The following is a 132,243-nucleotide window of genomic DNA, read 5'->3' on the forward strand; positions in this document are numbered from 1 at the left end:
CTGAACGCGTCCAATGGAGAATTCTTAGCAAATCAGGGAGCAGCCCAAGCATCAAGCTGGAGGTGACTGGAGCCCAAAACCCAAAGGGGAGACTGAAACCTGGGAGGCTGGGGGACTGCAGGGAGGGGCCGCCCCAGTCCTCTAGTGCAGGCCAACCCGGCTGTCCCTGTGGCTGCTGTCCTCAGTGGGGTGATGGGGGTGGGGAGACTGGCATGCCCTCTCTCTGGACCCCAAGGTCAGGCAAGCGGGGGCCGGAGGTGGCGAGTGCTCTTGGCAGCCGCAATCAATGAGTCTCTTCGTGGTTGTTGACCCCAGACTGCTACAGCCAGTAGAGGCCAGGCCGGGGAGAGAGCGTGCTGATGGGGGTGGGCTGTGGGAGCGGCCTGCTTATCCCCTCTGACCAGAACTCCTGAAGGCAGAACCCCTCTTCAGAGGGGAGGGGTTTGCCATCAGGCAAGGCTCTCTGAGGGCAGGGGGCGCAGGAAGCCCCCAGTGCCTCTCGCTTATCTGCAGCCTTGGATGAGCCCTATAGTTGTGCAGAATTCCAGCTGATTGTTCCCTTGATGACTCGGCTCTGAGCTCTAAGCTCCAGCAGAGAAGCCTCAGCCTTCTGCTAGGGACTGAGACCTGTGCAGGGAGGGGGAGGGTGGTGGGTGGGCAGAAGTTGGTGCAAGTGGGGAACGGAGGAGACTCGGGCCGAGCATGCCCCGATCTGACTATGCTGGGGACACTGCTTGCCTTTTGAGCTGACCCAAGACCCCGCCCCATCCTGCCAGTGTGTACCCAGAGGTCTCTGGAGGGAAGAGGCTCCAGGAGTCAGTGATGACACCAGGAGCAGATAACTAATCCCAGGACCAGCACCTCATCATCTGCTTTGGATGGGGCATGATGCTTCCGTGTCCCCTAACATCCCAACCATCTCCCCAAAATAGCTTTTCCATTAGCCCTGGCTCCAAACCTCATGAAGCCCCCTGGAGCAGAGGGGCTCAAGTCCTGCCGCTGCAGAGAGCTGGGTGCCTGGCATTGCCCCTCTCCTTGTGCTCCGGCTGTGCACTCGGGCATCCCTGGGCTGGTTTGAGGGGTCACTCCACATTCCTGGGCATCTGTGAGTGTCTGAACATGCTGTGTTCTCCCACCCTGGCCCTCAAGGCCAGCCTGATGAGGACTTGCCTGTCCCTCGGCCATTGCTCTTTCCCTTTGCCCTCACCCCTGCCTGCTCTGGGGTCCAGGTTCTGGGAAAGGAATGGGTCGGGAGACTTCCAGAGAGTCCTTTCCCACGAGAGCCGAGCTCTGACCCCCGTGCTTATCTGGCCTGGGTTTGCCAAGAATAACACAGATGCTAAGGCCTGAGAGCCCCAAACCTGGGGACGCTGACCTCCCCAGGCCCAGCTGCTGTGCTCTGGCCTCTATTTTCCCTCTGTGAACAGGGGTGGGGGTGGGGGCCAGGGAGGAGGCAGTGAAAAGGTCCCAAACACCTGGACGCACACACACACACACACACACACACACACACACACACACTCACATTCATGTGTGCTCACATGATCTCCCAGACCTCATCAGGCAGGCCTGCTGTGGTTCCCCAATTTCCCTGATCTCTCCTCCTTCTCGCTGCTCCTAATTCCCACCCAGAACTCTTTCTGTTCCAGTGAGCTCAGAGGTGTGATGTGCTAGGTGTGCGTGTATGCAGAGGCACACGAGTGTGTGTGCATATGTGTGCGACAGGCATATGTGTGGGCGCATGTGTGAGCACAGGCATGTACACATGTGTATAAACATTTGTGCAAACGCATCTATATTGTGTGAGGATTTATGTTTACAGGTGTGCGCATGGGAGCGTGGTTGCTCTTGGTGCAAGCCCCCGTGGACGGGGCGTGTGTGCGTGTGCGCGCATACACGCTTCCGTGTGATTCCTGTTGGCCCTGGCGTTGGTGGAAAGGGACCAGGTGGTGTGGGGAGTGTCTAGGGCCCAGTGAGTATTTCCAGACAGACAAGGACTCACAGCAAGAGCAGGTTAGCCTGACTATGGTATTTCTGAGTGTGTGTGTGTGTGTGTGTGTGTGAGTGAGTGTGTTGTGTTTTAGACAGGGTAGGTGGGGCGGATATATAAATATCTGCAGAGGCAGGTACCGGAATTGACCCTAACTATTCCTGGCTGGGGGCTTGGGCCATTTTTATGCAGTTCCACACCCTGGGCCACAGAGGGTGTTTGTGTGGCCACTGGAGGCACAAGGACACAGCTGGTGCTGGGTGGAGCGTGTGGGTCTGGTGGGGCCACCACAACTAGGTGGCGTGTGCAAGGGGATGGGGAGGGAGGCCCTCCCGGTCACCATTGCCTCTTCTGCCATCACCACCATCACCCCCTAGTCACCCTCCTGCCGTCACCTCCGCCACTGCCATCGCTGAACCCTGCGCTGCCTACATTCCCGCCACCACCCCCGCTGTCACGGCCGCCCGTGGCCGCGCTCTCTTCCCGCACCCTGGTCTGGGGCCCCTTTCCTGTCCACTCTGGGCTGCTCGCGGGTGAGGCCGAACCTGCCGTATCCCGGCTCCCAGCTGAGGGCCCGGTGCGCGCGCACCTCGTCCGGTGGCCCTGGGAAGCTGCTCCCACCCTGGGTTCTCTCTTTGTCTCTGGCTTGCCTCACAACCCTCCCTGCCCTGTCTCTGAATCCGTCCCCATCTCTGTCTCAGTCCCCGTGTCACGTCTCTGCTGCGGTCGGTGGGGGTCCCCGCCTCCAGTTTCCCCCCATGCCTGCATGGGCACGGATTTGGGGGGGGGCCCGTTCCCCCTCCCAGCCAGCAGGGACTGTTTGCCTGAGACAGTCGGTCCATCCAGTCAAACAACCGCCCAATTCAGACTCCTCGTCTGACTGACGGGTTTTTTTTTTTTTTTCCCCTGCTAAATTTACTCTCATTTTTGACTGAATTGGCCATTCAACAGAGGTTGTGTCCACATGCCCCCACCCTGCCCCGTGCCAGCAGATGAACAGGCTCACAGAGGGACGCCCCCAGACACGCTCATACACGCGTGTGGTCACGGCCTCTCGCGACACGGGTGAGCACACGAGATGGCACACATCTGCACGCACGTGTTCACACTTCCTGCCACGGTGACAGTGTCTGTCCGCCCTCAGACCTGTTCTGGGGAAGCCTTGGGGAAATGGGCCTGGGCAAAGCCCCCACCCCGCAGCCCGGGGCAGCCACGACCCCTGTCCTCCGAGGCCAGCCTCCGTGCCGGGCTTCTTCCACCCTCAGCCTGTCTAGGTGGGGCCTCTGGTCATCTGGGGCCGCCGCCGAGCCCCTGCAAGCCTCAGTACCAGTTCCCAGACCCCGATCCTAAAAGGGGACTCTTTTTTTTTCTTCCAAGGACAATAAATATTTGCTCTTTGGGAAACTGCTGGTGGGAGGGTACAGGGTTTGGCCCAGCGGCGGGAATGTCCAGGGCAGTTCAGGGAGGCCGCAGGCCATGCCGGCGAGGGACTGGGCGGCACCTGGCCCCGTTCCTTCGGACCCCTGCCTCAGGCCTTGCTTTCTCCATTCCTTGACTCCCGTCCCTTCCATCTGAGACCCCTCTAACCCCAAACTCACCCCCGGAGAGCCTTCCCACTCCCATTCACCCTTGTCAGCCCCCACCCCTTTCCCACACACTCAGGATGCCCGGCCCCAACTTGCAGTCTGACTCTTTGGACTAAATAAGGGGTTCGGTATTCTCGGACCTGTTTCCAATCTACCTCCTCGGACCAGTTGCGGAGGGCAAGACCGATGCCCCCCCAGGCCAGGCCCCTGAGAGCAGAGCACGCCCCTCACACCGGGCCCCTAAAGTCAGGGCTCTGCCCTCCTTCTGTAACGGACCGAGCCTGGCCAACAGTCCCCCAGTCTGTCCTCCCACGAGGCGCTGGTCCCTGGAGGCTCCTGCCTGCCCACCCCTCCCTCATGCTCAATTGGGCTCCCAAATATAGCGGCCGTGGCCACAGCCGGCCAGGACACCACAGCCCCAAGCGTCAGTCCTGGGCAGGGATCAGAGGGGCAGGAGCTGATTATAGGTCCCTGGGCCAAACCCAGGGCTTGCCTGCCAGCCCGCTGGGTCCTGCCACCCCCACCCCAGAACCACAAGGTTGGAGCATCTGGTCCCCGTCAGCACAGTGGGCAGAGGGAGGGGCCTGAGGGTTGTGTTTGGCCTGCCGAGGACAGAGTTGTCTGTGTGTGGTGTGGGGGTGGTGAGGATGGACTGGGACTCTGGGGCAGTGACTGTCACCTCGCCCCACCATGGCCATTGTACAGATGGGGAAACTGAGGCCCAGAGAAGCCAGGACCAGCCTGGGTCACAAGAGCGTACAGAGTCTCCTGCTTCCCCCTTGGCCACTCCTTCCCGTCTTTCAAGGCCTGGGGCTATGCTCCGGGAAGCAGGCCACATCCTGTTGGTGGCATAGCAGCCCTGCTGGGAAGTCCTCTTTGGAGTCAGACTTTCACCCAAGGCTCCAGGGCCATGGAATGGTGCAGAAATTCCTGTCCTCCTGGTCCTCGTGTCTGCCTCGTGCCACCTCTGGCCAGAGTTGCTGGGCAGCTGCTGCCCCTCTGGGGGGGGGGCCTCAGTGCCCTCATCTGTGCAGCTGGGCAGGGACCGGGGGCCCTGCGTGGGGTCTGTGCTTATGGGCACCCAACACGTGGTGGTGGGTTCACGTCTATGTGGATACACACGGGTGCCCTGGTGGGTGAGCTGCTGCCTGTGGGCTTGCCCACGCCTGGACGGGGTCCCCAGGACCTGCTGCACAGCAACATTTGACCTACTTCTAAGGCTCTGGGTCTGGCCCAGGCCGCGTTCTCGACTCCTCCGGGAAGTGTGGGCCTGCGTCCCAGCCCAGAGGCCTCAGGCCAGGAGGGGCGGGCTGGGGCGGGCCAGGACGGCCTGTGGAGCCTGCGGCCAGGGGGACAAGAGCCCGACCCTCCTTCCCTGCCTCTGGCTCCTGAGCCCAAAGGACAGCCAGGCCTTGTCCATCCCTCCCTCCCATCACCCTCCACCACCCTCTCCACGTGGCCACCATATTCTGAGCTCCCCGAATTGGCTCTGACAGGATGAGGGACATTCCTCATGCCCCTCTGAACATTACAGGAAGGTCTGCCAAGCACTCACCCCTGCTGTTTGCCAAGCGTTTACCCTCCCCCCTTCCCCGCCCTTGTCTACACAGAGATGTCGGCAGTGCCACTCTGGGGAGCCAGCAAGCCCCTGTCCTGGGTCCTGGGTCCTGGGTCCTGGGTCCGGGGTCTGGGTTGACAGTCCTGGGTCCTGGGTCTTGAGTCCTGGGTCTGGACTCTGGGTTGAGAGTCCTGCTCCTTGGCCTGGGGTCTTGGGTCTGGAGTCTGGATTGAGGGTCTGGGTTTGGCATGTCGGGTTTTAAAGTCTGGGTCTCCTCAGTGGGGTCAGGTCCTGGGCTCTGGGTTCCAGGTTCTAGTTTTGGGGTTCAGATCCTGAGATTTGAAACCGGAGTCGGGGCTTGGGGTTCCAGGTTCCAGTTCTGGATTCTGGGTTCTGGTTCGGGATCCTGGGTCCTGGGGGTTGGCTGGTTTCTATCCCTTTTACGCCCCCTGCTGGCTGGTCTTCATGGTCAAGTCACTGCCTCTAGTACGGGGTCACAGTGTTTCTTCAGGCTAGTGACAGGAGTCCCAGCCAGCGGGTGGGTGGGAGTGGCAGACGGCGCAGGCCTGGGCTGAGGTGGCCGCAGCTGCTGACTGTACTCCTGTCCTGGGGTGCCCCTTGCAGCGACCCAGGCTCCTACCAGTCTTCCAGCCAATCCCCCCTCCTCAATCTCCCCTGACACCACCCCATGGGTGGAGTTTAGCAATAAGTCCCAGTCCCCGTGTGAGAAATGGGTAAAACTGAGATGTTTTGGGACATCTGCTCATCCGACATTTATTGAGTGCCTACTGTGTACCAGGCTCTGTCGTAGACTCTGGGAATATACAGATGTGAAAGAACAAAATTTCCTCCGTGCCAGCTGACCCTCATGGGATGGGGGGGGGGGGGGGGAGGGTGGGAATCCACATAAGAGACAAAACAACAAAGAAACAGGCTCGTTTTAGGGTGCACCGCGATGGGGAGTCTGAGAGACAAGGAAGAAGGAGCAGGCCCAGGGTAGTCTGAGAAGGCTTCGCAGAGGAGGTGACATATCACTGAGATCAGGGGATGACAAGGAGCAAGCCATGGCCAGGGTCCCAGACGAGGGGAGGAAACAGCCTATGCAAAAGGTATGCGGGCTGGAAATAACCGAGAAGGAGGCCAGTGTGGCCTGAGGTCTTCTGCCTCTATCCATGGGCCCCTCAGAAGTTAGGGCCCATATCTTCTCCAGCATTCCCCTTGGCTGGAGAGAGAGGGGGGCAAGGTAGTTGCCCCCAGAAGGCTCTGGACTGTAGTACCTGTGAGTCTGCATCAGACCGGTCACCACTCAGACACCGGGGCTGGGGGCACTGGAGGGGTAAGAGCCAGGCTCTCCAGACCCCACAGGCCCTGCCAGGATCTTGCCTGCAGGCTGTCCTTCCTAAGGGACACAGAGCTCAGGCTGGGACCTGGGAGAGAGATTGGAGAGCCAAACCTTAGAGTGGCCCTCCTTACTGCTCACCTGCCTGCCCACCAGCCCACCCCTTGCCTTGCTTCTGGCCTCAACAGCCTGTCCTGCTGGCAGTGGAGGAGGCTGATCCCTGCAGAGCTCCTGCTGGGGGCTGGGCATTAGCTTGAGGTTGAGAGAGGTCCCGCAGGGTGAGCCCTGGGGATGCTGTGGCTCCCAGGAACCAGAGCTCAGCAGTCAAAGACCTGGCCCCTGCCTCCGTCTAAGCCCTCGGGAGGCAGTGGAAGGTGGCTCTGTGCACAATGTCCCCACTGCAGGACCGCACTTGCCCTGTGCATGAGGGAAGGGGACAGAGGCCTCCCTCCCCCCCCCCCGACATTCTCCCAAGCAGAGGACGTGGTGCAGTGTGGCTCCGGCTGGCTGCATCAGCCTGTCCCACCCCGTAGCACGGACCTGGCAGCTGCCGGTCAGGAGCCCTATGTCACTCACCTACCCCTGTTCAAGCTGGTGTCGAGTGGTTTCTGAGAGATGGCAGTCATGTGTGGACGAAAGGAACGAGATCAGAAGTTTGTGTGACCCTGAGTGTGTCCTCTGCCCTGGGTCTTGGTTTCACCCATCATGAGTGAAAGGGGACTGGGTAGTGTCTCACTGGTTGTGCTTGTGGGTGGCTGGAGTCCCCGTGGGACATCCAGAGTCAGTTGTCTTGAGGGCCATTGGGCCTGGGCAGTGGGGCCGCCCAAGAGCCTCTCTCTCTGTGTGTCCTCCTCTGGCTGTCTTCTCTTGTGGTATTTCTGGCTTGTCTCTGTGGACCCTCTCCCCACCCCATTTTTTCTCAATACTTTTGCCAAACATCTGGAAGGAAAGTGAAAAACTTGCCCCCCCCCAGCACCGGATGTTGTCAGATTTCCAGATGTGGGGTGTTCTGTCCTCCAGATGAGGGGAGGCATTTCCTGTGTTCCAGCTGGGGGGGGGGGAACCCGGCCCCGTCTGTCCCACTGCTCTCCCCCTCTTGGTGAGGACAAGTGACAGGATCAGAGCGACCTGGGCTCAGCAGGTAGACGGTGGGGGGACCCCAGGGGGAGGCCCCTGTGAATCCTTCTCCCCCCTCTCCCCCCCCCGGCTCCAGCCCCAGCCCCTCTCCACACCCAGGAATCCCCCCTGGATGGGTGAGGCATTGCCTCTGAAGTTTCTATCAAAGGCTCCGGGCACTTAAAAATAACAAGGAGCACCTCCTTCCCACCCCCGGCACAGAGGGAGGGAGCCCAATGTGCTCACAAGATGTCCCCACTCTCACAGTTCTGGGCCCGGAGGGGCCTCATGCCAGCTCAGCCTTCCCACCTCCCCCGCTTTCCCAAGTGGTGGCCTGGCCAGGCTGCCCTCTGTCACTGCCCTCTGATGAGACCTGGGCATGGGGTGGGTGCCGGGGCGGGGTGGGGGTTGCAAATCTCGCTTGGCTCCCTGAGGTCCCTCAGAGGCATAAAGTGGTCCACAGGCAGAAGGCAGTGGGGGGAGAGGAGATGGGAAGTGAGGTGAAACAGGAGCTGGCGAGGGGCCAGCCGGGTGCCGAGGAAGGAGGCAGTGGGGGCCGCTGGGCTGCTGAACTGTGCTCGAGGGAGCAGCACATTCCGTTGCCACTTGGGGCCTTCCCAGAGCCCCCCCCCGCCCCGCCCGGGGCCGCAGCTGCCTGCAAGCCTTGAGCAGACACACACAGATACTTATAAACACCCAGACACAAACACACGGAAGCGACACTCACAGACACGCTCACAGAGATACACACAGACATGTGCGTACGTATAAACACCCGACAGACCCACAGAGCCAACACGGAGATGGGCACGGGCCGTTCCCCACGAGACACAGAGGCGCACACGAGGACCTCCCCCGCCAAACATGAAGACACCTGGACAACACACACAGATACACGCCTCCCACCGTAGACAGACAGACATACACAAACAGCCACACGCGTGCGCGCGCGCGCGCACACACACACACACACACACACACACACACACGGGAATTCGGTGCACAGATGGGAAATTTAACTCAAGAGGTGCCCTTAGGTGATCACAGCCCTTCTGCTCCTGACACAACACGCTCCGGTCCAGCCTTCGGGTCCTGTTCAGTGTATTGACTTGCCGAGGGGCATCAGGGTTGCTGTGCCTATGGGTGCGTGTGCATTTGAGGGTGAGTGGTGTGTGTTGAGCAGTGGCTTCGGTCCTCTCCTCCCCCTCCCTCTCTCCAACAGGTGATTGGGAGGAAGGGAGGGCCCTCCCTCTTCCCCACCCATTCCTGAGCCCGAACAATGCCCTCCCCAGGCCCCGAAATAGCCCCTGAGCTTAGCCAATGTCCTTTTATGGCCCTGTCCCTATTGTGCACTGTGGGGGTGGGGGGGACTGGGGTCAGGAGGTGTCCGGACAGGATAAAGGCCAGGCCTGGGAGCCTCACCTACCCTGCTCTCTGCTTGCCATCTCTCCACATCCCTCTCTGTGCTTACAGCTCCCATGGCCCCCAAAAAGCCAGACCCCAAGAAGGACGATGCCAAAGCAGCCAAGGCGGCTCCCGCGCCAGCGCCCGCACCTGCACCCGAGCCCGAGCGCCCCAAGGAAGTGGAGTTTGATGCCTCCAAGATCAAGGTGGGTGTGGGAGCTGGGTTTCAGCAGGAAGGACGGGGCAAGTCAGTGGATCCCAGAGCGGACCTACTCAGTGGCAGGCCAGACTCTAGAAAGTGAGCACTGCGCGGACCCTGGAAGCCTCCACGCAGAGGTCAGACAGGCCCTGGGGGCTTTCAGGCATCCGGAGGGCTGCAGCAGGAGGGATGGTTGTCAGACATCAGGCAGGACTCCCCCAGTGCCGCCGAAGGGCAAGTCTTTTGGTGGCTCTGGAAACTGTCTCTTGCCCTTGTCCCTGGACCTCACATCCTCGGAGAATCCCGGAGCTGCCTGGACCCAACCCTGTGGCCAAGTAGGGATCTTCCTTGTCTAGCAGCGGGGTCTCACGTCCACGCCAAGTCCCCCAGGGTGGCCTGGGGGGAGAGGATGAGGAAGTGAGGCCCCGGCCCAGGCTGGGTCACACTCACCCCTACCAGAGTGGCCGAGCCCCAGACTTAGTCAAGCCTCAGCTTTTAGGTAGGGAAGTTGAGGCACAGGCTGAGTAGATCATGTAGGAAATAGGTCTTGGAGCCGTGACCAGTGGAACCAGAGATCCTCTTTCAGAGTCTAAACTTGGAGGGAGAGCCATGACTCCCACCTGTGGTATTTGCATAGTGGCACATCCCCCGTGTCCTGCCTGTCCCCTGTTCGTGGCTGGCCACCGGTCACTGCCACCCTGCCCTGTGGAGCTCCCCCAGCCCTACACAGCTCCTGCTGTCCAGCCAGACCTGTGGCCCAACTGCACAGAACCGTCTCCCGTTCGTGAGCCCTTCCCGGGGCGCCTACCTTGTCCCTCAAGACCCGGGTTCAAATCCCAACATTGTTCCCTCCTGTTCACTGCTCTGGGGCTCGGTTTCCCCAGATGTGAAAGGGGGTAATAAACCTTCCTTGCAGGCTACCAGGAACTGTTCACAGAACGTGCTCTTTGGAGTTGGCTCCCTGAGCCCCAGCCACCCCCCTGTGTCCAAACTCGTGTCCCACAGGTCCCCTGCTGGGGTCCGACCACTCCAGGCCCAAGGTGGCATTGTCCAGTCTCCCCGGATCTGCGGTGGGCACAGACTCCCCTCCGAGAGGAGGGTGTAGGGAGCCCCTCGGGCCGGCCAGTGAAGGGCAGGAGGCTTTGCCAGGAGGCCAGGCAGCCTAATGTCAGCAGGCTTCCTGGTGCTGAGAGAGCTCGCAGGGGGCCGGGAGCAACAACTTGTTCTTCCCAGCACTGGGTGGGGACAAGCACGACAAGGTGGCAGGGTTCCTCTGCGCTGATGTGTGCCGTGGAGGTGGAGGTCGGTGGGGCTCCCAGGGAGCAGCAGTGGAAGAGGTGCCAGTCACGCCCCCTCCCCCAAGCTCCTTTCCCTCCTGCGACCTTGACTTTGGGGCGAGTGACTGCCGTGATAAAAATAGACCTGGTATCGGGTGAGGAGGGGGAAACCAGGTCCCAGGAGGCCTCCTGACCTCAGGTGGCTCTGATGTGGCCTCAGCAAACACTCACCCACACCCCCTGGCCCCATGCTCTGCTTCGGTGGGGGTGGCCTCGGGCTTATGGAAGGGGTGGGTAAGACCCCATTGTAGAGCGGGGCCATGTGAGTGACAGTGCCTAGCCTTGAGGGCCCTGTGCGGGACAGGCGCATGTAAACACTTGCAGATGCACACACGTGTGTGAATACACACACGTGCATCTCTCTCACACACGCGTGTGCATTCCTGTGGATATGCTCTCATGCTGACAGAAACGATCTGGCCTGGACCTTCCCCCTTCCCCCTCCTGTCACCCTCCACAAGGAGATGAGGCCTCCCGTCTCTCTCCTGTGGATGGTTCTGCCCGTTGGGCCCCCAGGCCTGCCGGGGGTGGGGGCAAAGCCAGTCTGATCAAATCTTGTGGCTTCAGACACCTCTGTCCAGGACCAGGGGTGACAGGTAAGGCCTAGGCTGAGCTGGGGACTCAGGACACCGGGCCAGCCTTCTCACCTCTTCCCCAGATGCGGCCCCCCGCCGCCTCCCCCCACCGCCATCAGGGTCTGAGCACATGCAGACTGAAGGCCCTCGTTCTAACAGGTCAGGAGGGGGAAGGAGGCAGGAAGGTGCCAAGGTCGATGGCAGGAGGTTGTGGGTGCTGGAACGGGGACAAGTCGGGTAGCCAAGAGGCTGAGGCCTGGGTTGTGCCCCTGGAAGTGCCTGGGAGGAGGCCTGGTTCCACCCTCTGAGCCAGGCACTCAGAATCTTTGGGGTCTCCTTTCAGATCGAGTTTACACCGGAGCAGATTGAAGGTGAGTGAGGGTCTTGAGCCCGAGGGCGGCAGGGTGGGGCCCAGGGTCTCAGGCCCAGGTCTGAGAGTCCTGCCAGCGCGGCGTGAGTGGGGTGGGCTGACCCTGGGCGTGTCCCCGGTTCACGCCCTCTCCTGGCAGAGTTCAAGGAAGCCTTCATGCTGTTCGACCGCACACCCAAGTGTGAGATGAAGATCACATACGGGCAGTGCGGGGATGTCCTGCGGGCGCTGGGCCAGAACCCTACGCAGGCCGAGGTGCTCCGCGTCCTGGGGAGACCGAAGCAAGAAGGTTGGTATGCGTGAGTGCCAGGCCCCGGGGAGGCCGTCTGTGGTGGGACAACGTGGGACCCTCCCTGCTCTGCGCTCTCTTGACATCTTCCCATTGTCTGGATGAGGACACTGAGCTGGTCTCAGGCGATGCTGACGAGGCAACAAGCATTGAGTTTGCTGGGCCATCTGGCCCCACGCTGATTTGCCAGATAGGAAACTGACAGTGCAAGTGAGCTGCAGCGGCTGGTGTGAGGGCGGCTGGGGGGGGGGGGGGCACCCAGCCTTGGCCACCCTCTGCTCAGTGGCCCTTCCTTGTCTCCTCCACGTCTCTCTGGGGCTCCGGGCCCCAGATTCCCTCACCGTTTTTGCCAGAGAGGTTTGCCTACTTTGCCCCCAGGGAGTGAGACTTAAGCCCTCTCCCCAGGTTCAAAAGTCCCAGGGAAGGTCTCTGATTGGCCCCTGGCCAATCTGCTGGCCAATCACAGGTTGTGGGGAGGGTGGGGTCTATTAGAAAATGACACTATCTAGGAGGGTTTCCCCAAAGGAGAGCAGAGGCGCTAGACAGAGCACTGCAGCCAACCATCCTTGTGGACAGCAAAAGATTATGTAAACAATGCATTTCTCCGTTGACTGTGAAGTGCCTCGTGATGGTGAAGTGCTTTGTGAATGGCTAACGGGTGTAGAGAGTGCTTTGGGACTGTGTGAGGGCCACAGCCCTTCACCATAAGGGACAGCGGAAGGGTGTGCCCATCCCGCCCCTCAAAGTGTGGGACCAAGGACCATCTCTCCACAGAGCTTAACACCAAGATGATGGACTTTGACACCTTCCTGCCCATGCTCCAGCACATTGCCAAGAACAAGGACACAGGCACCTATGAGGACTTTGTGGAGGGGCTGCGGGTCTTCGACAAAGAGGGCAATGGCACTGTCATGGGTGCCGAGCTCCGCCACGTGCTGGCCACTCTAGGTGAGGGCCGCGTCCTCCTCACCCCCACTCCTCCCTCGCGGGGCATCCTGGGAGAAACCACTCGTCACCAGGCAAGCCTGTGTCTCATGTCTGAAATGGAGAGAGTGACAGTCAAGAAGCCTCTATGGCAGGCGACAGCAATGTGGGGAATTTAGAGACTTAGGTAGGGAGGAAGAGAATGTGTTGGTGCAGCTCACAGAACCCCAGGGGACTGAGGACAGCTCTGGGGACAGGGTAGGGCAGTATGGCATATCTAGCAGGATCAACTCAGTCCCGGTGTTCGTTGTCTTGAGGTCACATTCCAGGGACACGGCAACTAAGTGGCCCAGTAGGTTAGGCGCCTGCCTCTTGGACATCCAGACCCCCATCATCTGGCTGGCAGGGGCACCCCCTTCTCAAAGAAGCTTTTTTGTACAGCAAATGTTTATTGAGCACCTGCTATGTCTGCTCAAAGCAGCTTTTCCCCGTGCCAAACGTTGACTGAACTCCTACTGCGTGCTTAGCCCTGTGCTGGTCTCTGGGTTGTGTGTGTGGCTGGGGGTAGGAGGTCGCCCCCCACCGCAGTGAGGGAACCCACACAGCACACAAAACCCAGAGGCAGGAGCGTGGCAGACTTGTCTGAGGAACAGAGATGTTGTCTCTTGGTCTCCTCCACCATCACCCCTCAAGGCCCTCAGCTTCACCCCACGGGCCCTTCCTCGAGCCTCAAGAGGCCGCCCTGGGGAACTGCTTCTGGGGACATGGTGGGGCTGGCCTCCTCGTGATGGGAGGACCCCCAGCAGCCCGTCGAAAAAAGAGGACAGTGCGTGCTGGTGACTTGAACGCCAAGCTGGCTTTTTAAGGACAGAGCCCAGGCTTGGAGGGGGCACCAGGCCTGCACCCCAGGTTCCACCGTTTTTGACTTGTCACTGATTCCCCTGGAATCAGAAATGGGGGTGATGGCCGAGGCCTTGTGAGCCGGGATGGCCGTGCCAAAGTGAGGTGTGGGAGCACTAGGGAGGCAGACCCACCACCCAGAGGGGCTCAGGGGGTCCCCGCACCCTTCGCACCTTCCGGGGGTGCTGACTCAGCCTCCCGCCCCGCCAGGTGAGAGGCTGACGGAAGATGAGGTGGAGAAATTGATGGCGGGGCAGGAAGACTCCAATGGCTGCATCAACTACGAAGGTGCTGCTCAGCAGGCCAGGAGCCGGTGGAGGGTCGGGGGTGGGGACTGGGACCCTAGGCTCCCGCCCTTGGCTACCCGGTGCTTGAGCCCTGCCACTCACTCTCCCCTTCCTTCCAGCATTCGTGAAGCACATCATGGCCAGCTGAGCCTCCCATCGCAGGTGAGACCCCCCACTTCTTTCCAAACCAGCTGCGGCCTCTGCTGAGAGCAGAGATGGCCTCACGCGCTGTCATCCGAATCCCTTATCGCTACCTCCCCATCCCCACCAACCCCAGTTCTCAGTTGGCATCCTGCTGCCTCGCTCCGCCCTGTCCTCTGTAACCAGTGACCGCCTTTGCTCTCAGGGAGCCCAGGGAGGCCATGCTGGGGACCGCTCATCCCCCACTCTCAGCGCTGACACCAGTGGCCTGGAGTTGTGGGGAGCAAGGGAGGGCATCGAGGCTCCTACACCAGCTCCCTCCGCACCGCCCTGCAGATCTCCGTGTGCCTGTCATCTCCCTCTATGAGCTGTGCCTCTCTGTCTTCACCCCAGGGGCCTCATGAATAAACGGCTTCTGTCCTTCCTTTCTTCCTCATTCATTCCTTTCTTCCTTCCCTCTCTCCCTCCTTCCTTCTTTCCCCTCTGTGGCCCTTTGGTTGACTTCTGTAATATGTATGAGCCCCACATGGTTAGCCCTGGACAAAATGAGGGCAGTCATGCTGAGATCCTGCCTCCTTTCTCCCCTTCAAACTATCCTGTCCGGTGTGCCCAAATCCTCTGCGCCTGCGTCCAGGGACACCGGTAGGAGTAGGGCTGAGCTGGAAGAGGCCCGGGTGCCCCCCCACCCCTTGCTCTTGTCCTCTCCTCCTCCCCCTCTCCCCTCTGGGGGTGGGAGCTGTGCTGTAGCCCCCAACACGGGGATGCCACTGGGGTGTCTGAACTGTCTCCTCCCACCACCAGTAATCGGGGACTCACGGGGCACGGGCCCAGGGCCGCCCATGTCGCAGGTGGGGAAACTGAGGCCCAGAGCAGTCACACTGAGTCACATTGGGAATGAATGGCAGGGCAGGAGCTAACTTTGTTTCCAGGCTATCAGAATGGAAGGGGCCTTAGACCCCTGCCTGACTCAGATGGGGAAACTGAGGCACTCTGCCTGTGTTGTGGCTGTAGGCCAGAGGAAGAGGCCTTACTGGGGCAGTATCGGGGGTCCCTGGTGGGTTCCCCAGCCCTGGGCTTCTCAGCAGCAGATAAGTGTACAGTCCCTGAAATGACAGGGGGAGGTACATACACGGCCTGCAAACCCAGTCCCGTTGCCCACACCCTGCTTGGGGCCAGGGCTCCTCCCCTCCCCTTGGAGTTCAGTGGGGAGTGTGAGGGGAGACTTCCTGGAGGAGGTGATCCACATGGTTTTGATCGGGAGGAAAAGCAACGCCCTGCAGAGAGGCTGGGGGCCTAGAGACTGGGGGTGTGGGGGAGATCAGGGGCTCAGAGTGAGGAGTGGGCCACACAGGGTAGGAAACAGCCCGCAGGCCAGGAGGACCCAGGAGGTCAGGGCAGCGCCATCAGGGTGCATTTGCATGGCCTCCTGTGCATGTGAGTGCGTCAGCATGTGAGGTGAGCCTGTGGCTGTGTGAGTCGCTGCGTGAGGGTGTGGTGTGGTGGGGGTCCTGTCTGCAAGTGCGCTGGGGTTGTCAGTGTAAGCGCGTGTGGGGAGTGCGCCCGCAGCGCGTGTGAGACAGTATGTATGAGGGGGTGGGTGTGCAGGAGCCTCACTCATCTTCCTTCCATTTTCTCAGAGTTCATTGAGCACCGACTGTTTGCCAGGCTCTCGCCTAGGCCCCGGGAACACCGTTGTGGAGAAAGTGTCAAAACCTCTGCCCCGTGGAGCTCACAAAGTCACCAACCATAAAGTGTGTCAACACGTGATAAAGGCTGAGGAGGGACCCAAAGTGGGGAAGAGGCTTTGCGGTGTGCGTGTGTGTGTGTGTGTGTGTGCGCACGTGCGTGCACATGTGTAAGAGCTAGGAGGCGGTTGACGTGTTAAATAATGAGGCCGCTGATGATCGGAGAAGGTAATAGTTGGACAACGACTTAAAAAAAAAGAGGAGATAATACCCAGAATATATAAAGGATCTCGACAACTCAACAGCAAAATAATTAATAACCTGCCTCAACAACGGGCAAGACTTGGGGCGCCTGGGTGGCTCAGTCGGTTGAGCGTCTGACTCTTGATTTCGGCTCAGGTCGTGATCCCAGGGTCTTGGGATGGGGCCCCAAAGGTTCTCTCTCTCCCTCTGCCCTTCTTTCCTGCACGGGCACTCTTTCTCTCTAAAATTAAAAAACAAAACAAAACAGGGCAAGACTTGAATAGACATTCCTCCAAAGAAGGTCTACAAATGGCCAATTAGCATGTGAACGGACGTTCAACATCCCTAATTGGGGAAATGCAAATCCAGACCACTATGGGATACCACTTCACGCCCATTAGGATGACTATTACCCACGGAACAACAAGCGTTGGCGAGAATGTGGAGAGACTGGGACCCGTGGGTGCTGTCGGTGGGAATGTAAAGTGGTGCAGCGGCTGTGGAAAACGCCACGGAGGGTCATCGCAAAATTAAAAACACGTTGCCATATGATTCCAGCAATTCCATTTCTAAGTACATGCCCGAAAGAATTGAAACAGCCAAGCGCCCACGGACGGATGAATGGTGTATACACACAATGGACCGTTATTCGGCCCCGAAAAAGGAAGGACATTCTGGCACTTGTTGCAACATGGATGAAATTTGAGGATGTTCTGCTGAGTGAAATAGGCCAGGCGTGGACAAATGCTGTGTGATTCCACTTGAATGAGGTACCTTGAGTCCTCAAATTCATAGAGACAGAAAGCAGAACGCGGTTCCAGGGGGAGAGGAGAATGGGGGTTGTTAAAGAAGAGGAAAAAAAAAACAAGAAAGGAGAGATGGAATGTCTCAGCTGAGACAGGGGCCTGAATGCAAGTGGTCTCCCTGGGAGGTGACCCCAGGGAGCATGGGAGAGCAGCTGGAAGGAAAGGAAGTCTCTGTGGGGCGCATGGGAGCAGAGAGCGCTGCGGACAGTGGGGGCTCAGCCCCACTGGGGGCCTCCAGAAGATGGCTGGCTGTCCTACTGAGGGGATAAGGGAATCAGGCTATCCAGCTACTCCTGTCCTCACTGGTTGAGGCAGGGCCTCCTAGGCAGGCTGGAACATTCGCGTGGGGCACGTCGGCATTTGCCCCGGGCAGCATCGAGGGAAGACATTCCCGCAGCAGGGCACAAGGACGCTGAGCGGGAGCAGGCAGTGCCATGGGGGAGGTGGTAGGACCCGAGTCAGAGAGGTGACAGAGGGCCTGTGGCCACGGGATGGGCTTTGGTGGGTGCTGCGGGGAGATGTTTTATCAGTATCACTCTGGCTGCCACGTGGAGAATAGCCTGGGGGACACTAGCAGAAACAGAGTGATAAGGTAGGAGGGTCCAGGAGAGGAAAACAGATGAGAGGCAGCAGCTTGGCCCGGTGGAGATGAGAGGCAGTCAGACTGCAGATCACTTTGAAACCAGTCTCAACAACATCTTGGGCAGGTTTCGAGGCTTTCCGGTTCCTTTCCTTGTCTCAACGCAATCCACCCCAGCCCCAGATCCTGTCTGGGGCGGCAGGAGAGGGACTGCTCGTTTATGGCGGGGAGTCTGGCTGGCTGGTGGGGCAGCGTGCGGTGGCCTCTGTTAGTGGGGGTGTCTCCCGAGTACGTGTGACCTTGTTGGACTCTGGCTAGCCTCCCAGGACAAATGGTGGCCAAGGACCCTCACAGAAAAGCAGGGCCTCCCGCTGGTTACAATCAGGGCAGGGAGCCACGTGACTGACCGATACCCTTCTGGGCAGCCCCCACTTCCTGCCTGCCCCAGCCACCTCATTCCCGGACGCCAAGCCGGGGAACTGCTGAGCTCTCTTTCAGAAGTCTCCAGGGGCCTCATGGGACCGGGACATCCCAGCTTTTTCTTTCTGGGGATGCTCACCCTGGGCCGGAGTCCTGCAGGCAGGGATCACACCTGTCATCTCCAGGCAAGAAGCGACCCTGCCTCCAAGTTCACGTCTCCCCTGGATCCCAGGGGATACATTGCTCTCTCAAGAATGCCTGCCCCTTCCAGAATGGTCCTGCGGGGCTCCCAGCCTGCCTTAGTTCCTGGGAGCTACCACCCCCCTCGGCTTGGTCTGGCAGTGGAAGGGAGCGTCCCACGCGTTCCCCTAAGACACTCTGCAGCCCGAACCCACCGGTCTTCCTGTGTGGATGAGGGGGCAGGCTGGAGGTGGCTGGCGGGGTACAGCAGGGGCTGTTGTGTCTGATAAGCTATGGCTGGGGCGGTTTGGTCCCACTCGTTGGGACTCCCCTCGGAATATGTCTCTATCCCAGTCATGGTCATGTTGCCCCTCTGGGCCTTTTTTTGCCTCTTGTATATGGCTGTGCTGACCACGTGTGGGCTCCGGCCGCCAGCTATAGGTACAAGCGTCGCAGTGGATGGGTGGAGGGTTCTAGGGGAGCCACTCAGCTGCAGGGGTGAGAGTTTTCCTCACTCAGCATCCCATCCCCTCTCCCCCCTGCCTCGGCTGGGTGGAATGTGTATCTCTGTGTGTCCCCGTGTGTTTGCGCATGAGTGTGCCCACAAGTGGGCCTGTGTGTTTGTGTCTGTGCCTGTGAGTGCATGAGTTGCCCGTGTGCATACCTGTACATGTGTGTGCTGCTCGCCTGTGCATATGGGCACGTGTGTGTTCCCCCGCGTGTGCATGTCTGTGTGTGTCTGCATGCATGTTAAAGTGCGTATGTGCTAGGGGGCTCTGCCGAGTCAGTGCTGGGCCGGGGGGACAGCACTGCCAGCCGGGTTGTGGCCTTCCCACAGTTGCACAAACACTGTCCCAGCTGTCCCCTCAAGCAGGGTGGTCTAGCCTGTGGCCCTGTGGCCGGTGGCAAGGGATGGGAGGGGGCAAAGGGTTTGCCCCCTTATTGGCCTGGTCCCCTCCATGTCTCAAGTGCCTGATCTGGGGTCTCTCTATGGCTCACTTACCCCATCTGGTCTGAGGCCTGATCTCTGAGGTTGTTCTTTAAAAAAATTTTTTTTAATGTTTATTTATTATTTTTGAAAGAGAGAGAGGGAGAGACAGCGTGTGAGCAGGGGAGGAGCAGAGAGAGGGGGAGACACAGAATCCGAAGGAACTCTGAGCTGTCAGCACAGAGCCCAATGCAGGGCTTGAACCCACAGACAGTGAGATCATGGCCTGAGCTGAAGTCAGATGCTTAACTGAGTCACCCAGGTGCCCCCTCTGAGGTCTTTCTAAGGTGGCAGGAATATTCCCCTCTGGTTTCGGTCCTGGTCCAGGCCGATCCAGAGAGTCAGTGGGGCAGCCAGGGAAAAGTGGGGGCCAGGGGCAGAGTTCAGCCTCAGGACCCTAGAACCAACTGTCCCTCCTCTGCTCTGACGTCCCTGCATGGCTGCTTCCGGCTCTTGGTAGCCTGCTACGCCCTGCGTCCTCTCTCCAAACACCATCCTCAGGGATCGTGAGGTCACCACGGGGACATGGGTCAGATAGCACTAAGTGAGGGGCTGAGAAGGCCAGAATCTCAGGCCGAGGTAGAATGAAGTCGGGCAGGGTCTTGAAGACATCACATATTACGAGAAGGAAAATCTTACGAGAAGGAAAGAAATCAGGCTGCAGGTATGAGAAAGGGGACGCTAGGGCTCAAAGCACTCAGCGGCAGAGGGGCCGACAGAAAGCTGATGAAGATGTTAAGAGAAATCAGAGGCGGAGTAAAAGGGTCCAAGCCACAGAGTGTATGAAATCAGAGGCAGGGTAGGGGGAGGATGTGGGGGAGATAGGAGGAGAGGCCAAAGAAATCAGGCGGTGGCGGGTGTGACAGGCAGCCCTCATTGCTGTGAAAGTATGTGCTTGGGGACACCAGGCGGGAGGCTCTGCTGTCCGTCCTGAAGCTGTGGGTGGTGGGGAGTGCTGAGGGGAGGGGGCGCAGAGGAGCCTGTGGGTGCCGGCCTAGCCACACCCCAGGACTGCCGGCCCGGTCGCCTCAGAGAACAGCAGGAAAACCCCAGACCTTGAACCCGGTGACCCCGGCACAGAAGTGGCTCCCTGGGGTTCTCCCAGGTCCCTTCCACCCAGCCCTAGGCCCGCCCTCACCCAAGTCTGGGGGTTATTTGTTCCCGCTTTCCCAAAGCCGCACAATCCTGGTTTGCCCAAACACTGACAGAGCACAGCTGGAATGTGGGGAGTGTGTGAGTGTGTGTACATGAGGCTCCCTGGGGCCGACCGCCCAACATGCCCCCTCTGGTCTCAGCAGCCAGGGCCCAGGGCCCCTCCGACAGGGGAGGGCCTAGAAGGTCAGGGCTGGGAGGGGGCCCCTGCCAGCCCCCTCTTCCCCTGCCTAGCTGAGGACGCCTGGGATTCCACAGTTTTCTTCCAATCTGTGTTCCCTTCTCTGGCCTATAGGTCTGGGTACCTCACCCACCTATCCGGGGAGGTCTTGGTGGGAATGAGCACGCCAGAGCCTTTCTAGAGGATTGGGGGTGGAATGTCGGAAGACTCTGGAACTCCAGAGATGGGAAGACAGTGGTCCTTGGGAAGTCTTAGGTCTTGGCCAACTTTCTGATTTTTATACTTTGGTCCAGCTGAATATGATGAGCTTCCCTTTTCCCCCACCAGTCCCATACCCTGGGTCTGGAGGCCTCGATCTTCCCTCCCCTCAGCATCTCTTCTACCTCACCTCATTCGTCCTCTGGTCTTTTCCCCTCCCTTCCTTCCATGGTAAGCCTAGAAGCCACTTAAAGGTGCTCCAGAATGGCAGCCCCAGCTCTGGAGCCAACTGGGAGAGGTAGTGAGCACCTTGCCCCAAGGAGTGTGCAAGCACAGGGAAACCCATTCTAGTCAGGAAGGCTGCCAAAGGGGTTCTTGTGCTGGTAGAGTTTGGAAGCATTGGGGTGTCCCCAAGCCCCAGGGCCCAGCTTGTGACAATATCCAAGAACGTTTTCACGAGAAAAAAGTAAGGCCCATGTTGGTGGCCCATGGCCTTTCCATGAAGCTCAATTTATCCATCTTTAAGGCCTGCTTGTCTTCCTCCCAAGATCTCATGTGGCCTCCTTTTTTCTGTCTTGAGAATATCCTTTTGTTTACAAAACAATGCTGACGGTAGCTGGTGGCTGTTGTTTTCATGTCTTTAGTTGGCAAACTAAGACCTTACAAGTCAATTTTTAGGTTTTGAGAAAATCTCACAGAGAAAAATCTGCAATCGACATCTCCCCCAACCCCTGGAAAGAAACCCTTGAATGAGGCCTAGCCTTTCTAGGTCTAAGGCTCATTGTAATCCATCCATCCATCCATCCATTCATTCACTCATTCACTCATCCACCTGTCCTGTCATCATCAGATGCCTGTGCTCCCTCTGTGATGGCTAACAGAGGCCTGGCCCTGCCAGTTGGAACAGAGCAGGGAGTGGAGACTTGGCAGGGGCAGTGCAGATGAGCCCTTAAGACAAGCGGGCACTGACGGGGCCGGGGCTGGGGGAGGGGGCACACAGGGTTGGCGGGGGGGGGGGGGGGGAAGACGCTTCCATTCCCTTCATTGCAGACTCTGGGACCCTGTGATTCGGAGTGTCCCCAAACCTTTGGATGCCTATACCTGTTCCCACCTGCAGCTGGGAGTGGGAAGCCAGTGGCCACAGCCCCTTGTCTCTAGCTGCAGCACAGGGGCGGGATGGTGGCTGCAGAGACAGGACGGCACATGTCCAATGGTTTCTAACTCGGGGAAGAGAAACAGTGCTCAGGGCTGAGGGACAGATGAGGGGGGAGGCTGAGCACATCCCAGGAGCTTCAGGGGTTCCCTCTGCACGGCCTGATCTGAGTAAAGGGGCCCAGGGCTGGGAGCCCCCAGGAGGGAGATACACCCAGATCCACAGCTGCAGGTTAAGCCAGCTCCGGACTAACTGATAGCTTCTCCGTGTCTCAGGAGCTCAGGCTCTGTGCAGTCCATGCCCCAGAGGGTGCCTTCCTTGTAGTAAGGGGGTCCCTGGGGTAGGTCTGAAGAGTAGAGCTGGGGGTGTGGGCAGGCCCTGGGCCCCTAGGCTTGGGTGGAAGGCGCGAACCCTCCAGGGCCACATCACAGAGTGACTCTGACCCTCTGAAGAATCTGAGGATCTGGTCATCAAGCCCCACACGTAGGGTGGACATGCCTGGCTCTCGGGTCAGCAGCGGCGAGATGGTATCAGGGGTGGCCTCCAGGGGCGCCTGGGGGGCTCGGTCGGTTGAGCGTTCATCTTCGGCTCAGGTCATGATCCCGCGGTTTGTGGGTTTGAGCCCCGCATCGGGCTCTCTGTCATCATTGAGGAGCCTGCTTCAGATCCCCTGTCTCCTTCTCTCCGTGCTCTCTCTCTCTCTCTCTCAAAAACAAATAAACATTAAAACAGAAAAAAGAGTGGCTTCCACACTCAATCCTCAGCACCCCCGGGGTTGCCTGCCCCGCCTAGACTCCTGCCTCAGTTTCCCCCGAGGTCACAGTCCCTCTCTTAGGTGGAGGCCCTGAAGCCTGCAGGCTCGGGGACCAGGGCCTGGGTCAGACCCCATTTAACTCATCAGGACACAACCATCACCTGCTTGTGCTCCCAGCTCTCCCCCAGGTGCCAGGACACTGTGGTGAGGTGACAAGGAAAATGCCTTTGCCAGGTCCTGCTCTGGTCTTGGCCCCGCTCCCAAGTGTCCTGTCCTTACAGCTCGGCCTATGCTTCCAGACCCGTCTTGCCATCCCGGAGTGAGTGAGGAGGGACCTCTAATTCCATTCATCTGGAATGGGTGCCTTCCCTGCCGGCCTTGGGTTCCGACCTCAAAGTTGGGCAGGAAGGGGCCTCAGACACCTGGGCCAACCTCTTTTCTTCCAGGGCGAGTCTGATGAGCTGCTGTTTGCTTGAACACCCCCAGCAACAGGAAACTCACCCCCTGTTGAGGCGTTTCTGCTGAGTGGGCAGCTTCCTGATGTGGGGCAACAGTTTGTCCAGGGCCTCCCTAGTTCTCCAAAACTGGGTCCTTAGAACTGTTGCTCCCCAGCCTGGCCTCTAGGTGACTCTCTAGGCTGACCCCAGCCCTGCCGTCCTCTGGGCTGATCCCTTGATCCAGGATGGGCCTTGCCCTCTGTAAGGTTGCTGACCCAGCCAGAGGTCGGTTTGTTAATGCCCTGAGCAGGGCGGGGCCCCTGAGGGCTGTTCTAGCACCTGCTCCAGGCAGGAGACGCCAGGGCCGGCTCTGCATTGTAGAGGGGGCCTCTGAGGTCACCAGTGTGGAAGGTAGCCCAGAGAGGGTGAATAGAGGCAGGGAAGACAGTGTTACAAGAGGGTGACAGGGCAGCGGGGATCCAAGCTTGGGGGGAGGTAAGTTCAGGTGCAGACTGTGGGGGGAGGTCCCTGCAGGTTGTCCTGGAGCTCTCGCTCCGAGCCTCAGTCTCTCTCCTGTGCTGGGCTGGAGGTGTGGAAGCCTCTGCCGTTCTGAGCCCTGGAGAGGCCCCTTCTGGACTCTGAGCTTCGGGCTGGGGGCGGTGGGGGGCGGCGGGAGGCGACAGCTGCTTTGAAATGTGGAGAATAATAAAGCGAGGAATGTCTGAGCTCAGGGGAAAAAAATAACCCCCACCCGCTGGGCCTCCCACCCTGCCTGGCGTAATGAATTAAGTACAGGGAGGCACGTTTCATGTGGGGGCGCAGGCTGGGGGAGGCTAGAGGGCCCCTAATGAGAAACAGGGTCCTGGTGGGGCCCCCGGGATCTGGAGCCAGGGGCCACCTGACCCGAGCCTTGGCGGTGGGTGCCCTTATTCCCCAAAACCTTCCTCTCAATCTCCCTTTGTCTGCATGTGAGAGGGGGTGGGGGCACTGTCCCATCCCGGTGCTGACCTCTGACCCTGGGCTGAACTCCAGTACTGGCTCTAAAAGTCAGAAAAGGGAGAAAGTGTAGCTGACTTGGAGGGACCATCTCTTTCTTCATTCTCACTCTTCCTAAACAGAGCACTGATTGGGTGCATCCGGAGTCCAGGATGAGGGGGCCCACGCTGCCCCCTGCTGGATCCCACCAAACCTGCAGCAGCCGCCTCTGACCAGCAAGCCCCAGGCCCCTGATTCCAGGCCACCTCCTGACTTCTAGTCTCCACAGTCCCTCCCCTTCCTCCACCAATCCCTCTGGCCAAAGCAGCCTTCCACCCTGGCCCCAGCTCACCTCTCCTTGGGACTTGGACATCAGTGCCTCCCAGTCCAGCACTACCCTTTCAGTCCACCAGTCTGGGGAATCTGGCTTTTTCACAGGTCACCTTCCCCCACCTCTGCTCTCTCCCTCCCCAGTGAACTTAATATTCCCCCAACAAAGCCCACACTCTCACGTCTCCACTCATGCTGTCCCCTCTTTCTTATCTGGTGGACCCCGCTCCATCTACCTGCAAAATGGCCTTCTAAAAGACCACCCCTTCCCAGGGGGCCCAGGGAACAGTAGGTACGTGAGTAACTTAACCATCAGCAATAGGGTGAATTCTCAACAAAGGAGCTGGAGAGGGGTGGAGGCAGGTAGGGGTGTTCTTGGAGCTTCCCAAAGAGCCTGGCCTCCCAGCTTCTGCTGGCTTGGGGCAAAGCTCCCACTTTATTTTTTTATTTTTATTTAAAAAAAAATTTTTTTTTTCAACATTTATTTATTTTTTGGGACAGAGAGAGACAGAGCATGAACAGGGGAGGGGCAGAGAGAGAGGGAGACACAGAATCGGAAACAGGCTCCAGACTCTGAGCCATCAGCCCAGAGCCCGACGCGGGGCTCGAACTCACGGACCGCGAGATGGTGACCTGGCTGAAGTCGGACGCTTAACCGACTGCGCCACCCAGGCGCCCCATTCCCCCCCCCCCCACTTTATTTTTAAGAAGTCTGGCCCAGGACTTGGAGCTCCTTGAAATATTCTCCCCCACGTCCCTTCCCTCCCCCCACCCACTTTAATTAAAACCATTGTTTGCAAGCACATGTTAATTAAAAAGCAAACATGTTTTGCTAAGTAATTTGGAAGCTCTGGTTATACAAACCAGAGTCATTCCAGTTAAAAACAACAACAACAACAACAACAAACCACCCTCACCCAGCTTGCCCCAGTGTCTTGAGAGCTGAGCCTGTGTCCTGGGAGCTGAGGACCCCTTTGGCTACAGTAGATGCCTGTCCCTTTAGAGTTTACACTCTGTGTGGAGGCGTAGCCAGGCCACGGCATCCTTTCGTCTCACAGGTGGAGGCCCGGAGGTGACTCAGAGGCCTGGAGCTCTTGGCCAACCCTTTGCAAACGTGTACTTTGGGCCCCAGGAGCAACAGCTGGTGAGGAAGGGGGACAGACTCCTGTGCCCCATCTTGCAGGCAGGGTCCTTGTCTCTGAGCCGCTGCCCAGCTGTGGGGTGAAGGGAGGAGGATGGGAGCATAATGATGCTGCAAGCCCCGCGAGGAAGGCTGGTGGGTGCTGGGTGGCCAGGGCTACCCCCCTAAGGTCTCTAGCACAGCTGGGGCTACAGATACCCAAAGCTGGCACAGCTGATCCTTTAGGTGAGGGTCAAAGGCCAGGACCAGCCTGATGGGTCAGGGGAGCCCTGGATGCTCAGAGACATCTCCTCTAGCCCCAGCTCCCCACTCTGTGTCTGGGGACGGCCACAATGCCATGTTCCCCACCCTGGCTCCTGGCCCTGGGGGTGCTGGGGCCTTGGAGGCCCTTCAGACCCTGTGCAGTAACCCCAGGGCCCATTGCAGGGTTCAGTGACCTCCAGCCTCTCCTGCTCCCCCCTCCCCTGTTGGCAGGGATGAGCGCATTTCCCCAAGGGACCTCTCCAGGCTGCTAACTACCTTGCAACCTGCCTGTGGGTTCTCCCACTTGGGAGCCCTGCTAACAGGAAGGAGTTTCTCATACGAAGGTCTCCTCGTGTGGTCTCTGTGTGTCACTGTTAGCCGTGACCGTGACCCCGGTGTGAAGTGGGTGTGAAGTGGTCTCTCCTTCCCTCCTGAAGGAGGAGAGGGCCTGAGGATGCAGGGGTGGGGGCCTGGGGCAGTGACCGGGAAGGGTAAGTTTGTGTGTGGGCAGAGGGGAGGTGGACGCCGGCACTGTGGGGCACGGTGGGCGGGCTCGTTGTTCTGCGTGCGCGCGCGCGCACACACACACACACACACACACACACACACACGCACACACACGGAGAAGGGGATCAGTGGCAGGGAGCCAGGAGACCCAGCTTTGTGCGGTCCAGCCGGCCCTCTCCCCTCTCCGCACTTGGTAGAATGAAGACTGTGTGCTGGGATGCGCGTAACTTGTCACACGCGGTGTTTGCCCCACGGGAACACACACACACCCTCACAAGCCACGACACGCGGTGACCTACAGCGACACACGCTGGCGGCCGGCTCCGGGGACTCAGCCCTCCCTCGGCGGCGCGCCAGCGACACACACAACACCGCCTCTCCACTCGCACCCACATTCCGGGCGGAGTCGCGCTCCCGCCGCGCTGCCCCGATCGGCCCGCGGCGCGGCGCTTCTGTTCCGTTCGCTTCCAGCGCCGGGACCGCAGCGGGCGGGCCGGGATGAGCTCACGCCGCCGCCCGCCGGCCTCCCCGGCCTAACTCGCTCCAGATGCCGGCGGCCCGGCCCGGAGCGCGGCCCTCGGGCGCCCCCTGCAGGGAGCGGCCGGCGGCTCGGGGCGCACCGCCCGCCCGGAAGGGGAGGGCCTCAGGCCCCCCGCCCGCGGTCGGAGCCGCTGCGGGTGGGGGTGGGGGGGCTGTCCCGCCGGCTCCCGCGTGCTTTCCCGGCCACCAGCCCACGCCCCTCCTCCCCGGTCGGCCCCGCTTTCCTGTGCTGTGTGCTTCCCCCGCCCCCCACCGCGGCCCTGGCCCACACCTCGGGGTGCGCCCCCTCCCCCTGCCCGGCTCCCCGGGACGCCCGGACCCCCGGCCAGGTAGGTGCTGCGGCTCCCGCCTCCCGCCCGCGGCGCTGGCCAGGCCCTGCCCACTCTCGTTGCTCTCGGAACAAACACCCTAGTTTCTACTGGGAAAGCAGCAGGGGCCTGACCACCGCCTGGTTTTAATAAGGAGCTGGTATTTCCCCGAAATCGCGGGCCGGTGGCTGACCTCACGGGGATGACGGCTGGCGCTGGGCCAGGGGGCGGGAGCCGGCTCCCGGGTGAGCCCCTGACGCCTGGTCTTGCGGAGAAGTCGGGCGGGGAGGAGGGCCTCCGGCTTCTAGTCCCAGCTCGGCTGCCGCTCACCCAAAAATCTGTCCATCTTTCTGTCTGCCGTCGCTTTCTGTCTGCTGTACTGCCAGAAGCCCTTTCCAGCCCTGCCCAGGGTCCTGCTTCACCCCTGCCTCCTTGTGTGGCAAAGTGCTCGACCCCTCACCTGGCATTTCCTCTCTTGTAGGACGGGGCTGTTGTGGGATTAGAGAGGGGACCAGCGAGGGAGAGCGGCTGTACCCCAGCAACGAGAAATTTCCCGAGGGCAGGGGGTGGGGCTCTCAGAAGCTGGGGGGCAGGGATCAGGCCTGAGCTTCTTGGAGCAGGGTGGCCGAGGCAGGGGTAGGGCCTGGGGAATTGGCAGCCTGGGGTAGATAGGGACAAGTCAGGTGTCCTGGCAGAGTCACAGTGCTCAGTGAAGGGTCAGCAGAGAGGTGCACCTAGTCACGTGGAGACATGGGGGCCAGAATCTTTAGGCACTGAGGGGGTGGGGTGGGGGACAGAATGGAGGAGAGTGGAGCTAAGGCATCTCCGTAGTGAGTGGGGCCTCTGCCTGAGGGGCGAGGAGCCCTGGGAGCTGGTCCTGAAGTCCCCTCTGTAAACGAGGGACAAAGACTGAGAGAGCCAGAGGGGGACGCAGGATCCAGTGGAGGGACAGAGACTAGGAGCCGCAGAGGGAGCAGGGAGACAGAGAGAGGAGATGCCGCAGGCAGGTAGGCAGGACATGGCGGTGGCTGGTGGCTAGAAATTTTGTTTGTCGGCTCTGGGGCCTGCACCGTCCAGATGCTTGGGCCCCTCCTGCAAATGACAATAACAGTGACTAATACTTCTTGAGCACAGCACAAGCCAGGCACTTCTCTAAGCACTTGAGAGTTATCTACGTTCTTGCGCTACGATTCTGTGTTTTCATTCAGACGTGTATCAAGTGCCTACCAGGTGCCAGGCGTGTGCCAGGGGCTGGGACTATAGCAGTGGCAAGACGAACCTGCAGGCGGAACGTTTAGACGTGAAAGGGGAGGGCGGTTGATGTATACCTGAGTGAAATACATAGTGCAGCATAGATCATCAAAGGATAAGGGGGGAAGACTGGGTGGAGGGCACAGCTTTTGAGAGGGTGTCCTGGGAGACCCTCATCGGGGAGGTGACATTTGAGTACAGACCAAATCTGGCCTGCCACCTCTGAGCTGAGAGTGGTTCTTACAGAAGAGCATTTGCAGTCAATTCCACGATCCGGAACACTTAACACTGATGGTATCCCCTTAAAAGAACTCCATTCTTTCTCCTTGGTAAACCTGTATTACCAAAAAATAAAGACAAAAAAATAGTACTCAGTGGTGATTATATATATATTTTTTAATTTTAAAAATTTTTTTATTTTTTAAATTTTATTTATTTTATATATATATATATATTTTTAATGCTTATTTATTTTTGAGAGAGAGAGAGAGAGAGCATGAGCGGGGGAAGGACAGAGAGGGAGACACAGAATCTGAAGCAGGTTCCAGGCTCTGAGCTGTCAGCACAGAGCCTGACATGGGGCTTGAACCCACGAACTGTGAGGTCATAACCTGAGCCGAAGTTGGACACTTAACCGACTGAGCCACCTAGGCATCCCAGTTGTGATTATATTTTGAATTTCATCAATAAATATTTTGTGGAAGTTTGTTTTCTCTGTTCTATTTAAGTATGTGTATAATATTCTTGATTTTGTCTCTTGGCCCACAGAGCCTAAGATATTTCGTATCTGGCCCTTTACAGAAAAAGTTTGCCAACCCTTGTATAGACCTAGGAGGTGAGGAAATGAACTCTCTGGATATCTGGGGACAGAGGGAGCAGCCAGTACAAAGGCCAGGAGGCAGGAGGTCATGAGGCCCATCAAGGAGGCCAGTGAGGCTGGAGCCCCTTTAGTGAGGAGGGGAGGGATTGGAAAGGGTTAGAGGGTCCTGGGCTAATGGTGTAGTGTCAGTTCCTAGGTTTGTTTGTTTGTTTATTATTTTTTTAGAGAGAGAGGATACAAGTGAGTGAGGGGGAGAGAGAGAGAGAGAGAGAGAGAGAGAGAGAGAGAGAGAGAGAGAGGAAGGGGAGAGAATTCTCGTGAACACCCGATGCAGGGCTTGAACTCATGAGCCGTGAGATCATGACCTGAGCTGAAGTCAGTTGCTTAACGACTGAGCCACTCAGATACCCCATTTCATAGGTATTTTTAAAAATGGGTGTGGCTATCATTAGTGGAATCGCTTATTTTCTATTATATTTTCTAATTTGTGATTGCTGCAGGATAGAAGTTATTGATTTTGTATATTGATCTTTTCTCCCAGCCCTCTTAGTCTATTTTCTTATAGTTTTATTAATTTTTCAGTTGGTTCATTTGGATTTGTTTTGGAAGGCAAGTGCCTTCTGTATCTTCCTACCTGCATATGACTCAGTTTCTTCCTTTCTTTCCCTCCTTCCACTTCCCTTCTCCTTGCCTCCCTATGCTCTCCTCACCTCCTTCCTTTCCCCTTTTACCTTCCCTCCTCTCCCCTCCCTTCACCACTCTTCACATTTAATTCCCTCCTTCCCCTGCTTTTTCTTCTTCTCCCCACTTTCCTACTTTCCCCTCATAAAAATGAGAATTTAAATTTTCAAAAGAGACTTGATGAGAGGTATCTCCATCATGTACCTTTGATGGCCCCCCCACCCCGGGGTAGGGGCAGAAGGCTTTGTCCCCAGATGGAACCTGGATGTGGATGTGGGGACCGGGAGGGTCATACACAGACTCCAGAAGGGGAAGTCAAAAGAATGTCTGTGACAATCAGAAGAGGCTTTGTGATAGGGAACAGAACACTGATGTCATGTGGCTCTGAGTATAAAGGAGACTAATAGATGGCTGTTCCTCAGGAGTCCAGATGTCAGATGGCTTCGGTGCGTACAGCCAGGACCTATATTTCACTCCTCTGTGCTCTGCCATCCTCAGGATCAGAAAATGTGTCTTCCAACTTGGATTTCTTTTTCAAGATTGTTTTGGCTATTTGGGGTTCTTAAGTTTCCATATGAATTTTAGAATAGGTTTTCCTATTTCTGCAAAAGAAGTCACTGAGATTTTGGTAGGGATTCCATTGAATCTGCAGATTGCGTTGGATAATACTATCATTTTAACAAGACTGCATTAAGTCTTCCAGTCCATGAATAGAGGATGTCATTCTGTTTACTTAAAGTCTTTAATTTCCTCAAGCAGTGTTTTATAGTTGTCATTGTACAGTTGTTTCACCTCCTTGCTTAAATTTATTTATTCCTAACTATTTTTATTCTTTTTGATGCTGTTGTAAATGGGATTGTTTTCTTAATTTCATTTTTTAAAAAAGTTTATTTTGAGAGAGACAGAGAGAGAGTGGGGGAGTGTCAGAGAGAGAGGAGAGAGAGAGAGAGAGAGAGAGAGAGAGAGAGAATCCCAAGCAGGCTCCACGTTGCTCCAACCCACAAAGCCATGAGATCATGACCTGAGCAGAAACCAAGAGTCAGATGCTTAACCAACCGAGCCACCCAGGTGCCCCTCTTAATTTCCTTTTTGATTGTTCACTGTCAGTGTATGCATTAGAGAATAGATATTTGTGGTTGATTTTGTATCCTACAACTTTTCTGAATTTGTTTATTATTGCTAACAGGTTCCTCTTTTTTGTGAAACCTTTATGGTAAGATCATGCCATCTATGAACAGAGATAATTTTACTTCTTGCCAATTTGGGTGCCTTTATTTCTTTTTCTTGCCTAATTGCTGTGGCTAGACCTTTCAGTACTACGTTGAATAGAAGTGGTGAAAGTTGGCATCCTTGTTTTGTTCTTGATCTTAGGCGAACGCTTTTAATCTTCCACCACTGAGTGTGATGTTCATTGTAGGTTTTCCATATATGGCCTTTATCATATTTAGGACATTTCTCTCTATTCCTAGTTTACTGAATGTTTTTATCACGAAAAGGTGTTACATTTTGTGGAATCCTTTCTTGCATCTCAATTGAGATGTCCCCTTAAGGACAGTTTTTATTATCTGCCTTTTTCCCTGTGCATTTCTTATTTCTTTGCATGTCTTGCAATTTTTTCACTGACAGGCAGACAACAGGTAATATATTGTAGCAAATCTGGACACTGGTTCTGTGCCCCCTGGCCCCACCCCGGACTTATGGTCATGTCGTTTGTTTGGTCATTTGTTTATTTGTTTAGTGACTTGGGTAAGATAATTCTGTGAAGTCTATTTCCCTTCCATTTTGCAGTCTCTGAGATATCCTTGCTCAGATTCCTGCACCCCCCCCCCTTATTTTAGGGTTGATTCCTGAATCAGCATAAGCCACTCATTGGCCAATGGTCGTGTGTAAGCGCCTTTAGTCAGTTTTATTTTCACTATTTACTGTTGAATATGTGTGTTTATCTTGGAGACTGCTTTCACGGCTTAGGGAATTTACTTTTCCCCTACATGTTCAGCCAGGGACTAGTAGCTTGGGAGTTCCTTGTCCATTCACTCCCTAGAAGACATAGTTTGTGCACAGTGGTGCGTGCATGGTCTTTTTGGCTCTCTCTAGTTTTCTTTCTAGTTTTCTGAACTAGTTTTCTCTGTTAAACTTCCAGCCGGTCTGCCATTTCTCTGGTCGCGGCCAGTGTTATGGAGCGATCAACCCCCTCTTACTTGCTAATCAGGAAGATCTCTATGTTTTAAACAACTCCCTTAGGCACGAATTTCTCTACGTCTGTTCCAAATAAATTCAGTTATTTTAGACAGAGCTGCAGTGCCCTCCTTGCAGCCTGCCTGTCCCCCTGGGCAGAACGTTTGTGCTGCTGCTGCACCGGAGCCGAGGATGGGGGTGGCAGCCTGCTTCTCCTCGAGTGAAACTCCTGTTCCGTGAGTGGGTGCTGGGAAACAGATGGAATCCATGGGGCTTCTCACTGGCCCTTCCCCAGGTGGAACCTCTGTCCTGTGAGTGAGCTGGGATGGGGCACCCGAAGCCCCAGTGCTCTCAGCCCGCTGTGCCTGGGGTTGACCTTCTGCCCTGTGAGTAGGAGCAAAGTGTGGAAAGGGAGCTCCAGTCCTCCTGGGCATGCCTGTCGGAACAGGGCTTCTGCAAATGGACTTCGGGGAAGGAGAGACACGAGCTACCTCCTTCTTCTGAGGTGAAATCTTAGCGGGGGGAGAAGGACATCCGTTGTCTTGGCCGCTTATTCATAGCAGAGTTCCATAAAATGGGGCTAAGGAGGGGGGATGAGAGCTGGTTATGGCTCAAATGCCTTGGGTTCCTGCTGTTCTTAGCAAGTTTTGTGGATTTTCTCGTGTAAATGTTTCTCAGTGTTTTGCATGCCCATAGGATTTTTCCAGACACCTGACATCACGGTTTTTAAAAAATAACCTTCACCAGTTAAGTAGCTTTTTCTCTAGAGAGAGAATCAACCAAATCCTTCACGAAGCCGTTCTGGAAGTCCAACCTTTTCCCTATAACCTCCCTGTTTTTATATTTAAGCTGTGTTTTTATTAAAAAAAATTTTTTTTTAATGTTTATTAATTTTTGAGACAGAGAGAGACAGAGCATGAACGGGGGAGGGGCAGAGAGAGAGGGAGACACAGAATCCGAAGCAGGCTCCAGGCTCCGAGCTGTCAGCACAGAGCCCGACGCGGGGCTCGAACTCATGGACGGTGAGATCATGACCTGAGCCGAAGTCGGCCGCTTAACCGACTGAGCCACCCAGGCGCCCCAAGCTGTGTTCTTATATATTTGAGCTGTGTTTTTTATCCAAACGTTTTTTTTTTTTTTATTTTTTTATTTTTGGGACAGAGAGAGACAGAGCATGAACGGGGGAGGGGCAGAGAGAGAGGGAGACACAGAATCGGAAACAGGCTCCAGGCTCTGAGCCATCAGCCCAGAGCCCGACGCGGGGCTCAAACTCACGGACCGCGAGATCGTGACCTGGCTGAAGTCGGACGCTTAACCGACTGCGCCACTCAGGCGCCCCGAGCTGTGTTTTTTAAAAAAAAACCCACTTTGACTGTCTTAATTCACGTAATAGAAGCTTTCATTCGAGGCGCCTGGGTGGCTCAGATGGTTGAATGTCCCAACTCTCGATCTCAGCTCAGGTCTTGATCTCAGGGTTGTGAGTTCGAGTGCCATGTTGGGCTCCACGCTGGGTGTGGAACCTACTTAAAAAAAAAAAGAAGCATTAATTCATTTAATAGAACATTCACCTTTAGTGTAAGTGTTGATATTGTTGGATTAAAATCTATCATGCCAATTGCCTTCTATTTGTACCATGTCGTTTCTCTTTTTCTCTGTTCCTGCTTTCTTTTAAATTAATGGAGTATTTTTTATGATTCTATTTTATCTTTGCTGTTGTCTTATTGATAGTTATGTAACTGTTTTTCCTGATTTCCCTAGGGTTTACAGTATATATCTTTCATTAATTGCCGTCTTCTTTCAAATAATACTATTTGCTTTTCAGGAAGTGCAAGGACCTTATAACAGTATCCTCTCTATTCTTTCTCATTCCTGTATTAGTTTTCTATTGCTGTCTATGCTATAGTCAAATCATTTGGACGATAGCTAATGTTTTTTGCATCAGAAGTTATGTCAAGCTGCTTTATACAGTTCTTGTGCTGTTCAAAGTTAAACTAAGCAAGATATGCATGCCCACACAAATTTGCAGTGAATATATTTTCTGAGCTTTCTGCTATCACTCCAGAAGCAGTTTCTGGACCTCTGCGTAAGTGCCGCAAAGGAAATTTACATATTTCAAACCCATTTAACTGTAAAGTCGAGGGGTTTGTACCTCAATTCCAGTGAAGTGATTGATTTGCGATGTAATGACATGATGAAAGGCAAGTATCAAGAGAAAAACTTAAAATAGCTCATTAAAGCCTTCCAAGGGAAGAATATGCTTGAAGCTATAGGTTCATGGATTAATATCAGCATTTGGCAACGCTGCATGAAAAGCCATTTTAAAAATTAAATGCATAAAATATTATAGATCACCATTAACAGAAATATGCAATTGATTTTGATGATAGGGAACACTAGTTTTTTTTATTTTCCTATTTTATGAATATAATTTATTGTTAAATTGGCTTGCATACAATTACCAGTGCTCATCCCAACAAGTGCCCTCCTCAATGCCCATCTCCCTTCTCCCCCACCCCCGCCATCCACCCTCAGTTTGTTCTCTGTGTTTAAGAGTTTCTTGTGGCTTGCCTCCTTCCCTCTCTGTTTGTAACTATTTTTTCCCCTTCCCTTCCCCCGTGGTCTTCTGGTAAGTTCCTCAAGATCCACATATGAGTGAAAACATATGATATCTGTCCTTCTCTGACTGACTTAGTTCACTCAGCATAATACCTTCCAGCTCCATCCACGATCCTGCAAATAGCATGATTTCATTCTTTCTTATTGCCAAGTAGTATCCCATTGTAGATATAAACCACATCTTCTTTATCCATTCATCAGTTAATGGGCATTTAGGCTGTTTCCATAATTTGGCTATTGTTGAAAGCACTGCTATAAACATTGGGGTACACATGCCCCTAGGTATCACCACTCCGGTATCCCTTGGGGAAATTCCTAGTAGTGCTGTTGCTGGGTCATAGGATAGTTCTATTTTTAATTTTTCGGGGAACCTCCACACTGTTTTCCAGAGTGGCTGCACCAGTTTGCATTCCCACCAACGGTGCAAGAGGGTTCCCGTTTCTCTATATCCTTGCCAGGCTCTGTAGTTTCCTAATTTGTTCATTTTAGCCACTTTGATCCGTGTGAGGTGGTATCTCAATGTGGCTTTGATTTGTATTCCCCGGATGAAGAGTGACGTTGAACATCTTTTCATGGGTCTCTTGGCCATCTGGATGTCTTCTTTGGAAAAGTGTCTATTCATGTCTTCTGCCCATTTCTTCACTGGATTATTTGTTTCTTGGGTGTTGAGTTTGCTAAGTTCTTTGTGGATTTTGGATACTAGCCCTTTATCTGATATGTCATTTGCAAATATCTTTTCCCATTCCATTGGTTGCCTTTTAGTTTTGTTGATTGTTTCCTTTGCAGTGCAGAAGCTTTTTATCTTAATGAGGTCTCAATAGTTCATTTTTGCTTTTAATTCTGTTGCCTTTGGAGATGTGTCAAATAAGAAATTGCTGTGGCTGAACTCAAAGAAGTTGTTGCCTTCTTTCTCCTCTAGGGTTTTGATGGTTTCCTGTCTCACATTTAGGTCTTTCATCCATTTTGAGTTTATTTTTGGAGAACACTAATTTTATACCCAGTTAGGTAAATTGTTATTCTCCCCCCAAATAATCCCATTCTTCTCACTGGTAGATTTGTATGATAAAATATTATACCCAATTACTATTATTACTACATATTTTTTTAATTAAAAAAATTTTTTTAAATCTTTATTTATTTTTGAGAGAGAGACAGAGTGTGAGCAGGGGAGGAGCAGAGAGAGAGGGAGACACAGAATCCGAAGCAGGATCCAGGCCCTGAGCTGTCAGCACAGAGCCTGACATGAGGCTTGAACTCATGAACTGTGAGATCATGACCTGAGCCCATGAACTGTGAGATCATGACCTGAGCCGAAGTCAGACACTCAACCGACTGAGAGCCACCCGGGTGCCCCGATTATTACTACATTTTTATGGAAAAATTGTCTTCTTTTTATATAAAAGCCTACATAATATCCTCAGTTGTATCTCAAAATCCTAAAATATTTGCTCTCTGGCTCTTTATAGAAAACATTTATTGACCTCTGAACTAGAGTCTTCAAGTATGTTCATCAGAGTATTTAAGATTCCCTGTGTGATCGTTCCAAACCTCATGTCATATCTGCATCTAGTTCTGTTGGTTGCTTTGTCTCTTGACACCATGTTGTTAATTTTCTTTTCATTGAGTGTCTCATCATTTTTTGTTAAAACTAGTCATTTTGTGTAGGCGAACAGAGACTTAAGTAAACACTGTGCTCAGAAATGGTCATGTCTTGGGGCACCTGGGTGGCTCGGTCGGTTAAGTGACTGGCTTCATCTCAGGTCATGATCTCAGGGTTCATGAGTTCGAGACCCGCATCGGGCCTGTGCTGACAGGTCAGACCCTGCAGCCTGCTTCGGATTCTGTGTCTCCTTCTCTCTTTGCTCCTCCCCCGCTCATGCTCTGTCTGTCTCTCTCCTTCAAAGATAAATAAAAATATTAAAAAGCAAAAAAAGAAATGGTCACGTCTTTTCTTTAGTAGAGAGTATTGAGACAGTCATGCCCAGTTTTGTTGTATGGTTACCCTCCATGTGTACCAGGCTTGAAATTCTTCTGTTATTTTTTGCTTAGAGTGGTGGTTGATTTGTTGGATTGTTTCTCGGTGTCTGTTCCACACTCGGGACAGTCTTCTCTGTGCTTATGTGACAAAGAGGGCGTCTCTCCACACTTTTACCCCTCCTTTAGCAGTAAACTGCGGTTACTTGTTCCTGGACACTTGCTAGCCTAGTAGGGGAGGGAGGAGGTGGGACATTCTTTGTTTTTCTGGCTCAGCGCCTCACCGTCTGGCAGGTGCTATATTCTTGGCTCTCAGAGATGAGGCCTTCTCAGTGATCTTGACTCTCTCCCAGCATAGGCGAGAGAGTCTGATCTGGCTCCTTCTTTAGGGGTAGAAGTTGTTTTATGTTCTCTTCCTCCAGCTACAGTAGGCTTTAACTTGCGCTCTGAAAGGCAGGTCACGGAGTGGAGAGAGGGCCCCGGTGGAACCCAGTGCGCGACGTTTGGCACGCCAGTGGGGCCCCCAATCCGGGAGCCTCTAGGGCCGTCGCTCGCGCGCATGCGCAGACCCATTCACCTGCCTCCGCGAGGAGAGTCACGAGGGGGCGCTGTACCAGCCGGCTCATGGCGTCCCCCACTGGCGGCTCCCCGGGCCTCCTACTCTGGCTCCTGCTCCTCCAGCCGCAGCTCGGTGGGGCGCGGGGCAGGTTGGCGCCATCCCCACTCTCCCCTTCGCCCTTGGGAGGCGGCCACGAGGACCCCGATGCCACCGTGTGGAGGGTTGCGGGACCGTCTACGCCCCCCGAGCCCCAAGAATCTGCCCCAGTCTCCCAGTTGGTGGGATTGATCCCAGGTGACACTTGGCGTTGGGGGCCCTGGGCAGGTGGCTGAGGCACCAGAGTGGGAACCAGTGCTCTCGGGGAGTGTGGGGGAGCCAGGGTCCCTCCACCTCCCCGCCCCGCCCCCCCCCCCCCCCCCGGGGGGCGGGGAGTGGTCTGAGGAATGCAGCACCGCTTGTGGAGTCTGAGCGGGATGCCACTCGGCCTCGCGGGTACGTGGCCTGGGGACGTCATAACACCGTCCTGGAGTCAAGGAGGCCGTGGCCTTCTCACGTGTCCAAGGGGCACCTGGGCCTTTCCTGGGAAGCCTGGGGAGCAGGGCCTTTTTCTCTGAGGTTCTTCCCCCTGCGCTGTTCTCACCCCAGGGTGTGGCCAGGTAAATGCGAAAATCTTGGGAGGACAGGAGGCTGAAGATGGGAAGTGGCCCTGGCAGGTGAGCGTGAGGATCAGAGGCAAGCACGTGTGCGGAGGTTCCCTCATCACACAGCAGTGGGTACTGACTGCAGGCCACTGTATTTTAAGGTGAGGAGTGACAAGTGGAGACTTGAGAGGTTTTGGGTTTTTTTTTAATTTTATTTTAGAAAGAGAGTGCACTAGGGGGGAGAGGGGCAGTTGGGGGGAGGTGGAGAGAATCCCAAGCAGACTCAACGCTCAGCACAGAACCCTGGGCATTGGGGGGGGGGGGGAGGGGGGAGGGGGACAGTCCCACCCCCCTTAGGATCAAGACCTGAGCTGAAATCAAGAATCGGATGCTCAACAGACTGACCCACCCAGGCACCCTGAGACTTGAGAGTTTTGAAGCCAGTCCTGCTCTCCTCAAATACCTAGTAGGTTCTGTTGCCCTGGCGAGTTGGCAGAACCCAAGCCCAACCCAACCCAGCCAAAGCACACCCACTGAAAATGGGTGGGGTCTGCGCTGGGCGTGTGGTTACCAGGAATACTAATTCCGAGAACAAAACCAATCGTTTGGATGAGCAGACCAGTTTTGAGAGTCGGTAAGGAGGGATTCCTGGTGTTGGGCCAGTGGAGAGAGTGGTGAGGGAGGTTGGGACCATATTGGGAAACATCTGCCATGTGTGGAAAAGGCACACGGGATGCTTCCTGGGGTCTCTCTGAGGGGGCACATCTTCTTCTCTCCCACAGCCGTTTCCACTACAATGTCAAGATGGGAGATCGGAGTGTCTATAAAGAAATCACAAGTGTGGTGGTCCCCGTCCGAGACATCATTGTCCACCCTCAGCTGTCAGTAGTTGGAACCATTCAAAAGGACCTTGCCCTTCTCCAGCTCCTCTACCCTGTAAACTTCACCATGACCATCCAGCCTATATGCATCCCTCAGAAGACTTTCCGGGTGGAAGCTGGGACCACGTGCTGGGTGACCGGTTGGGGCAGAAAAGAAGAATATGGTGAGACTGTGAGGCAGGAAGCCGGCCCAGGAAGAGGGAGACAGCTTTAGCCCTGCATTAGGCAAACAGGCTAAAGAGAGGGACAGGGAAGCAGACGGCCTGGCAGAGGGGCGAGGGGACAGCGGTTTAGCAGCAGCCAGGGTGATGGTTCCTGATTGGCTTGAGGACACTGATTGAGGACTTTTGTTGCAACACAAATATTTCATGGTAGCCATTTAGGAAAGGCACCGGTCCCGGGAACTGGAGCTGCTCTCAGGAGAAGAAATACAGGGGTGAAATCTCTTTATGGAGATTCGTGAGGGACCATGCCTAGCTGGCTTGGGTTGTTTTTTTTTTTTTTTTTTTTTAGGTTCCCTGGGGACCGAGCCAGATGCTATGGAATTCTATTCAGGGTGGCTTTCTGCTCAGCAGGTGAGGAGTGGTTTGCCAGCCAGAGCTGTCCCTCTCTGAAAGTATCTTGGTGGTTAGGGAGCTTCCTGTCCTTTTGAGTACAGGCAGAGCCAGAAGGTCACTGTTGCTGAGGCTGTAGGGCCCCCATCTCTGGGAAGAGTCTGGACTGGTAACCCTGGGGCACATTCGAGAGTCTGTGATCCTGCTCAAAAGTAAAGATAAGTTACTGATGCACGGAATACCTGTCACGATTACCACTGATACTCAGGGTAACAGATGCCTGATGATCATTTCTCAGGCTGGTAAGGCCTTGCCTCTTCCTGTCCAGATCGGTTCTTCTTTATCCTGTCTTGGTTTTAGTTCTTACCTCCTTTTAATCCCCGTGTCAACTTTGGGCCTCAGTTTCCTCCAGAGTCTAATGGGGACGATACCCACCGCCCTGCCTTTCTCAAAGGGGGTTCTAGGTGCTTAGGGGCTTACTGTCCACCTGCGCACAACCACCCACTGCTGAGTTTCTTTACTTGTAGGTGGCGACCTTATTACCTCTGTTCTCCATGAGGTCGACCAAGGCATCATCCACCATGAAAAATGTAATGAGATGATTCAGAAAGCCATGAAAACAACTAGGGATGTCGTACTGGAAGGAATGCTCTGTGGCTATAAAGGTGCAGGAAAGGATTCATGTCAGGTAAGTTCACGGACCCTTTCCTACCTCTGTAGCGAGGTTGTTCCCTCCCAGTTTCCTCATTCGCAAGCGGCACAGCCTCCTCCTCCCTTGTGACTCCCCTGAGCTGGCCTGGCCTGTTTCTTCAGAGGGGAGCAGTCCTTGCTGGCCTGGGGGCGCTGCCACGGTGTGGGGAAGCTGGGGCAGGTAACGCTAATAACAGAAGTCCCTTTAATTCAGTTCCTCCTCTGTGGCACTTACGGTGTGAGCCAGTGTGGGCACTGACCCCCACTAGCTCTGTGAACCCACATCATAACCCCGTGGCATAGACATCGTACCGATTATACAGATGAGGTGAGGTCCAAAGATGTCAGCTCCAGGTTCCCCCGTGGGTACTTGCAGGACTCCTAGAGGATGAGTGTTTGGATTTCTTGGAAAGAGAACAGCATTGTAGGGAGAGGGATCAGCATGTGGAGCAGCTCAGAGGTCCCAGGGAACGTGTCACGTTTAGAGAATGTTTTCCAGGTCTGGACCAAATGAGGTGGCAAATGTGGCCAGAGAAGAGGGTTGGAGTCAGAGTACGCGTGGCCTGGGGTGCTGGTCCGAGTTTCTAGACGCCGTCTGGGCAGGACTGTGGGCTAGACGTTTGTTTCCATCATCTAGGCGATGGTGCTGAGTCCCGAGCGGGACGTGGGGGGATGAGGGGGTGAAGGAGGTGTGTCCGACGTTGAATCTTGAGCTCTGGGTAACTGAATGCTGTTGAGGGAGGGGGCTCGGGAGAGGTTAGGAGGGCTGTCTGTTTCTGTCTGAGCTGGTTGGTGTGGGGCCATCAGAGCGGGTCTGGGAAGGACGTGCGGTGCTCTGGGTGAGGTGGGGGGTATACGGGATGTCTGGGAGGGGATCTTCAAATATGGAGGCAGCTGGCTATATGGGTTAGGAGTCCTAGAGAAACTGTTAGCTAGATAGATGGATTGAGGGGGCTGCCAAGAAGAGGTGATATTCCAAATGTTTTCACAGCCACTGTGGTTTGGGCAGTGACCAGTTAAAATATCCTCCTGAGGATATTAAAGTTTTCCCATTAACTTTTCTATTTTTTTCAAAAAGGTTTTTATTTTTAAGTAATCTCTACACCCAGCATGGGGCTTGAACTTACAACTCCAAGATCAAGAGTTGTATGCTCCACCAATGGAGCCATCCAAGGTGCCCCTGCCCATTAACTTTTCAGTTCTTAGTTCTCATATTTGCAGAAAGCTGGGCCTGATAGGTGCCTGATATGTGCCTGAGTCCCTGGTGCCTTGCAGGGCAGTGAGCCTGCTCTGACTTGGATGGCCTTGCATGCCTGTTTGTTTCTTTCTCTTTCTACAGGGAGACTCTGGGGGCCCTTTGGTCTGTAAATTTAAGGACACATGGGTCCAGGTGGGACTCGTGAGCTGGGGCTTAGGCTGTGGTCGTGGAAATGTGCCTGGAGTTTATACAGACATTGCTGCCTACTCCAAGTGGATAGTTGAAGTGATAAACCGGGCTGCCTCTTTGTATCCAGTGGTGTTCCTCATTCCACTTCTGTGCCTGGTGCTGCCCCTGGGCATCCTCGTGGCCCCGTGATCACCCCCGCCCACTCCCCTCCTGTTTTTGACTCTCACCCGAGGCCTGTCCTCCAACCTCCCCCTCCTCCTCATTGCCCTTTCCTCCAATGCTGGTTGGGATCCACTGACCCCATAGAGAGCTACCCAGTAGAGAGTGGCAGTAAGCCCGGAGCCCTGAAAGTGTCCCAGCCTGATGCCCCAGTCACCTGCCTCGGCCACACCCACACCTTGGCTGTGCTCTGCCTGCCGGGAAGGAGGCAGCCGACCTGCCAGCTGGAGCCCGGTGCTTCCCTGACGCCTTGGAGAGCCTCTACCAAAGAAGAGACCTCATGAGCAGTGAGACAGCATTCGACGTGGCTGTGGTCTCAGGCTTTCACCTGACAGTGAGCTTGGTGATTGTGCAGAGAGAGCCAGGCGGTGTCACCACGGCCCTGCTGAGGTCTGAGGCCTGGGGGTTCCGCATCCGACCCAGGTGTCTGGGACTGGGCGAAGCTCCCCCCTACCCAGTGCGGATCCACCTGGATCCTGCTGGGGCAGCCCCGCGATGGGGCCCCCTTTCTTGAGTACCCAGTGGCCACGTCCAGGCTCACCCCAAGTCGTGTGGAGACATTAAGGAGTGTGGAAATCTCAGATGTCAACTGAATAAATGTTTGAAGAGTTGCTTTTGTGTTCTGTACATCTCCTGGTCTGGGCTGTGGGGGACACTGAGAAGTTATCTCACATGTAACTTAGGAGTGTGTTGATGTTGCTTTAAAGCATTTCTTTAGGGGTGCCTGGATGGCTCAGTCGGTTGAATGTCCGACTTCGGCTCAGGTCATGATCTTGCAGTCTTTGAGTTCAAGCCCCACATTGGGCTCTGTGCTGACAGCTCAGAGCCTGGAGCCTGTTTCAGATTCTGTGTTTCCCTTTCTGCTCCTCCCCTGCTTGCCTTCTATGTCTCTCTCTCAAAAATAAATAAACATTAAAAAAAAATTTAAAACAGGAGAGGCAGAGAGAGAGGGGGACACAGAATGCAAAGCGGGCCCCAGGCTATGAGCTGTCAGCACAGAGCCCGACGTGGGGTTCGAACTCATGGACTGCAAAATCAATACCTGAGCTGAAGTCGGATGCTCAACCGACTGAGCCACCCAGGCACCCACATGATGCTTTTTAAACCCTGGGGGGGGGGGGTGGCCCTCGACTCGAGTTTGACAGATGGTTCTAGCTCTTGGGTCCTGCTGCTGTGCCCCTCATGGCCGCCAGCAGCTCTGCAGGGACCTTTGTAGTTGAATTTGCTGGCCGTTGCTTCTAGGGAGGAGGAAGTGAGAGAGAGTGGAAGCGAGAGAAAGGTCAGGGCACTGCACCCAGTCTGCAACCCTTATTTTCTGCCTGTTTGTGCTGCTTCCCCCAGAGTTATGTAGAGCCTTGAGCACCAGGTTCCCTTGGCCTGTGAAGAGTGCCGGGCTGAGACTCAGCGAGAGGACAGGTTGAATGCTTCCTGGGTCTCTGCTGGCTCACGTCCTGCATTATCTGTGGTCGCAAGAGTAGCTCTTTGTCCGGATGCAGAGATGCAGAGCACTTCCCCGCTCCAGATTTCCTTCCCTGTTCTTGAAACTTTGAAGTTCCTTTCTTTTGGGAGGGGATTAGAGCATTTTGCATGTGAGAAGAAAGTGCCAGGTGACTATTTGGGTGGATGAAGAAGCGGACTGGGGTAAAGACTGATAATTCTCCTCTGACACCTCTCATCCCTTAATAAGGCCTGTGTTTCCAAGCCTTCCACTAAGGGAGACACTAAGTTCTGTGTGCCTAAGCTCGTGTGGCACTAAGTCCTGGCCAATAAAATATAAACAGAAGTGCTGGGTGTGATTTGTGGGAAATGTCCTTACATGGAGGACAAGCCCCTTCTTCAGATCTCTTTGCTCTCTCCTGGCTGGAGTGTGTGCACGGTGACCAGAGCTTGTGCGGGTGATATGGGACAGAAGGAACAATACTAAGGGCACAGAACAGGAATTTAGAAGGAACTTGGCTCCTTGGAGTTTGTCGCTCTGCCCTCACAGCTCTTTATGCAACAGAGAAATACACTCTTTTTTTTTTTTTTTTTTAAATTAAGCCATTATTATCTTCAGTCTCAGTTACTCGTATAAAAACCTCATTCTAACTAATTCAGTTGGTATCATCTGGAGTTTTATTTCTGGATTTTTATGAATATAAGCTTTTGAAGTCATTTATTTAGAAGGAATTCTTTCTAATTCCTACTTGACTATATACACCATTGCTTCCTTCTCTATTCAGTTTTTAAAATTGATAAGGTTAAAAGCTTATGTTGATGAATGACTGTTATCTCTTAATGTACTTCCGTATTGTTATTTATTGAGGTATAATTTATAGTAAAATGTACACCCTGCACACTCATATATGTACACTCATATAAAATTCTATGAGTTTTTTTAATGTTTATTTTTTATATTTGAGAGAGAGGCGGGGGGCGGGGGGGGGGAGGCAGAGCGTGAGTGGGGGAGGGGCAGAGAGAGGTGGAGACAGAATCTGAAGCAGGTTCCAGGCTCGGGGCTGTCAGCACAGAGCTCGACGCGGGGCTGGAACCCACGAACCGTGAGATGGTGACCTGAGCTGAAGTCAGATGCTCAACCGACTGAGCCATCCAGGCGGCCCAATTCTATGAGTTTTAAGAGAGGTGTACCCCATGCCAACATCTCCAAATCATGATGGAGAACGTTTGTTTTAATCCAGAATGCTCTCTTATGTGTCCCTTTCTAATCAGCCCCTCCCAGAGATAACCACCATTCTGATTATCATCAGATTATTTGCATGTCATTAGACCTCATATTGATGGAATAATATAGTCAATGCTCTTTTGTGTCTGGTTTCTTACCTTCCACGTGTTGTTTTTGAGATTCATTCATGTTGCTACATGTACCATTAGTTCATTCCTTTTTATTGGTGAATAGTAATATTCTTGCATGAATATTCCACAGTTGGTTTATTCTCCTGTTGGTGGACATTTGGGTTGTTGCCAGTCTGGGGCTACTATGAATGAAGCTGCTAGTAAACATTCTAATATAAGACTTTTTTGTATCTATACACTTTCACTTCATTTGGGAATAAACCTAGGAGCGGAACTGCTGACTCATAAAATCGATGTATGGTTAACGTTATTGGAAATTCCAAAGACTTTTCCAAATTGGTTGTACTGTTTTACGCTAGTCCCAGCAACAAAGGAGAGTTCAGGTTGGTCCACATCTTCATCTGTCCTCGGTGTTTCTATTTGCCCAATGCTAATGGGTATGAAGTGGTATCTCATTGGGGTTTTAATTTGTGTTTCCCTGTAACTAATGATACTGAGCACCTTTTCATGTGCTATTGGTTATCTGCGTATCTTCTTTTGTGAAGTATGTTTTCAATTCTTTTGCCCATTTTTAATTAGGATGCTTATTATTTTTTTTTTATTGCTCATTTATAAGTAGTCTTCTTATGTTCTGAATAGAATCCTAAGTCTGTCACTTGCTTTTTTCACTTTTTAGCTGGGGGCTGTGAAGATTTTTCTTCTATTTTTTTCTTCCCTAAGCTTTATACTTTTAGCTTTTACATTTATGTTTGTGCTCTACAAATTCATTTGGGGGCATGGTATGGGATAAGGATCCAAGTATATTTTTCCATATCTTTAATGTTTATCCACTTCCAGTACCATTTGTTGAAAATACATTTATTTTCACATTGATTTGCATTGGTACTTCACCAAAAATTAATTGACAGTGTATATGTGCATCTATTTATGGATTCTCTATTCAGTTCCTTATCTGTTTATTCTTTTTTAAATTTATAAAAAATTTTTTATTTAGAGAGAGAGAGAGAGAGAGAGAGTGTGTGTGTGTGTGTGCGTGTGCAGGGGAGGGGCAGAGAAGAGGGGAGAGAGAGAGAGTCCCAGTCAGCCTCTGCACTGTCAGCATGGAGCCCTACTCAGGGCTGATCTCCTTGTGATCATGACCTGAGCTGAAATCAAGAGTCGGATGCTTAACCAACTGAGCCATCCAGGTACCCCCTTTTTGTGATTTATATATTCTTACCCCAACTTTTCAGTGTTCTAATTACTGTAGCTTTTATAGGTAGTCATGAAATTTGGTAGCATTACACCTCCTAATTTGTTCACGTTTTTCAAGGTGGAGCTTTGTGTAGAAATTGACAAGCTGGTTCTAATCTGTGTATGGAAAAGTAAAGGATGTAGAATAACCAAAACAAAGAGCTACTGTACTTTAAGACTTACTATAAAAGTGTAATAATCAAGACAGTGTGGCATTGGCATGAGGGGGCAGACATATAAATCAGTGGAGCAGGATAGAGTCTAGAAATAGATCTCTGCATATATGGCCAATTGATTTCAACAAAACTGCCAAGGCAATTCACTGTAGGAAAGATAGTCTTTTTAGTAAGTGATACGGGAAAAATAGGACATTCCTATTGAAGGAAAAAAAAAAAGCCTCAATCCTAACTTTGCATTATATGTAAAAATTAACTGAAAATGGATTATAGAACTAAATGTAAAACCTGCATCTAGAGAAACTTCTAGAGAAAACTTAGAAGAAAAGTCTTTGTGACCTTTGAGTTGGCAAAGATTCTTTATATAGGACACAAAAAGCATGCACTATACAAGAAAATCAATGATTGGATTTCATCAAAATGATTATATTCTGCTCTTTGAAAGGCACTGAAAGACACCATTAAGAAAGTGAAAATAGGGGCGCCTGGGTGGCGCAGTCGGTTAAGCGTCCGACTTCAGCCAGGTCACGATCTCGCGGTCCGGGAGTTCGAGCCCCGCGTCGGGCTCTGGGCTGATGGCTCGGAGCCTGGAGCCTGTTTCCGATTCTGTGTCTCCCTCTCTCTCTGCCCCTCCCCCGTTCATGCTCTGTCTCTCTCTGTCCCAAAAATAAACGTTGAAAATTAAAAAAAAAAAAAAAAGTCTCATTGATTTAAAAAAAAAAAAAAAAAAAAAAGAAAGTGAAAATAGAAGCCACAGAAAGAAAATAGGAAGAAAATAGAAAATAGGAGGAAAATAGCAGAAAGTCCACTCAAAGACTTACATATGAATGTTCATAGCATCTTTTATTGATAATAGCCAGAATCTGGAAACAATTCAAGTGTCTATCAACAGATGAATGCTAATCAATGAAATACTGCTTGGCAATCAAAAAGAGTAAACTGCTGATTGACCCAAGAACATGGATGGAAATTCAAAAACATTATGTTGAGTGAAAGAAGCCAGACCCAACGAATACAGAATTTTGATTCCATTTATATGAAGACCAAACAGGCACAACAGGTGATCGGTGGTTGCTTATGATGGATTTGAAGAGGGCCCAAATGCACCTTCTGGGGTTTTGAAATCGTATATAGCTTGATTGAGGTGGTAGTTATATGGATCTGTATATTTATTAAAACATTAGATTGTGCACTTAAGGTCTGCGTATTTCACCATATGCAGATTTTTCCTCAGTTAAAAAATAGGTTAATGTGACACATTCTAGTTTGGCTCCGACATCCATTCTCTTCCTCTTCCATAATACGTGTCTTACGCAATGGCCTGATGTCTTAGGTCATTCTGGTGTTGTGCCTGCAAATATTGAACAAGCAGCTCTGTAGGGGGGAAAACCCTGATGTATAACATTTGCAGATATCCACGGTGTAAATACTTCCACCATGGCTGATTTCGAGACACCAACATGACATTACTGAATCTGGAGTTGGGAAGAGATGTACACCGTTCTAAAGGAGTTCTACCATAACAGCTACAGTAGACCTAACCTCAAGAGCACAGGTAATAATAAAACACAGGAAAATAACTAGGAAGTAATGAATTTTGAGTATTTACTACCTCTGTTTTGAGTGTAATTTCTTTAATGACAGCTTTTATAATTAAAACTTTAATAATGACCGTGTTTGACAGCCAGCTCATAAAAGTCCCGACGATTTGCAATCGGCTTTCGTGAGCCAGTTCCAGCATTCGCTGGGTCGTTTCTCCACGAGCAGATTCCAGGACAGGGATCCATGTTCAAGTAACCTATTAAGAGAGTTATTTTCAGGAAGAACCTGTATGGACGTGAGGGAAGCCAGATAGGAAAGGCAAAGGAGTTTAATAAGAATGTGATTAGAGGTGAAGTCTAGGCTCAGCATGATCCTGGAGTCTGCGTACATTAGAGAATCCATCCAGACCTAAGGCAAGGGAGACTGGGCTTTTGTGCCCTGCAACACCATGTCATTGGCCACAGGCTGACCGGAGGGATGGGAGGTAGGGAGGTAGGGAGGTAGGGAGGTAAGAATGCAACTCCTCGTCACCTTTTGTAATGTGGCTCCATGTGCTCAAGGGCAAGCCTCCTAAGAAGCTCCTATGAATTTCTAGCAGCAGTGCCCAGAGTAGCTGGGAGATAGGTACACCAAACAGGTAAAATGGATCCCAGGCAATCTGGGTTGATACCCACTTAAAAAGTGCCTTTCTCGGCTTCCCTTGAAGCTTACGGTGCCCATGTATTTAAGTTATGTTCCATTAGATGTAAGTAGTAGTGTGCTGTTGGGGATGCCCTTCAAAGGGACACGGGTATGCATTTTGGCCCTGTCCCTTTCTAAAGGGAAGATAGAAAGGTGGAGGTGCCATCTTGGACTCAGAGATATGAGCCCATGTTAAGGGTGGCAGACCTCGATCAGGGCTCGATTTGGACTATTAAGTAAGAAATAAACTTTTTTTTTGAGATAGCTCTGTTAACACACTTTAGCCTGTACCCAAACAAATACAGTGAGTAAAGAAATAAGTAATTGGGGCGCCTGCGTGGCTCAGTCGGTTGAGCGTCCGACTTCAGCTCAGGTCATGATCTCGCGGTTTGTGAGTTTGAGCCCCACGTCGGGCTCTGTGCTGACAGCTCAGAGCCTGGAGCCTGCTTTAGATTCTGTGTCTCCTCCTCTCTCTGCCCCTCCCGTGCTCATGCTCCATCTCTCTGTCTCTCAATAATAAATAAACGTTAAAAAAAATTAAAAAAAAGAAACAAGTAATAACAAATACCTAAAATCATGACTGTGTAAAACAATAATAATTTCTAGTTTGTAGGCTTTTTTTTCTTTTTTCTTTTTTAAATCAAGACAGGACTAACCCCAACAAAATGAGAGAATGTATCAAGAAGAACAAGGAGGACATATCCACTGCACAAAAAATACAATTATTTGTACACGACCTGGTTGTCAATATAGGAAACCCCAAAAGAATCTACAAATTATTAAAATTGAAAATATAATTTGGTAAGATTGTTGAATAAAAGTATAATGTGGGGCACGTGGGTGGCTCAGTCCGTTAAGCGTCCGACTTCCGCTCAGGTCATGATCTCTCAGTCCGTGAGTTCAGGCCCTGCATCGGGCTCTGTGCTGACAGCTTGGAGCCTGGAGCCTGTTTTGGATTCTGTGTCTCCCTCTCTCTCTGCCCCTCCTACACTCATACTCTGTCTCTCTCTGTCTCTCAAAAATGAATAATGTTAAAAAAAATTTAAATGGAAAATAAATGAAATTGAATTCCTACCTCACACTACAGATTTAAAAAAATGTGGATACAAGATGAAACATGAAAAACAAAACTTTAAAATCTTAGGGGGAAATAAAGGATGATGCCTTTAAGACCTCAGGATAGGGAAGGCTTTTTAAAACCAGACACAAAAAACATACATGATAAAGGAAAAGATTGCTATTTCTGACTACGTTGGAACTAAGAAGTTTTGCTCTTCAAAAGATGGAATAAAAAAAAGATGTAATAAAGTGAAAAGACAAATCATGATAGATGATATTTGGAACACACATTACCCACAAAGGAGAACACATAAAAAAAAAAAAAAAAAAAAAAAAAAAAAAAGCTAAATGAGAAATACTTCAAAAGCAACCCAAATATAAAATTGGGTAGACGTTACAAACATTTTATAGAAAGAAAGCACAAATGGCCAGAAAAGATATGCGAATATACTCCAGGGAAATGCAAATGAAAACCACAACAAGGTATAATTTTATGCCCGCCATGTGGGAAAAGACAGAACTGTGGCAGTAAGTGTCGTGTAGAGTGACAGGAAGAGCCATAAACTGATGGTAGGAGTGTCGTTTGGTGAAATGAGTTTGAGAACTCGCATTATGAACCAAGAAATCAAAATGAATACATTTCCACACGAATCACTGACATCCAAGGTCATTACTCATTCTGGTGACACAGCTCATTCAAAAGACACACAATGAAGCAGAGTTACTCGTCATCAAAAGTGAAAATATGCCAATACTATGCATGGAAAACCGGTTGTTCCGCTTTTTTGGAAAAGTAGAGCTGTTAAGAGTTAGCGTTGTAGGACAGCGTAGGGCTACGACCCCAGAGAGAAGGGGCACGAGGGTCCTGGCTTCCTAAGCACAGGCAGTTTTCAGAAGGCACGGGGAAAGGAACCCAAACAGAACACGATGGCACCACTAAGTTAAGGAGACAGATTGGAACTCAGGAAATGGAGGCATCTGGAGTTTGCAGGTCACAATACCGTAGAGCAGATGTTATCATACTACGCTTTGTGGGCCAATTCCACAATAGCCAGTTTTTGTACAGGGCTAAGAATGATGTACACATTTTTAAAGAGTTGCTTTTATTATTTTTTTATTTATTTTTTTAATTTTATTCAACGTTTATTTATTTTTGGGACAGAGAGAGACAGAGCATGAACGGGGGAGGGGCAGAGAGAGAGGGAGACACAGAATCGGAAACAGGCTCCAGGCTCCGAGCCATCAGCCCAGAGCCCGACGCGGGGCTCGAACTCACGGACCGCGAGATTGTGACCTGGCTGAAGTCGGACGCTTAACCGACTGTGCCACCCAGGCGCCCCAAAGAGTTGCTTTTAAAAAAAAGAACCGCTCTGTCGGTTAAGCGTTTGACTCTTGATTTCGGCTCAGGTCATGATCTCACGATGGTGAGATCAAGCCCTGCGTTGGGCTCTGCCCTGGGGGTGGAGCCTGCTTGGGATTCTCTTTCTCCCTCTGCCCCTCCCCCACCCCAAGGGGAAAAAAAACATGCGGCAGAGTCCACATGTGGCCTGCAAGGCCTCAAATATTTACTGTCTTTTACAGAGAAAGGTTGCTGATCCCTGCTGTATAGGATGGAGATATGCCAAGAAACAACTTCCAGAAATCTGCAGAACAATCCCTTTCGGTCTTTGGCTGAATACTAATCTACACATACACAGGTTAAATTTCCAGAAGGCTGGGCAAAGAACAACTGCCAGGGAGCTAGAAGAGGACCAACTCACAGAGTTCACACAGTGCTGGGAGGGTCAAGCTTCATCCACCTGGAGAAAGGACCTCGCTGAATACTCAGGCAATCAGGAGGTACCCCACAAGGCTCACACCTTAGTATTAAGGCTAGGGTAATCCTAGGATAAAAGCTACTCTAAGACTCATCCTACAAAGTTTAAAAACCGGCTTCAAACGGACCAAGGTGGGCTGAAAGTGATTTAGCTGCCTGCCAAATTTCAACATTCCTTAAAGAAGGAAAATACAATTCCAATAGTCAGCAACATAACATTAATAGCCTTCAGTGTTCATTAAAAATTACTAGACCCATGCCTGGGAGGCAGAAGGAAATATTGGTGAAATCAAAGGCACAACAGTATAAACTATTCATGCTGAAGCACAGATAAAAAAAGATTGAAACCAGTTATCAGACCATGATGAGTTGACCTTTGGGATATCAAATGGTCTTATGTGAGGAAATTGGAGTACAGAAGGTAGAGGAAAGCTGGGAGCAGAAATACCTGAAGAAATGCTATTCTTCAAGAAAATTTGAAAAAACAGTTGCCGAAAAATTTTCCAAATTGACTAAAAACTAGAAGTCACAGATTCAGGAAGCACAGTGGCCCCCAAGCCAACGCAAAGAAAACCACACTGCCAAGCATAATAATTGAATTGCTATTCAAAACCTAGGGATAGAGTTTAAAAGCAGGCGGGGGGGGGGGGGGGGGCGCCTGGGTGGCGCAGTCGGTTAAGCGGCCGACTTCAGCCAGGTCACGATCTCGCGGTCCGTGAGTTCGAGCCCCGCTTCGGGCTCTGGGCTGAAGGCTCAGAGCCTGGAGCCTGTTTCCGATTCTGTGTCTCCCTCTCTCTCTGCCCCTCCCCCGTTCATTCTCTGTCTCTCTCTGTCCCAAAGATGAATAAATGTTGAAAAAAAAAATTAAAAAAAATAAAAAAAAAATAAAAAATAAAAGCAGGCGGGGGGGAAAGACATATTACTTACAGAGGAACAGAGATAAGAATGATTGGGGCACGTGGCTGGCCGAGTCAGTGGAGCATGTGACTCTTGATCTCAGGGTTGGGGGTTTGAGCCCCACACTGGGCGTAGAGATTACTTAAAAATAAAGTAAGAATGATTGCAGACTACACTTCAGAAACAATGAGAGTCAGAAGATAGTAGAGAGAGGATCATCTTCAAATGTTGAAAGTAAGTCAGTCAGTGTAGAATTCTACATCAAATGAAAGTACCTTTCAAAAATAAAATTGAAGTAAAGACTTCTAAAAACCAAAGCTGAGAGAATTCCTTCCTGGACTTCAAGAAATTTTAAGTTCTTCAGGTTGAAGGAAAATGGTATCAGATGGAAACTGGTCTGTGCAAAGAAATGAGGTGGGCCCGAAAAAGCTTTATTAGGGAACATTAAAGACTTCTTCCCATTTTTAAATTTATGGCAGCGTAGAACATGCAACTTTTTGAACTTTTTGTACTCACTACGTTAAAATCAACTAGTCTTGTGGAGCCCGGGTGGCTGAGTCGGTTGAGCGACTGACTTTGGCTCGGGTCGTGATCTCACGGTTAGTTCAAGGCCCGCGTCGGGCTCTGCACTGGCATTGCAGAGCCTGCTTGTAACTCTCTCTCCTTCTCTCTCTGCCCCTCCCCCACCTGTGCTTTTCTCTCTCTCTCTCTCTCTCTCTCTCTCTCTCTCTCTCAAAATAAATAAGCTTAAAAAAAACATAAAATTGGGGCATATGGGTGGCTAAGTCGGTTAAGTGTCCAACTTCGGCTCAGGTCATGATCTCACAGTTTATGAGTTCGAGCCCCATGCCGGGCTCTGTGCTGACAGCTCAGAGCCTGGAGCCTGCTTCAGATTCTGTGTCTCTGCCTCTCTCTGCCCCTCTCCCTCTCACGCTCTGTCTCCCTCTCTCTCTCGAAAAATAAACGTGAAAAAAAATTTAAGAAAAGATCAAATGGTCTTTCACTTCGAATGGATCTTTCAACCATAATTTTGTAAAATCGTCGGAAAATATTGGTTCGCTGTTGACACATTTCATGACACAATATCAAAAATCACAATTACTTATATTACCACTACCGTTGTCAGAAAAGTATTTAAGTATCGGAAAGCTGGAAAGCGTTGTCTGCCTAGAATGCCTGTTCAGCACACTGTCAGTGACTCATGGAGCATCTGAGTTATCATCATGGGATCCCCCCTCACATACTGCCCCACAGAGTCTTGAAAGGGCGAACCGCTAGCCCTCCAGGGTGCAAATACATGGATATAATAATCATGCTACCAAATAGCTGCTTGGTCTCCTTTAGGGATGTAGCAAATCTTAAGGCTGAAATTGAATTTCAAGGGTTGGCATTGACCTTTGATGCTGACAGGTTGGACATCCAGCAGCAGTAGTAGCTACATTGGCTTTGGTAAGAGGAACCCCATGTTGTTTTATTGGGTGGACGAATATTCTCCAATCTTGCCAACACAAATACTCTGTTATTGGACACAGTGCAAGCATGGAGGTTGACAAGGGCAAGTGTTAGCCGATCTCCAGCGGAGGCGTCATCTTATCCACTTGGCCGATGAGTGGCTCCCTGGCAGTGGATACTCACTGGTGGGCTCAGTGGTTTCCACTGCCACAGGTGCATCCAGGTACATCTTTCCCAAATTGTGGAATTTTGGCCTTTCTAAGCCCCTGACCAACCAGACAAGCCATTCATCGTTGTTCAGGGGCCCATTTATATTCTTATTCGGGCCACTTCTCCTTTTGCAGCAAGCTGATGACCAAGTGCACTATTTGAAGCCCTATGCACAGGATTTCTCCTCGTCACTGCCATTCAGGGCCACTCCTGAATGAGGTTCTAGTGCAACAGCGGTCTGTTTTCAGCCAGCACCAAGATTTTGAGCCCATCTGTGAACGAGGCCTAGGGTTTTACTCTTTCATCAGCTGGTGATAGGACACCCCTTATAAAGCTATGGGTATGAACTGAGAGAGAAGCTTTAATTCAATACAAGTAGGTGATATGAAGGTCTAGGCCATTGCTTTTGTGCAATTTACTTGTTGTCTTCAAGACCTATCATGACCCAACTCCACATATATCATGTTCATTGAATGATGAATTGCTTTGTCTGGCGGAGTTTATGCCTTGGTGAGTCTGGCTAAATATCTACATTATGAGAGGAGGCATGGGACTCTCAGTCACTTCATGTCCCATGGTCTGGCCGTTAGTTTCTTTCTAGGGTGCGGTGGCGTGCCGGGAGTTGCTTTTCAAAGAATGTGCAATTTCACAATTTCTTTGCTGCAGACAGTATGGTCTCGTTCCAGTACTGTGGGAGTCTATACTGTCTCTCTGTAATTAGGACAGAGCAGAGACTCTTTACCTCCTTACCGCATTTTAATCTTACCAGCAAACTAGCTCGATGGGGTTTGCTGGGTCACACAGCCCAAGTGATAGGCTAGTACAGCCTGACTTCGTTTCTTCATAGGAGGAACTACAGAGCATTGCGGCCGCTCTTATGTGTGCACTCTGGGATAATCTCCCCGCTCAGGAGTTTTCATTTAATCACCGTCCTTTTGCCACATAAGGTAACGTATTCACAGGTTCCGGGGATTAGAACCCTGACATCTTTGGGTTGCCCGTATTCTGTCTATTACAGGGTTGTTTCCAGATGTTGGCTATTAAAAATAAAGCTACTAAAAACATTCCTATAGGTGTGTGTGTGTAATACAGCTTCATTTCTCTGGGGTAAGTGCCCAGGAATGCAATTACTGGCTCGTATGGTAATTGCACATTTTGTTTTATAAGAAACTGCCAGTGTCTGTTTTCCAGAGTGGCTGTAATATTTTTACATTCTTACCACAATGTCTGAGTGTACCTCTGCACCCGTGTCAAGATTTGTTGACAAATCGGGGTTGTCAAGATCTGTTATTTTAGCCAGTCTGCTGGTGTGTTGTGATATCTCATCGTGGTTTGCATTTGCCCTGCGCTAACGGCTCCGTTCAGGTGGAGGTTGATTTTTAAATTTTTGTTTTAACGTTTATTTATTATTGAGAGACAGAGCGAGACAGAGCATGAGCATGGGAGGGGCAGAGAGAGGAGGAGACACAGAATTTGAAGCAGGCTCCAGGCTCTGAGCTGTCAGCACAGAGCCCGACGGGCGGGGGGCTCGAACCCACCAACTGTGAGATCATGACCTGAGCCGGAGTCGGACGCCCAGCCGACTGAGCCACCCAGGCGCCCCTAGGTGGAGGTTGACTTTTAAAAGGTGGCACTGCCATCTCTAAGGCGGTGGTGGGTGCCGTTGAGGGCAGCGTGTCCGTATCCGCTGAGCAGTCCTGATCTTGACCGTGAACCCGCGGGGGAGGAGGAGCGGCGAGGCGCGCTGCACGCCGGGCGCGGGGCTGCAGGTGCGTGGCTGCGGGGTCAGCGGTGGCACCCTGTGGCGGGCCCAAGGCCCGGGCACCAAGTGCCCGGGAGGCTCGCAAAGTCGGGACGAAAAGCCTCCCCGAGTCACGACTCCGCGGCCTGCGCCACCCGTCAGGCCACCCAGCGGGCGCGGCGGGACCCTGATCTCCGCGGAACGCAGTTTCCCGCCAACGCGAGGGCAGGGCCGCCAGCCGCCGCGAGGGGGCGCTGCGAGAGGCGCGGCGCCGGCGGGCCCATGGCGTCCCCGGGTGGTGGCTCCCTCGGCCTCTTGCTCTGGCTCCTGCTCTTCCAGCCGCGGCTCGGTGGGGCGCAGGGCGGGTCGGCGTCGTCCCCACCCTCCCCGTCCCCCTCGGGGGGCGGCCGCGAGGACCGCCGCGAGAGCGTGTCGAGGGTTGCAGGATCTTCTGCGACCCCCGTGCCCCAAGAGGCTGCCACTTCCCCACAGATGGCGGCGGTCACCCCAGTTGACCCTGGTTCCTACAGGGCTGCGGCCATTCCTCAGCCAGCGGCAAGGTCGCTGTTTCCTGCAGGTGATGTTTCGGGCCAGGCCCTGCCGCGGAGAACTGGCCTGGGCCCAGGGGGATGGGACTCTGCTCTAGGGGAGGGTCTCACGCGAAGATGGTTTTTCCCAGGGGAGGAGAGGCTCTGAGTGGTCCCAACCCTGCCCTTGAGCTCGGAGGGGACATGGCCATTGTCTTGGGGGGATACAGAGCTGCTCGGGGAGGTGGGGGGTTCTGAGGGGACATGACCTTGCTTTGAGGGTTCTGAGACTTCTGAGGATTATCCGGCTCTGCTGGTGGGGCTGTCATGGCTTTACTTTCAGTCCCCTCCCTTCCTTGACCTGCTCCAGGATGTGGCCACAGGTCTATGAGGATAGTTGGTGGAATACCCGCCCCAGAGAGGAAGTGGCCCTGGCAGGTGAGCCTGCAGATCAAGGATAAACACACGTGCGGAGGCTCCCTCATTGCCAGCCGGTGGGTGCTGACCGCTGCCCACTGCATACTTGGGTGAGTGTCTGGGGTTCTGGGCTTAGGCTCCTGTTCAGCAGGCCCTGTGACCTGTAGCCCGTCTTGTCCCCCTCCCTGAGCTTCCTCTTCCTCATCTGAAGAAGGGGGTCATAGTCCCTGCTCTTCAGACTGCAGGCAGAGGTAAGTGATGGCAGGGCCCTTGGTAGCCTGAAAAGGCAAGACCCCAAATCAGGTTCAAAGCTTGTGCCGATTAGTCTTCAAGCCAAGTGGCAAGAAAGGGGCAAGATGCCAGCTGAGAGGCAGTGTCTGGGCAAAGACCGGCAAGGGGGAATACTTAAGAAGAGTGGAGTGTAGGAAACCAATTTGGCCAGATTAGTGGTCTTACGCTTTAATGAGCATGGAAACACCTGCAGAGCTTGTTAAAACACAGATTGCCTGTCCCCACTCCCTCCACCCCCCCCCCCCCCCAGTGTCTCTGATGCAGTAGATCAGAAATGCGATCTGAGAATCCGCATCTCTAACAAGTTCCCAGGTGATGCTGATGCATCACCAGCGAACCCGCCTTGGAGCACCACTGGATGGATTGGCCACGGGTCCGGGGATGGGACCCGGTTTGGAGGGAGGGAAGTGGTTTGATGGAGATAGGGCCAGGCTGGGAAGGCCCAGAAGATGCGGAAGGGGGGTGTCGACCCTCCGGGATCTCTCTGCAGCCACGTGGAGTACACCGTGAAGATGGGAGACGTCCACGTGAACCATACCTCCAGGATGGCCATCCAGGTGCCGGTCCGGGACATCGTTATTCACAAATATTACAATCCTGTTGGAAGCATTGAGAATGACATTGCCCTCATCCTGCTGGAGTTCCCTGTGAATTTTTCCTCGCACATCCAGCCCGTGTGCCTCCCTGAAAAGATGTTCATGGTGGAAGCTGGTATGGAGTGCTGGGTGACTGGATGGGGAAAACGAAAAGAAACAGGTGAGACTGGAGCAAGACTCTAAGCTCAGGCCAGGCAAGAGGCTGCCTGGTGCCCCGTGGTTGGCCTACGAGCTAAAGGGGGAGGCGGGGAGGCCATTTTCTAGCAAGGGGGTAAGGGAGGAGGCCGCAGAATGCTGGTAGGGAGCGATTGATGGTGTTACAGATTTCGATTAGAATCTCAGGACCTGGGGTCTTGGGTGACAAGCAAGGTGGACTCTCTCTGGGGTGGACTTTAGCCCAGGGGGTGTTGATCTGTCTGCTAATGGGAGCTGTCCCAAGCCAGCTTGGGTGATGGTGGATGGAGGGCTTCCTGTGAGTGAAAAGAGACGTGAGAACTAACTCCTGGTGAGGCTGGTAGGGCCTCCTGTCCCTGGGGAGAGTTTGGATTCAGTACCTTTGGGGCACTACCTGTCCAAGAGTTTATGGTCCTGCTCCAAAGGAAAGTCACTTCGCTGATGCACGGGACAACTGCCGCTCTTACTAAGCATCCTGAGTGACAGACATTTGGTTTTGATTTCTCATGGCTGGTAAGGCCTCTTTCTCTCCTGATCTGTTCTTCCTCCTCCTATCTCCATTAGAAAAAAAAAATTGTTTTTAACGTTTATTTTTGAGAGAGAGACAGAGTGTGAGCAGGGGAGAGGCAGAGAGAGAGGGAGACACAGACTCTGAAGCAGGCTCCAGGCTCTGAGCTGTCAGCATAGGGCCCGACGCGGGGCTCGAACTCACGGACCGTGAGATCATGACCTGAGCCGAAGTCGGCCGCTCAACCGACTGAGCCACCCAGGCGCCCCTCCTGTCTTCGTTTTGATTCTCACCTCCTCCCCTCCCCATGTCCACTTTGGGCCTCCTTTCCTCCAGTGTCAAATGGGGACAGTATTCACTGCCGCGGGGGGTGTCTGTATGTGAACATACCGTATGGAGACCAAGAAAGGACACCCGGGGCTCCGGTTTTGGTCTGCTAGGCAGATCCACCAACTCCTAAATCTTCTCTATAGATAAACCCGAAGATGCTCCGGAACAACTTCAGGAGGCCAAGCTAAACGTTGTACGTTACGAGGAGTGCAATAGGGCACTCAAGGAACAGATGGAAAGTGGTAGTGACTTAGTGAAAAAAGGGGCTGTCTGTGGTTACAGTTCCCGAGGAAAGGACACCTGCCAGGTCAGTTCACGGGCCCTCGCTATCTTAGCATCTTGTTCCGCCACAGTTTCCTCTTTCCCGGGCAGTGGGGCCCGTGTTATCCACCAGCCCCTCCGGTCACCCTTCATTCAAGTCAAGGGGGTTCCAGGGGACACACTGCCAAGGCCAGGCTGGCCCGACTGGATCCTTCAGTAGGACCTGCGCTGCCTGCAGGGAGCTGGGAGAGGACGGGCGATTCAGGCAGAAAATACCAGTAATGCCAGTCACGTGTTTTGAACCCCTTCTAATGTGACAGGCAATACTTGGGTGAAGACTTCACTCGTTATGATTACCTCAGAGTGTGTCCATTTCCTTGGCTTATATTCCGTTCTTTATACACGATTTTTTGAGTGTGTATACGCATTTTGTTTGCTCACGTTTTCAACTCTCTGATCTGATATCCCCAGAAACCTAGGGCTGGTGGAAGCCCAGGGAAACCCCATGCGTGCCCGTCTCCCCAGGCCCGGCAGTGTAATCAGCCAGTTCTGATACTGATTTGTTTCATCCCTGTGGTTTTTTTTTTTTTTTTCTCCTCTTTCTCCAGGGAGATTCTGGGGGCCCCATGGCCTGTGAATTTAATGAAACATGGGTCCAGGTGGGGATTGTGAGCTGGGGCTTTGGCTGTGGTCGCAGAAATTTTCCCGGAGTTTATACAGAAGTTAGTTTCTACAAGGACTGGGTCATTGATCACTTGAGTCAGGCTTGCTGTTGGGACTCAGCAGACTTCTTCATACTTCTGTGCGTGGTGCTGCCCCTGGGCATCCTGGTGGCCCCGTGATCACCCCCGCCCACTCCCCTCCTGTTTCTGACTCTCACACGAGGCCCCTCCTCCTCATTGCCCTTTCCTCCAATGCTGGTTGGGATCCACTGACCCCATAGAGAGCTACCCAGTAGAGAGTGGCAGTAAGCCCGGAGCCCTGAAAGTGTCCTAGCCTGATGCCCCAGTCACCTGCCTCGGCCACACCCACACCTTGGCTGTGCTCTGCCTGCCGGGAAGGAGGCAGCCGACCTGCCAGCTGGAGCCCGGTGCTTCCCTGACGCCTTGGAGAGCCTCTACCAAAGAAGAGACCTCATGAGCAGTGAGACAGCATTCGACGTGGCTGTGGTCTCAGGCTTTCACCTGACAGTGAGCTTGGTGATTGTGCAGAGAGAGCCAGGCGGTGTCACCACGGCCCTGCTGAGGTCTGAGGCCTGGGGGTTCCGCATCCGACCCAGGTGTCTGGGACTGGGCGAAGTTCCCCCCCACCCAGTGTGGATCCACCTGGATCCTGCTGGGGCAGCCCCGCGATGGGGCCCCCTTTCTTGAGTACCCAGTGGCCACATCCAGGCTCACCCCAAGTTGTGTGGAGACATTAAGGAGTGTGGAGATCTTAGATGCCAATGAATAAACATTTGCGGTGCATTCTTATTTGTTCTGAAGTTCCGGTCTCCTGAACGTTGTGGGGTTGCCTACGACATACTCTGTAGAGAACTAGTTTCCAGTGTAGCTTGGAAAGCAGTTCATGGGGTCTAGAAGATCCAGAGGTGAGGAATTCGCCTACCTTGATCTAAGTCTCATCAATGCCCTCCTATTACAGCCATCAGCATCTCTGTGGCCGGAAGTGTTGTCGTTGAGTTCAGCGGCCTCTGGGTCAGAAGCAGGGGGAGCAAGAGAACGGAGATTGGAGCTGGACACACTCACACAGCCTCGTACCTCTCCGTGCTGCCCCATACCAGGCATGCCTTGAGGAGACACCAGGGGCTGGGTGTCAAGACACTTTGAGCCCAAAGAGCTGAGTTCCCACAAGGGGAGGGTGGGTGGGAGGGCCTGGCTGTGTGTGTGTGTGTGTGTGTGTGTGTGTGTGTGTGTGTGTACGGCTTCTTTACCCAATCACCAGACCAAGTGTCCCGTAGTCCTCTGGACTGGCTGCTGATCACCCCCCAGCCTCTGTCTCTTGTCCACCGTTCCTTCCGCAGCCAGTGCTAGAGCTCCCAGTTACCATGGACCTCAGCGGGCAGTCTGTGATAGTCCCCCCTGCTGCTGGAGGGAGGCCAGGGTGGGACACTGCTTTGCAAACCCCAGCTGGTTCCAGCTAAACTCCGTTAATGCTACTACTGTCCTTTCACGGACATGCACACGCGGGCAGACCTGGGGCTCCGAGTCCTGCTACATCCCACTCTGACTTACAGCTTTCCTTCAAGCCAACTTGTCCTTTCCTGTGATGTTCCCTGCGGGGCACATCGCTCGGGCTTCGTTTCCTTCTCTCTTCCTCCTCTGTGGTTAAGACCCAGCTCAAACATTCAGTCCTCCCCAGAACCTCCCCTGTGCACTCCCCCTGGGTTGTGAAATGTGCTTTCTTCTAGGCTCCTGGTGGTCTCGTGTCCGTTCCTTACTCTTGCTTCCACTGGGGGACATTTAGGTCCCCAAGGTCAGGGGACTCTGCCCACTCATTCTCTACCTTCCACCCTCCAGTTCTAGGCTTGGAAGAGAGCAAGACTTCAGGAAATACTTGGTAAATGAGTGACAGGCAGGAGTCACAGCCCTGGCTGTAGGGAAAGTCCCCAAGCTCTGGGAAGTTTGTGGTCCAGATGGGGTGTCCTGTAGCATGTGATATTAGAATGTGTTTCCTACTGGGGGCAGGGACGGAGACAGGAATTCAGTCAAGCGGCCTGGTTTCCTGAGGATGAAACTCTGGCTCCCAGGCAGCAGGACATCAACTCCAAGTGATAGCCATTCTGTCCAACCAATATTTGCAGAATACGTTTTGTGGGGCAGGCATGGGGCTGAGGCTACAGATAAGATGGGGACCGCAGGTAGGAGGGAAGAGCTGGACGGTAGGAAGACCCTTCGGTCAGGGGCGTGGTGGCCGGACCGAACCACCCTTTGAAAGAGACCAATGACACAGGCGAAGGAGGAGGTTGACGTGCAGGCAAGTTCTCCCCAAAATATTAAACTTTAAAGAGAAAAGAAACAAAGCAAAAAACGCTGGGGTTTCCAGTCATAAGAAGCAAGTGATATAGAGCAATGAATGTTCCTAGTGCTCAGATTGCAGTGTTGAAATACAGTTTCCCACTGAGACCAGGTGTGAAAAATCTCGAGGTGTGGAGCAGGAAATGTGTAGGGGGAGATAAAAATGTCATATCACACCAGATAGGAAGCTATCCAAACAATCAGAATCCTGTCAAAAGGGCTCAGGAGCCAACCAGAAGAGGTGCCTTGTAGGGACATGTGGGGTTCCCGCTAAATCCCACTTGCAGAGAAAGCACATCATTCCCCGGCTCCTGAAAATACTGACTCACGTCTGCGCCCCTCACTGAAGCTGCACTCAGCTGGAGGAACGGACCCACTCAAGATTACATCCTTTCACGGTGCAGCCCGTGCCGGATGACTGACATGTGGGGACAGAAAGGCCCAGACTTCTTTTCTTTTTTTAATTTTTTAATGTTTATTTTTGAGAGAGAGACAGAGCATGAGCAGGGGAGGGGCAGAGAGAGAGGGAGACACAGAATCTGAAGCAGGCTCCGGGCTCTGAACTGTCAGCACAGAGCCTGATGTGGTACTCAAACTCCCGGATCACGAGATCATGACCTGAGCTGAAGTCAGATGCTTAACCAACTGAGCCACCCAGGTGCCCCTGGAAAGGCCCAGACTTTTTGCCTCACTTGGGGACAACTTAGAAGGGCTTCTTGTAGGATCAGCTGAAACCTCAGCTGGGTATCATAGCTCAGCTCCTCCCCTTGCCCAGTTCTGCCTCCCTTGCTCCCTTAGAGCTTTATCTCCCAAGAGTGCCCCTCAACAGACCCTCGCTTTCACTTCTGTCTCAGGGGAGCCCCATCCGACACACGTGGCCTGGCTGAGACGGGACAGTCTGAATTGCAAGAAGTGTTTCGGTCCTCTGTGGCTGTGTGACCAACCACCCCCAAACCCAGTTGCTAAAAATAACCGTTTTGCTTTTGTGTTTTTGTTTTGTGTGTGTGTGTGTGTGCGTGCGGTTTTTACATTCTGTGAAGCAGCCATGAATTAGCAAATACCGAACAACTTCTCAGAGACATACAGGAGCAGATTCCTGGGAACCTCGTTTCACAACATTTTTATCAGGTGGTCAATATATAACTTTATTTTCTGATTGCTTCTGGTTGAAGGCATCTTATTTAATATACTCCATTGATTTGTTATCATCGAACTCATGGCCAACAGAAGTGGAAATCATGCCTCCAAGAAGCTTACCTAACATCTGTTTTCTCTACCTGCGCCTCACAGCGTGGAGTCCTTAGCAACCCTCGGCAGCCCTAAGCGATATGTCATTTTAAACAGCAAAATCACCAGCGAAATAACACAAAATTGAAAGAAAAAATGTGGCGCTTGACAGATTGGGAACAGGACAGGTATGTACACTAGGAGCTGAAACTAGAAGGCATACAGCCGTCTCGACCTCATCCTTGCGTTATTTCTGATGAGATGTGTCACCCCTCCCTTTGTTCCTTTTACTTAATATTATCACTGGTTTTGAGCCATTTGATTAAGTCGTACTTCTGTCTAGTTTTGTTCTGGGTTTAAAAAAAATTTTTTTTAAAAATTTAGTTCATTTTGAGAGAAAGAATGAGCGGGGGGAGAGGCAGAGAGAGAGAGGAAGAGTGAATCCCCAAAGCAGGCTCTGTGCTGTCAGTGCAGAGCCTGACTTGGGGCTCGATCTCATGCACCGTGAGATCATGACCTGGGCCGAAATCAAGAGTCAGATGCTTAACTGACTGAGCCACACAGGCGCCCCTGTCCAGTTTCATTCTTGTTTCTTTGGTGTTCATTGAGCTTCCTGGATCTCTAGGGTAATAGTTTCTATTAAATGTGGAAAATGTTTGGCCAGTGTTTCTTTAAATATTTTTGTCTCTGCTGTCCAGCACCTTCCTTTTGGGAGTGCAATGACACATGTATTAGGGCACAGCCCACATTGTTCTGTTTATTTTTATTTTTGTTTATTTTAAAAATTTTTAATTTTTGAGAGAGAGAGAGAGAGAGAGAGAGAGTGAGTGAGCAGGGGAGGGGCAGAGCGAGAGCAAGACTCTCAAGCAGGCTCCACTCTGTCAGTACAGAGGAGCCAGACGAGGAGCTCGATCCTATGAACCATGAGATCATGACCTGAGCCGAAAGCAAGAGTCAGATGCCCAATTGACTGAGCCACCCAGGCGTCCCTCCTAGAAATATTCTTGAGCTTTATTTGGGATGCAGTAAAATTACTTGGAAATTGATATTTTCGGGGCCTGCTTTAAAGATTTGTTAGACAGACAGTGCCTGGCTGGCTCAGTTGGTTAAGCATCTGACTTAAGCTCAGGTCATGATCTCATAGTTTGTGAGTTCGAGTCCCACTTCGGGTGAGCTTGAGCCCTGCATCTCTCTCTCTCTCTCTCTGCCCCTTATGGGATTCTTTCCTTCTGTCTCTGCCCCTTGCTCACTTGTGCCCTCTCTCTCTCTCAAAAAAAAAAAAAAAATTGTTAGGACTGTAACATCAGTCTAGGAACTAGTATTTCCTGTTGTTGAGGCAAGACCTTCCTGAATATGCTATCCAGTGGTCTGTGAGTCCTGGGTTTTTCCAGTGAGGCTGATGGAAACAGGCACTATTTCTGTCCCCATGCGAACACCAGCCATTGTTACTTCTGATCCTTTCAAGTGGTTATTTCTCCGGCCACAGGTAGCCCCCCCCTCCCCCCCCCCAAATGCCCTGCTCAGTACACCAGGGAATACTCAAGCGAGGAACTCTGCAGATCTCCAGAGTTCTCTCCCCTCCCCTGCCTCAGTGCGTAGCTGCCTGGGGGCCCCCTGGCCCCCAGCTTCACTTGCTCCCCTGAGGGGGTCCCCTTTTCTGAGCTACAGCCTGGAAACTCTCTCAAGGCTGCAAGCATTGGTCATCATAGGACTCACCCCATTTAGTTTCCATCTATCAGTCCTACCCTTTGTGGCCTGCTGTCCAGTGTCTTAAAAACTGCTGTTCCATACTTTTTGCCCATATTTGGTTGTTTACATGGGAAGGGCAATCCCTATTGGTCTGTCTCGGCCAGAAGGACAAGTAAGCACATGTGTTTAATAATATTCTTCTATAATTAAAATAAATATCTGTCATATCTTTTTTAAAGTTTATTTATTTTGAGAGAGAGAGACAGAGCGAGCAGGAGAGGGGCAGTGCACAGCCCGATGCAGGGCTCGAACTCATGAACCACGAGATCATGACCTGAGCCAAAACCATGAGTCAGATGCTTAACCGGCTGAGCCACCCAGGTGCCCCTATCTGTCATATCTTTAAGTTACTTTCCTTTATTCCGTATTTTTCATTCTTTTATCTTATTCAGTCTTACTAGAATGTCTCTTCTTAAGCTTTTCAGAGAACAAAATTCTGATTGTGTTCATCTTCATAATTTTGCCTCTATTGACTTCTGCTGTTATTTCCCGTTTTTCCTTTCTTTCTCCCAAATCCTGTCTTTGATTTTTACTCCATTGATCATTTTCACTTTCTGAGTTGCATATTTAGCTCCTTTGTTATCAGTCCTCTTTATTTTATAAAATGGTCAAAGCTATAAATTAATTTCTAGAACTACAGCTGGATCATACGTGATTTCATATGTAGTGCTTTCATCGGTAGTGATCTTTAAATCGTCATTACTTCTGTCATGATTTCCTTTTTTTTAAGTTTCAAGTTTTTATTTAAATTTTAGTTAGCTAACATATATGGTAAAATTGGTTTCAGGAGTAGAATTTAGTGATTCATCACTTACGTATAACACCTAGTGCTCATTACAAGTGCCCCCCTTAATGCCCGTCACCCATCTCGCCCATCCCCCACCCACCCCCCTCCATCAACCCTCAGTTTGTTCTCTATAGTTAAGAGTCTCTTATGGTTTGCTTCTCTCTCTCTCTTTTTTCCCCTTCCCCTATGGTTCATCTGCTTTGTTTCTTAAATTCCATATATGAGTGAAATCATATGGTATCTGTCTTTCTCTGACTGACTTATTTTGCTTAGCATAATACACTCTAGCTCCATCTACGTCGTTGCAAATGGCAAGATTTCTTTCTTTTTAATCACTGAGTAATACTCCATTGTGCATTGTGTGTGTATATATACATATATATGTATATTATATACATATTTTATATATATATATATATACACACACACACACACACCATATTTTCTTTATCCTTTCACCAGTTGATGGACATTTGGGCTCTTTCCATAGTTTGGCTATTGTTGGTAATACTGACATAAACATTGGGTGCATATACCCCTTCAAATCTGCATTTTTGTATCCTTTGGGTAAATACCTAATAGTGCAATTGCTGGGTCGTAGGCTAATTCTGTTTTTAACTTTTTGAGGAACCTCCATACTGTTTCCAGAGGGGCTGCACCAGTTTGCATTCCCACCAACAGTGCAAGAGGGTTCCCTTTTCACCACATCATCACCAACATCATGATTTCCTTTTATTTATTTTTTTTTTAAATTTTTTTTTTCAACGTTTATTTATTTTTGGGACAGAGAGAGACAGAGCATGAACGGGGGAGGGGCAGAGAGAGAGGGAGACACAGAATCGGAAACAGGCTCCAGGCTCTGAGCCATCAGCCCAGAGCCTGACGCGGGGCTCGAACTCACGGACCGCAAGATCGTGACCTGGCTGAAGTCGGACGCTTAACCGACTGCGCCACCCAGGCGCCCCATGATTTCCTTTTAAATAGGAGGATCATTTTCTAGAGGGGGGACCCGGGTCCGGCCAACGCGAGGGCAGGGCCGCGGGCCGCCGCGAGGGGGCGCGCGACAGGACTGCGGGCACCAGCGATCCCATGGCGTCCCGCGGGGGCTTCCTGGGCCTCCAGCTCTGCCTCCTGCTCCTCCAGCCTCTGCTCGGTGGGGCCGATCGGCGGCAGGCAGCGAGCGGGCGGGCGGGGAGGGGGCTGGGCTGCTGGCGGGGAGGGGTCGTGGTGAGGGGGCGGGGGTGGGGGGGTGGGGAAGAGTAGACGAAGGGGGCAAGGGTAGGCTAGGGGTGCGCTCAGCCCAGCTCCTGTGTCACTGGTCTTCCCCAGGTAAGGATTACCGCCCTAGCCAGGGTCCTGCGTTGACCTCAGGAAGCCCAGAGACGCCGTCGCCTCCAGGGCTCCTGGAATCCTCGATGACAGTATCCACTGCAACCCCTGGGCCTCCAACACTCACAGTGGGAGAGGCCTCAGAGTCCACCCAGACCACTGGATCCCAAACGTTCTCTCCTCAAGGTACTGCTTCTGTACAGGTAGGCACAGGCCTGCCTGGGAGGCCCGAAGGGAATGCTGCTTGGGTGGGTAGACCGCGGGGTCACAGTCTATCTTTGAGGGTTTGAGAGGAAACCTGGCTCTGCCCCTGGGGGCATCCGGAGGGGGTGGTAGGGGACAACGGCTGCACCTCCGGTACTTTCTCTCTCTCTCTCTCTTTTTAATGTTTATTTATTTTTGGGAGAGAGAGAGAGAGCGAGCATGAGTGGGGGAGGGGCAGAGAGAGGAGGAGACACAGAATCCCAAGCAGGCTCCAGGCTCTGAGCTGTCAGCACAGAGCCCGATGTGGAGCTTGAACCCACAAACTGTGAGATCATGACCTGAGCCGAAGTTGGACACCTTAACCAACTGAGCCACCGGGTGCCCCATCCAGTCCCTTCTCTTTAGTGAGCCAACCAGGATGCGGCCACAGGTCTATGAGGATAGTTGGGGGAAAGCCGGCCCCCAGGAGGAAGTGGCCCTGGCAGGTGAGCCTGCAGATCAATAACAAACACATATGCGGAGGCTCCCTCATTGCCAGCCGGTGGGTGCTGACCGCTGCCCACTGCGTCACTGGGTGAGTGTCCGGGCCCCGCGCTTGGGGCCCCTGGTCAGGCTCTGTGACCTGGAGCCAGTCTTGTCCCCCTCCCTGAGCTTCCTCTTCCTTGTCTGGAAAGGAAGTCCCAGCCCCCTACTTTTTATTCAGCCTGGAATGAGGCCCTGGGAATTAGCCTTTCCTCCAAGTTCCCACACGCTGCTCTGGTAGTGTTGGGACCTCCTTTGGAGAACCACTGGAGACAGCGGTTAGGGTCTGGGGCCGGGGTGTGGTTTGCAGGCAGGCCGGTGCCTGATGGCTGGCTTAGGAGACAAGGGCCAGGCTGGGAAGAACCTGGAAGGCGTGGGAGGGGATCGACGCGAAGGGCATCTTTCCACAGCCATGAGGAATATACAGTACGGCTAGGAGACAAATCGTTATATCCTAATTCCAAAACGACACTGGTGGTTCCAGTTGAAGACATCGTTTGCCACCGCTTTTTTGATGATACAACTTTGAGACACGACATTGCCCTCGCTCTGCTGGCCTTTGCTGTGAATTACTCCTCCCACATCCAGCCTGTGTGCCTCCCTGAGAAGTCTTTCCAAGCAGAAACTGGGACGGAGTGCTGGGTGACTGGCTGGGGCCGACCGGAAGAAGGAGGTGAGACTGATGGGGTGGGGGGGAGCTGAGGGGGCACCCTGGTGCCCTGGGGGTGGCCCACAAGCTAGAGGGAGGGACAGGGAGGCTGGTTCTTTCCCAGGAGGACATACTGCCGGGGTAGTATCCGAACTGCGTTAAGAATGGGTTGGAATGTTAGCACCCGGAGGCTCCGGGGCCCGGGTACCAGAGATGATGGGTTCTCTCCAGCACGGATTTCAACTCTAGCGGGACGAGCTGTTCCTCCGGGAAAGTACCTGCTGTGGCCATGGGACAGTACCTACTGCCCCAACGTCCTCTGAGGAGGCACTGAGTGTGAGCGCCCCGAGCCAGAGCCAGAGCGGGTTTGGGGGGCTCTCTCCACTCATGCAGACCCTGACTTGTCTCCTCGTAGTTTTAGCACCGATGCCAGTTCTTCTTCAGGAGACAGAGCAACACATTCTTCACCACAAGAAATGCAACTGGATATTGCAGACACAGTTAGGAACGTTTCGCAGCATGGTGAGAAAAGGGATGATCTGTGCCTATCGAGCAGAGAAGAAGGGTATCTGTAAGGTCAGTTCATGGCTCCACTGTGGCCCCTGCAGTGAGCACGTCCCCTCCCAGTTTCCTCATTCGCAAGCGGCACGGCCTCCTCCTCCCTCGTGGCTCCCCTGAGCTGGCCTGGCCTGTTCCATCAAAGGGGAGCAGTCCTTGCTGGCCTGGGGGCGCTGCCACGGTGTGGGGAAGCTGGGGCAGGTAACGCTAATAACAGAAGTCCCTTTAATTCAGTTCCTCCTCTGTGGCACTTACGGTGTGAGCCAGTGTGGGCACTGACCCCCACTAGCTCTGTGAACCCACATCATAACCCCGCGGCATAGACATCGTACCGATTATACAGATGAGGTGAGGTCCAAAGATGTCAGCTCCAGGTTCCCCCGTGGGTGCTTGCAGGACTCCTAGAGGATGAGTGTTTGGGTTTCTTGGAAAGAGAACAGCATTGTAGGGAGAGGGATCAGCATGTGGAGCAGCTCAGAGGTCCCAGGGAACGTGTCACGTTTAGGGAATGTTTTCCAGGTCTGGACCAAATGAGGTGGCAAATGTGGCCAGAGAAGAGGGTTGGAGTCAGAGTACGCGTGGCCTGGGGTGCTGGTCCGAGTTTCTAGACGCCGTCTGGGCAGGACTGTGGGCTAGACGTTTGTTTCCATCATCTAGGCGATGGTGCTGAGTCCCGAGCGGGACGTGGGAGGATGAGGGGGTGAAGAAGGTGTGTCTGACGTTGAATCTTGAGCTCTGGGTGATTGAGTGCCGTTGAGGGAGGGGACGAGGGAGAGGTTAGGAGGGCTGTCTGTTTCTGTCTGAGCTGGTTGGTGCGGGGCCACCAGAGCAGATCTGGGAAGGACGTGCGGTGCTCTGGGTGAGGTGGGGGGTATACGGGATGTCTGAGACTGTCTGGACACAGGGAAGTGATGCATGCATGGTGTTGGATATATGGGTTTAAGGTCGGGGAATTTCAGGTTAGACCCCCACGCAGGGTCGATACTCAAAACATTTCACATCCTTTGAGGCCCAGGACCGAGCAATTAGAATAGACACCAACCTTAGAGCTGGAGGAGGACTCCGGAGGCTGTGCCAGGAGATGCCCCTTTGGTGGCTGGGTCATGGGAGGCTTGGAGAGGATCATGGGGGTGCTCAGGGTCAGTTGAGGAACAGGGGTATTCAAAAAGAATTCAATATATTACCAGCACTGTTGCTGTACTGGGGCCTACTGGCTGTACATCCCTGAGCACCTGGGAAGGAGGAGGATTTCTAGAGGATGTTAAACGTTTCACTTAGCTTTCGACTCTCAAATGTTCCCAGAAGCCACGGGCTGGTGCAGGCTCAGGGGAGGTCGTGGGGAAGCCCCATGCGTGCCCATCTCCCCGGGCCCTGCAGTGTAATCTTAAGCCAGTTCTGATGTTGATTCTCTTCCATCCCTGTGTTTTGTTTTGTTTTGTTTTTTTCTCTTTCTCCAGGGAGATTCTGGAGGCCCCCTGGTCTGTGAATTTAATGAAATATGGGTCCAGGTGGGGACTGTGAGCTGGGGCATTGGCTGTGGTCGCAGAAATTTTCCTGCGGTTTATACAGAAGTTAGTTTCTATAGGGACTGGGTCATTGATCACTTGAGTCAGGCTTGCTCTTGGGACTCAGCAGGCTCTTTCATACTTCTGTGCCTGGTGCTGCCCCTGGGCATCCTGGTGGCCCCGTGATCACCCCCGCCCACTCCCCTCCTGTTTCTGACTCTCACACGAGGCCCCTCCTCCTCATTGCCCTTTCCTCCAATGCTGGTTGGGATCCACTGACCCCATAGACAGCTACCCAGTAGAGAGTGGCAGTAAGCCCGGAGCCCTGAAAGTGTCCCAGCCTGATGCCCCAGTCACCTGCCTCGGCCACACCCACACCTTGGCTGTGCTCTGCCTGCCGGGAAGGAGGCAGCCGACCTGCCAGCTGGAGCCCGGTGCTTCCCTGACGCCTTGGAGAGCCTCTACCAAAGAAGAGACCTCATGAGCAGTGAGACAGCATTCGACGTGGCTGTGGTCTCAGGCTTTCACCTGACAGTGAGCTTGGTGATTGTGCAGAGAGAGCCAGGCGGTGTCACCACGGCCCTGCTGAGGTCTGAGGCCTGGGGGTTCCGCATCCGACCCAGGTGTCTGGGACTGGGCGAAGTTCCCCCCTACTCAGTGCGGATCCACCTGGATCCTGCTGGGGCAGCCCCGCGATGGGGCCCCCTTTCTCGAGTACCCAGTGGCCACGTCCAGGCTCACCCCAAGTCGTGCGGAGACTGTGGAGATCTTAGATGTCAATGAATAAACATTTGCAGTGCATTCTTATTTGTTCTGAAGTTCCGGTCTCCTGAACGTTGTGGGGTTGCCTATGACATACTCTGTAGAGAAACTAGTTTCCCATGTGGCAAAGAAACTATTCGTGGTTTTCATGGAGCCCTTGAGGGAGCCGTAAGTCCCCACCTGCTCGGGTGGGAGTCCTCTGCATGGTTTTAGCTCGCTGGGTCCTGCTCCCCGGACTCAGTATGTTTGCCCGGAGCTTTGTAGCTTGATTTAACAGCCCCTGGAGCTCAGAAGAGAGGATCACAAGAGACCAAAACTGGAAGCAAGAATGAAGTTAGGGCATGAGAAATATTCCTTCTCTTCTGCTTCTTCCACTTGCTGCTATCACCGCCCATTTTATTAACAAGCATTTGTACTCTCAGAGGGAGGAAGGCAAGGGAGATTCGGTGTGGGAGGCACTGGTTCATTACCCTTATTCTCTGGTCCGGTGTCCCAGCATCTCTCTGTCTGTGTCTGGCTTCTGATCAACTCCTCCCAGTCTCCTGTCCCCTGTCCTTCCAGGGGTCAATGTTTTAGATCCCATACATCCGTGGGCTCAGAGGGCAGTCCGTGTCAATCCTATATGTTGTGGGAGGAAGGTTGGGGTTGGGACCGAGCTTATTAATAAGTATTGAACCATCAGCTTTAAGAAGCCACTGAATATAAATGGGTTAACCCAATAAATTTAACTTCTTCTTCCTAAAACATCTTAATCAAGTGTTCTTGGTCGGCAGGTATCTTTTCCCCCATCTTAAGGCTCCACTCAGCCCTGTGGTTCATGCTTTAACTGCATCAGATTTCCCCGGAGAGCTTGTTAAAATGCAGATCGCTGGTTCCACTCCTAGAGTTTGTAGTCCTGTAGGTGTGGGGTGGGGCCTGAGAACCACATCTCTAACGAGTTCCAAGCACTGCCTCTGCTGCTCTGGAGAACGCTGCTGTCATTAACAGGAGGAGAGAAGGCAGCCTCCTCTTGACTGCCTTGACATGTAAGTGACACACATCACTTCTACTCACCTGCTAGTCATGGGAACTCATTATATGGACCCCCTTAGATACCAGGCAGGGGAACGTGGTCCCCGGAGCTGGACCCCTCCCCCCATCCCCCAACTAGACAAGAGAAGGTGGAATCTTGGTGGTCAGGTCCCAATCTCTGTCACACCCAGCGGATGCAGAGACCATATCCTTCTGGAAAAATGCTCTGTGAAGGCCCAAGGCCCGGTATATGCCATCATCTCTTTCAAGACCATCCCCTTGGTGGTCTGTGGAAGAGGAGGCATGTATTTCCTTCTCACGACTTCCCCAAGAGTCCTTGTTCCAGTCATAGGTCCGGCTCAAATGCCACCTTCCCGGGTTGCCTAGCCTTAATGTTCTTTTCTTGTGCTTTCTGTATCTTTTCAGACTCTCAAATCAATATAAATTGTCAGCCTTTCGAATGCACCGAGCCCGGGGAGGGGACCAAGGGTGCGGTCAGAGGCTGGGTGACCAGGTGGCCTCACAGGTCCTGGGAATTCGGGCGGGCCTTCACTACCCAGACTGGGGGGGACGCTGTCACCAGCTTAAAGCAATTGGGAGTGTTTTCATGGGCTTGGCCACCCGGGGGGCAATCACAGATCAGGGGCTCCGAGGTCATTTTCGAGGAAGAGGCACGAGGTGTACCAGCGCAGATGCCGGAAACGCGCCCGTGGGCGTTGGGGAAGGCGTGGCGCGTTGTCACGTGCTGGGGGCCCCATCACGTGACCGGACCCCCGTCACGTGCTGGGGGCGCCATCGGGCGTCAGGGGCGCCCTCACGTGTCGGGACTCGCGGCGCCGCGTGCCTGGGCCTGCAGGTGGCACCTCCCGGGCCTCATGGCCGCCTCGCCGCCGCTCAGCTGCGCTGGAGCCTCGGGGCCCTGGGGCTTGAGCTGCCACCTCCTCCTGCTGCTGCTGCCGCTGCTGCCGCTGCTGACCTCGGGTGAGGCCGCACCTCCTCCGCGGCCGTGTGTTCCGTGTGTCCGTGTGTCCTCTGCCACCTCCCCCTCCCCAGTCCCTGCTCTGCCCCTCCCAGCACCCCCCCCCCCCCTTGAGGGCGGCCCCTCGGCCTGGCCCCCTCTTTGGCTACCTGGGACTCTGTGGACCCCGCCTCCCCACGGTCACCCGCCCTCCACGCCACCCCTCAGGGTGGCACCAGACTCCTGCCGCCCTGGCCTCCCTCAGGTGCCACCCGCCCTGCCGCCTCCTGGGGACCTGCAGGGCAGAGGACCCCCTGCATTTCCTCTCTCCCGATGCGCAGCCACTTCCTCCCCAGTCCACGCGGGCCTGGTGGCCGAGACCGAGCCGCCCTCCCGGGCGTGGTCTGGCCTCCCCGACCCCAGGCCGCTGCGCAGGCGCTGCAGGCCAGAGGCGCGTGGTCTCCGTGCACTGAAACTGGGATGCAACGTCCCCCTCTTCTGCCCCCGGCCCACTCCTCCCGTTGGCGCCCCTCTTGTCCTCCGAAGACGCAGGCCCCCAGGTGCTGTCCTCCTTGAGTGCCTCCAGCCCCCAGAGGCCCCTCCGAACCCCACTATTCAGCCCCCCCCCCCAACTTTCTTTATCAATCAGAGATACACCTCCTGTTCAAGGTCAGGATGCTGACCCTGCTCTGGACCCGCGCTGCGCTGCTCGGTCATTTTCTTGGAGGTCTCCAACCTCTCCCTCCCTGTCTGCCGAGCTGCCTCTCCCCGCGCCTTCCCCTCACTGCCAGGTTTCTCCAAGTAACAGTTTCCACTTGGTGCTGCCTTCACTGCTTCCTCGCTTCTCCTGTAATCCGTAGCCATTCCGGCCATGCCTCTGTCCTTGTCCCTGATTTTTCTACCACTTCCTCCGTTTTCACTTTTTCCAGTCCCTTGGTTTCTCCAGCCATAACTCCTGATTCTTCTCTGCCTCAGGGTGACTCCCTTGCTCCCAACTCCTTGGGGTCCAAAGCTGAGGCTCTCATCTGACTACAAACTGGGTTCTCTTATTCTCTTCTCCTCAGCTCGGTGGATAGGAGGCATTGTTCCCTAAAATCCGAAAGTAAGGGTTACCCAAGACCTAGCCATCTGCCAGCACCCCACATCCAGCTCTCCATGCGTGTTCTCACTGCCACTTCCTCATTTAGACCACCTCTTTTCTTGCCTGTGTCCTGCGGAGCCTCTGGTGGGATCTCACTGCCTGGTCGGTCATCTTCCTACTTCCTCTTCACACTAGAAGCCTGACCATGTCACCCTTCCTCTGGCCTCCCTCCTCCCAGAGGGTCTCTTTGCTTCTCGGCCTGGCTTCTGAGCCTCCCCGCCTCCGTGACTGACCCCGACTTTCCTCCATGGCATCATTTCTTGTCATCATAGAGCCTTGTCCTTTATCCTCTGGAGGCTCTGGCACACACCGTGGTGTTTCTTTCGCACGGAATGTCATTGTCACTTTTCTGTTTTACCTTCTTTTCATCTTTAAGACCTGGCACAGTCACCCTTCTTCTCAGAAGCGTCCTTGTCCACCGCTTCTTCTGGGCTCCCCTGACACCTGTGACCTGGTCCCTGCATTGATCGCACACAGGCGACTGTGTGTGTTTACTCCTGTCTCCCCTGCTGGACAGGGTGTTCCTAGAGGGCACATACAGCCTGTATCTGTTGGATACGCCCTGTCCCCTCCCTGGCCTCGGGCTCCAGGCTGGGAATGGAATGAGAGGGGAGGGAATATTTGGCGAATGAACAAATTAACCGATTCATGACCTCTTCCTTCGTTTCTGTTCCCCCTTTTCTCCTCCAGGTTATAAAGAAAACAATTCCATACCAGGTGGGGAGGGTGAGTCCCTGCGCCAGGAAAACCTCAGCTCCTGGGAGGGTGTGTTCTGAAGAGGGTCACACAGATAGTGTTTCTGGGTGTGTGGGAAGCTGGAATTTAGTCTGACCTGTCTGCTTTCCGAAGGGCCTTTTTCCTTAGACGGCAGGGATGGCGGGGATGGTGGGTTGCTCCTGCTGTTCAAGGCCTTCTGTGGTCACGGGTCCTCCCTGATTTGTTACGAATTGTTCAGTTAAGTTACCTCTTCCTGCTTCTGTCCATGCCCCACTGCCATCCTCCCCTCCCCGTCCTTCCAGCCTTTCCTGTATGTCCAGTGCATATCTCTGCTTGTGCGTAGTCTCGTCAAAATATACGTTGTGGTTTTGTGTGCATGTATTTTTAACTTACGTTAAATGGTGTTTCTCTAGATCCCTTTCTGTTTCCTCCAACTTATGGAACACTGTGCGAATACAGATAGGTCAAGGAACACACGCATCATTTTTTCAGAATCAGTTGAGGGTAACATACACCGTGACTCCTTGTCTCTAAATACGTAGGTGTGTATTTTCTAAGAATATTCCTTTACGTAGCCGTAGTATCAACTTATCAACTTATTACTTATCAACCACTTATCAACTTCACACATTTACATGGATACCATACTTTTATCTATCGTCCGTAATCTCATTTGGTCAGCCCTCTGCATTCCTATCAGCCATTTGTGAACAGACCTACTAGATGCAGCTTTTATCTGTTTTCGCCCATCTAACAGATGAAAAATGGCTTCTTGATTTAATTGACATTTTTCTCATTATTAAGGAGTTTCAGCATGCCTCAATGTGCTTTTGGCCTCTCGAGTTTCTTCTTCTAATAAATCGCCCTTATCCTTGGCCTATTGTCTGTTGTTCTTTTTTTCTTGTTGATTTCCTAGAATGCCCTGTATGTTCCTAATGAAAGTCTGGTGCTGATTTTAGATAATTGCAAATATTGCCTCCCAGTCTGTCATTAACTTGATTAATCAAAGTAATCAGTTTGATGCTTTATGGATTTTTTAAAAATGTTGATTTATTTTTGAGAGAGAGAGAGAGAGTGCGAGCCAGGGAGAGGCAGAGAGAGAAGGGAGACAGAGAATCTGAAGCGGGGCTCTGCCCCGACGTGGGGCTCAAACCTACGAACCATGAGATCATGACCTGAGCCAAAGTCGGATGCTTAACCGACTGAGCCCCCCAGGCGCCCCTGTGGACTGTGTTTTGAAGTTTTGTTTAAGGAGCCCTTTCCTGCCCCATGTCACACAGTTCATCATTAACTTTACATTTTCACTTTCTAGGTCTTCGAGTGCTGGTAGGAAAGAATCCAGTTTTGTTTTTCTTATTTTCTTTATAGTGAGTCAGTTTTCCCAGCACCGTCTACTCAACATGCATCTTCCACCCACCGATGGTGGTGGCTCCTTTATTTACATTAAATTCCTATGTTCCCAGAACAACCTCAGGCTCTCTGTTCTTTTCCATTGCTTCCATCTGTCAGTCCTTGTCAATACCACACTGTTTTTGTTATTATGGTTTTGGTGTGTGTCTAGATATCTGCTAGGACAAGTGTCCCTTTATGTTCCACTCTCTCAGAGACTGAGCTATTCATGGACCTTTGTTTTTCTATGTCAGTTGTAGAGTGTAAAGTTTCCTAAAATTCTAACTTGGAAAATGACTTTATAGATTAACTTTGGGAAGAATGACATCTGAAATGTCTAGTTGTTTATGTAAAAACAAGGGCTGGCTCCCTGTTTATGCTGATCATTTTCAGTGTCCTTTATTAGAGTCTAAAGTGTATCACCACAGAAATCTTACGTAGTGTTGGATAGGTTAATTCCTCAGTGCCTGTGATTTTTTTGCTATTGAGAATGTATCTTGTTTCGAATATAATTTCTAGTGGATTGTGCTGGAGTAGAGAAGTGTCGTTGATTTTGAAAGTCAGTTGTTGAAGTGTTACCTGCGTACACAAAAATACACAAATTCTAAGTGTCCAGCATAAGAAATTATCCCGTAGAGAATACATCTGTGTAATCACTGCCTTGGTCAGAAAGTAGAACAATGCCAGGAGCCAAAAGCTCCCTTCTACTCTCTCGGTGATTCTTCTGCCCTCTGCCCACAAAGTACCATCATTCCTGGCTTCTGACAGTATAGTGTCATTTTGTGTGTTCCTTAATGTTATATGGTGTTTGCTATAGGTTTGTGGCATGTAACTTTTGTTAAGGATTTCCTTTCCGTTCCTACTTTGCTAAGTAACAGGTGGTTTTTGGGTTTTTTTTTTTTTTTTAGTCATTAGTATGTGTTGAGTTTTTCAAATGTCTTTTTCTGTGTCTACTGAGAAAAGCATGGGATCTTTCTCGTGAGAGAAGAAGAACTGTTTATGTGGAGAATACACTAAGGGCTCTTCCATTGTGGGACCACCCTTGCACTCCCGAGACAATCACTACATGATTGTGGGGCATTTTTTCAAAATACAGCGTTGAGTAATATTTTATTTATAATTTTTGCGTCTGTGTTCACTCATACAGTCGTACAACTTGATTGTTGGAAGGACGAGTAAACTGAGGCCGTGTAAGCTGTGGGTGGGGGCTCCGTGGGCTCCATGTGGAGGCTCTTTCTTGAATGGCCTGTGTACAGATTTCTGACACAGAAGTCAGGAGCTTTTCTTAGCTCTGAGTAGTGTGGGGGCAGAGGCCTTTTGCATCTGAGAGATACAGCAAGCTTATGGCCTTTTAGGAACATGGCCTCGGGACTTCTCCCAGATCCAAGAGAATGTATTTCTTGTCCTGGGGCATTTTCTATGCTTCTCTCTTGTTTTGAGGTTCCCAGCTAATCTCTCCCTGTTGTCTCAGTATCTCTCTCTCTCCTGTGATGTCTTTATGTCTCTGGCTTGAAGCCTTTTATCTCTATCATTGTCATTTTTTTGTCTAGCGCAGTGCCTTTCTCTCACCCTGTCTCCCCATCTTTGAAATGAGAACAAGACCCTGAATTTACAGCTTTGTGCAAATTGTCCTGGGGTGGGGGGGGGGCATCTCGGTCTCGGGTATCCTCATTCTCCAATATGTGGTCACCGTGTCTCCCCGGCACACTTGTTCCTGAAGTTTGTGGCAGACCCTGGTGGTCGGAAGATTTGGACATGACCCGACACTGGCCCTGGGAGGTGAGCCTCCGGCTGGAAAATGAACACATATGTGGAGGGGCCCTCATTGATCTCAGCTGGGTGGTGACTGCTGCCCACTGCATCCAAGGGTGAGTGTGGCCCCTGTGTCCACGGCCTGGGGACCCAGGGCTGCCATGGGCCCAGCCCATCCTCATTTCCTCTGTGAAACAATGTGGGAGTTGGGAGGTGAAGGGGGAGTAGGAAGGGATATCCGGAATGGGGAAGAGCCCTGCTCAAGGTCTCACAGGGCGCCAGGGGCTGAGTTGAGGCAGGAGCCCAAAGCAGCCATGACTGCATCCTGAGCAAGGTGACAGGAAAACCCAGCATACACTCCCCTGCCCACCCCCCCCCCCCCAGTCCTCAGACACCTCCCCCCCCCATGCACACAAGAACATACACGTATAGCAACACTTGCACGCTTGCATACACCATACATAGATGAGGCCAGCTTGAATCAGCTTGAACAGGGGATGAGGAGGCAGCAGCATCCCTGGCCCTGATGGCCTCCAGGCTGGATTAGCAAGATGGAAAGAGCAGAGCACACCGGGCAGGGCTTCTGCTGAGGGAGAGGGTCTTCGGCGGAGGTAGGAGCACTGCGTTGTTTGGAAACCTGACGTCGACTGGCCGAGGCCGTGTGTCTCCCGTAGCACCAAAGAGTACTCCGTGATTCTCGGCACCCCCAAGCTGAAGCCCGTGGACTTCCCGAAGGGCGTCTCGATCCCCGTGAAGGACATCATCATGCACCCCAAGTACTGGGGCCGGACCTTCATCATGGGCGATATTGCCCTTCTCCAGCTTCGGACTCCGGCCATCTTCGGCAAGTACGTGCAGCCCATCTGCCTCCCAGAGGCCAGCTACAACCTGAAGGTTGGGACGCAGTGCTGGGAGACTGGCTGGGGCCAGGTGAAACAGCGCTTCTCAGGTGAGCACGATGGGCTGAGGGTGGGGTGTGGAACCACAGAGGGCGTGCTGCCTTCCTTCTGGGGCCTCGGCTGCTAGACCCTTTCCCGGTGCCTCTCAGGAAGCTTGTGGCTGCCACCCCTGGGCAGTTGTTTGGATGTGTTAGGACGGTCCTCACGGTTTACACCACTGGGCCTGCTGTGGGCACTAACGCAGGTCTAGCGACGCCTGCGCTGGGCACGATCTTTTGTGTCTTACAGAAGGTCGGAGTCAGGGAATCATAAATGTACTCACTCACTCATTCATTCACCTGACGAGCCTCGAGCGTCTGGCGCACCCCAGCCCCCTTGCGTTGGGAACACGAGCCCTACCTGCGGGGCGTCATAACTGAGTGTGGGGGTGGGGGCGCAGGCTGGCAAGGAAGGAGGCCGAGACTTGGTCAGGTGATCTCGAGATCCAGCCGGGAGGGATCTGGGAGGAGCGTCTGAGAAGCCTGAAGGAGGAGCGGCTGTTAATCAGGTGACAGAGGGCACAGCCGGTGCCAAGCTCAGAGGCCGGAGAGAAGCAGTATGGGGCTGGGGTCTCCAGCTGTAAGTGGTTGCATTGAAACTTGGATTGTGGCCTGCTCGGTTCAGAAGCAGCTGCTGCCCACAGAGAGGGATCCTGAAAGCCTCAGAGGGTGAGGGGCTTGCCAGACATGGTCCGCGCTGGAGGGAGACAGACAGGTGAAGGCGGGCACGGGGGTGTGAAGGGATGTGGCTTGGCCGAGTGTCAGAAATGGAGGTGATAGGACACTGGGGAGAGGCCAGGGCTGAGTGGAGTGAGAAGTTCTTTCTCACCCCACTGGGCTCCTCCACAGCCAACTCCACGCTGACCCCAGAGCTGCGGGAAGCTGAGGTGTTTATCATGGACAACAAGAGGTGCAACCGGATTTACCGCAAGAAGTCCCTCATCCCCCACCTTGTCCCCCTTGTCCTGGGGAACGTGATCTGTGCCACCAATTATGGAGAAAACTTGTGCTCTGTGAGTTTCTGGGCGGTTCTGGCAGCTCTTCTCTCGGCAGTGACTCCCAGGGTGGGGGCAGGGGAAGTTCCTGGGGAGGGGTTTGCTGGGCTTTTCCCTGTCTGTCAGCATCACCAGGCAATGCTCTGCTCCCATCCCCTGTGACTTTGACTTTGCCTGATAACCCTGGGATCGGTCCACAACTGAGGAGCTGAAGGAGGAGGGCCCCATGTAGTGAGGACCTCAAGGAGAGAAAGAATCTTCCAGACAGAACTCAGGGTGGGCATTCTGGGTCCTCTGGGGTCCTGGGTCCCCACGGGGCCCAGGGCTTCCATTGTTCCTCTCTCTTTGCCTTAGGGGGATTCTGGGGGTCCGTTGGCTTGTGAAGTCGAGGGCAAGTGGATTCTGGCTGGGGTGTTGTCCTGGGAGAAGGCTTGTGCCAAAGCGCAGAATCCTGGCGTGTACACCCGTGTCACCAAATACAGCAAATGGATCAAGCAGCAAATAAGTAATGGGGCTCTCTCAGGCCCCCAGACCTCTGCCTGGCTTCTACTCCTGTTCTGGCTGCTGCAGCCCCAGATGGGCCCCTGATCTCTCTTCTCTCTTCTCCCTGCTTTGCCTGTGCTTTATGGGTCCAGGTTCCAGGTCAAGGTCAGACCCAGTTCCTGTGTCGGTATTCAACAAGAGTCAAGGTGGGGAGAGTGGCCCCCGGGAGGATGGGGCCCTGCTTTGCCCTCCCCATGGGGAGGGATGCGGTGGATGACTAGGCCTTGGGTGACCAGGAAAGGGGACGTGTGGCCTAGAAGAGCTCTGGAATTGGGGACCAGGATAGCCGGGATTAAATTTGTGCAAATGTGAGCTGGCTCTGTTCTTTTTTTCTGGGCGACCCTGGGAGGTTAGGGTGGGTGGGAGGGCAGGGCCTTCTAGAATTCATTCTGCCAGCAGACTCCCCAGAGTGGAGGCTGATGGTTTTTGCTATATCACTAGTCCAGGGCCATAGGGAAAGGGCCTGGGCCTCAGGCCTCATCTGTTTCCTCATCTGTAAAGTGGGCCAGCTGGAAGGGGGCAGCCGAAGCATGCCCTGTAGGCTGACGGTAGGAAGGACCCACATAAAGTGCTCCAAATATAGCTTGCTTTCTTTTTTTAAAAATGGCACTAAAAACTGATTATAAAAATTTAGGATTAAGGTTAGGGTTAGGGTTACATGTTTTTTTGCTTTTAAAAATTTCTTTAAAGACTACAAGTAATATCTGAATACATTCTTGTGATTTACTGAAAGTGTTCAGAAATACATATAAAGAATCCCCCCTCTCAGCCACCCATGCCGCTGCCTTTCCCAGGAGTAATTTCTGCTGGCATCCTTCAATAAAATGTCTTTATAATTTTTAAAAAATAAATGAGATCTTATATATGTGTTATTAATAGCCTACACTAAAAAATTACACACCTTAAAACACTTTCTATGTCAATACCTAGGGCTATTCATAATTTTATATTCCTGCCTGGGTTCTGCGCGGGTGTGACATACGTTATTTAACCAGCACCAAATTTTAGGCTGTCCTGACTTGTCAGCATGATGGTGATGCTGCCATTAACACCCTCCTGCGTGTGCGTGTGCGTGTGCGTGTGCGTGTGCGTGGTGGGGGTGGGGGATGGTACGCTCTGAAACATTTCTGCAGCTGTCTTCCCGAGGGGCTGAGGGGGGGATGGTCATCAAAGGAAACACAAATTTAATAATTTTGGATGAGTACTACCAGATGTATTCCTCCCCAAAGCTGAGCCTGTTTACATTCATATCTACAGTACAGGAGGGTGAATATTTCCCCTCTTGCCAAAAATGGATATTATTAACCTTCTAAAAATGTGCCCATCCAATGATAGAAAGTTGTATCATTGCTGCCTTTTTTATTTAAAAAAATTCTTAAAAAGTTTATTTACTTTTGAGTGACAGAGAGAGACATGGCATGAGTGGGGCAGGGGTAGAGAGAGAGAGAGGGAGACACAGAATCCGAAGCAGGCTCCAGGCTCTGAGCTGTCAGCACAGAGCCCGACGTGGGGCTTGAACTCACGAGCTGTGAGATCATGAACCGAAGTTGGACGCTCAGCCAACTGAGCCACCCAGGTGCCTGTATCATTGCTGTTTTAATTTGGATTTTCTTGATTGGAAAAATATCTTTGCATGTGTTTGCTCATAAAAGATATACTTTTTCTCTAGTAAATCCTCTACTCATATACTTGGCCTATTTTTAAGATTGGGTTGCTTTTCTTTTATGAAAGGGTTTGTCTTTTCTGAATACTGAGCCCTGCTCAGTTATTTTACAAATATTGTCTTGTCTTCTGGAAATATGTGGAGTAGATGGAATTATGGAATTTTTCCATAAAGACCTTTAAAATTATTATGGAGTCAAATCCGTCAGTCTTTACTTCTTTATGGATTTTGCACCTAGCTGAAGGTGGCCGTCTCCATCTCTAGATTATAAGAGCTGTCTTCCCATATTTCTCCTATTATTTTGATAAATTTATTTTTTTGTGTGTTTAACTCTGTAATCCATTTGAAATTTCTGTTTATGTGTGGTGTGAGGTGGGGATCTGACTCTGTTTCCAACTGGAGAGCCAGTTCCATTGATACTATTTCTTGTAGAGTCTGTCTTTTCCCTGCTGATTTGAAAATCTGCATTCACAATAAGGAAGTCTTAATCTATTCATGGTATGTTTTTGAAACCTCTGTTATTTTCCCAGTGATCTGTTTGTCCCTAGGGTAGTGCTGTACTGTTTCAAATAGCTTTATGTTATGTTTTGTGAAATGGTAGCAAAAGCTCCCCCTTTTTAAAAAAAAAATACTGCCTAATCTACAGATTATCTTCCATGTGAACTTTACGATCAGTTTGTCAATTTCCATTAGAGGTGCTGTTGGTATTTGAATTGAAATTAAACACACAGGCTAATACGGGGAGAACTATCATTTTCACAATGTTGAATTCCTAGCCAGGGGTGTGGTATATGTCTCCATTCATTCAGCTCTTCTACTCCAGGATGTCTGGAAACATACTGAGTTTGGTTTTTACAAATTTTGGTTATGTTTATTGTGGGTGATATCTTTTCCCATTATATATTTAAAAAAAATATTTGAGAGAGAGAGAGAGAGCGAGCACGCGCATGAGCAGAGGAAGGACAGAGAGAAGAGAGAGACTCTCAAGCAGGCTTCTCACTGTCAGTACAGAGCCTGATGCAAGGCTCAAACTCATGGACTGTGAAATTGTGACCTGAGCCAAAATCAAGAGTTGGAGGCTTAACTGACTGAGCCACCCAGGCACCCTTATTGTTTTCTAACTTTATATGTTAGGTATTTTAAAGCCATTTATTTATTTATTTACTTATTTAAAGTTTTTTTTTTTTTTTTTTTTTTGAGAGAGAGAGAGAGAGAGAGAGAGAGAGAAAGTGGGGGAGGGGCAGAGAGAGAGGGAGATAGAATCCCAAGCAGGTTCTGCACTGTCAGCGCAGAGCCCGATGTGGGGCTCAAACTTGTGAACTGCAAAATCATGGCCTGAGCTGAAATCAAGAGTCAGACGCTTAATGGACTGAACCACCCACGTGCCCCTAAAGCTGTTGATTAAAAAAAAAAAAAAAAAATAGTGATCTTGATTCCTGGTCATCTTGCCAAACTGACTTAATTCAAAAGTTTCTCAGTTGATTTCTTTTGCCTTATTTTTGGCTAATCAAATTACCTAAAATGGTGACAGCTACGTCTTGTCCTTTTTGAAAATTGTACCATTTATTTCATCATCTCTGCCTGTGACCCTCAACACAGTGTGAAATAGCCACGATGTGGGGGGTGGGGGATATGTGTGTATCTCAGTGTTCGTCTGTTTCACAGATAGTTCCTAGTTAGTCTGTTTCACAGAGACTTCTCTGTGTCCCGCACTGTTTGGGGCCCTGCGGATGCAGTATTGAACTATTAAGATGATTATATGGTTTCTCTTATTTAATTTGTTCTCATAATGAAATTCATTACCAGATCTTAGTAGATTTCTTAGGTAAATTCCATAACACATTGTGAATTCAATTTGCTGGAATCTTGTTTAGAAGTTCTTCCCCAATGTTGGATTGGTCTACACCTTTCCTTTCTGTTGTACTGTTTCTTCAAGTTTGGTGTCATTGCTGTGCTAGCCTCTTAAAACATGTTGAGAAGCTTTCTGGTATTTTCCTATGTCCCAGAGAAGTGTCTGTAACAGCAGCATTATCTATTCCTTAGGTCTGATAAATTGTGCACATAAAACTCACTGGGCCTAATAGCTTTTTAAAGGACAAACGAATCTCTGACTCTTTAAAAACTATCTTGTATAGTTATTGGCTGAGTTGGGTTTCTCATTTCCTTTTGCATAAATTTTAGTATAATCACTTACTTTAGCTTAGATTCTTTTTTTTTTTTAAACTTAGATTCTTACATTTCAAACTGATGTATAAAATTTGAACCTATGGCTTCTTTCCCATTTCTAACATTTATATATGTACTCTTGACCTTTTCTTAATACTTAAAGATTACAATTGCCAGCTTATTGTGTTTCGTAGGTGTTTTTAGAAATCCATCTGGCATACCTTATTACTTAGCTTCATGGTATCCATCCGACCCTCATATTACCCCACGTCCTGGTCAGCGGCCCACCCCCTCTGCTGTGCTGCTCATGTTCTTTAGGGGAAAGCTATCACACTCCCAGCTCCCAGAAGGAGTGGCTCATTGGTCTGATCGAGTTAGCATAGTGCAGTGCCCCCGCCACCTGACCCCAGTTGGGTCACCCAGCCAGCGTAAGGCATGGTTAGAAGAGGGGCATGCACACTCTTTCTGTGAATGTGGATGAGGAAGCAGAAGGATGTGGGCTGTTGACAACCATTTTTTTTAAAGTTTTAATTTAAATTGCAGTGAGTTAGCATACAGTGTAATATTAGTTTTAGGTGTGCGATATAGTGGTTCGGCACTTCTGTACATCACCTGGCGAACTGTTTTTCAACAAAGGAACCAACTCAGGATGAAGCCACCACCAATGAGGAGAGGAGACAAATTTTAAGCCTCTTATTTGGGGACTCCTGAATGGTACACACTAACTTTGGGTTTTAGTGCTCAAATCTGCTGCCGCTTTTTATTTCATTAAAGCTCTTTTAGCTTTAGTAATTCTAACCGTCTACTCTTGGGGGACTTATTTTACGGTCCTTTTTCTAAGCTCTTGAGTAGTGTGCTTAGTCAGTTATTACAGACTTCTTTGATTTCTGATATTTTCACTTCACTGTGTGAAATCTCCTCTGACTCTCACTTTGACCATATTTCACAGGATTTGGTAGGTAGTGACCTCACTGATTCATTTCTATATTGTTTCTAATTTCACGCGACATACATTTTTAAGGAAGATTTTATCCAAACTTTATTATGTAATGTTTGTTTCATGCAGTTGTAGTCATATTTCTTCTTTTATGTGGAAGTAATTCTTGGGGCGCCTGGGGGGCTCATTCGGTTGAGCATCCGACTCTTGGTTTTGGCTCAGGTCATGGTCTTACAGTTTGTGAGATTGAGCTCCATGGCAGGCTCCGTGCTAAGCGTGGAACCCGCTTGGGAAACTCGCTCTCCCTCTCTCTCTGCACCTCCCTGCTCAAAATAAATAGATAAATAAACTTTAAAAAGAATGATTATTTTTTGTATAGAATTTATTTCAAAATATTTTGCAACCCAGACTTTCCACCATATCCTATTAATCTGAAAAAGTGATGGTTTGTTATAACTGGGGATTACACAGGGAACAATTAGGCAAAACTTATCAGTAAATATCGTTGCTAAACCTCATGCTATACTTCTTATTTAATGCAAGGTGTACATAGAAGGGTGCTCTTTAATTTCCTGATGGATTGTTTGGGGGAGGATGGGGACTTCCTTTCTTCTCCGCTATTAAAACTCATATCACAATGTGGATTTAATTACTGTTGTGTTTTGGAACTTATTGGGGTTTTATTTGTGCCTAGTATTTGGTCAGTTTTTAGTGAGTGTTTCATGTGTGTTTGAAATGAAAGCATTGTGTCTTTTGAAACAAAGTTCTAGCCATAACTGCTTGAATCAGGTTTGTTGATCGTATTATTCAGATCCTCTCGACACTTCAGATATCTTATGTCTATATAATCAGTTGATTTCTGAGAGGTTTACCACAAGAGTTAAGATTTCTTTAGGGGCGCCTGGGTGGCTCAGTCGGTTGAGCCTCTGACTTCGGCTCAGGTCACGATCTCGCAGTCTGTGAGTTCGAGCCCTGCGTCGGGCTGTGGGCTGACGGCTCAGAGCCGATTCTGTGTCTCCCTCTCTCTCTGCCCCTCCCCCGCTCATGCTCTGTCTCTCTCTCTGTCAAAAATAAATAAACATTAAAAAAAAAGACTTCTTTTTTCAGTTCTAGCAATTCTTGCTTTCTCTTTCAAAGCTATGTTGCTAAGAGAGCAAAGTACATGTTCACTGTACCATTGTGGTGGCTTATACCCTATCCATATAAAATTTGCCTTTGATGGTATTTGCTTTTTCAAAGATCTGGATCATAGAATCCATTCCTAACTCTGCTGTTCTAACTGATGAGGGGATATATAATTTTATGTTTTGTATATGTTTCCTAAAGGTTTTCCTTGGATTCATTTTAGACCTTTTGTAGTTTCTTGGTTTGAGCATTTAATTCACTTTCATTCTTTGTTATTCAATAATAAATACCTTTAAGATTGTGGATTTGCCTTGAACACACCTAGTAAGTTTTTAACGCATTGCTCTAATTACTAACATTTTTCTAAAGAGTTTATAGAATGTTATTTCTTCAAAATAAGTTAACGAAGTTTATTTTTAAAAACTTCAGATAAGTTGCTCACTCTTGTTATTAAATCTTTGTTTCATTGATTGCATCATGGTATAAAAGTGTGGCCCAAACTGTTCAGCTTTTAGGGAAGTTATTGTGATGTTCTTAGTAGTCTAGTGTGCGGTTGATTTTTATAGAAATTCCATCCCCCAAAGACGGAACTGGAGAAGGCTGTCCCCTACAGGTAGGTTTTTCAGTTTGTCACACAATGCTGATTGACTTTGCTTTCTAGGTTTGATGCAATGTGATCAGTGGACAGAACTCTATGGTGTTATGTAGTCATTGGCATTTTCATCTTTTCCCAACACAAAGTAACTTTCTTTTTCTGTTTGAAGCTTTTGACCTGAATCACATTTGTTTGTTTCTTTCTTTCCTTCTTTCCTTCCTCCTGCCTTTCCTCCTTTCTTAGCTTCACGCCCAGTGTGGAGCCCAACGTGGGGCTTGAACTCACAACCTTGAGATCAAGACCTGAGCTGAGATCGAGAGTCAGACGCTTAACTGACTGAGCCACCCAGGCACCCCCTGAATCACATTTCTAGAGATAAACATTGCCATTTCTATTTTCACTTGTATATACTCACTATATTTTGCCTGTCTTTTTGCTTTCAACTGCTTCGTGTCAGTATGTTTTAGGTGGGTCCCTGATAAGTAGCACATGAGTAGACTTTTTTCCTACCCACTGTAAGATCTTTTACTTTTAAAAGTAGAGGGTTGTATTCACATTGGTAATGATGATAGATATGATGGTCTTCATTGAACTGTCTTATTTTGTTTCATTGATTGATCCCCCCAGAGTATTATTTTCCACAAAGGCAGAAGAGTAGATAGGGTTTTTCTTCTCTGGATTTTCTTTTCTTCCTTTCTTCTCCCCCCCCCCCCCACTCCCTGTTTCCCCCTAGGGTAAATCTGATTGTAGGGATAATCATTTCCTTGATTTTCTGCCATGTGTCTCTGTTTTTGGTTTCATACAGTATGTACCTTTTTGTGTCCGGCTTCTTTCCCTCAGCAGTACGTTGATGGGATTGGCCGTGTTGCTGCGTGTGGTGGTCCACTTTCGTTTGGGTGAATAATTGTGAGCCTCCATCCCGCCTTTTTTTTTTAATTAAAAAAATTGTTTTTGACGTTTATTTATTTTTGAGAGAGCATGAGCAAGCAGGGAGGGGCAGAGAGAGAGGGAGACACAGAATGGGAAGCAGGCTCCAGGCTCTGAGCTGTCAGCACATGGGACCTGACATGGGGCTCGAACCCACGAACTGTCAGGTGCTTAACCGACTGAGCCACCCAGCCGCCCCTTCCATCCCACCTTTGATGGCTGTCGGGTAGCTTCCGGTTGGGGCTCTATCCAGCAGCACTGCCATGAGCTGTCTCTTGGATCTGTCCTGCTGTATCTGTGCATGCCTGTTTGGAGGGCACACAAGCAGAAGGGGACGTGCAGGTTGTGGGGCACATACTTTGCTTTACTGAATGATCCCAGAGTGGGGACAGCAGTGGCCTGGACCATCCCCCTCCCCCAGCAGTGTTGGGAGCAGCTTCGTTACCCTGAGTCCTCGGCAGTAGTGGTGATGGGGTGCGGCAGAAGGGAGTGGTCCTAAAGGACAGTGTGAGGAGCATGGGAGCCCTGGGGAGGGACCTCAGTGGGGTGGTGGGAAGGGGACCCAAGTCATTTATTCTGATGACTCATGAAGACCCAGGCTTACAAGCTGCTTCCTCTTAGAAAGCCACGTTCCACGGCCCCAAACACTGGGCCTCCCTCTACCCAGGAGCTGTTTTCTTGAAAATGCAGAACCTGTGGGAAAAAGGAAAACTCCAGTTCTATTCAGTCACCCACAGCAGGAACTAGCCATCTCCTCCTCAGTGCCTCAGTTTCCACACCTCCTGGGTGCCCTGAAGAGGGTTTCATGAAGGAGATTGGACTGGGCACTGGGGTCCACAGGTGCTGTCATGGGCTCAGGATTGGGCATAGAGGGGCAGCATCAAGACCAAGGCTGAGCCCGGGGGGTACTGTTGTGGGCCAGATGGCAGGTGCTGTCATGGGCTCAGGGTACCAGAGGCATCATTCCAGGGAGGTGCCTAGCAGCAGCCTCTGTTGTGGCCCCAGCGGGACCTTGCCATGACCGCACTGTCTCCTTCTCAGGATCCTGCCGCTGCCCTAGCTGAGTGAGCCCCAAACCCTGGGGCAGAGACCCAGTCCCTGCTACCGTGAATAAACAAACCGTGAGTTCTAGAATTCTCACACAGTAGAGATGCTCTGCCCCACCCTACCCCCACATCCTATTATGAGGGCCAGTGTAGGTCAGGCACCTGCTAGCCATGGCATGTGGGCCAGGAGATCTTCAGAGCCTCACATCTCCATTTTCTTCTGCCAAACTTGGAAATTCCCTCTTTTCAGAAGGTAGGGCTTTTGGGACATGGGAGAGGGGCAGGGGAGGGGGTGTCTTTGCCTGGGTTCTGTCCTCCTTCCTGAATTTGCCCATATCCTGATGGGCACATCCTCACCAGACTGCACAGTGTACCAACTTAGGGGCCCAGATAGTGTCGAAGCACTTCCAGTTGGCAAGGGTGACCATGAACACGAGGGAAATTGGGGAGCAAGCTAACAGACAGGGATCAGATGAGCTTGTTTGGGAGGTGCAATCTAGGAGAACCAGGACTTAGGATGACAATGTGTGAGGTATGAGTGACTGTTCACCCTCTGTAAGGTCTCAACACCCTGTGAGGTGGCCTTTACCAGTGTCTCCATTTCACAACGGGAAACCAAGGCCCAGGAGACTTAGGTGGCTTGTGGAGCCAGGGTTCAATACTGGTTTTCAGTAGACTCTAGCCACTGAGTGTTCCCTGTGTGTGTGATGGTGATGCCGTGTCTATGGTGAGGTTGATCCGCGACACCTCACACCCCGAAACAATCCATCATGGCTCCCCTCTGACTGAACCGCTGTCCTTGGTGCTGGCATCTCCAGGCTGAATCCTGCAAATCCTTTGTAAGGAGGTGGGAGTCTGTGTTTTGGATGTGAGCTCTGAGGAATGTTGTTCCCCGAGCCTGGGGAACACACTGAGGGTGCGGAGTGTGGCGGTGAAGCCCAACCCCGCCCCCTAGGACTGTCACTTTTTAGGTGGTGAGGCTCATTCTGCAGGACCCTGGCTCCACGGGGCCCTCAGCTTTGTGAGAAAGGAGAGGGCAAGCCTCTGGAACTCCTCTTCCCTCCCAAAGTGGAACAGCCCCCATCGGGGCAGGCTGTAATCCGAATCACAAGGTAGCCACGGACCTACCACAGCATGTGAGAAGAGCTGGAAATGCGGCACCCCCTTGGGGGGAAATGGAAAATAGGACAGCAAGCCATTGGATAGGGACATGGGCAAGAGTGGAGTCTTGAGAAAGCAAGGCAGGACAAAACTCAGTGAAGATGTGGGGGCCCGTGGGGAAGACCCTGGTTGAGGGTAAAGGTATTTAGCCGCGGAAGTCTGTGGCAAGGGAGCTGACCATCTACACCTGATGGTACCAGGAGCCCTGGGACATAGCAGAATGAGCCAAAACATCAATGGTGTGTGTGTGTGGGGGGGGGTTTCCTGTGAGGCAGGGCACACCAGATGTTTCCACTAATGTGTCGGGGTCATCATAGGCTATTAACCTTGTCTGTTTATCAGTGGACCCCTCCACCGCCGTCATGGACCCTCCCTAGGCAAGGACAGGCCTTGGTTACTGCTGCTGAGTCCCTGATGCCCTGCTTGGCATTGCACACTGAGCTGCTGAGGGAAACAGACTTTCTGGAATCATGCCAGCTTCTGACGTCATAAACACATGTCTAGCTTTGCCTCCATGAGGATCTGTGACTGCATGTTAGCAGCTTGTTGGCCAGTCCAACCTTGACAGCAGGCTAGATCCAAAAAACCCTTTTTGTTTGTCTTTAATCTTGGTCTCCAACCTTTGCTGCAGAATCTCTCCCTCTCCTGTCCTCGATGTTCAGTTATTAAATACCAGTCCGAGATGGTCCAGTTCAAGATCTCAGTCTTAAACCAGTTCAGCGCAGCTCCCTCTTCTCCCACTCCTGCTGTTGGGGGTGGGGCGGGGCAAGGAGGGTGTTGACAAGCATCTCTACTCACTTTCTCATATGGTCACAGAGAGCACACCTCGGGGAGGTGACCTGCGAAGGCAGGCGCTGGAGTTGTACCAGGCGACACCACTGTCCATTGCTTTCTGACCACAGCCGTAAGCCGTCCTGCTCACTTGTGCCCCATCACTTATCCCTTGACTGGCAACTCGCTCCTCGGATGAGTCTCCTCCTTCACTCCCCTAGCCATCTGCTTGTGTAAACGAGCGGGCAGAGAGAAACCCTGAGGGTGGTGGCCGTCCAGTTCCCATTGTGTGGGGGACTGCTTTAACATGTGGGGCATCTGCTGCCTCTAGGCCTTTGTCATTTGCAGGGCTGTATGCGAAGCCCTTCCCCACATGTGTGGTGGCCAGAATGGGGCTCTCTCTTCCTCGATAGTCTGCTGCCGTGTGCAGTGGTCTTGAGAGTCTGCACAGGCCTGGCATGGCCCCCTTTCTACCTTTTTCCTTAGAGCCCTGGTTCCAGGCCTGTGGTCACACCAACATCGCCTGCAAGATGGTGAAGGGGAAGCTGGTAGAGGTAGGCAAGTGGCCATGGCAGGTGAGCATCCTGTTTCTGGGCGTGTACATCTGCAGCGGCTCCCTCATCCACACTCAGTGGGTCCTCACGGCCGTGCACTGCCTAGAGAGGTCAGTCGGGGTGGCCAGCCGTTCCCAGGGGCTTTGCTTTCTGGCGTGGGGGGTGGTGCCCAGTAGATCTGGGGATCTGGGAGTAGGGGCCTGGCTGGGTTACCCTGTGCTCAGTCTGTGTGTCTGCAACCACGTATGGCCTCACTGCTGGCAATCTGCCTCCTACCTATGGCCCTGTAGATCCAAGGACCCCAAAAAGTACTCCGTGAGGGTGGGAGTCCAGCAGGTCTCAGAAAATGGCACTTGGCTCCTGCTCACTCGCATCGTGATCCACGAGGATTTCCACAACCTCCTATCCCAGGACATTGCCCTCCTGAAGCTCAGGGACCCCATCTCCTGGCTCCCCCCTCATCCACCCTGTCTGCCTACCCGACACCAAATTCAAGCTCTCGCTCGGGACCATGTGCTGGGTGATCGGGTGGGGACATAAAAATGAACAAGGTGAGTAAAGGCAGGCAGAGGTCCCAAGACTGCAGCCTCTTCGGAACACAGCTCTGACGTGGGCTCGTTTGTTCATTCCCTTCTTCACTCGTTCAGTCCCTCAGCGAACATTCCCGAGCACTTACGCTTGCTACACACTATCCTGACCTTTGCTGATAGGAAGAGATCCATAGTGCTCTAGTGTAAAGGACACACATGGGCTATGTGGGCCTCAGTTCCCAGAGTTAAATCCAGTGCCAACCCCTCACCTTGCAGCATGGCAGGGAAATTAATCCTGGGCCACTAATGGGATTCCCTGTCTACAAGTGGCACATGGGCCATGATCTCAGGAAGTGTTGAGGCACTGGACAGCCATCATACATACTTGTTACCTCGAGGCACCAATAATCCCTGGTTGGTGCCACCCTAGAGCCCTAGAATCGAGGAGTGTTTGTGGGATCCTGCCCTCCAGGGGATGGCACATTTTGGGCTCCTGGGTCTTGACACCTTGGCAGGTAGCCGTGGAGCAGGGTTTCACCCTTGTTGAAACCTAAACTATTGCAGTAGTCTCTCCTGGTCCTCATTCAGGGCTTAGATGCTGCTCTGAGCCCCTGGGAGGCTTTTGCTTGGTCTTTCTAAGGAGTTTGGGTGTTTCAAAAGTCAGGCTGTGGGATGGGGCCTTTATAAATCACCATCCCGGGACAGTAGCCCTGTCTCACAACCCTGATGAATGTGGACAACTTCAAGACGGAGATGTGTCAAATAGTTGAAGGGATGATGAGGCAGGATCTCTCTGTCTCTCTCTGTCTCTCTCTGTCTCTCTCTCTGTCTCTTCAGAAACCTCAAGTAGCCCCTACAGTCTTCAGGAGGTGGCCGTCAGGATCGTTAGCAACGGTATCTGCCGTCAGCAGTACCAGTTTCTCTTCTTGAAGAAAGAGAAGTTCATTGGGAAGGACATGCTGTGTGCCTCCTCAGAATTGGGCATGGACTCTTGTCAGGTGTGGGGTGTGTGGCCCAGGGGAGGCAGGGGACTTTCAGGGATCGCGTCTTCCTTCTCACACGGCACTGGGTGACCTGAGGAAGGTCTCCTTTCCTTGGCCTTCAGTTTCCAAGTCTGTAAAATAGGGTGAAAAAACTCCTTGTGCCTGTCCACAATAATGGTAATAATGGCAGTGCTCTTCAGGTCTCTTGGACATTTCTGAACATCAGTCACATGCCCAGATGGGGGCCCGGTACTGGCAGAACTGGTTTTCATAAATGGCATCGTTCCGTAAGCGTGTGTCTGTCTCTTGCATCTTCGGTTCAACATTGTTTTTGAGATTTATCCCTATTGAAAAGTGCAGCTTTCATTCATTAATTGACATCTTGAGCTAGGATATTCTCTTGTGACCATGTCACAATTTATACACTCTATTGTTTATAGCATTGAGGTGGTTTTCAGGGTTTTTTTCATATCACAAACCGCTGCTCTGAATATTCTTACACACATCTCCCTATTTACGTGTTCCAGAATTTCTCGACAGGATGTGTCCTGCAGGGAACTGGGGGGTCATAGGCTGTGCATGCCTTCATCTTTAATAGTTTTTGCTGGGGCGCTGGAGGGCTCAGTTGGTGGAGCATCTGACTCTTGATTCAGCTCAGATCATGATCTCGTGGTTCATGAGTTCAATCCCCACATCAGGCTCTGCACTGACAGCATGGAGCCTGCTTGGGATTCTCTGTCTCTCTCTCTGCCCATTCCCTGCTCTCTCTCTCTCTCAATAGAAAAAAAATATTAAGGGGCGCCTGAGTGGCTCAGTTGGCTGAGTGTCTGACTTTGGCTCAGGTCATGATCTCACGGCTTGTGGGTTCGAGCCCCGCATCAGGCTCTGTGCTGACAGCCTGCTTTGGATTCTGTGTCTCCCTCTCTCTCTGCCCCTAACCTCCTTGCATTCTGTCCCTGTCTCTCTCAGAAAAATAAATAAAACATTAAAAAATTAAAATTGTTACTGCCAATTGTTTTCCAAAGGGATCGTGTTAATCCATATTCTTACATCAGTGTTTGAGAATTCTGCTCCATATTGTTGGCAACATCTTTGGTATTGTCAGACTATAAGACGTTTTCCATCCTGTTAGATGAGAAACAGAGCAATAGTATCCCGTTGTGGCTGCAGCGTGTGTCCCCAGTGGCCAGTGCAGCTATGCATCGCTTCCTGTGTGCATTCTCCATTCGTGACTCTTCTTCTGTGAATCACTGACTCAGCTGTTCTGCACATTTTCTATTGTTTGCCTTTTTCTTTTTATTGTATTTTATATTTTGGATCTTGGTTCCGTGTTCCTTGTGTATATGGCCAATATCTTGTCCCGGTTCTTTAATTTATCTTTTCATTATGTTTACACTGTCCTTTGCTGAGCAGCAGTTTAGATTTTATCGAAGTCAAGACCAGATGGACTTAATATACAGAAAAAAGTATATATATGGAACATTCCATCAAAAAACAAAAGACGGCAGCATACACTTCCTTTTCATGGGCACATACAACATTCTCCAGGAGAGCTTGATCACATGTTAGGCCACAAAGCAAGTTTCAGTGAATTCAAGAAGACCGAAACCCTATCAAGCATCTTTTCTGACCACAACAGTATGAAACTAGAGATCAGTGACGAGAAAAAAAAAAACAAAACCAGAACTGGAGAAAACAGAAATGTGGAGGCTAAACAACACGCTACCAAATAAATAACAGGTCAATGAAGAAATCAAAGAGGAAATTAAAAAATACCTCGAGACAAGTGGAAATGGAAATACAATGGTTCAAATTCTTTGAGATGCAGCAAAAGCAGTTTTTTAAAAAATTTATTAAGTGTTTAATTTTAATTCCAGTATAGTTAACATACAGTGTTATATTAGTTTCAGGTGTACAATATAGTGATTCAACCATTTCATACATCATGACTCAGTGCTCATTATGATAAGTGTACTCTTAATCCCCTTTATCTGTTCCACCCACCCCCCACCCACCTCCCCTCTGACATGTTTTATTTTAAATGAATACCCTCAGTTAAAGTTACCGCTTGTTTCCAACAAGAACATTTTTTCTACTCGAAGCATATTTCAGAATAGATGGTTCTAAAAGATAAATATAAAACATTCCACCCAACAAAAATAGAATACACATTTTCCTCAAGTACACATAGAAGAATCCTCTGGTTAAATCCCACAAAAAGAGACATAATAAATATTACAAATTTAAGAAGACTGAAATCATACCAAGGATAGTTTCCAACCACAGTGGTATAAAACTAAAGATCAACAACGGTAAAACGAAGCTGGAAAATCTACAATGTGTATATTAAATATTTAATATGTAAATATTAACACACTACTGCACAAGCAATGGGCCAAATAAGAAATAAAATGGCAAATTAAAATATGTCTCAAAAGAAAGGAAAATACAATATTCCAAAACCTATGGGATGCAGCAAAAGCAGATGTTAGAGTAAAATTTATGCTATAAATGCTCGTATAAAGAGGAAAAGTTCAAATAAACAACATTACACCACAAGGAACCAGAAAAAGAAGAAACAGCTGAGATTTAGTAGAGGAAGGAGATAAAAAAATCAGAAATAAATAGAGACCGGAATAAACAATAACATAACACTGAAAGTAATGAGCAGTTTTTCCAAAGAAAATAAACAAAATTGGGAATGCTTTAAAAAGCAGTTCTAAGAGGCAAGTTTATAGTAATGCAGGCCTACATCAAGAAACAAAATCTGAGACGATCTAATTTTACACCTGAAGGAACGAGAATAAGAACAAAGGAAGGAATAAGAACAAAGTAGAAGGAAATACTGAATATTGGAGTGATATAAATAAAATAGAGACTGAAGAAACAATAGAAAAGATCAGTGAAACTAAGAGCTGGCTCTTTGAAAATGTAAAATTGATAAACTTTAGCTAGACTTATCAAGGAAATGAGAGAAGACTCAAAATCAGAAATGAAAGAGAAGTTCAACCAACACCACAGAAATACAAAGAAAATGGATAAATTCCTAGAAACATACAATCTTCCAAGAATGAGTCAGGAAGGAAAAAAAAAATTGGAACAGGCTGATTACTAGTAGTGAAAGTGAATCAGTAATCAAAAAACTCCCAACAAACAAAAGTCCAGAACCAGATGGCTTCACAGATGAATTCTATCAAACATTTAAAGAAGAGTTAATACCTATCTTTCTTAAAGTATTCCAAAAAGCTGAGGAGGAAAGAACGGTTCCAAATTTATTCTACAAGGCCAGCACTACCCTGATACTAAAACCGGACAAAGACACTATAAAAAAAGAAAATTACAGACCAATAGCCCTGATGAAAATAGAAGCAAAAATCCTCAACAAAATATTAGCAAACTGAATTCAAAAATACAGGAAAAGGATCATTCACCTGATCAAGTGGATTTGTTCCAGGGATGCAAACATGGTTCAGTATCTGCAAATCAATCAACATGATATACCACATTAATGAATGGAGGATAAAAATCATATGATCATCTCAACAGATGTAGAAAAAGCATTTGACAAAATTCAACATCCATTCATGGTAAAAACTCTTAGCAAAGTGTGTATAGAGGGAAGATACCTTAACATAATAGAGACCATATATGACAAACCCACAGCACATCCTACTCAGTGGTGAGAAGCAGAAAGCTTTTCCTCTAAGGTCAGGAATGACAAGGATGTTCACTTGCCAATTTATTTATTTTTTATTTTTAAAAATTTCACCTGGTTTTTACTTTATCTTGCTGCTTTTATGCAGCAGAGTACTGAAGATTAGCCACAGCAATCAGACAAACAAAAGAAATAAAAGGCATCCAAATTAGTAAGGAAAAAATAAAACTGTCACTATACGCAGATGATATGATGCTACATATAGAAACTCCTAAAGACTCCACCAAAAAACTATTAGAGCTAATAAAGAAATTCAGTAAAGTTACAGGATACAAAATATGAAGAAATATGTTGCATTTCTATACACTAAAAATGAAGTAGCAGAAGGAAATTAAGAGAACAGCTCCATTTATCATTGCATCAAAAAGAATAAAATACCCAGGAATAGATTTAACCAAAGGTAAAAGACTTGTACTCTGAAAACTATAAGACACTGATGAAAGAAACTGAAAATAACACAAATAAATGGAAAGATATACCATGCTCATGGACTGGGAGAATTAATCATTAAAATGTCCATACTATCCAAAGCAATCTACAGATCTGATGCAATCCCTATCAAAATACCAATAGTAATTTTTGCAGAATTAGAATAAAAAATACTAAAATTTGTATAAAACCACAAAAGATCCAGAATGGACAAAGCAGTCTTGAGAAAGAAGAAAAAACTGGAGGTATCACAATCCCAGATTTCAGGCTATACTACAAAGCTAGAGTAATCAAAAGAATATGGTACTGAAACAAAAATAGATACAAATCAATAGTTAATCCAAGGAGGCAAGAATATACCATGGGGAAGACTGTCCCTTCAATAAATAATGTTGGGAAAACCAAACAGCTACATGCAAAAGAATGAAACTTGACCACTTTCTTACAACATACACAAAAATGAGCCCCAAATGGATTAAAGATCTAAAGGTAAGACCCCAAGCCATAAAACTCCTAAAAGAAAACATAGGCAGTAAACTCTTGCACATCAGTCTTAGCAATTTGTTGTTGAATCTGCCCCCTCAGGCAAAGCCAACAAAAGCAAAACAAAATTAAGGCACTTGGGACTACATCAAACTAAAAAAACTTCTCACAGCAAAGGAAAACATCAACAAAACGATAAGGCAACCTACTGAATGTGAGAAGGTATTTGCAAATGATATTTTTGAGAAAGGGTTGGTAACCAAAATATGTAAAGAACTCATACAACTCAACACCAAAAACCAAAACCAAAAACCCACCCCCAAAAAAAACCCTGCAAAAAACTCAGTCTGATTTAAAAAATGAGCAGAAGACCTGAATAGACATTTTTTTCCAAAGAAGACATACAGATGGCTAACAGACACATGAAAAGATGCTCAACATCACTCATCATCAGGGAAATACAAGTCAAAACCACGATGAGATACTGCCTCACACGTGTCAGAATGGCTAAAATCAACAACATAAGAAACAACAGGTGTTGGCAAGGATGTGGAGAAAGTGGAACCCTCTTGCACCATTGGTGGGAATGCAAACTGGTGCAGCCACTGTGGAAATAAGTATGGAGTTTCCTCAAGAAGTTAAAAATAGAGCTACTCTATGATTCATTAATTCTCCTGCTGGGCATTTATCTGAAGATACTAATTTGAAAAGACATATGCCTCCCTATGTTTATTGCAGCATTATTTACAATAGCCGAGATACGGAAGCAGCCCAAGTGTCCATCCATAGATGAATAGATAAAGAAGACATCCAATGTAGTTTTGGACTTTTTAATTTTCTTTTAAAGCTTATTTTGAGAGAAAGAGAGCACGTGTGAGTGGGGGAGGGGCAGAGAGAGAAGGAGAGAGAGAATCCCAAGCTGACTCTGCACTGTCAGCATGGAGCCCTATGCCGGGCTCGAACTCACAGACCTTGAGACCATGACCTGAGCCAAAATCAAGAGCCTCACACTTAACTGACGGAGCCACCCAGGCACCCCTTACTTTTTTCTTTTCTAATACAAGTATTTAAGGCTACAAATTCCCCTCTTAGTAAATGCTTTAGCCTAATGCCACATATTTTAATATGTAGCATTTTTACTGTTATCCGGCTCTAAATATTTTCTATAATTCCCATTCTTATTTCATTTTGACCCATGACTTATTTAGAAGTGTGTTTTTTTGATTTTCAAATACATGTGTACTTATTTGTTTTGTTAATGATTTCCAACCCAATTTCTGTGTGGTCATAAAATAGGCTCTATGGCGATACCAGTTAAATGGAATATGTTGTAACTTGCCTGGCAGCCTGGTATGCAGTTAAGTTTTAAACATTTATTTCATTATTATTTATTTCTATTAATTTTTCTTCTGCTTCCTTTGGGCTTGATTTGGTTTTCTTTTTCTGTCTTCTTGGACAAAAGGATTTACCCTTTCTAGTTTTGCATTTGAAGTATTTAAAACCATAAAATCATCTTTTTTAAAAAATTTTATTTATTTTGAGAGAGAGAGAGAGAGAGAGAGAAAGGGACAGAGAGGGAGAGAGAGAATCTCAAGTAGGCTCCACACTGCCTGTGCAGAGCCTGGCATGGGACTTGATCTTATGATCATGACCTGAGCCGAAATCGAGAGTTAGACGCTTAACTGAGCCACCCAGGTGCCCAAAACTTATCTTTTAACTAAACGTTGGTTTCACTCTTAAATTCTGTACTGTTGTGAATTCAATTATCACTACCTTACTTAAGAATATATACATAGAGTGTGATTTGAAAGGAAATGGATGCATTGCCTTTAAAAAGTAGTACATAAATGCAAAAATTAGAAAATGAGACTCTCCTATAATCAAACTCTCCAGAAATTTCCACCCTAAGTTATTTAGCTTCTATCCTTAACATTTCTTTTCTATACATATATGAAACCCTAAATAAGTTTTAGGGTTGTTTTCTAGTTTTTATTTATTTCTAACTTTTTTAATATTTATTTTTGAGAGAGACAGAGACAGAGAGCAAGCGGGGGAGGGGCAAAGACACACACACACACACACACACACACACACACACGCACAGAATCTGAAGTAGGCTCCAGGCTCTGAGCTGTAAGCACAGAGGCCAACACGGGACTCAAACCCACAAACCGTGAGATCATGACCCGAACGAAGCTGGACGCTTAGCCAACTGAGCCACCCAGGCGCCCCTCTAGTTTTTATTTTTAATGAAAGATTGTATTATAATTTTATTCAACTTTTTTACTTTCACTTGAAATAGATCTTGGACTGTCTTGGACTATCTATATAAATGCCTTCCATTCTCGTTGAATACTGAATAGTAATTCTTTCATATTGCTGTGTCATGATCTATTTAGCCATTCTACTGATAGACATCTGAACTCATTTCAATATTTTTCTGCCATGCTAGAGTAAAAATCTTTGTTCATAGATCTTTGCACATCTGTTCAAGTATTTCTCTAAAATAAATTTTTAGAAGTGTAATTACAAGAGCAGTTGTATGCACATTTAACATTTTAAGAGATACAGACAAATTAGCCTCCTCAAATATTTTGACCCATTTACACTAATACCAACAGTATTTGAGTGCCCTTTTCTTTACATCATCATCAGCATTAGGCATTATTTTTATTTTAACTTTTGTTCCTCTGGGAGACTAAAACTTTTATTTTTGCTTTAATTTCACGAAATCAAGCAATTTTGTAAATTGCCGGTGCAACAGGATATTAAATAGGAAGTTTCAGTGAAGTCATCAAAATACAGTATGTATCAGGGTTCAAAGATAGTTGTGTGACATTCCACTATGTGTACATACCAAAGGGTCAAGAGAGTAGGGTGGGAGGTGATTTTATGAGGAGGATTTCTCTGGAAAGAGCTGCTCCCGTGTGCTCACCCTTCCCCCTTTAAGGGATGGGGGTGGGGTGTCAGATCTCCTGGGAGGGGTTTCAACAAGATCATTCAGGGAGTGTGATATGTGCCCACTCAGGGGCAGAGTCAGCTGTCAATCTGCTCAAGACCCAGAGAGCAGGAAGTACCTGGGGGATAAGCTGGTTTTCTTGTTTCCCCACCCTCCAGCTTTAACTCTGGCAGGTTCAGGAAACAGGTTAGCAAGATGGGGTTGGAGCGGTTGCTGAAGGGAAGGAGCAGGAAGGGAGGGGGGGGGAGAGGGGAGCGGATCTGGCTTCCTCCTTCCCAGGCGTCCAAAAGCCTTAGACAGCAGTGGGGAAAAGTTCTTACTTTAAATCAAGTCTGGCGTTGTAATTATTGTGTGGGAACGCATATTCTGATTTCTGAACTGAGATATGTTTATGTGACAGTGTCCTCATAGCGCCTATGATTACATTAATCACAGGGAGCAAAACCTTCTGGTTCTGCCCAAGTGTTTACCCAGGGTCAGAGAAAGAACTCACCTTCTAAATCAATTGTAAAATGACCAAGGGAGTCTAGATAAAGATGCTTGCTGTGTTCAGTGTACCATTTACACTTTTCCCTGCCATTGGCTCATGATTTTCTATTAAACTACTTTTGTTTTTATTGATTTGTCAACACTCTGGATATTATATGCTGTAGTAATTATCAGGAAGGAGCATCATGTCTTTTCAACTTAATTTAAAATGGTGTATATATATATATATATATATATATATGTGTATCTATACACACACACACACACACATACATACATATACACATACACGTATGGGGAAAGATTATAAAACAAATATGGTACAACATGAACAATTAATAAATCTGGGTAAAAATATTATACTTGCAACTTCTCTGTGAGTCTCAAATTATTTCAAAATAAAAAAGTTATTAAAAACTTTGGGAACTGGAAATTTCAACCATTTATAACATGGTTCACAATATTTTGCCCTATTTGTCCATCATTTGCCTTTTTTCAGTGTGGATTTTTTTTTTTTCCATAGAGTCATTTAAAATTTTATCATTATTTCCCTTGATGATAGTGATTTTTGTGCTATGCTTAGAAGTACCTTTCCCACCCTAAGATAAATTATTCACTCATACGTGTTCTCAATTCTTTTCTTTAAATATTTTAATTTTGTTTCATCTGGAAGGTCGAGAGAAGGCATCCATTTTATTTTTCTCCAAACATAGCCAGTTATGTAAATTATCTTTTATTGAATGCTTTTAATGTGTTTTGGGGCAATGAATAGAAATGCCCCCTTTAGGGGCGCCTGGGTGGCGCAGTCGGTTAAGCGTCCGACTTCAGCCAGGTCACGATCTCGCAGTCCGTGAGTTCGAGCCCCGCGTCAGGCTCTGGGCTGATGGCTCAGAGCCTGGAGCCTGTTTCCGATTCTGTGTCTCCCTCTCTCTCTTCCCCTCCCCCGTTCATGCTCTGTCTCTCTCTGTCCCAAAAATAAATTAAAAAAAAAAAAAAAAGAAATGCCCCCTTTAGGTGAGCCTGGCAGGCTCAGAAGAGTGTGAGACTCTTTGTTTTATTTTTTAATTTTTAATGCATATTTATTTTTGAGAGAGAAAGGGAGACAGCGCGTGAACGGGGGACAGAGCGTGAGTGGGGAGGGGCAGAGAGAGAGGGAGACACAGAATCTGTGTCAGCACAGAGCCTAAGAGCCCGTTGTGGGTCTCCAATTCACAAACCATGAGATCATGACCTGAGCCGAAGTCAGATGCTCAACCGACTGAGCCACCCAGGTGCCCCGAGCATCCAGCTCTTGATTTCAGCTCAGGGTCGTGGGATTGAGCCCTGTATCAGGCCCTGCATTGAGCCCTGAGTGTGGAGCCTGCCTGGAATTCTCTTTCTCCCTCTGCCCTTCTCCCTGGCTCGCACTTGCTCTCTCTCTCTCTAAAATATAAAACAAAGTTCCTTTTTAAAAAAAAAGGCACAGTGTCTCCTGGAAGACAGACTAATTGTTCTGAAATAATAGTTCTTACACTGTAGTAGACAAGAAAAATAAGAAGTACACATGTTGAAAAGAAGGAGGTAAATTGATTACTGTTTATAGATGATGGTCTCTGGACCTACAAAATTAAAGAGAATCAACTAGATCCAGAAAGGATGCTTGTTACAAGGTAAATACACACACACACACATACACACACACACACACACACACACTATATATATATATATATATATATATACACACACACACATTTGTAAATATATATATTTACCTTGTATATATATGTATTGTAAATATATATATATATTTACCTTGTATATATACATATTGTAAATATATATATTTAAATATATATATATTTACCTTGTATATATACATATTGTAAATATATATATTTAAATATATATATATTTACCTTGTATATATATACATGTATTTGTATATACATATACGTATATATTGTGTATATATATATTACCTTATAATATATTTACCTTGTGTATATATATACATATATATAGTATGTGTATACATAAATATATAGAAATATATATAATGTATATATATAAATATGTATATATAAATGTATATATATTTAAGCAGAAAATATAATGAAAGAAAACATATTGCTCACAGCAGACATACAAAACACATAAGCATATACTTAAGCAGCATCAGGCAGTAACTATATGGAGAAAGCTGTAAACCCCTCGCTCTAGACAGAAAGAAATAGAACAAAATAGTCTATTTTCCCTAAGTTAATCTATTAATTTCCACCAACATTGCCACATGATTTTCTTTTTGACATTATTCTAAAATTGTTCAGTTGGAATGAACGTGGGAGAACAGCCAGGCAAATTCTTTAAAAGGAGGATAATGAAGGAGGACTTGCCTTACCACATACAAAAGAAAAACAAGAATTCAAAAGCTACAATAATTTAAGAGTGGTGTTGGCAAAGGAATGAGACTGCAAGAGGCAGAAACAGACCAAAACAAGATGGGAATGTAGGATATAATAAAGGGGGCATTTCTTTTTTCTCTCTCTTTTTTTTTAAGGTTTTATTTTTAAGTGGTCTCTATACTCACTGTGGGGCTCAAACTCACAACCCTGAGATCAAGAGTTGCACACTCTTGGGGCACCTGGGTGGCTCAGTCAGTTAAGCATCCGACTTCGGCTCAGGTCACGATCTCACGGTTTGTGAGTTCAAGCCCCGCATCGGGCTCTCGGGCTCTGTGCTGACACAGATTCTGTGTCTCCCTCTCTCTCTGCCCCTCCCCCGTTCATGCTCCATCTCTTTCTCTCTCTTCAAAAATAAATCAACATTAAAAAAAATAAAAATAAAATAGAGTTGGATGCTCAACCGACTGAGCCACCCAGCATCCCATATGCCATTTTGTTTTAAGTTTGTTTCTTGTTCAACAGCATAAACCTGGATGCTGTTTTTGTTGGTACATCTGGGAGAATATCCTTTAATCCATTTACCAAAAAGAATGTTGGGTTTTGTTCCCCCACCTTGCCTTTTGGGTTGATTTTGTTTTCCACTCCACCTTTCTGCTGTTGGTTTGCAATTTGTCATGTCTCAATTTCAGTCTGCTATCGGTCACCTTGCATTTTCCGTGCTCATATTTAACATTTAATACTAATATATGAACATCCAGAGTTCATTGGCATCTTCAGCTTCCTCCTCAGCAGGATGAGACCTTCCTTTCATTTTCACTTTCTTCACTTCCATCCCCAGACTCATCCTCTTGTTGAAAAGGGTGAGCTGAGCTCTTCTGTTCTACCTAAGAGTTTTTAGTTGACTCTCTGGGGCTTTCCAGGCCTACACTCCTATGAGCTGCCATTAGCAATGATGTTGCCTCTTTTATTTCCACGATATTTACTTTTTTCATTGCCTTGGGCACTTCTCCTCTGAGCGACCTGGAATGGAGCTGTGTTTTTTCTTGTTGCCGACCTTCTTGGACGCGCTTCTCACACTTGATCATGAAGCGTGGTGCTCATCTGGCATATGGGATGTGCTGAGTCAGCTCCATGAACAGATTCCCTCAGATCTGTGTCCCCTGCGTGCAGGATCGCCCTCCCCGCTCATGGTGTACTTTTTTTTTCCTTCATAGGTCGGATTCAGATTTATAATGTCTTGTTTTAGAACGTGTTTCATTTGTTCCTTCATCCAACAGACACCCCGTGCTGGGCCCTGGGCCAGGCACAGGACAGTGTGGGTGCAGGGCCCAGGAAGGGTACTGGCCTGGGAAGGGAGTGTCCCGTGGGGCACCATCCACACAGCACGACCCACACGGCCTTTGTGTTTTGTCTTCTTCCTCCAGTGAGGCTGGGCTCCTTTCAAAGGCGTGTTGAGAAAGGCACCCCCTGTATCAAGGCATAGAATCAAGACTACGCTTCCCTTGAAAAATATTAGTCCATGTTCTGGAACATTTGAAAAACGTACATTACCTGCTCCTTGAATGCCGGGGAGAAGTTACCCAGGAAACCACGTGGGCCTGTTTTCCTTTGAGGGGTAGTTTGTGGACAGTATTTCAAGTTGTTTTGCCCATGGTTATTGGACTTACATGATTTGCATTTTCTTAGAAATTACTCATTTCATCCAGAATTTAAATACGTAAAGAGGAAGTTACATTCTTCAGATTCTGAGGGAGTGTATTTTCCCTGGATGCAGTTCTAGCCTCTTTTCTACTCATGCCACAAAGTATTTGCATCGCCTTCTCTTTCTGTTTTTCTTGGAAAGATTTACAAGGTGCTAATCAATTTTGTTGTTTAAAAAAATTTTTTTTAGTGTTTATTTTTTGAGAGAGAGTCAGAGCGTGAGCAGGGGAGAGGCAGAGAGAGAGGGAGACTCAGAATCTGAAGCAGGCTCCAGGCTCTGAGCTGTCAGCACAGAGCCCAACGCGGGGCTCGAACTCACAGACCTCAAGATCATGACCTGAGCCGAAGTCAGACGCTCAACCGACTGAGCCACCCGCCCTCCCCCTATTTTGTTGTTTTTGAAGAATGACCTCTTGATTTAACTTCTCAAGGCTATGATTTTCTGCTTTCTAATGCATGAATGTTCTCCTTTTTGTCTTTATTAATTCCTTTTCTAGTGTCTTGAGCTGAATGTGCAGGGATACATAATTGATGATAATAATGAATAACTTAGTTTCATTCTCTCTTGTTCGGTAAAAATATTTAGACTGGGACTCTTCGTGTGCAGTTCAGGCCCCTATCCCCCGGACTTTGCCACATGTGGTATTCTTTTTGCCCTACACAACAATCGTGGATTTTAATTCTGTTTTTACTTGAACATTTTTGAAAATTAACTTTTCCTTTGATGGGGTAGTTCCCATTTTGTTATGGGCTCTGGTTTTATTTCATTGTGGTAAGAGAATGTCCATTTTTGAGATTTCTCTCTCTCTCCACTATTCTGAGTTCTCTTTTTCTCTGAGCTCCCAGAGTCCAGTAAATCTCTCTTGGGGAACGGCCCTCACGTTATCATTAGCTTGATTATCAGCGTCTTGATTTTCCCCTTCATCTTTCATATTCTTGCCCTGCAAAGGCACCTACTCAAATCTCTTTCTTACATCTCTTTAAAGATGTCTGCGTCTCTGAAAAATGCATAGTGTTGCTGAATGTGTATTTTAACTTGCATAAATGATATTGTGCTACATATCCCCTCCCGTATTTATTTGCTGAGGAGTCTCAATTTGTTAGAGAATCCACGTGAAACGGTTTTATTTTTTCAAGTCACTCCCCTCCACATGTCCTATGTCAAAGCTTCTTCCCTCCCCCAAACATCATTTGGGGCAGAGTATACAGTTTTCAGTCACTTTTAGTTACTATACGCCCTGTCTGATTACAAGTCTCGATTTAAAAATCAATTTGATTTAAACCTTGCCAAGTTCGTCCACATCTCCCTCCTCCGGTGCTCCTGGGGGATGAGGGGTTCCCTGCCTTGCCAAACTGTCAGGGAGCTGGCAACTGGAGTGGACACTCTTGTGTCTCCCTCAACTCGTTTTCTACCTCAGCTTTTTTTTTTTTTAACTCTTTTTTTTAAGTTTATTTATTTTGAGAGAGAGAGAGAGAGAGAGAGAGCGAGCATGAGAGGGCATGTGCACAAGCCGGGCAGGAGAAAGGGAGAGAATCCCAAGCAGGCTCCACACCAGTGCCCTGGAGCTTGACGTGGGCTCAATCTCACAAGCCATGAAATCATGACCTGAGCTGAAACCAAGAGTCAGACGCTCAACTGACCGAGCCACCCAGGTGCCCCATTTCCCCCCAATTCTATATGCATGATCACTGCTTCCCCATCCCCTCACTTTCAATCCGCATGCATCTTTCAATCTGAAATGAGTCTCTTGTAGGCAGTATACAGATGGCTCTTGTTTTTTTTGTCTGTTCCGTCACTGAATGTGACAGAGCATTTAGTCCACTTACATTCTAAGTAATTAGTGGTAGCTGTGTATGCGTTGCCATTTCGTTAACTTGTTTTATGATTTTTGTAGTTCTCTGATTTTTTTCTTACTCTCTTCTCTCACAGTTTGCTGGCTTTTAGATATGCTTGGCTTCCTTTCTTTTTGTTTTTTGCATATCTATGACCAGTTTTTGATGTGTGTGTGCCATTAGAGTCGTATGTAACATCTTCTGCATATAGCAGTCTATATGAAGTTGATGGTTACCTAAGTTTGAACCCATTCTTTCTTCTTCTCCCCGCTAGCACCCCACATTTTAGGTAGATGGTGTCATACTTTACATCCTTTTATTTAGTGAGTCCCTTGACTGATTTTCATAGATATAGTTTTTACTGCTTTTGTGGTTCCTACTTTTCTTACTCCTGCTTATGGTCTTTCCTTTCCACTTAAAACATCCCCTTTAACATTTCGTATAGGGCTGGCTTGGTGGTCCACCCCCATCAACCTTCAGTTTGTTCTCTGTATTTAAGAGTCTCTGATGGTTTGCCTCCCTCTCTGTTGGTAACTATTTTTTTCTTTCCCTTCCCCCATGGTCTTCTGTTAAGTTTCTCAACTTCCACATGTGAGTGAAATCATATGATATTTGTCTTTCTCTGACTGACTTATTTCACTTAGCATAACACCCTCCAGTTCCATTCATGATGTTGCAAACGGCAAGATTTAATTCTTTTTCATTGCCTAGTGGTAGTCCATTGTATGTATATACCACATCTTCTTCTTTTTTTTTAATGTTTACTTATTTTTGAGAGGTATAGAGACAGTGCACGAGCAGGGAACGGGCAGAGAGAGAGGGAGACACAGAATCCGAAGCAGGCTCCAGGCTTCGAGCTGTCAGCACAGAGCCTGACATGGGGCTTGAACTCATGATCCACGTGATCATGACCTGAGCCGAAGTTGGTTGCTCAACCGACTGAGCCACCCAGGGGCCCCGATACCACATCATTCATTAGTTGATGGACATTTGGGCTCTTTCCATAATTTGGCTATTGTTGATAGCGCTGCTATAAACATTGGGGTGCATGATCCCCTGTGAATCAGCATTCCTGTATCCTTTGGATAGATTCCTAGTGGTGCTATCGTTGGGTTGTAGGGTAATTGTATTTTTAATTTTTTGAGGAACCTCCACACTGTTTTCCAGAGTGACTGCACCAGTTTGCATGCCCACCAACAATGCAAGAGGGTTCCATTTTCTCCACATCCTCATCACCATCTGTTGTTTCCTGAGTTGTTAACTTTAGCCACTCTGACTGGTGTGAGGTGGTATCTCAATGTGGTTTTGATTTGTATTTCCCTGATGATGAGTGATGTTGAGCATCTTTTCATGTGTCTGTTGGCCACTTGTATTTTTCTCTCTCCTGTTCAGCTTGATTGCTTTCCATAATTCTGTCCTCCAGGTCACTGATCCATTCTTCTGCTTCCTCTAGTCTACTATTAATTCCCTCTAATGTATTTTTAATTCCATTTATTTGAGTTTTTTTTTAATCTCTGATGGATTCTTTTTTGTTTTCTGTCTCTTTGTTGAGGGGGTCACTGGGGTCCTCCAATCTTTTGTCAAGTCCAATGAGTATCTTTATGACCATTACTTTGAATTCTCTATCAGACATATTATCTCTATTTTGTGTAGCTCCCTTGCTGTGATTTTGTCCTCCTGTTCTTTCACTTGGGACATATTCCTCTGTTTCCTCATTTTGTCTAACTCTCTGTGTCTGTTTCTTTGTGTTAGGAAAGTCAGCTGTGTCTCCTGTTCTTGAAAGTAGCAAACTTATGAAGAAGAGGTCCTGTTGTGCCCTGCACTGCAATATCCCCTGTTCACCAGAAGCTGGCACTTCAGGGGTGTCCCCTATGTGTGTTGTGTGCACCCTACTGTTGTGGCTGAGCCATGTTTGCCTTCAGTCCAGTCACCTGCAATGGCCCTCTTTGCCTGTTGTGGGTAGGGTTTGGTCTCTGTGTTGTTAGTGGGTCAGTCTGGGGCTGCCTTCAGCTTGAGTTGAGTCAGTCCAGGCGTTTGCAAGAACTGTGGTAGCACTGAATCGCTGGGTATTTTCCCTGTGTCATCCCCTGAAAACTTTCATCAGTGGGTGGGGCCTGCTGTCAGATCAGATGTCTGCCCTCAGTCCACTGCTGGGACCGCTGATGGACTGGTATGTGTGGTTATCTTCCCCTCTCCCTGGGGCAGGAGTCACCTTGGAGTGGTACTGGCACCCTGCTAGGCTGTGGCACTGCTTTGGATTGTCTCCTGCCAAGGGCGTGTTGGAGGGAGTGTGTCTATAGGAGAATGTGATGTGGGGTGCCCAATGCCGGCAAGGGCTGTGCTCATCACTGCAGGAGGATGAGCTGTGGCTGCCTGGGAAAACTGCTGAGGCCAGCTGGGATAGAGGGGGCGTGTCCATAGGAGAATGCAGGGGTGAATGCAGGGGTTTGCACCTAGTTTGCAAACTAGGTGGAGAGTGTTCTCAATGAGCTGGTTCCTGCAGGTGTCTGTATATCTAGGCTGGGGGGTAGGAGAGGCAGGCGGCACCTGCCAGCCCTTTTGTTCCTGGAGAAGTCTCCCAAAGATCCCTGCCCCTCCAGCACACACTCTGAGATTAGTAAGTACGTCTCCTTTTCATATACCCTAGGTGTTTTTTAAGCTGCTCCTTCTGTGCTGTATCTCCCTGGCTGTTTGTTATGCCATCTCTTTAAGAGCAAAGACTCAGTTTCCTATTACCCTCTGGCTCTCCCAGAGCTGAGCCACTGATTTTTAAAGTTCTATTAAGCTCTACTGCTTGCAAGAACCAACAAAGTTAGGCCCCTCTAGTTTTCAAAGCCAAATGTATGAGGATGATTCATTTTCCCAGTGGGGATCCCCTATGCCTGGGGTGCCTGGTGTGGGGTCTGCTCCTCTCCCTGCCCTGCACCTGTGGCATCCCTTCCTCCCATAGACAGTATTGCAGGTCAGTTTGGCTCCTGACTGGCTGTCCACCCTTCCTACCCTCTTCAAGGTGACCTTTTCTCTGCATTTAGCTGTGGTGAGTCTGTTCTGCCAGGCTTTGGGTCATTTTCTGGTTTATTTACTCTGATGTGGGTGTTCTCTCGGTGTATCCATGGGACGAGGTGAGCCCAGGATCCTCCTACTCTCATCACCTTCCCCAGAAGTCTCCCAAGTCTCTTTCTCTGTTTGTTACTGTTCAGGGTGTCCTTACATATACTAAATATTGACCTCTAGTTGGTTTTAGACCGAATAAATGCCCTATCTTAATCCATCATCTATCTTCAATGAGATATGGTGTCCTTCACTGAACAGTCATAAATTTGATGTACTTAAGCCCAACACATCTCCCTTCTTCAAGTTTGTGGGTTTTGAGTCTTATGTAATTTTTAAAAAATGTTTATTTTTGAGAGAGAGAGAGAGAGAGAGAGAGAGAGAGAATGAGTGGGGGAGGGGCAGAGAGAGAGGGAGACACGGAATCCGAAGCAGGCTCCAGGCTCTGAGCTGTCGGCACAGAGCCTGACGCGGGGCTCGAACTCACGGACCGTGAGATCATGACTTGAGCCGAAGTCAGATGCTTAACCGACTGAGCCACCCAGGCGCCCCGAGTTTTGTTTTAAAACATATGCTTCGGGGTGCCGGGTGGCTCAGTCGGTTAAGCGTCCGACTTTGGCTCAGGTCATGATCTCACGGTCCGTGAGTTCGAGCCCCGCGTCGGGCTCTGTGCCGACAGCTCAGAGCCTAGAGCCTGCTTCGGATTCCTTGTCTCCCTCTCTCTCTGCCCCTCCCCCACTCATGCTCTGTCTCTTTCACTCTCAAAAATGAATAAATGTTAAAAAAAATTTTTAAAAACCATATGCTTCATCTTAAGTCAAAGTCATGATCCTACATGTTTTTAATGAGCTTTACCTTTTTAACTTTTCACATTGAGGGTTTTAATTCCTCTGAGGTTTTGTTATGGCAGGCAGGACCCAAGTTCATTTTTCTTCATCAGTTTTCCCACCATTACAAGAGACCACCTTTCCCAGAACTTTCTGGAACATGTGCCACATCTCCTCACATGCAGACATCAGGTTGGCTCTCCATTGCATGATTGGTCAATTTTCCTATTTTTATGTCAGTGCCAGTTTCTGTAATCACAGCTTTGAAATATATCTAACTCTCTGCTAGGTCAAATCTACCACCAGCCGGACTCTCCAATTTGCTCTTTTTTCTCAGACCTGTCATGGAATTCATGGCCCAGTGTCCTTCCATATCAACTTTAGAATGCTTTGCACAACAAGGTGGGGGCTGGTTTGCATTTCAAACCGCTCACTCTGCAAGCAGGAGTATAGGAAGGAAGGTGGTCAAGGGCAACACCTTGGAGGCCTCCCACGAGTTAAGGAAGGACAGAGGTAGAGGACCCGGGGTTTCTGGTCAGAGAGGTCGCAGGAGAAGGGAGAGAGGCCAGTGTGGTCCTGAGCCAGGGCCCCGGTGCCGAGCTTCTGTGCCACAGAGCAGGCTCATAGCCATGTGACCAGGGACAGCACTTGCCTAATGCAGCTCATGCTAAGCCTATGGCCCAGGAAGGTGTGAATTTCGGCAGGGCCTGCAGCGAGGCTCTCCCTTCCTGCCGCCTCCCTCACGTCTCCCCCCTCCCCTCCACAGGCTAACTCTGGCAGCCCCCTCGTGTGTCAGGTGAACAACTCCTGGATCCAGGTGGGGGTGGTGAGCTGGAGCTTTCGCTGCAACCGGCGACGCTTCCCAAGCATCTATACCAGCACCCCCCACTTCACCTACTGGATCCAGAAGCAGATCAGTGACATGAGGTTCATCAGCAGGGCCAGCGCTGCCTTCCTGAGCCCGGTCACTGGCCACATCCTGCTGGTGTCCTTGGGCTCCATGTGGCTCCTGTGAGCGGTGTTTCCAGGGCAGGCCCGCCCGGAGGCCACTTCTTCCTCCCTCCGTCTGCCCTCAGGAGAAGTGGAGACCCAGGGGACACGTGACATCAGGGCAGAGCGCCCTTGGGGGAGGGTCCAAGAGCTGCTGTGTTCAGAGTTGTTCAATGAAGATGCTCTTGAGTTTTGCGCCACAGAAATCATCATCTTTCTTCTTGACTGTGGTCAGAACCCTCCGGAGCCTCCGCAGCCCCGGGGGGCCTGTCTGTCCTCTCAAGGGGAGCCTTTCCTGAGGGGCTTACTTGTGCTTTGTGCTGGCCATGTTTCCCTCCTCGGGGCTGCGCTCTCCCCTTCTGCCAACTTTGGGGTGGGACTCTGTGACCCCTAAACCCTGCTTAATCCTGTCACCACCTCAGCAACTCCCCGGGTCCCCATGGCCCTCCCTGGGGCCTCTGACGAGAGTTTCCCTCGGGCCTTCCTAAGAGAATTTGGCCTCTTCCCAAGAGACTCACAATGACCAGATCTGCATTTATGGACTTTGTTCCAGAACCTGTGAGCCTCTCCCAACCCTTCAGATCCCCCTAAGGGTCTACAGAAGCTGACCGGTTCCTCCTCCTTCCCTGGCAGAGGTGGATGGTGACGGGGGGGGGAGGCAGAGTACTTGCCGGGATGAATCGTGTGAGGTGACTGCGCCCTGAGCTCCCAAGCCGCCTCAGTGACCTCCATCAACGCCCCAGGGAGCCAGAGCCCTGCCTCCGTGCGGAGGTAGGCGTGGGGTCGGCTCAGACCCGGTGGGCCTCAGGTTCAGAGCCCTTGCCCTTTGGGCGCCAAAAGCGTAGCGGGTGTGATTTGCTGTCTTCGCAGAGATTGGGGCACTGAACGGGCAGCCTGAGTGTCCCCCAAGACAGCGGGTCCTGGCAAAAGTTAGAATGTCCTGACTTGCTTTCACTGTCACCTAGAATTTCCCAACAGTTTTAAGCCCCCCATAGGATTTCATCACGACACTTTTTAATTGTGTTATCTGTCTGTGTCACGGAGCCATCAAAATGTTCCCCAAATTCCAACCCACCTTCAAGTGGCCTTCTGCTCCCAGAGGCTCTGCTGGTTACCATCACTCTTTCTCTGAGGAGAGAGACCTCCTCTGCCGTCTTTCCGAAGCGGATGGATCTATAAGAGAAGAGCATTTGCTGAATGGTCGGGGGGGGGGGGGGGGGGGGGGGGGGGGAGGGAGGGGGGATTGCTGCTTAAAATTTTAATCTTCAAAAAATCATTCCTGAAAACCTTTCCATCTGATCAATTGCAGTGCCCCGGGGGCAAAGCCCTACAGTAGTCAGCAGGCTAAGGGGCAGGCGGGCCACTTGAAGACCCTGGAGGCCAGCCCCAGGGGCCGGGTCTCATGTCACCAGGGGAAGGGTGGAAGCAGGCCCCAGCAGGGCAAGTGGGCTGCAGGAGGGAGGAGGTGCAGGAACTGGCTGCGGGTAGCCCGAGGGACTCCAGAAAGCGCGTGGCCCCGCGGCGCCAGCGGCAGCTCAGCTCGCGCCCTGGGGCCCTGACACAGTGCGGGTGGAAGGGAGGCCAATCAGTAGGGGGCGCCCGCGGGCCGGGCGGACACGGGGAGCGCCACCGAGGGTGGCCACTGGGGGGCGCCCGCATTCCCCACGCAGCAGACGCCTGCGCGGGAGGCCGACTGGGGGCGCCGTCGCGAGAGGGGCGCCGTCGCGAGAGGGGCGCCGTCGCGAGAGGGGCGCCGTCGCGAGAGGGGCGCCGTCGCGAGAGGGGCGCCGTCGCGAGAGGAGCACCGCGGCGCAGAGGCGGCTACTCCCGATGGAGCGTCAGTGCAGGAAGCGGGCCCGCAGGCAGGGCCCCCAGGGCCGCAGGGCCTCTGCCGTTGTGCTGCTGCTGCTGCTGGTGCTGCTGCTGCTGAGGCCCGCTGGTAAGCCCCGTCCCGCTCCCCGTCCCCCTCCCCCGGGCCCTCACCGGGCCTCGTTTGACCCCTCTGTGTCCTTCCGCAGGCCGCCTGGCGGACCAGACTGCCGGGACACCCTCCAAGCCTGCTCCGGCCGACCCTGGCGTCCCCTGTGCACCCACTGCCACCTGCCCCTCAGGCGGGCCTCGCCTTCCTCGCCAGGCCCCCACCGTCCTGTCGCCGCCCTTGACCCTCCAGACCAGCCCTGTTTCTAAAGAAGGCATCAGCTTATTTCCCAGTGAGTACCATGGACTCCCCGGGGGAGGAGGATGCGGGGCAGTCTTGAGGACCTCTGACCCCTAGGGACGGAGGGCGCGGAGGAGGAAGGGCAGGGAGAAGTGAGAAGAGACGTTCCTTTTCCAAGGGTTCATTGAGCATCTACCGTCGGCCAGGCCCCCATCCTGGTGAGGTAGGAGGCCAGGAAAATTGGCGGAGCCTGCGGCGGGCTGCATGTCCCTGCGTCTCTGAACTGACCCAGGCTTCCAGCCAAGGACTTAGGAGATCTCCAGGATAGGTTTCAGGGAGCCTTGGGGTGGGAGCCTTGCAGCAGTGGCCCTCCAGCATGTTGAACAGAGACCCGCGGAATCACTCCTTATCCTGGAACTCCATGGAACTCCATGCGCACAGTTTAGCTGCCACAGAAAGGCTCTCACACAGGACCCAGTGCGTGCAGACCTCCCCTCTCCTATGTTAGCCTTGGCAAACGCTGGTCCTGGCCCATGCACCCTCATCTCACAATCCACGAATCTCCCTGGAAAAACCCTGGAGGGGGGCTGCTGTGAGGTCGGAGATGTGCATCTTCAGTTTGAAAACTTTTTCCAAAGTGGCTGCACGCGCTGATACTCGCTCCAGCGGGGAGTGAGCGGTCGGGGGTGGTAATCCTCACCAATACATGGTGTCAGGGACCCTGGAGTTGGCCTGGCAGGTGGGGTGGAGCGGAACCTCACTGTGATGCAAGTCTGCATTTCCCTGAGGACTCACAGGGCTGAACAGCTTCTGTGTTGGCTGGCTGCTGGGGTTCCCTCCTCGGGATGTGTCTGTTCATGCACATGGCACCTTTTTCTCTTGGGTCGTCTGGTTTGTTTTCCTCACTGACTCACGGGAGGGGTTCCCAGAGGAGGGAGAGGGGTCTGCTTTGGCCAAAGTAGGGGGAACCAGATGGAAACATGGATGAGTTTCTGGAGGTTCTGGCCAGAGCTCAGGGGCTTCTCGGCCAGGACAAAGGGGCCAGTGCTGCACCAGGCTGGTGGCTGGGAATGCCCTGGGGCCTGGGACCAGAGAGAGGGATTACTTGGGGAGCACTGAGGCCCTTTGGAGACTGCAGACCTCAGTCCTCACGTGCACAGCATCATAACAGGGTGACCAGTGGGGAAAGAGAATCACCGCATGAGCGTGGGCCAGCAGCCCGAGAGGCGGGAAATCGGGCTGAGGGGAGGGTTGGGAAGGCGACTTGCGATGGGGCTGGAAGGTCCCATCCTGCATCAAACTCTCACCTTCCTCCTCAGCCTGCGGCTCCTCCTTCGAGGAAGACCCCACCCTCAGGGACCCAGAGGCCATGGCTCGACGGTGGCCGTGGATGGTCAGTGTGCGGGCCAATGGCACACATATCTGTGCAGGCACCCTCATTGCCTCCCAGTGGGTGCTGACCGTGGCCCACTGCCTGATCCGGTGAGTCGGGACCTAGGTTGGTGGGTAGAAAGGCGTCTGGAGCCACTGGGGCCCAGTCATTCCTGGCAGCTGGTCCCTCGGCAGCAACTGTGGCCTCTGCAGAACCCCATGGGCCCAGCCTCAGTCCCACTTCAGCTCTTAGCAGGTGGAGGCTGAGTCCTGCAGATTCCTTCTGGATTCAAGCCGGGTGCTTGCTCCCCTCACCTGGCTCCCCTGTCCTGAGCAGTCATGCCACAGATAGGACGGGGGTGGGGGGGGGACTTGGAAGCCACAGGGCAGGCCTCCTTCCTCCTGTCCACAGAAAAGAGCTCCCAATTCTTTTGTTTCACACCCTTTGCTTTACTTACTCATTTCTTCCTTGTTCGACTCAAAGCCTTTGACGTTCCTCTGGAGCCAGGCCCCGGCCTGGGTGCTGGGGCAGGGAGGGGACACATCACTCCTCTTGGGGTGCCAGGAAACACAGATGAGAAGACAGGGGAGTCTGGGCAGTGTGGGGACAAGAGAGGGGGCTGCACATGTTCCAGGGGGCCAGGGCAGCAGCCCGGATGCAACATCCATGCTGGCTTCGAGGGCTGACCACGGAAAAGCATGCTCCACGCCTGAAGGCCGAGGTGGAGACTTCAGGGGCATGCCGGGAAAGGAGGCTGGAGGGCGAGGCCACGGATGCTTGCCTTGATTGAGTGTGTTGGGCCCCTGTCACTTCCAGGGCCCAGCACGGGCTGCCAGACAGAGAGTCCAGAGTTTGGAACCAGAGAAAAATGGTCCACATCCCAGCTCTGCCACTTCCTAGCTGTGTAGCCTTGAGCTGTTTGCTGGGCTCCTCTGAGCCTCGGTTTTCCTCTCCACAAAGTCAAGGGTTGTTGTGAAAGCTGGACCACACAGTCTGTGCGCAGGGCCCTGTCCACATCTGTCGTGAGAGAAAGGCTCGGGGGGCTTGAAGCAGGTGGGTGGCCTGCCTGGGTTTGCTCAGAGTACAACAGTGGGGTGGGGGCGGGGGTGGGGTGCCTGGAGCTGATGACAGACCCCCCTCGTGGTTCTCCCAGGAATGATTTTATCTATTCAGTGCGGGCAGGGAGCCCAAGGATTGACCAGATATCTCAGACTACCGCCGACGTTCCGGCACTCCAGGTCATCGTGAACGAGAGGTACCGGTCTCATCGGTACTGGTCCTGGGTGGGCCAGGCCAACAACATTGCCCTTGTCAAGCTTGCATGGGCACTCAAGTACAACACGTACGTCTGGCCCATCTGCCTGCCTAACTTGGACTTCCAGGTGAAGGATCACTCTGTCTGCACTGTGACAGGCTGGGGACTCCCCAGGGTTGATGGTGAGTCAGAGCCTCCCCAGACTGGGTGGGTGGGGAGCGTGTGGGAGAGGACCCAGGTGCAGGCCCGGGTCTGAGACATCTTCTTGTCCGGCTCTCACCTCCTTCCCCTTGGGGGTCTCGGCAGTGAGTGAGCCGTGGCCGTTCAGGCCTTAGAGGCCCCAGAGTGCCCATGAACCCCCCGCCCCAGGCCGGGGCATGTAAACAGGACTTCCTTGAAGGCAGAGGGAGTGGAGAGTAATATCTTGCTGACTGCACGCAGTCGTAGGACATCAGGACTTGAAGCAGGACATCTTGAAGTGCCATGAACGAGGTTCTGTAAAAAGATCCCCTGACGCCTCACATGGTTGGTTAAGGGCAGTCCGCACCCAAAGGCTGGGAGTCACTCAGAATCCACGTGTGGCTGCCTCCTGCCCCCAGTGGGCCTCAATCCCTTTGTCCCCCCAAGGGATGGAGCAAGGCCCGAAGAGCAGCCTGTCATCCCAGGCCCCCCCAGGGGGCATTTCTTTAGGAGTCTGACGAGTGCCCAGTCCATTTAGGGAGCTCCTCTTTTTCACAAGAGAGGTGCTCTTGTCTGTGGCTTCACCGAGCCATCTTGCCTAAAAAGAGCAGCTCCACCCTGGGGGTGGGGGTGGCTGTTTGTCTTTCCTGCCTGTGGCCGGTCTGGGGAACGGCTGGGGATGGTTGGAAATCTGTCCCCCAGGGGCTCCTGGCTAGAGACAAAGACACACTGGTGAGAGGGAGGAGGGGGAGGAGGAGGAGGAGAGAGAGAAGCACACAGTGCCTGGGGCCCACAGAGGGGGGTCTGGGCTAGTGAGGGCAGAAGAGGCCTTTGGGGAGGGCTTGAGCAAAGCGGAGAGTTGGACCGGCATGGGGCCGGGCAGGCCTTGGGAGCAGAAGGGTCAGAAGCCAAGCCGCTGAGGCAGGAACGGACCCCGCGGACTGGACTCTGCCGGGGTGAGAGCAGACCCAGCAAGGCCAGACTGAGGGCAGCCTGTTCCAAGCTGTCCATGGGGGGCCATTTGAGAGGTTGGTGGAGCGGCCAGGAGCAGGGAGGAGGGCTGCCAGGCTTGCAGCCGTGAGAGCACCAAGCCTGAGCTGGGGGGGGACCTGCCCCACAGGCATGTGGCCCCAGTTCCGGACCATTCAGGAGAAGGAGGTCACCATCCTGAGCAACAAAAAATGCAACCAGTTCTACCACAAGTTTTCCAAAGTCCCCTCTATGGTCCAGATCGTGGACTCCCAGATGGTTTGTGCCGAGGACTCCGACAGGGAACACTTCTGCTATGTGAGTGCTCCTCTTCGTGCTCCCTCACCTCCAAGGGTGCATGGCCAGGAGGGGTGCTGGGGTGCAGGGCAGCGGGGCTGGAAGGGGAAGGGACAGGAGCACGGAGGGAGGGGTGAGAGAGAAGGGGGGGCGGTGGGAAGACGGGGGGTCGGGACCTGGCATGAGAGAGGGGAGATGAACCCCTCTGAGGGAGGGTCTCCTGAGTCTGGATCTCGAGGGCACCCCCCGGGCAGGGTGGTGGGGGGCTGTGGGAGAGATGTGCTGCGAGGTCCCTGCTTGTCCTTGAGCTGGGGCAGGTCTCCCTCCAGCCACACCTGGCTCCCCTGACCCTTTTTGTTCCGCCACCCCTCCCCACAGGAGATAAGCGGTGAGCCCCTGGTCTGTCCTGTGGACACCACGTGGTACCTGGTGGGACTGGTGAGCTGGGGCCCAGGTTGCGAAAAGAGCAAGGCCCCGCCCATCTACCTACAGGTCACCTCCTACCGTCACTGGATCTGGGAACGCGTCAATGGGCAGGCCCTGCCAGCCCCGTCCAGGGCCCTGCTCCTGGTGCTAGCGCTGCCCCTCAGCCTCCTCGTTGCCCTCTGACACCCTCGTGCCGTCCCCGGGGGGGTGCCGTCCTCCCCCTCTGAGCCCAGAATGCTGCAGGTGTAGCTCTCCCAGCCCCACAAAGTGGGGCAGAGATGAGCTGCTCAATTAAACGCTTTTCTTCCACAAGCCTCCTCCTTCCTGGGTGCGCTCGAGTGGGAGGTGAGCAAGCCACACGGGGGTTTCATGGGGGGACTCCAGACCGTCTCTATTGAAAAGCGCAGAGCCCCCCCCCCCCCCCGGGTCTGCCTCCATCTCTAGGTTTGGGGTGGCTCTTGCAGAAGGTGGGAGTGTATAGGGACGATGCTGGGGTGATGGATGGCCTAGAGTGTTCTGTCCGGGCTCAAGCTGGGCTGCCAGGACGCAGAGTGAGGCTGGGGTAAAGGTGCAGCTCTGTCTGGGCCCCGCAGGTGAGTGTGTTCTTTTCTGTGATACTTTGCTTGACTTTGGTGGCTGGAACACACCCTGTCATTGTCCTGAAGCACCATAGTGAACTCTGATCGTCCGGCCCCGCCCCCTGCCTAGAGACTGGGGCAGGTGCCCACTGGGACCAGACATTATCCGCCAGCAGCCATGCCTGTCCATAAAAGAGCAGCGGACGCCCCGGGGCAGAGGCCAGGGAGCAGCTGGCAGGGCAGATGGAGCTCAGGCCTGGACCCCCGAGGCTTTACCAGCTGGTTCTCTGACTTCAAGTGGCCCCTGCTCCTCTGGGCCTCTGTTGCCTGGGCCACACAGGAGGGCCCTGGCCTGTATGGGTCTAATGACCTTTGCCACAGCCTGAACCTGCTGTATGAGAAGCCCGTAAGGCTGGACCCTGAGGGCAGAGTCAGGGTTCCTTCCTGGCGGACTGAGCTCTCAGCGCCCACAGCGGGTCCTCTGCAATTTCTCTGCCCCCTTGCTGCTCCGTGACTCGTGTCTGCCTGTAGACTCGCATCTTCTTGTAGAACAGTGATCCAGCTGTAGGTCAGAATCCAGATTTGACTCCTCCGTGTCCCCAGCACAAGGCTCAGGCCACGGAAGGCCTACTGAAAGCCACAAAGTGGAGGGGAGGGGAGCGGAGAGTGGGCGGCTTCCTCCTCCATTTTAACGCCCAGCTGGCTGCGGCTGTCCCTCTGCCTCTCTCGGCCGCCACCTCTCCCTCCAGCTCATCCTAACTCAGGCTGGGAGAATAGGGGAGGGAGCTTCAGCTTGGCCGGTGCCACCCGTCACTGCCACGTCACCCTGCACATAAATGCTTCAGGGATAGGGCGTCCTGAGGGGTCATCTCAGGTCACTCGGGTACGAGAAGGCACTCAGCTTTATTTACAAGTGTCTGTAGGCTGCCGAGGCAGCGAGAGATTTTCCAGCAGCTTCCCCAGCTCAGGAGCCTCTGGTTTGCAGGCTCAGACCTGAGCGCCTCAGCAGAGGTTCGCTGCCATCTGGAAACCCCTCTGAGTGTCCCGTCCCCAAAGATTCAGTCTCTAGGTGGTATTTGGGCCTTCCCCTTCGGGACAGCAGTGATGTTTTGAGGCATGAGAGCTGAGATGGTAGAGGAGGAAGCTGTGTGCTGTTCTGTTTCACAAGCGGGGGGGTGGCCGGCCCCTAACTGCCCTCTGCGATGATCCCCTAGGGCCCTGACACCCCCTCCCCACCGCCACCACAGAGAAGGGACCGCCAGCACGGCCCAAGCCTCCCCTGGGCTTCTTGATTCCCTGGATCCCCAAGATGGGGCCCAAGTACCAGCTTTCTTCCCCTCTCCCTTTGGCCTGCTGGTCTCAGCCTTCTGCACCCCTGACCCAGCCCTGCAGCTCCCAGCCCTGAGCCCCCAGGCCTTCCGCTCAGGCCCCCAGCAGCCTCCACTCCATCGCAGTTGCTCGGCACAGGGTATCTGCTGGGCTGGAGCCCCTGCCTCTGGGCCTCTCTGTTCACCATCCTGGCCAGCACCCCCACGGGGCCTAGAACAGTTTTCTGGCCACCAGGGCTGCTGTCTAGCCAGGTCTGAGAGCTGAAGCTTCCCCCAGACACCCTCTGCCTCCTTGTGGCTGTTCTGGGCATGGCCTCACACTGCAGCCCATCCAGTTTGGCCATCCCCTTCGGAGAGAGGAAACTGCTTCCCGTCAACCCTGTAGAGCCACTGCTGTTCCTGACGGAAGGGACAGAGGCACGTCCGGGTGGGTGTGATCTGGATCTGCAGGGCAACAGTGGCCAGAGGCCACGTTGGCTGAACAGCCACATGGGTGAGGCGACAGGAGCTGAGTCCGTGCCGGGAGGCAGGACACCTGAGGCAGTCCTGTCTCTGCCCCTGACGGGCCGTAACGATGGGGCCTCAGCCACCCTGTCGGGGCTGAGAAGAGGGTGTTCTGCAACCTCTGTGGTCCACGTGTGAGCTTGGAGTCCGAGATGCCTGGACCCTGGCCTGGACTTGAGCCCCAGGGCTATCCAGCCCCAGCTGCCACCTCCAGGAAGCCCTTCTCATTTTTCTCCTTTCTTCTTCTTGGCCTCATTCTTTTCATCCTCCTCTACCTTGATGGCCACTGTGTCCACACTATCCTTCTTCTTCTTCTTCTTATCCTCTGTGGGGTAGAGGAAAGGCAGGTAGCGGGAGTGAGGCAGGGTCCTAGGGCCCCCACCAGAGCCTCCCACATCCAGCCCTTCACTTCTTCCTTCCTACCGAACTTCTCCTGCCTGCAGAAGAGCTCCGGATGTTACTTGCCTCTGGGTCTCTCTCACTTGGGCCCATTTCTGTGCTCTGGTCTCCAGGGACAGGTTTGGGGCAGAGGCGGGGAGCAGGGCCACTCTTGGTGGCAGGACTGAGGGTCTGGCTGGCTCGGCAGGGACAGGCGGTGGTGCAGCTGGGGGCCCCTCCCCGGTCTGCTCACCTCCGGGGATTTCTGTGAGCTCGTTGAGGGGCGGCACAGTCTCCAGTTTGTCCGTGTACATCTTGGCTGCCTTTCGCTGCAGGTACCGGGCTTCGATCTCCTTCCGGGTCCGTGGCACACGGCAGTTGAAGACACAGCACAGAGTGATAACTGTAGGGACGACAGAGCAGGCCTGGCCGAGGCTGGAGCTCAGACACCCCAGGAATGGTGCCCACATTGCAGACCTGCCTTCATCTACCTAAATGTGTCTCACCCAAGAGACTCTGGCAGAAGGCTCTGTGTTTGGACAGAACCCCTGTGGGCTCTGGGATTTCCGAGGTCAGCTCAGCAATTTCCAGAGCAGGACTGGCTTCACACGGGGGCCCGCTCTTGGAAGGGCCTCGCGCTTGGCTTAATGCTCTGCCGTCAATGTTCTTAGCAATTTGTGAACAAGGGGTCTCATACTTTCGTTTTGCCCTGGATCCTAAATCATGTCACTGGTCTCAGTTTCTGACTCGATTGAGGCCCCTGGAGGGCAGGGCAGAGGACTGCACGGTGACTCACGCTACAGCTACCTGGAGGCTGTCCTGTGTTCCCACCCAGGTCTCTCAGCTCCTAGTAATTCCTAGGTTTTCCTCCCCAGGCTCCTGAGAGGACCTCAGACACTGGAGGACGTAGCTGTGTCCTCCTCAACCCCCCTGAGGACAAGCCTGAGCTCCTCTTGGCCGTGAGAGCCCACGAGAGCCCACGAGAGGGTACAGACCCTGCCCTGGGGCGTTCACCTCCCACAGTTATTCCAGGAGCGGTTTTCCGGCTCAGGGCAGCTGTGCCCACACGAGCTGGGCCAGGGAACGAAGCTGGACTGTCTAGTGATGGGCAGGGCAGTGCTGGGCTGCCAGGGCCCGGCTGGACTGAGTTTATTTTTCTAAGGCCCCACAGTCTGACCACCTTGGCCCCAGCCTCAGGGGAGGGGACGGGGCTGCTTCCTATTATAAATCAGATGACAAGACATAACTTCCTGGCAGACTCCTGGGGGCAGGACGGCCAAGCGGGACAAGCCAGGCCTATTTTAGGGAAGATGCATCAGACCAACGTAGCCAGGGCTGGAGCACCCTTTGGAGTCAACTGGTGTGACTCTTTCAGCCAAATATCGTGGCCCCGCTAAGTCTCCCCCAGGTTCACAGAATGAAAAACAAGGAAGGAAGGAAGGAAGGAATGCATACATGCATGAGATGGCCTAGAAGCCTTTGCCGCTGAGGACAGAACTAGACTACCGAATGGGTGGGTAGGGGGAGCTAACAGCATCCGGGCACTCTGGGGGGCTGCACGAGGCCCCAGCAGTAGGTCTGTACCTTGCTGTCCAGGGGTAAACGGCAAACCTTTCTTATCCGGAGAGCTGGGTTCTGGTCTTCTCCAGACCCTTGTGTGTAGGCCTATGGCCCTAGTCCTACCGGCTTGGGCCGTCTCTTCCAGCCACCCCACCAGGCACGTCCTCTGACCGTGCTTACTCAGGTTCTCCACAGAGGCTGGTCCCAGGCTCTATGAGGCCTCAGCTTTGAAGGGAGCTCAGCCATTGGCAGCTGGAGCAGGGCCCGCACACCGCCCCTTGCCTGCCCCACCCAGCCTGGCCCAGTCACTTCTCTTCAACGAAGGGAAAAAAACCATGTGTTTTGGATCGAGTCCCAGGGCCCAGGCAGGGGCTTGGAATGTGAGTCCCCAGGCTGGAAGGACCTCCAGAGGCACCCCCACCCAACCCCAGCCCCTCTGCACGAGGTTCTGGGCCCAAGCAGCCGGGAAAGCAGGAAAGAGGTTTCCTCTCCGGGAGATGCCATCCCTACTCCCCAGGGCCCTGCATGGAAGGTAACAAGTGGTGCCCTGCTGCTCAGAAGACTTTGGGACTCTCCCTTACTCTCCCTTCCTCTTTCCTAGGAAGCAGGGTGAGGAGTAGGGGCTGGTCTGCGTGCTTCATGTCCAAGCCCCTCTTCGGGTCTGTCATTGAAACTTTCTTGTGTGGCCCTGGGCACCTCCACTGTCCGGGGCCCAGCAGAGTCTGGAGAGGCCGTTCTGTGTTTAGAGGCCCCTCAGTGCCTTCACCCCTGCTCCGTGGAGTGCCCCGGAGCTGCTCCCTGGACACGCACCCTGAACTGCTCCTTATGGGCAGATGCTCTTGGTGCTGCGGGCTGGGGGGCACGGTTTCCTCTCTGAGCACCTGGGCTGGGGCTGTAGCCACAACGGTGCGTCAGTAGGGCCTCCAGAGAGATGCCTGACTGATTCTCACCTTGGCTAGGAATGAAATGCAGCCCCTTGCTCAGATCCTGCTCCCACCCCAGCCATGAAGAAATGGTGGTGGGGGTGTGCGTGGAGACTTTCCCACAAGGAGGGCCTTTCTGGTGCCAGGAGAAACAGATGCAAATCAGATGTCCCTGTCTCCCTCGGAGTCCTCACATCTGGGTGGGCCCTCTGCTGTGGCGCTGCCCTCCAGGGGACCTCATCCTGAGCCAGCTCCAGCTCGAACTTATCCGACTTGGGGGGCACACAGTAAAAGTCCTCTAGGGGTCACCTGAGACCTTGTGTGGAGGCCATTCCGTCCCTGCTCTGCCCGCACCATGCCCTCTGCCTGGAATTCTTGGGGGGCAGCCTACCCAGCCAAACTGCATGCGTCCCTGCACGCATCCGCAGTGGAGAGGACCCTCCTCCGTGAAGCTTGTGCAGGGCGAGGGGGTTTTCTGTCCCTTCGTTGCCTGCGTCTCCCCCAAACCTCTGACGTGTAGGAACCTTCGTCAGACTCTGCTTTGCACCCTGGTGGTCTCCCTATCCACCGACATTTCTCTGCCCTCTTTCTCCAACTCCAGACCCCTGCTCTGGAAGGGCCAAAGGGGGCACGCCAAGCCCATCTCTGTTGCGAGCTGGAGTCAAGCAACTCAGTCCTAGGAGAGGAAGAGGTCCCTTGCTCTTAACGGAGGCGGGTGTGAGTGGTTCCAGGGGGACGGGATCTGACAAGGCAGGGTTTGCAGCCTGGGAGCCACATCTGCCGGGTGTCTGGGGAGCCTCCAGGCTGGGCTGCGGCCAAGGATGGCCTTGCTGGGGCTTCTGGGTGTGGGCCCTTTAAGCCTGGCCAAACAGCAGGAGAAGCATCAGGAGGCCAGCGATAGGGAAAAATGACACGTCCTCATCCTGGTTCAGTGGAGTCCCCTGTAATTACTGTAATTGCCATGTGGCTGTGTCCCAGTTGGGCAGAATACTTCAGGTCACCACCAGCCTGTCAGCCCTCCACAGGGACTTTGTGTAGATCAGGAGGTGCCAGAAACCACAGTGGGCCTCCTGCGGGCGACTGGCCTGCTTGTACTGCCCGGAATTGCTGCTCTGAGCCCCTGGGGGTGGTGCCGGGGGCGGGGTGCAGGGGGTGGCGTGGGGTGGTAGAGGGCGGGGAGCAGCTACTCACTGATGGACAACACGAAGAGCGAGAAGATGCCCACCACGTGCCAGAGGCGCATGTCCCAGAACACCACGGTCTCCTTGGTCAATGGGGGCGGCTTGGGCTTGGGCGGGGCCGTGCTGGGCTGCAGGTCAGGAGAGAGAAGAATGAGCCAGGCAGAGGCCGGGGGCTGGGGCTGGGCCGAGAGAGGCCCAGGTTTCAGCAAGGACTCAGCGCAAGTGTTTCGGAATCTCCTAGAATCTAGAGTCTTCGACATTCACAGTCAACGTCCTAGACCTTGGGAAGTTCCAGATTTAGAGCAAGGGAAGAAAGCAGCTCCAGAACCATGGAGCCAGGGACCTGGAATACAAGGGTACTTGGGATGCTTGAGGACACCAAGGCCTGAAGGGGCAAAGGTGGATGGCTTGTCCCAATGAGGTTCAAGGCCCCTTCCGGCAGCCTGCTGGTCTCCTCCTGCTCCAGTCCTGGGCCCCACAGGCAGATGGGGTCTCAGGACCAAGGCCAGAGACAAGGCAAGGCCTGTGCTGCCCTGGGGGACTTTGCTCTCAAGCACCCTCGGTGTGGGGTGGGTTGTGGAGCTGGACTCAGGGCCCGTGGCTTGGCTGTCTGGCCAGGACCCCCACCAGGTGACCTCAACAGTCACCTATCCTGCCAGAGTCACCTCTTCTGACCAGAAGGATAGGCCAGAGTCTCCTGGGACAGGACCAGATAAATTGTCTGCAATGAGGCAGCGACACCTAGAGGCCGAAAGCTATAAGCATGACTGGAACAAGCCTGTGCAGAGCTTAGCAGGCCACCTCCCACCTTCCCAGTGGGACACAGCCCTGCCCTGGGTGTCTAGGGACACGGCCCTGCCCTGGGGTACTGAGGGGACACAGCCCTGCCCTGGGGGTCTAGGGGAACAAGGCCCTGCCCTGGGGGACATAGCCCTGTCCTAGTGGGTCTAGGCAGGACCTCTCCCTGACCTAAGGGGCCGAGAGGGATATGACCCTATCTCTGTCACCAAGTTTGGCTGAGGGATGGAGGGGGAGGCGGTTAGCGTTTAGAGGGAGAGAGGACCCTGGGGCATCTGTGGAATTCATTGTCTCCTGATTAACTGAATATGGACCGACCTGAGGAGTCCTTTCTGGCTCTCTGGGAAGGAAAGGCAACTCACAACTCAACCATCCGTCCAGTCTTTCCCCTGGTACATGAGCATGGATTGGCACCTACCACAAGTTCCTCATCTAATGAACACCACCCTTCGGCATGTTTGGGGACACTCAGAGAGGATCAGCAACCTGTCCCAGGTAACACAGGGCATCTCTGTGCTTGGGACTGATACATGATTCCTCAGCTTTTTTCTCTTAACCAGGGTAAACTGGGGTGGGAGTTTGCTTTCCTCTAGGCCTCAGTTTCTCCATCTGTAACTTAAACGTGGGGTGGTTCCAAGGTTCTCTGGGAAGCTCTCTCTACCCAAGTAGAGTGGGAAAATTGACAAGAAGATAACCCTCCTCAGCATCCTCCCAGGGGCCTGGATCCGTTTGCAGGGTCAGACACGTGTGTGTGGGGTCAGGCACATCTGGGGGTTCAGGGCACATGTGTGTGGGTTGGAGCGCATAGGGTTTGGGCACATAGTTGTGGGTACGGGGCACACGTGTGGTTGGAGTACGAGCGTGTGGTCAGACATATGTCTGTAGAGTCAGGGCCGGGGTCCTAAGGCTCAGTGTGTCTGGCCTGGCTGGGCTGTGGGCTGTGTGGCTGGAAGACTCCGAGGTCCAGAGAAGAGATCTTGGATTCTGAGCCCGGGGAAGCTGAGAGCCCACTTCTGACACCTTGTTCCAGCCTTGTTCTGGGTGGAACTGAGCTTACGATCTCTCCCTGATAGGGATCTCAGGTAGAGGGTAACACGTAAGAGTGGGGCACCTCCTCGTGGTGGGCACTGCTGGGGGGTCTGAACTCTAAAGCTTGGGAGCTCCGGCCTCCATCAGATGGAGGATGATGGCTGTAGGGATCGTGGTGGGTGGTACCGTGGACTCAGCCCTCCCCATCTCTCTGGTGCTTCCCTGGGTCCCCTGGGCTCAGCCAGGCCCTTGCTCAGGCTGTAGGCAGATGGCAGGCAGATGGACTCCAAATGCAATTTTCCTTGATGAGCCGGGAGAAGATGTGCTCCTGGGGGCTGAGGGGAAGAGTCCTTGGCTCAGAAGTGATGCAACACCCACCCTCAGTCTTCTGCCACACCCAGGCCAGCTCAGCTCTGCACCGGAGGCCTCAGGGCAGCCACTAAGGGGCCCAGGTACACTCTGCGGGGCCCAAGCCAGCCTGGCTCCCCTTACAGGGACACTGGAGCTGACATCCGACTCCAGCCCAGCATTTTGATCACACCCCCTGGTCTGCAGCAGGGACAGGCTAGTATCGGGGTATAGGGCTCTGTCTTCATGTCCCTCGGACCCTCAGGTTCAGGGCTGTGCCTTCTTAGACCCTCAGGATAAGGCTCTGTCCTCCCTCTCCATCCTGTCTCCTGGCACCTGCCCCCGAGGGCTCTCCTGGGCACCTTGCTGACTCCTGTCTTTCTGTCTTTCTGGCCTCTCCTCTCTGCTTCTGCCTGCACAGGCTCTAACCCCCACCCCTCCCTGGCCCTGCCTCTTGGGCCTTCTCCCTCCGGCCTCGTGTTTCAGAATTCTGGGTCTGGTCTGCCTCTTTGGCTCCCCTGCTCAGCTCAGCAAGAATGGGGTACGGAGGGGCCAGGGAGGCTGCAGGTGGCCCCGACTCTTGCCTTCCCCGCCCTGCCTGGCCCCAGCTGAGCTCCCGAACCCCCCCGGGCTGTCCTCCTTCCCTTTTGCTGGGCCGCACGGCACTTCCCCGCAGTTCTCTCAGCCGTGCGCCCTCTCCCAACTTACCCTCCTCCTTCCACACCAGGACCCATCACAACTCTCCCCTGCTCAGAGACCTTTGCCAACTCTCCATTATCACCAGGACCAAGTAAGACCCCTGAGTGAGTCCCTGGGTCCTGGCCTGCCTGCCTCTCCCCTCCAGGGCCAAGTGCTCCACATGGAATTGAACTCAACACACCGCTGCTCTGTAAAGGGTCTCCTCCTCTTCCTGCCCCTACCCTCCAGCTTGGAAAGCCCTCGCCTGCTTCCTAAGGCTATGTCTCCCCCATTAGGCAGGGGACCCTGAAGGATCTCTGGAGGCAGAAGCTCTTTCCTCTGGCAGACCCTAGGATCAGGGACTAGATCTCCCCTATCAGACTAGATAGAGGTCACTGAAACCAAAGATCATGCCTCTCCCTACACCCCCCCCCCCCCCACACCCCGCCCTCATTAGGACAAAGGCAAGAGGATAAGGGCTGTGTCCCCCAGCGACTGAGCAAGGCTGTATCCCCGGTCAGACCTGGAATCCTTATGATCAGGGTGAGTCTCCCCCACCCGACTAATGTTCCTGAAGTCAGGGGCTGTGCCCTCCCATTAGACCAGGGACCCTAAGATTGGGGGCTGAGTCTCCCCCCCCCCCCCCCCCGAGCCTGGAAGCCCTCGGGGGAGGGCTGTGTCACCCCATTAATCCAGGTCCCCGAGGGCAGGAGGAAGGGAAAAAGGCAGCTCCCAAGGCAGAAGGGCGTCCCCAGCCCTCTGCCACGCGGTCACAGCCTCCCCGAGCCCCTCGCGCCGCCCCGCCTCACCTCCACCAGCTGCCCGGCGGCCCCCGCGAGGCAGACCCCCAGCGCGACGCCGCCCAGCGCCCACAGGGGCCCCGCGCCTCGCCGCTGCCCGGCCATCTTCGCGCCCCGCGGCTCCGGGCGGGCGAGGCCGCAGGTGGGGGGAGCCAGCGACGCGGGGGGCCGGGCGCGGTTGGCCCGGTGACTGCCCCGCCAGGCAGCCGGCGCTCGCGGGGACGATCTGGTCGCAGGCCGCGAGTGGGCATCATTTATTCATCGTCGGTGTCTGGTTCCCTGCCGCCCGCCCCCACATCACCGCGGATGGAGGGCCCGCCCCCCTCCCGGTGGATCCGAGTCCAGGTCTCCCTCCCCTAACCCGATCCAGCCGGGCAGAGAGGAGTGAGAGTGACAGGCTGGGGTCAGGTCCTTGAACAACAGGCCCCAGCTCCCCTGCCCCACTTGGGCCTCAGTTTCTCCATCTGGGGCAAGGGGAGGAGTTAGAATCTGCTGATCTGGGAGGCCCTTCCCAGTCTGACGTTCTGAATTTGAAAAACCCTGCTGGACCCAGGCTGGCGGAGGGGGTGGGGGTGGGGGTGGGGGGACGGTATGGCAGGCAGGTTGCCATAGTGACAGGCGCTCAGGGATGTCCTGGGCTTTCTGGGCTGGCTTCCTGCCCAGAAATGGCTCTGGTCACTCTGGACACCAGAGCTAGAGTGGGGGTTGGGCACCAGGGGATGGTATGGTCAGAGTTGCTAGTTCTGGGTGCTATGGAAGGTTCCTGAAGAAGCCAGCACCTGCTGCCCCACGGGACTGGGACGACTCCCCCTGGAAGGGCTGGAGGACCATTTTCTGACTCTGGCCGACCTTGAGCCTCTGCCCCAGTCTGATCCCCAATTCTTACTCCAGTCTGAGCCATGATCCTGACCTCGCACTGAACCTGGCCCACATGTACTCTGGTCCTGACCCCAGGATGAGCCTTGACAACCCAGGGATGGAGCAATGGAGGGTCTGAGAAGCTGTGGAGACCCAGAGGGCTTTGGAGGAGGATGAAGAGGAGGAGGAGGAGGGTGGTGGTCTGGGGTGGGGAGACTCCTCTGGTCCATCCTTTCTCTCACTTCTCCTTCCACCCCTCCCTCCCTCCCTTTCTTCCTTCCTTCTTTCCTTCCTTCTTCCTTCCTTCCTTCTGGACCCTGTAGATTCAGAGCCTCGTAGGGCTCCTGCCTGGAGGTGCAGCAGATGGGCAAGGGCCAAGGTGAGAGCTACAGCAGAGAGCAGAGGGCCAGCCATGGACACCCACAGGTGACAGGGGTGGGAAATCACAGGCAGGCAGGGAAACAAGAGAGCCACTGGCAAAGGACAGCTGGCCTGAGGGATCCTCAACAGTAAGTGGCAAAGTCTGGGGTCTCAGTGGGCTGGGCCACCCCATCCTCCCCAGGCTTGCCCCAGCCAGGCAAATAGGGATTCTATTAAAGCCCAAATGACTTGCTGAAGCGTCTGCTTCCTCATGCCTCTGTCATGGGCCAGGCTAGGGAAAGCCGCACTGACCACCCAGGGAGGTCACCCTTGGGACACAGGGTCAGAGAGGCCTTGGCTGGACTAGGCTGAGGTTAGTGGGCCTGACAGTGGCCGTGGGCAAGCCGTTACCCCTCTCTGCTTTGAACTTCTCGTCTACGGAATGGAGAGGGCAAGACTTTCATCAAAGGGCTGTTAGGAGGATTATATTGAACTAAGGATTATGGAGTGCTGAGTTGCTAGCTTTCCCTGCTAGGAAAAATGATTTAAATTTCCTTTTTCGCTCTCTGAAGGCGGCGAAAGTTGACTGAACAAAACTGAAGTTATTATCCCCAATTCACAAAACTAAATGAGCACGAAGAAATTTTAAGAAATGAAACTTTCAAATTAGGTTTCCTATAGATTTGTACCTTTAAACTTTATAACTTCTAAAGGTACTGAAGCTTAAAACTAAGACTCCTGGGGCATGATCACATCGACAGCTTTCAGACCTCAGATTGAACCTCTCTGAGCTTCAATCCCTCATCTGCAAAATGGGTGTAACTATGGTATCACAGCACCTGTGCATCACAAGCCTTCAGGAAATGCTAGTCGTTATGATTGTTGTGGGTATTGTCTCAATTCCCTGTTGTCAAACATTGGTGTTTTTTCCAATTCTCCAAAAGGTGAAATACCACGGTGAGCGAAACATCCTTGAAGCTAAAGCCTTTTCCATCTTCGAAGGCTTTTCTTCCTCTCCTCTGTGGACTTATGAGGAATTGAGGGCCAGAGAGGGGTTGTGCCCTGCATAAGGTCACACAGGAACTGAGGCCTCAAACTCAATCTGTGGCCCCTAACCCAGGCCTCTGTCCCCTGTCCAGTACTTTCTCTATTTCTTTTTTTTTTTTTTTTTAATTTTTTCATGTTTATTTATTTTTGAGAGAGAGAAGAGCGTGAGCAGGGGAAGGGCAGAGAGAGAGGGAGACACAGCATCCGAAGCAGGCTCCAGGCTCTGAGCTGTCAGCACAGAGCCCAATGCGGGGCTCGAACTCACCAACTGTGAGATCGTGACTTGAGCCGAAGTCGGATGCTCAACAGACGGAGCCACCCAGGTGCCCCACTTTTTCTATTTCTTATGAGGTCCCTGATTTCTCCTGCACCCTACTACCAGTAAGGCCCATCAGGTCTGGGGTGGCAGAGCTCTAGGTGCCCAGATTCCCCAGCCTCGTTCCCCTGGAAGACAGTGTCCCCTCCATGCATGGTGGCATGAATGCTTGGCCTGCGGAACCCTGTTTGTCCCTCGGGTGCTATTTTTAGCTCCTGTGGGTTTCCTGTAGGGGCCCGGTCCAGTCTCTAGGACCGCTGGATTGGAAGCCATGGGCAGTGCAGTCGACAGTGGCCAGGGGAACCTGTGAACACTTCTCTCCTGGAGCCAGAAATGCCAGGGCTCAAGGCTCAGCTCTGGGGAAGCAGAGGGTCGGGAGTAGGTATCTTCCCAGCCACGGAGCCAGGCTAGGATCCAGGACATCTTGGACTTGGCCTGGGCTGAGAGTGGGGGCTGGGCTGTCTAGGCCTGAGACGCGGTGGCTGGGGCCTGCTGGGAGCTGGCAATCTCTGACCTTGTTGGCCCCAGGCCTGGCCCAGAATAGCTCTGGGGCCGGGCCGGGCCTGGTGAGACCTGTGTATACAGAAGCATGCGCTCGTGTCCCAGGCTCTCGTGTGCACAGGAGTGCATGCACACTCTGCACTTGCCTCTCTGTGTGTCTGTGAGTCTTAGTGTGTGTTCCATGGAGCAGTATGTAAGTCCGTGTCCATGTGGATGTGCACAGCGTCTGCCCGTGCCCACGTACAGGGCTGCCTCCTGAGCTGTGCAACTTGGAAGTCCTGCCAGTGTGTTCATAGTAGATGGGTCTGTGTGGCACAAGTAAATGTACATGCCGCACATTCCTGTGACTGTGGAATCACATATGTGTGCAGGGCATGCGAGAGTGGGGTGGGGGTGTGTGTGCACATCTGCGGTGGGATTGGGCAAGGGCCCTTGGCTGTGTGGGCGGGTGGACCCCGTGGAGGCTGTCCTTTGGGCACTACTAGGGGACTACAGATTACTTGGCCCTGGCCGAGAGAGAGAGGGAGCGAGGCCTGGCAGGTCTTGCCCCACTTGGCAGACAGTAAAACCGGGCTTGGCAATGCTGGTGAGGTCACCCACTCTGGGGGTCGGTGGGGGGGGGGTAAGGGAAGATGTCCCCCAGCTTTCCGATTCCCCTAGATGTGGCCGAACAGGAAGGCTGGGCTGTGGGGAGGAAGCTGAGGGGGCCCTTCCCTTCCTGCTTGAGCCCAGCCAGCGCTGCCCTCCCTCAGCTGTAGGTACAGATGAAGACACTGAGGCCCGAAGAGGGGACGGGCTGCTGCAGAGACACCACTCACTGAATCTGCTTCCTCCTGCTCAGGGCTCTGTCCTGCCTGCCTTGCTCACCACACCCTCCTGGACAACCTTGCTCTCTCTATGTGGCCATGTCTCCATGGCCCTTGGCCCTTCCCCCCAAGCCCCAGAAACCCCTTGCTTGACCACACCCACGTGCCAGAGGACCCACAGACCCACCAAGACCCTGCTCATCTGAGAAGGATCCCCTTGAACTGCCATGTGCCCCCTCCACTGGGGATCTTTCTTCAGCCTGGCAGGGTGGGGCCTGACTTCCACCCCCTCAGATTTGAGTATGGGGTTGGTGGGGTACCCTTTTTGCCCTTCCACTGTCCGTATGGGGCCTGTTGGCCTCAGTGTTGTCAACCCTGAAAGGGGAAATGACTCCAGTCATCCTCTGGAACCCGTGTACCGTGGGAAGTGATGGGGGGGGGGGGGGGGCATAGGCATGGTGGCTGGAGGGGGACCAGGCAGCAGACAGCGGGATCCTTTGTTACAGGCTGAACCATTGTCCTTCCAGGCCCCCACTC

The 132,243-nt window shown here is 51.7% G+C and overlaps 8 protein-coding genes across 21 annotated transcripts; 7 read left to right on the forward strand and 1 right to left on the reverse strand.

Annotated features, from left to right (window-relative positions):
• The first annotated feature begins 8,993 nt into the window (after positions 1–8,993).
• MYL3 (myosin light chain 3) lies at positions 8,994–14,439 on the forward strand. 3 transcript variants are annotated; one of them, XM_086698388.1, is made up of 7 exons: positions 9,013–9,199; positions 11,448–11,475; positions 11,614–11,763; positions 12,538–12,711; positions 13,798–13,875; positions 13,994–14,036; positions 14,152–14,439. In XM_086698388.1, the coding sequence occupies exons 1-6, from the start codon at positions 9,068–9,070 to the stop codon at positions 14,020–14,022; spliced, it is 591 nt and encodes a 196-aa protein (XP_086554514.1). In that variant the 5' UTR covers positions 9,013–9,067; the 3' UTR covers positions 14,023–14,036; positions 14,152–14,439. The 3 variants fall into 3 exon arrangements, with proteins under 3 accessions (XP_086554515.1, XP_086554514.1, XP_025771946.1); XM_025916161.2 differs by having other exon boundaries at positions 14,221–14,439; XM_086698389.1 differs by lacking the exon at positions 11,448–11,475 and having other exon boundaries at positions 8,994–9,212; positions 11,599–11,763; positions 14,221–14,439.
• A 12,081-nt stretch (positions 14,440–26,520) lies between these two features.
• Positions 26,521–41,895, forward strand: PRSS42 (Putative serine protease 42). 4 transcript variants are annotated; one of them, XM_086698390.1, is made up of 5 exons: positions 26,521–26,857; positions 37,558–37,714; positions 38,336–38,598; positions 39,516–39,676; positions 41,018–41,895. In XM_086698390.1, exons 1-5 carry the CDS (start codon positions 26,536–26,538, stop codon positions 41,252–41,254), a joined length of 1,140 nt encoding a protein of 379 aa, XP_086554516.1. In that variant the 5' UTR covers positions 26,521–26,535; the 3' UTR covers positions 41,255–41,895. The 4 variants fall into 4 exon arrangements, with proteins under 4 accessions (XP_086554516.1, XP_086554519.1, XP_086554518.1 ...); XM_086698393.1 differs by lacking the exon at positions 26,521–26,857 and adding an exon at positions 26,946–27,081; XM_086698392.1 differs by lacking the exon at positions 26,521–26,857 and adding an exon at positions 36,690–37,060.
• On the forward strand, positions 39,551–62,404 carry LOC147583622 (serine protease 44-like). Of its 5 annotated transcripts, none has more exons than XM_086698394.1 (7): positions 39,551–39,676; positions 46,898–47,041; positions 53,991–55,461; positions 55,782–55,938; positions 56,610–56,875; positions 57,871–58,034; positions 58,597–59,460. In XM_086698394.1, exons 3-7 carry the CDS (start codon positions 55,167–55,169, stop codon positions 58,828–58,830), a joined length of 1,116 nt encoding a protein of 371 aa, XP_086554520.1. In that variant the 5' UTR covers positions 39,551–39,676; positions 46,898–47,041; positions 53,991–55,166; the 3' UTR covers positions 58,831–59,460. The 5 variants fall into 5 exon arrangements, with proteins under 5 accessions (XP_086554520.1, XP_086554523.1, XP_086554524.1 ...); XM_086698399.1 differs by lacking the exons at positions 39,551–39,676; positions 46,898–47,041 and adding an exon at positions 51,494–53,156 and having other exon boundaries at positions 53,991–54,090; positions 55,377–55,461; XM_086698397.1 differs by lacking the exon at positions 46,898–47,041 and having other exon boundaries at positions 39,630–39,676.
• On the forward strand, positions 62,304–70,271 carry LOC147583623 (serine protease 44-like). 4 transcript variants are annotated; one of them, XM_086698400.1, is made up of 6 exons: positions 62,304–62,417; positions 66,095–66,280; positions 66,704–66,872; positions 67,231–67,493; positions 67,885–68,045; positions 69,485–70,271. In XM_086698400.1, exons 2-6 carry the CDS (start codon positions 66,181–66,183, stop codon positions 69,716–69,718), a joined length of 927 nt encoding a protein of 308 aa, XP_086554526.1. In that variant the 5' UTR covers positions 62,304–62,417; positions 66,095–66,180; the 3' UTR covers positions 69,719–70,271. The 4 variants fall into 4 exon arrangements, with proteins under 4 accessions (XP_086554526.1, XP_086554529.1, XP_086554528.1 ...); XM_086698403.1 differs by having other exon boundaries at positions 67,885–67,991; XM_086698402.1 differs by having other exon boundaries at positions 66,716–66,872.
• A 3,810-nt stretch (positions 70,272–74,081) lies between these two features.
• On the forward strand, positions 74,082–80,049 carry PRSS45 (Putative serine protease 45). 2 transcript variants are annotated; one of them, XM_086698404.1, is made up of 5 exons: positions 74,082–74,169; positions 77,231–77,378; positions 77,937–78,211; positions 79,049–79,212; positions 79,549–80,049. In XM_086698404.1, exons 2-5 carry the CDS (start codon positions 77,266–77,268, stop codon positions 79,780–79,782), a joined length of 786 nt encoding a protein of 261 aa, XP_086554530.1. In that variant the 5' UTR covers positions 74,082–74,169; positions 77,231–77,265; the 3' UTR covers positions 79,783–80,049. The 2 variants fall into 2 exon arrangements, with proteins under 2 accessions (XP_086554530.1, XP_086554531.1); XM_086698405.1 differs by having other exon boundaries at positions 74,100–74,121.
• Positions 80,050–87,259: 7,210 nt separating this feature from the next.
• On the forward strand, positions 87,260–111,265 carry LOC112853027 (putative serine protease 46). The gene is given in 6 exon segments (XM_025916592.2): positions 87,260–88,449; positions 90,615–90,792; positions 90,973–91,132; positions 91,134–91,233; positions 92,050–92,210; positions 110,833–111,265. Coding segments are annotated over 6 exon segments (930 nt in total). The 5' UTR covers positions 87,260–88,367; the 3' UTR covers positions 111,082–111,265.
• A 1,578-nt stretch (positions 111,266–112,843) lies between these two features.
• LOC112852429 (putative threonine protease PRSS50) lies at positions 112,844–118,025 on the forward strand. Its single transcript, XM_086698407.1, has 6 exons — positions 112,844–112,995; positions 113,075–113,266; positions 114,534–114,696; positions 115,740–116,023; positions 117,142–117,308; positions 117,666–118,025. Exons 1-6 carry the CDS (start codon positions 112,887–112,889, stop codon positions 117,894–117,896), a joined length of 1,146 nt encoding a protein of 381 aa, XP_086554533.1. The 5' UTR covers positions 112,844–112,886; the 3' UTR covers positions 117,897–118,025.
• Positions 118,026–119,175: 1,150 nt separating this feature from the next.
• Positions 119,176–128,092, reverse strand: TMIE (transmembrane inner ear). The gene is made up of 4 exons (XM_086698408.1): positions 127,828–128,092; positions 124,176–124,293; positions 120,755–120,904; positions 119,176–120,448 (listed from the first exon to the last, which is right to left on the reverse strand). The coding sequence occupies exons 1-4, from the start codon at positions 127,921–127,923 to the stop codon at positions 120,348–120,350; spliced, it is 465 nt and encodes a 154-aa protein (XP_086554534.1). The 5' UTR covers positions 127,924–128,092; the 3' UTR covers positions 119,176–120,347.
• Positions 128,093–132,243: the final 4,151 nt, after the last annotated feature.

The sequence above is a fragment of the Puma concolor genome, chromosome A2 (genome assembly GCF_028749965.1).
Source record: "Puma concolor isolate L17-30 chromosome A2, mPumCon1.1.hap2, whole genome shotgun sequence".
Taxonomy (NCBI): Eukaryota; Metazoa; Chordata; class Mammalia; order Carnivora; family Felidae; genus Puma; species Puma concolor.

Excerpts from the sequence above, each read along its gene's own strand:
- MYL3 (XM_086698389.1), top strand. The coding sequence starts at position 9,068 with ATGGCCCCCAAAAAGCCAGACCCCAAGAAGGACGATGCCAAAGCAGCC. Across the intron at positions 9,213-11,598 it reads GATCAAGGTGGGTGTGGGAG|GCCCTCTCCTGGCAGAGTTC; the intron begins CTGGGTTTCAGC and ends TCCCCGGTTCAC. Across the intron at positions 13,876-13,993 it reads TGGCTGCATCAACTACGAAG|CATTCGTGAAGCACATCATG; the intron begins GTGCTGCTCAGC and ends CCTTCCTTCCAG.
- PRSS42 (XM_086698390.1), top strand. The coding sequence starts at position 26,536 with ATGCCGGCGGCCCGGCCCGGAGCGCGGCCCTCGGGCGCCCCCTGCAGG. Across the intron at positions 26,858-37,557 it reads ACGCCCGGACCCCCGGCCAG|GGTGTGGCCAGGTAAATGCG; the intron begins GTAGGTGCTGCG and ends TTCTCACCCCAG. Across the intron at positions 39,677-41,017 it reads CAGGAAAGGATTCATGTCAG|GGAGACTCTGGGGGCCCTTT; the intron begins GTAAGTTCACGG and ends CTCTTTCTACAG.
- LOC147583622 (XM_086698394.1), top strand. The coding sequence starts at position 55,167 with ATGGCGTCCCCGGGTGGTGGCTCCCTCGGCCTCTTGCTCTGGCTCCTG. Across the intron at positions 55,462-55,781 it reads AAGGTCGCTGTTTCCTGCAG|GATGTGGCCACAGGTCTATG; the intron begins GTGATGTTTCGG and ends GACCTGCTCCAG. Across the intron at positions 56,876-57,870 it reads GGGAAAACGAAAAGAAACAG|ATAAACCCGAAGATGCTCCG; the intron begins GTGAGACTGGAG and ends TCTTCTCTATAG.
- LOC147583623 (XM_086698400.1), top strand. The coding sequence starts at position 66,181 with ATGACAGTATCCACTGCAACCCCTGGGCCTCCAACACTCACAGTGGGA. Across the intron at positions 66,281-66,703 it reads CCAAACGTTCTCTCCTCAAG|TGAGCCAACCAGGATGCGGC; the intron begins GTACTGCTTCTG and ends CCTTCTCTTTAG. Across the intron at positions 66,873-67,230 it reads GCTGCCCACTGCGTCACTGG|CCATGAGGAATATACAGTAC; the intron begins GTGAGTGTCCGG and ends ATCTTTCCACAG.
- PRSS45 (XM_086698404.1), top strand. The coding sequence starts at position 77,266 with ATGACCCGACACTGGCCCTGGGAGGTGAGCCTCCGGCTGGAAAATGAA. Across the intron at positions 77,379-77,936 it reads GCTGCCCACTGCATCCAAGG|CACCAAAGAGTACTCCGTGA; the intron begins GTGAGTGTGGCC and ends TGTCTCCCGTAG. Across the intron at positions 79,213-79,548 it reads ATGGAGAAAACTTGTGCTCT|GGGGATTCTGGGGGTCCGTT; the intron begins GTGAGTTTCTGG and ends TCTTTGCCTTAG.
- LOC112852429 (XM_086698407.1), top strand. The coding sequence starts at position 112,887 with ATGGAGCGTCAGTGCAGGAAGCGGGCCCGCAGGCAGGGCCCCCAGGGC. Across the intron at positions 112,996-113,074 it reads GCTGCTGCTGAGGCCCGCTG|GCCGCCTGGCGGACCAGACT; the intron begins GTAAGCCCCGTC and ends GTCCTTCCGCAG. Across the intron at positions 113,267-114,533 it reads AGGCATCAGCTTATTTCCCA|CCTGCGGCTCCTCCTTCGAG; the intron begins GTGAGTACCATG and ends CTTCCTCCTCAG.
- TMIE (XM_086698408.1), bottom strand. The coding sequence starts at position 127,923 with ATGGCCGGGCAGCGGCGAGGCGCGGGGCCCCTGTGGGCGCTGGGCGGC. Across the intron at positions 120,905-124,175 it reads GCTCTTCGTGTTGTCCATCA|TTATCACTCTGTGCTGTGTC; the intron begins GTGAGTAGCTGC and ends TCGTCCCTACAG. Across the intron at positions 120,449-120,754 it reads GCTCACAGAAATCCCCGGAG|AGGATAAGAAGAAGAAGAAG; the intron begins GTGAGCAGACCG and ends TCTACCCCACAG.